Below are 144,179 nucleotides of genomic sequence, written 5' to 3'. Positions count from 1 at the left end.
TTTTTTTGAGACAGAATCTTGCATACAGCCCAGGCTAGCCCAAAAGTCATGATACACCTGCTTCAACTTCCCAGGGACTGAAGAGTACAAGCAAGTGCCACATCTGGCGGAGGAGAAATCATTCCATCCTTGGCTCTATGCATTCTTTTTCTTTTGTCCTGGGGACCTTTTGGCCATTGCAAGGTGACTTTTCCCTGTCTGGCCTTCAGGTTCTGCTCACACTTCCAAGTACTTGCCTCCTTCTGTGTACCTCTTGTATTTAAACATCCTAAAAAGCTCATCTGATAGTGTCCCCTAGACTTCAGGTATCTTTTCTAAGGCAAGTTTTTCAAATCAGATGGTGTTGCCCACCACTAGCCAGTCTGTAAACAGTGGTTACTCTTGAGACATTTGTCCCTCCTTTCCCCAAACCAATTAGTCGTGGCCTTTAATGTTGGCAACTGTATGTGAGGGTATGTGGTGGGTGTGCTTTCAACAGGGAGAGGACACCAAGCACAGCTGTTGGAGGCAAGCCAAGTATGACTGTTCCCTTTCCTTAGAGAAGGTCCCTGGTCAGGGATGAGGACTTGTCATCAGCTGTCTTAGTTTGCCATGGGAAAAAAACATATAAGGCATTTATTGAAGACTTGAGGTTGTATTTGTTTTAAGAATGTGTCGGTTGTGTCCCCATGTACCCGTTCACAGATCTGGGGAGGATGTGGGGAGGAGGGGGTGCTCAGGGCTTCTCTTGTTGTTTAAAACAAGTCAGGGAAGCTTTGCTCATCATAGGCTTCATGTTACTTTTGCTCTTGTGTACCCCCAAACTTTGGGGAAAATGCACTTGCAGAATGTTTGTCATCCAGCATCGTAATGAGGTCGGATGAAGTGTGCCTAAATTTGCCTATTCCCTACATTGATCATGATTTCTTTCCCTGTTTTGAATGGATTTTATCTAACCAGATCTCTTTCCTTCATGCTTGTTCGTTCGTTCGTTCGTTCGTTCGTTTGTTTGTTTTGATCTCTCATCCCATGTGGTTTTTTAAACCTCAAGTCTTAATTTCAGAAGCAATCAGACACTAAAAAATGACTAAAGCTAAAATTCTTTACCAACACAATTATCCATATATTCTAAGCTACATTTCCATGAGGACCAGTCATATCATATACTGGCCAAGTCCTAGTCTACAAAAGCACTTCCAAAACTTTTGATGAATAGATAAATTATTCAATGTGATTGCCAAAATATCAGAAGAAGTCAAATTGTGCCCAGCAAATACCAAGCAAAATATGCATTTGAAAACAAGATCATTTTAGAGGACACTATTTATAATATAATATTGGTAAAAATGTTGTCAGATCTCAAATTGGGATTCCTGGTAGCCACACTATCTCTGTTCTTTCCACCCCGCCACAGTTATGAATAGCATGAAAGTGGGACTAAGTTCATAAAGCTTATGAGAAAAACAAAAACCACATGAATTACATTTTATAACCACTGAAAGGAAGGCAAAGCCAGTACTTTGAAAGCAAATTGGGCATTCTTTCTGTACTCATTGCAGCCTTGCTATTCATCATTGTAACCTGACATTGAATGAAGTTGTATTTTCATGTTAGTGTCTTTTGAAACATGCAATTCCATAAGCATTCCATTGTGATAATAAAAAAAAAGCCCTTGTGTCCATCCAAACAGAGAAAACACTGTATCACAGCTACTGGTGGCTGTTTATCACAGTTCTGGCAACTATTTAAAGGAGACAAAGAGGGAGAGAGACAGAGAGAGAGAGAGAGAGAGAGAGAGAGAGAGAGAGAGAGAGAGAGAGAGAGAAGAATTCAATATAATTCAATCAAAGACTGAGGAATACACATGAGAGAAAACAAGGCAGGATAGAAAATTGGTAAAGTCAGCATTATTACTGAATGTAATGCTTTATAGTAGTTGAGAAAGGGCTAGAAAGAGTGTGTTGTGCTGCCATGATACAACAGCTAATTCATATGTATAAACCACTGAAGTTCACATGAAGACTTAGCAGTGCTTAACACTACCAGACTCTGATGTGAGGAAGTCACCTCATGTTTCTGGAAGGAGAGCTAGGCAGCCAGGAATTCTTTTCATCGGTCAAGGAAGGCAAGGAATGGAATGCCACCAGTGTCCGCTGTGTCCTCTGACCTGCTCTTGTCTGTGTCCTGTACCGTTTCAACAGTCATCAGGGACAATAGTGTTCAAAGGATGCATGTGAGAGAGAGTGCAGCCGTTCCCACTGTGGTTTCTCCTAGTCGACCAGCTTTAAAAGCCTTCTTGTACTAAAAGATAAAAGCCCTTGACCTTTTAACTCAAAACTGAAATGTCTGATGCTGAGAACCGATAGTCTAGTGTATCCCCTGGATAGACTCCATTGCAGGTCCCAATGGGAGCAGTGATTTGAAGCATCCTCTTGGTTTCAGGTTCTTATTCACCACCTTTTAAAGGGGAAGCATCGTTGAGGGTGAAATTTGGACTCATAAAACTCTGCATTAATTACATACCGACTCTGCACTGTAAAGACAAAGTCCTTTGAGGCCTGGCCATCAGATATCTTTCAGAGGAGAGGGTCTGGGCTGTTATTCTTACTAGCCCCTGAAAGAGCCCCATCCTCTCTCCTGCAGCCCCTTTTGTCCCCAGCCCTTCTTTTTGTCAATGGTTGCCATGGAATCAACCATTAACATATGAAAAGCCATACAGAACAGTTTTCCCTTTACCCCTTCATCCCCCACAACCAAATGCCTGTTGATAAAGCCTCAGTCCTTAATATTCATGTAAAGGAGGGTGGGGTGTGAGAACAGAAATAAAATTCTGAGTGAAAACACAAAGACCTGTTCGACTTGCATCCTCTGGGGGCAAAATGGTCCATTCTTTTTTAAAGAGATAGAAGTTTCTTAATTTCTGTCTTCTTACTGAGGCGTCGCCAGAGTGTGATAGCCATAGTCCCCCACTATAACTGAACTTGTTCACCAGAACATATTGAATTCCTTCATGAGTCAGAGGACAGACATGCGCACTTCTTAACATGCTATGGCAATAGCGTTTGCTTCATTGGGGAGCTAATATCAATAATCAATTCTCACCTTTAAAAATAATTTTCCAATTTATTTGAAAATTTGTCTTTGGTCTTGTCAACTCATAAAACAATCTTCCATCGTAAAAAGAATAAAAGCTAGTTCCTTCTGGATCCATTTTTAGTGACGAGGGCCCAGAAACACAGCCTAAGATACCCCAAATTTCATGTTCTAATATGGAAGCCATTATATGAAGTTTTCTAGTTTTTCAGAACAATGAAAGTCATAAATCAGGGAAAGTTTAAAATACATTGGTGGGTATATCTGAGATGTGGTTACACCAAGATTGAGGAAGCTTATTTTATAGGCCAAAGATGTTATCTCCTAATGCTCTTATCTTTGGGTTTGGTAGAAGGTAGTGGATCTGCTAAATTAATAATTTCCAAAGGCTTTTATCTGGTAGTCACAGAATGTTGGTTCTGACACAGTGGCAGGCAAGGACAGCTGTTGAGGGGTGGGGATGAAGTTAACTGAAGATGACGTAATTAGCCTCTGGACCTGTAACATTCAAATCTCTCCATAGTACTGATGTTCTAATCAGTTGATTGGTCTCTGCAGACACAACTTTCTAGGAGTTCTCCTTTGAAATCCAGAAGAGACTCAGAATTCTACATTGCAGAAAATTATTTCATTTATTATTCAGACTACAGTCCCTAAAACTGTATAGGCTAAAGTTATGTCTTGGTGTCAGGTAGGCTATTTTGATAAGATACACATTTCTGTCCTTGTATATGTTGTCAAATTAATACTATATTGTTTTCCAGCCTCCACACTGTACATCTTTGTAACTGACTCTACAAGGATGAACTCACTAAAAAGTTGAGGGCATGAGTGCTGGGAAGAGGGAGTTGTGCTTAAAGTTCTTGCCTGTAAGCGTGAAGACCTGAGTTTGACCCCAAGTGTCCATGTAGGAGTTTGTTTGGAAATTTGCTCTTTGTGGTGGTTTGTATATGCTTGGCCGATGGAGTTACTTTATTAGGAGGTATGGCAATGTTGGAGTAGATTTGGCTTTGTTTGGAAGATGGGTGTCACTGTGGGGGGATGGGGAGGTTTGAGGTCTTATGCTCGAGCTCTGACCAGTATGGAAAAGAGAGCCTGGTCCTGGTTACCTTCAAAACACAGTCTCCACATGGTTGCCTATGGACAAAGATGTAGAACTTTAAGCTCCTACAGCAACATGTCTGATGGCAGTCTACCATACTTCCTGCCAGGATGATAATGGACTGAGCCTCTGAAACCGTAAGCCAACCCCAACTAAATGTTTTGTGTTTTTTGGGGTTTTTTTGTTTTTGTTTTTTCTTTTCTTTTAATAAGACTTGCCTTGGTCATGGTGTCTCTTCACAGCAATGGAAACTCTAAGACACCCGTATTATATTGCAGAGAATTGAGGTGGGACAGAATGATCCCTGGGAGTGGCCTAGCCCCAAGCTCAGTGAGGGATCCTGTGTAAAAAGATAAATGTGAACAGAGGACAAGGAAGATGACTAATGACACTGACATCTGCTCTCTGAATCAATACACATGTATACCACAGACAGACAGACAGACAGACACATACACACAGAAAAAAAGGTGATATTTATTAAAGTAACAAATATCTCATAAAGCAACATTATACTTCATATAGTACAGTCATATAGAATAGTCTGAAATTACCACCTACATAATATTCTGACCCAGAATATAGACAGGATTTTCTGACTTCTGAAAGTTTTATTTTCAACCTTGTCCATAGCTGCTCATGATTATGCTTCTTTAATCTAGCAAGTGGGGCCTTATGGGAAGAGATTTATTAATAGTGGAAGCAAGCAAAGCTCTTAAGGTAGAAGATTTCCCATGTGGGGCCTACAGTAGTTATCTGTGTAAGTTCTTCCAAGGAGAGAAATTCTAGTGAACATCCTTCTGTCCAAGATTGACCACATTGATTTGGAAATACACAAGTATTCTACAGATGGAGTTCATCAGAACTCATCTAGTTGTTAATAGAAGCAACCAATTTAAACAAATGAGCAAGGAAACAAAGGGAGAGGAGAATTATTAACTCTTGGAATTGAGAGACATTGGAGACAATGGATTTAGGCTTTACTGAATTAGTAGGTCAATGGATACCCAGGACATACCATCTGTCTTCTTCCTCCTTTCTACTTCCCTGCCTGCCTTCATTGTCTATCCTGTTTCTCAGGATAGGGCCACCTTCTCCTCTAACAATGAAGACTCTCTTTGAGTATCTCAGGAAAGTACCTAAAGAAATTCCAGATGCACATGTACTCTGTTTAGTCACCCTCTGAAAGAAGTCACCATCTTCTTTTGGTTCCCCTGTACTACCATCAAGAAAGGATAGTCACCAGCCTGGCTTGGCCAAATGCCCATTTTTAAGTTTATCTCTTCAGTCAGGGGTAGCTACTCAGGTTTTATTTTTATTCCCCACCTTCTTCTATGTCTCAAGGTTCAATGGTTATTACACAATGAGACAAGAAAACTTCCAAAGGTGTCTACAAAGAAGAGTTACCCATAGTGCATAGAGGCTTCTATTCTTCCATGCCTGAAGTTAAGCAAAGTTCATGTTAAACTAGCATTTCTAATAACCAACTTCCTTAATTATCTATACTAGTCAAGGTAATAGTGTTTATCAATTATCAGGAAAGAGTGTAATATTTAAATGTGCCTCATATGAAATTATATCTTGTTCTTATGCAACTTGTATCCTGGAGAAATTGGAACATGAAATGATGCTCAGACAGAGAAGAGGCCACTTGTATGGAAACCCAGAGTTTTAAAAATAAGCATCAATCAGTCAAGATATATTTATTTATTTCCCATGTGATCCAATTGTGCCTTTAGGTCCTGGGAGGAGAGAGAGACACACAGAGAAACTAGATGACAGAGGCAACAGCCAATGATTACATAGCAGAGTCTGGGAATAGATGAGACATAGAATTGATTCTTGTCCACCCATACAGTCAGTAAGACATTGATAAAGCCATGCACCCCCGCCTCCCAAATAATGGAAGCCCTGAGCCTCAGGGATACCTTTCCCTTCCTACCCACTAACATCCCTAGATCCTGTGATAACCAGCACACCCCGTGGTATTATATGTAAGATGTTGGGTTCAGGCTTCAAAGGGATTGGCATAAGGCACCTTGAAATCCAAGGCTTGCTTTTGCTGTCATGTTAGCATTCAAGTTGAAACAGCTCAAGTGTTGCTGTGATTTTTTTAGACCATCAGGAATTCCCTGAAGCCTCTAGTTCTCATGCCTATGAGTTTCATCGGGGCATCAAGCATCTGGGCAGATTGAAGGGAGCTTATCTCCAGTTTGTGACACTCTGGAAACCCCCCAGTCACCACTCAAAGGGAACGGAAAACACGAACATGAAAAAAATCTAAAACCTCCCCAGGATGAATCCATAAGCAATTTAATTTACACAAAAGGTCTGTGCAGCCGCCGAGAGTTGTTGCAACTAGAACCATCATTGTGCCCTAAAGCACGTCTGTAGTCTTCTCAGCAATCACTTTCCTTTCAGGGTGTTTTGGCTAAGTAAACAAAACATAAGGAAGAGTGACCCACTGACAATCGAACACTGCTTCATTTACTTTTAAAGCACAGTGCTGGCTTCGAAACTCTGGCCTAAGGCCACTCAACGAGCCTCAAGACATCGCTGTTCTTTCCAGATTAAATTTCACTAATGCTGGTTATCATAAACTCATCCTTCTCTTGATAAATTAAAAGCATCGCTGCACAATGCTCTGTAATGTGTTAAGGAAAGTCTCCTTTATAACCAGATACCCTTCTATTTTTCTTCTTCAAACACCATTCTAGAGCCAAGGAGATGGCTCAGCAGGAAAGGTACCTGCCTCCAAGTCAGATGAGGTGAATTCAATCCCTGAGCCTTATATAGTGGAAGGAGAGAACTGACTCCCACCAGTTGTCCTTTGACCACCATATTTGTACTATAACATGCAAGCCCACACTCAAATACATTCTTGAAAATGTAACTTAAACTCTTTCATTGACTTTTAGTGCATTTCTACCAGAAGCTATCTCTTTTTAAGACTATCCTACCTTGATCTAGCTGTAACTTTAAACTTTATCAATATTTGGGTGAAATCAGTAGATAATCCACAATCAATTGAGCATCTATTACTTGCTTAGCTACAATGAAAATATTGAAAATATTGAGGAAAAAGAAATGAAAAGTGGAAGAGAGATAATTTGTCTCTTGAAATATAGTCTTTCCAAAGGCACAATACTTCTATAGGTAAAATAGTTTTCAATCAGAGAAAGGACTGGAAGAGCTTGAAGGGGCTCGAGACCCCATATGAACAACAATGCCAAGCAACCAGAGCTTCCAGGGACTAAGCCACTACCCAAAGACTATACATGGACTGACCCTGGGCTCCAACATCATAGGTAGCAATGAATAGCCTAGTAAGAGCACCAGTGGAAGGGGAAGCCCTTGGTCCTGCCAAGACTGAACCCCCAGTGAACGTGATTGTTGGGGGGAGGGCAGTAATGGGGGGAGGATGGGGAGGGGAACACCAATATAGAGGGGGAAGGGGAGGGATTGGGGGTTGTTGGCCCGGAAACCAGGAAAGGGAATAACAATCGAAATGTAAATAAGAAATACTCAAGTTAATAAAGATAATAAAAAAATAAAACCATGATATTTGCAGGAAAAAATATTTTTCAAAAGCATACTAAAAGGTAGACTTGCTAACATGTGGCTCAGATAAAAGTTGAGCCTTCACTTTGAGTTATCATTATAGAAAATTCAGTGTGTATGATATAGTTAGGTTCTGGAGACACTAGAGAGATTAAAATCTCCTTACGTGGTTCAATATGCCACAGTCAATGAATAAAGCAGGCCCAGTAAGTCACAAGCGTAGATACTGAGGATGTGGCTCCAGGAGCACAGAACCAAGTTGCTACATCACATAAGAGTAAGGCTTCTCAGCCTCAGCACCACTTACAATTTAGATGGTGTGACTTATTTGATGCTGTGACTACCCTGTGCACTGAGGGGTATTTTTCTCTGCCTACCACATTCAGGTTAGCACCACCACCACCACCACACACACAAACTATGCAAATCCACAATTTCAACAGGTGTTACCCAACATTCCTGGGGACTCAACTGTGTCCCAGTGGAGAAACATTGCTTCAAAAGGTGCCAGAACAGTGTTAAAGGACAAACAGAGATGGTCACACTGCAGGTGTGGTTAGGGTTAAGGACTGAGGAGCAGGCGGGGTCGAATGGATGAGAATTAAAGGATGTGAGAGATGCACCAATCAAATCAGTTCCTTCTATGTTGCAGAAATGCAGAGGGCGATAGATAATAACCATTTATATTTCTGAGGAATGGGAGCATAGGGGAAAGACTCTAAGCATGTTGCAATCCACTGGGCTTGGTATAGTTTCCTAGGTAAGATGGGATGCCAGCCTGTAACCACTAGTATATCTGGAAACTATCCTCATGAGATCTTAGCAAAGAAGATCTGAAATCTCTAAGACCCCAACCACTATTATGATTTATTTCCTCATTCTAAATACACATTCCATTTGAAACTACATTTGTAGTCTTCATCACAAAGAGAATCTTCTATTTGTTCAACTCTACTTCCCAGAACCTAAGCCTTTTCTGCTGGGAAAAGATCCTCAATAAATCACTTTGCTATGTCAAGGTCACCCTTAACCTAGGCTTTGAATAGAAGCCTCTTCTGCTGAGAGAAGAAATTGTGTTCTAAGTGTGGGAGTTTTGTCTCTCAAACAACTCACTTGTAGATGTACCCAGAAACAGGCTTTGAAAAAATGGGTATGCCTTGGGATTGTCTGATTTCACATCGTTGAACTCCTAGAGGACACAGTCCACACATGAGATTTTAAGTTTCCCCTGTATTTACCAGGCCTGGAGTAAGTGCAATGAGTCAGTGATTTGAGTCTTAGATTTACACTCTTTCATGCAAGTCAACTGATAGGGTCTAACACAATGTTAGACTTAAGGGGTTTCTGGAAGTTATGCCGAGGTCAGTGGGTAGGTAGAGTAGATAAGCATCCAGGGGCTAGTGTTTGTTTGCATGGCATTTGTAAGGGGTTCTAAAAGCTAACCACTTTGACTTTCATCCTACATAGAGCCTAAAGGAGAAGCCAGTCAAGAGTCCTATCTCCCACTGTCACCATCTTACTGACTGCTCCAACCAACCACAGATGCTTTTGTTAGCTATAGTCCACTAGCACAGCCGCTCTCCGCCTATAAGACTTTCCTGGGTTACCTCAGCTTTGAATTCTACACACACACACACACATACACACACACACACACACACACACACACACCCCACTGGAAGAAGCCATTGTTCTCTGTTGTCCTGACTGAGACAGCATCATTGGTAGACTATCATGAGAGGATATATGTCTGGTTCCCAGGCTGTGTGTATATGTGCAGAGTTGGGAAGTGGTTGCCCAAGGGAAGGCACAAAGATTCCAAGTGGCTGTTCCTATTGTGCCTTCATCTGCAGGCACTGTGGCAAGTGTCCACGCTTTGTGTTCCTTACAAAGGATCCATATCCATTCAGAAATCCAGGCCAGGGAACCTTGTGGCCTTTCTCTGACAAGCCTCCATGGGCATTCTTGCATGATGCCATCTCTTTCTTACTGGGGGTCAAAAGGGATGAATTAGTCTCTGTCTCACTCCTAGATGGATTCTGGGTAATAAGGATTCTGTTTTTCATTTCTCAACCATTTGGGCACATCTTCCAAGACCTTACGAGACCCTTTTTCCTAGGTCAGTCCACCTATGATAGTACAAAGTGGACATATTTTCCCACCTCTAGTCATATGAGACCTAGGGATAGTGGTTACAGGAGCTGGGAGTGTGTTGTATAACAAAATGTCCCATGTGCATGTGTAGTCCCAAATATGGCAGGAGGGAGACAGGCTGTTAGAAGAGGCCACACCTAGAACCAAAGGCCAAGAAAGGAGAGGCCAGATCTCCCTAGACAACTCCCAGAATGGAACTCCAAAGCATCAGGAAATAATATATGACCCAGTCTGTAGACTACTGATAAAAATACATTTGTTGTGAAGGAAGGGCATTTCTCTTCATCTAAGGATTTTCAATGTTGCATCACAGCTCTTCGGTGTTCAAGCTTACAGCGTGTGGCCCCCCCATTTCACACCCTGCCTTGGGCCCCCATATGCATTCAGTGAGGGCCTCGAGCACATGCTTTTGCCTCATGTTCCTCTGGGATATTTTCTTACTTGAAATCAACAGCCATGGATGGTTTCCAAGACTTTTTGAATGCCCCGAGAATGTGCTCCAGTCAAAAATACTGTCTGCTTTTATTTTACAGGAAGGGTTGTTAACTCTGGCACCCCAGCCAGATTCCTCTAGGCTTCCATTGTGCCCTTGTCTTTCCCAGCCAGCTTCTAATGGGGTAATGAGTCTGTGCCCATGCAATAAGAGGGAGGGGCTGAGGGAAGTGTAATCAACCAAATCAGGAAGGGCAGAGCCTCAGGACAGAGGTTTCTGCTCCTTGTATTCATTTTTGCCGTGCTTGATTTCAGAGGGCATTTTTGGGTTTTTTTGCAACAAGAAATAAGAGGAATGGTCTCTGTTTTAATCTCGTGAACCATGGATTATGATAACGACCCTGGTCTCATGGGAACACTGTAAGCAGTATATCGGAGACCAGGGTCTGTTTTTAGCACACATATGAATGTGCATAAGAAATTGTGACTTCTCTCTGACTCATTAATCTTACAAGATTTATTGGGATTTTAGACAGGACACATGAGTGTGTTTTAGAAGATAAAGAGAAAAGTGGTGAGTGCTGGACAGTGAAAGCCCATGAAAGGACTGAATTCATACTTTATAAGTGTGGCAGCAGTGACAGAGTTACTTCATGATCCAGCCAGAATCAGACAATAAGAAACTTAAAGCCAAACAAGAGTTATTTCCAAGCAGTGAATTTCCCAGCAAATTAAACAGACACATTCACAAGAATGCTCTGGAATCTGGGCAAAAACCATGAGGACCACCAAAAAGGTCTCCAGAGTCACCAATGGCAGCTATTGTCCCAAGAATGCCAATGGAACTTACTTTCCCATAAGAGGAGACAAGCGACCCTAAGACCAGCTTACTATGGAATATCCTGAAGGTCCCTGCCCAATCAGGGGCCTCATCCAGAGCAGAGACAGCTGATGCAATCTCTGTCACATCACCGAGAGCAGGCAGGCAACATAGAAGGCCGGCTTGCATTATGAAATGGAAGGTTTGGGTTTCCTCAGCATAGAGAAGAAGGGTCATCCTTTCACTCTTGCAGCCTTTGCTGTGGGTTCACAGTACGTACTATGCTAATCACCTTCCCAGGTGTCCCTTTCAGAATGGGGAATTATAGACTCAGATTGGGCCAAAACCCCAGTGAGTGGGGCTTAGGAGTCTTTCTGTCCATCATTGTGTGGTGAGTAATGGACCAGGTGCCAAATGGGTCATCCCACACACAGACTCTCCTCAAGGCAATGCATTTCCTACAGATGCACCCCTACTTAACAGTTACTGATAAGAGAACAATGACAAATGTAGCATGGACCAGCTTACAGTGCCCTGGGATTGGGAAAGGGATTAAATAGCATACATTCTCTACCACATAGGCCTATCCAGAGTATCCTAATGGGGTACGCAAAGATGATGCTGTATTTACATCCAAATTTGGAATTACTAACCTACTGAATGGTTCTGCCATTTCCCCACCACCCAAAGAGTCCTGATCCAAGAGATACTTTACACACTGCAAAGAACAAGACAGAAAAGACTTTCCCTTTGCAGACCGGTTCTTCCACTTGCTAGCCATGTGGTCATGGCTAAGATATTTAATCACTATGCATCTCGGTTTCCTCATATATAGAATAGAGCTAATAATAGCCACACCACAGAACCACTATGCAGATGAAATTAAATAACTCCTGAGAGTTGTCCAGTATGAGAAAGCTTCCATGGATGGACAGAGAATGTACTGTTTGGAGGAGCCCACCCTTCCTTGCCCCATGCTAAGTCCCTGGCTCGGCAGGAATGCCTGTGATGGATTCTGCTTCTGAGCCCTGTTACTGCTTCCTCCCCTCCCAGTGAAGTAGCCTAGTCGTTCCCATAGCAAATACTAATGTCAGGAGATAAGTTTAGAGAAAGTGACTTCAAAGAGCAGTCTGAGAAGCTCCTCCCCTCCCCCTTCCCACCGTCTCTCATGCCTGCCATACATGGTAAGAAACAGACTCAGGAAATACTGTTTGGGAAAAGAAGAGTACAGTTTATATGGGTAGTGACTGGCAATGAAAATGAAATATTTCAAAGGACATCAGAGGACATTTAATGACTCCTCCCCCCATTATCTCCTCTGAAGCTGAATGGCTGGATGTGGCCAAGGTTCTTCTCAGACCAGGGCCCTAGCTGACTGCAAGGCTACTCTGAACTCAGGACCTCTACTTTTAAATGCCACGCACTCTTCTCTGTTGAGTGTGTGGAGAACAGGAGCTGTACTCCAATCCTTTTCCATCTATGCTCATACCTCACCTAGAGTGTAGCCTAGATCTGTGATGCCACCTAATGCTTGTTATTATCACAGGGCCCAATTATCACTGTCATTATGCAATGGTGTTTTTAAATTTCTTGATGCTCTAATGACTGATAGCATACCTTGGCACACTGTTCAGCCTGACCTCATCCAGAACTTCTCAGACCCCACAAATGAAGTCTGTGAATAATGTGAATGGCATTTGGTGTGGCATGCACACCTCTTGCATAATGGAGGTAAGTGGACAGGGAGGGAGAGTGAAGGAAAGACCTTTGACAGAGAGTCAGGAGCATTGCAATGAGATATGGGTGGCACAGAATTGTGCCATCAGCCCCATTTCCTCACAGGAACATGAAAGTCTCCACTATTCTTTCTTTGATCTAGCTTGTGGATCTTCCAAAATGACTGGAGAGTGACTGAAGACAAACCTCATCCTTCTTTGCTGGTGTTGAGTATCATTTTGCAAGGAACAAAGGTTTGTTGCTGACAGGAAGATTGGTCAATGGATGCAACCTCCACAGGTGTCACTGAACAAAGCAAGACATCAGAGGAGTTGGAACAGAGTAGAGGGTAGACCAGAAGGCTCCTGTGCTTTTGCCCCAGGAAGAGGTTGCCATTATGCAGATGAAAGACCTGCTTTGTTATAGCTTTGTCTGGCATGCACAGACACCATCTAAATCCTTAATCCAGTTTCTGAGAGCAACTAGAGCATTCACCATCACTATTTAAAACAAACAGAAACTAAAACCAGCAAATGACTATTAATCCCTTCTGTCTTTGTGCATTATACTTGCCTAGGGAATAAAATAAGCATCCCAAGCAATGATTCACAGAAAACTACAGCAGCATTAGTCAAATATAAGACCAGAGGGAGAACTGGAGTCTAATACCACAATGTTCAGGCTTCTTCAAGACACCCCAACCACCCTGTCCTATACCTGTGATGACTCTAGCATAGCACTTGAACAAGTCTAATTATTTACAATATGGCCATATGGCCCACAAAGCCATACTAATCAAGGAGCTCACAATTTGGCATATGTCACTCTTCTATAAAGTCCACTCAAATGTCATGGGAATCAAGGTACTTCAAACCCAGTGCCCCTTTTGAGAGAGATGACTTCTTACTAGGACCAAACCAGTACAGCTGAATTCCACTGGAAATAGCAGTGGCCATCAACAGAAGATCACAATCCCAGACAATGAAAAGTGTTCCACACAGTACTCCTTTTAGTAGTACTTTCTGCAATTATCTACCATTTGCCAATTACAGAACCTATAACAAATGAAGGCTTTGGAATCTTGCAGAAGAAAGTAGCCAAGAAGAACAGGAAGGCATTTTTGTCAACAGAACATACTTAATGGGTACTGAAAGTGAATAGTTAGAAACTGGTTTATATGTAAAGTTTTATGGAGATGAATGTTGGATTAATGATTTTTTTTTAAACTGCCTGTTTGGAGGTTTATCAAATAATCTTTGTACCACCACCCCTTCCCTTTATATCTTAGCCATTGCTGGAGGAATTTATCTTAGAAAAAAATACATTTCTCTTCTAGGATAAATAACAAGGTCTACAAAACTTGTTCATGGGCCTAATGTAGTAGACTTACTGCCCTAGAGACAGCGAAACACATTTCCTTCAGAGATGTCTAGTTTAAAACAGCAAATAGAAGACCTGAACAGAGGCCAGTTTCCCCCAAAGTCTTAATTACTGAATCAGTATAATTATATGATCAATTAAATTGACTGTGGATCAGCTTAAGTGGTTCAAAAAATAACCTCATTGATTCTTTATTCTAAGTAGGATTACATATGAAGCAATATGGCCTTTTCTGAGTATTTAACACTTTTTAACACTCTTAACTTTTTCCACAATTGAACATCTTTAACACAAATACTATTTTGTACCTAAATATTAAGTTTTTAGTGACCCTCAAGCTTACTTTAAAATTTGTCCAAAGTCATTTCCATATTTGATACTTGGTATCCCCCTTAAAACTTCATTTTCTACTCCACATCCATTACCGCAATCACAGATCTTCTAACTGACCCCCTCTTCACCTCTTTGAACCCATCTCATGGTACTTTTGAGCCTGAGAACACACTAGCTCCTATTGCCAAAATACTAGACACATAGCTGCCTGGGGGTCTTTGTACTTGCCTTTCATGCCTAGAGAGATCTCATCCTGAGATTTGGTCTATCACATACCATCACATCATTCTGATTTCTGCTATTAAATGGCCTGAGACCACAAAGGTGTTTCTCTATTAAAAAAAACAAAACATACTCTTTTACACCTCTAACTCTTCCCTATTTCCTTGCTTGCTTTCCTTCACGTAGCCATTGATCCATTGTATGTGTCCCATTCTGGATGACACACATTGGGCAACTATCTCTTGCTTTATGGGAATATTATGGGAAAATAGAGGAAAAGAAAAAGAAAAATGCCTTTTCCCCCAATGTATTTAAATCTTGCCAAAGAGAAAATATTTACATGTGTGGATTATTTCAAAGCAAGATGATATTTGATGTACTACAGTTCAGATGAGAGTAGAAGGTTCTAAACTTACAATGCACACTAAAAATGTCACCTACTAAGGGATGAACTGAGTTACAGTCTGAAGATGCTACTATGTCAAGTCTTTGTTCTCTATGTTGCCATATTCCCTACACTAGCAACAGGTAAACATTTATTCAGAGAATCATCATTAGTCAGTGTTTCCATGTGACAGATGAATTTTCTCCCCCCAAATGCTGATTGGTTTCCAGGATTCTTGTGAATGAATTGGTTTTGATGCCAGGTGACACACTGACTTCATGGCGTTCAGCAAGATTAATCTACAACAGATTCTCGCCCAGTCCAGATAGAGATTCTTCACTGTCTAGCCTCAGCATTCCCAGGCAGAGTTTCTGACCATAACACAGCCTTTGCCATTTTCCTCTGATTTAGTAATAGATTTTTTTTTACTATAATATCTCTAAAAAGATCTTTTCCCAGGCTGGGTATGATGCCACATTCCAGCAGCCTCAGTACAGCATGTAAAAGGTAGGAAAGGAGGATCTGGAGCTCCAGGTATCTTCAGCTAGTTAGCAACATTAAAGCTTTCTTAGGCAAAATGGGAACATGGGACTCCAGCTCAGAAAACACAAGTGTTATCTGTCTCGGCATAAGTTGAAGTATTTCCAAGTCTTTCCAAGCAGTGATTTTCCCGGGAGTGTCTTGCATCGCAGTGTTCCCATGTGTCTTCAGGACAAAGTATGTACCCCAAGCAAGCTCGGAAACTCACATGAAGCTAACTCATTTTGTATATGAACAAAAACAGTGTGGGCTTTGTACAGGACGCCTGGTCAAGATGTAGGACAGTTCCTATGCTGTCAAACATGATTAGCCATCCCAAAGGGGAGGTTCATTGCACAACTCTCCATAAAGTGAGGAGAGGAAAGCAGTAGCTAGTTATGGGAAATGGGAGAAAGGCTGTTCTCTTGGCTCTGGGGAGTGTCAGTGTTTGATACGGAAGATTACACTGGAACAAAGATTGCATTGCAGGCTTAGGCCATTTGTGCTCCACTTGTAGAACATTATTATAGACCAGTGCTATTGTCTTGGTGGACAATGGAAGGTTTTATTTCAGCATTGTGTATAACAGAATGCCTGTATGGTCTCTTTCTTCTCTCTTCCAGATGCGGGGAGATATTCCGTATCAAGTTTCTAAAAGAAGAGGTGTGAGCGCAACCCTCCCCCCGCCTCTCAGGAACTCTCAAGGCCAGTAATTCCTGTTGTTTGCAATGCAAGAGACCACATTAAAGTACAGCGATCATGGACAACTCTACACAAACAAGAATGAATACTAGCATAGCTCTCAAAGACATGACTTCGGGGTCAGATGCATGACGAGCAAGCCTGATCCAGGTAATTTAAGACGGTAGACCATATTAAATCTAAATTCACCAAATATTCTGCTTTTAGATAAAATCCTTTACTTTTCTGTCCTTCTCCATGTTCTGATTCCACACCTACACATGAATACTAAGAAGTTCTATCCACACAGAGAGACACAAATATACAAGGCATGGCCGGTGCATTCACAATAATTGTTTTAATATAAGAACCAATTACCACATCATCCACTGTGACCTTTGTTTTGCAGCATTGCCACAATTCATAGTCACCTGAACTCTTGTGTTCTAGCCAGCATCTTGTCCTCTTCCGAGCATTGAATCAGGGATTATCCTTATCAAATAGAAAGTCCCTTACAATTAGAGTCAGAATTCACTCAACACAAAGTTAAGAATAAAGAAGACTTTTCTTAATTTGAAAAAAAAAAGACAAAAATATTCCAGGTAATCCATGACCACAATTTAATGTCACTGTCCTAAACATCCTAAACTATCTGTACCAGCTTTAGCAATTAAGGGCCATGCTAATCTTCCTTCCATGATAGCTTAGCCTTAATTATTTCCAATTAGCCTGTTTGTCACATTTTTGCCCTGATTAAACCACTTCACTGAGACAATGCTTGTGTGTGTGTGTGTGTGTGTGTGTGTGTGTGTGTGTGTGTGTGTGTGTGTTGGGGGAGGAGGTAGTATTGATTCGGCTACATGAGACTCTGCCTGAAGAACAATATATATTTTTTAAAAATCACATAAGATGTATTTTAAGAAGAAAACATATCTGAGAAAAGTAATATTTTTAAGAGCAAAGTAAAATGAATGTTATCTATTGTGGTAGTTATTTTTCTACTGCTATGGCAAAACTTCATAACCAAGGTGACTTACAAAAGAGTTTATTGGGGCTCACAATTTCAAAGGGTAAGTTCACAGCCATCATGGCACAGAGCACGGCAGCAGGCAGGTAGGCAAGCATGGCGCTGGAGATAGGAGCTCACATCTTGGTTCACAAACACAAGGCAGAGAGTGCTCTCTGGGAATAGCATGGGCCCTTGAAACCCTCAAAGCACACCTCCAATGACACACCTATTCCAACATCCTGTAACCCTTCCCTTTCACACTGGGAATGAAGCACTCAAATATCTGGACCTGTGGGGACATCCTCATTCACTTCACGACATCCATCAGTAAGATAACAATCTAGCATATGAGTAATACATGAAACAAGCCAACAAAGACAACTTTTATAATTAGGTTTTCGTAAACTTGACACTAGCCTGGATCATCTAGGAAGAGGACACACCAAATGAGAAAATGTTTCCACCAGACTGGCCTATAGGCAAGACTGAGGGGTCATTTTCTTGCTTGATTTTTGATGTACAAAGTCCTGGCCCAATGAGGAAAGTGTCAGTACTAGAGTGGTTTTGTGTCACACAAGAAAGCACTCTGAGCAACTCGCAAGCAGCATCCTTCCATGGCCTCTCCTTCAGTTCTTGTTTCTAGGCTCCTGCCCTGGGTTTCTGCTGTGGCTTCCCTTCATGATAGACATGATCAGGACAAGTACACTGCATAAACTCTTTCCTCGCCAGGCTGCTGTTGGCCATGATGTTTTACACAGCAATAGAAACTGTATGGCAACTTTTTGACGGGAAGGGGAGACACAAACATACTCACATGAATCCTGTCTGCACAAATACTAAATATTCTTACCTGGGCCTCATGACGCAGGTCTGTCATCTCAACTATTTGGAGCCTGAGATTGAAATATCACAAGTTCAAGGCCTTTCTAGGCTACAAAGTGACTTCAAGACCACCCCAAGCAACTCTGTGAGACCCTGTCTCAAAAGGCTAAAGAGTAAAAAGATACCTAGGAATATAGCTCGGTGATAAAGAGCTCAAGGCCCTAGGGTTAATTTCTAACAGCAAGAAAAATGTAAAATTTCTCAGGCTACCTCAACACTTTTGCAGGTCAAGACGTGTGATTCTTTCCCGTCAGAGGATGTGTTGGTATTTCTGAAACCAGCTGGTCATTTGCATCACGAACTGCCTTGTAGTTCTAAGCCTCGGCACAATTATGATCAAATCACAAAGATGATTCAATCCACAAGACAGTGCATGTCTAGGTAATGAACTCCATTAAAGCTGTGCAGAAGTTCAGATCCGGAACTATGAAACCCTTCCCAGAGAGTATGTGTACACTAGTCACCGAGCATCTTGGCAGAGCAAACCACAAAAGTCAGTAAGTAAATGGTGATTTAAAAGTGGGAAGGAGACACTATCCCATTTATCAGAAGGGTCTTGGATAATCTGATAAAACAACATGGTCTCTATTTTTGAAATGAAGAGATATTTAGTTCTATTTTATAAATTTATTTTTATTTTATGAATTTAGTATTAGGGGATAATAAATTCTTTGGTTTTTTAATATCATGATCCATTCATTTTTCATCACACAATAAAAATTAATTATCATACAACTAGATTGCCATTGAACAACTCAATTAAGGAAGTGGCCTAACTGTGGCCTAAATGCATTGCCTTGTCTATCAAAAGGCCTAGCATTGAAAAGACTGACCGTGTTTCTTGTCTTCAAAATAAGGAACGGTAGAATGTGGGTTTTCTTCCTTTTCTATTGATTTACATTTGTTCATTGACAAGTTCATACATGTCTACCATGCATTCTGGCACCTTTCACTACCACTTTTGCATCCCCCCTTTTCCTCTCAGGCAGGGTATTTTGTTTTTTTATGGTGATCTACTTTGACTAGGGCCATTGGTATGACCACCATTAGGAACCCTGTGTGATTTTTTAAGGGTGTGTCCCAGAAATTCAACCAAAAGTTCTTAACTTTATCATGCAATTCCTCTTATCTTTTAAAAAATTTAAAGAACTATTTAAAAAAAACAAAGGAAAGAAAAATAGAGAGACCAAAACCCTGAACTTTAAAGCTCCTGTTGATCATTTGTATGCTGGAGCCTGTATAGGATTGGAGAGCGTGATTGTGTTTCCTTGGGAAAGTAAACAGTAGAGCACGACCAACCTATTGATGTAGAGACAGAGGAAGACGAGGCTAGAGGGGAGCAGGGAACTGTGGAGAGCAGAGTACAGAAAATTACTCCGGAGAGAACAAGACAGCAATCTGAGCCTTTCTTCTTTCCCACTTTGGGTGGTGATATCCTCAAGTCACTCCTACAATCGATCAAATCTACCTTGATCATCCTTATGAATGCCATAGAGTTTCTGCCAGGAGGTGGTAGCTGCTGCTTCCAAAGCAGAGCCAACTCTCTGAGAAAACTGCACCACACACAGGAAACTGAACTGCAGATACCAAGGGAGACGGCTCATGATAAGGAAGTCGTGTGATTTATCACTGAAACGAAGACGCAAGAGGAACACTATGGATAACTCATCCAGGAAGACAGGAGACAAGGTGAGAGTGTATAGTTCTCCAGATGATGGTTTCATTTTTTGGTCATGAAAAACTTGATCTATTGTTTTGTTACATTTTCACACTCAACCGTTTTTGAGAAGGATGTCATCTTTATTTCATGTTCGATACATCTCAATGTTCATTGTTTTTTAAATACTGATGGATTGACCGCAAGATAGTACACATTTAGATAACCTAATAGACCATTCACTGACAGTGGGCCCTGGGATGAAAAATAGCAGGCACACGGCTGAAAAGAGAGCTAGAAGCTTCTCCAAAAGGAAGGCAGTCTTTTGACACAAGCTAGAGATTGGTTCTAGGTGACCGGGAGACACGGACACTGGGCTTAAGGCAGCAGTAGGAAGAAGAAAATCGTTTCAGTAGCTGGATTTAAGGAGGGGAGCATTGCTGCTGTGCTATTGTTTTCCTTGTACACCTCCCTAAATTGCCTTGTGCTGCTTTTCCTAGACTGTTGCTGATTTTCCCATTCCCCTCCTTCAGAGTAGATGTACCTGGCCTATGTGGCATGCTCAAGGCTTACCTGGTACCCTGGCTGCTTTCAGTTGCTGTAATAAAACACCAAGACCAAAAGCAACTCAGGGATGAAAGGGTTTGTTTAGCTCACATGTACTTGATCATATTGATCATAGTCTGTCGCTGAGGGAACTTGGGGTGGGAACGGAAACAGGCTAAGGAGGAACATTGCTTGCTGCCTTACTCTTGATGGCTTGCCCAGCTCCTTACTCTTGTGCCTTACTCTTGTGGCACTGCCCACAGTGGGTAAGGTCCTCTCACAAATCAAGAAAATGTCCCTACAGAGTCCTGTAGACCAGTCTGACGAATGCATTTTCCTAAATGAGGCTTCTTCTTCCCAAGTAACCCTACCTTATCCGAGTTGACAAAAAAAAAAAAAGGAAAAAAAAAAACCCACCCTACCTAGCACACCTAAGTTACAAAGTGAACCCTGTTCCTAAGGTAAACAAACAAAACTCACATGTTAATCTATTACACCTGAGTAAATATTCTCTGGCCCAGGCCTAAGCTACAGTCTTGTTAATAAGCCCTGAGCCATTCTTTAGCCTGATGGGACTCCCTTTCCTGTGCACAAAACAGAAAAAGTGCAGGAGGTTCTAAGATTTACCTTCCTGAACTAACTCAACAAAAAAGGGATGCCAAGCTCTGTATACGGCGTTCAGTAGAAAGGCCTGCAAATGCCATCACTTCTGGGCTGTGTTTTTCATCAGACAAGCAGAGGTTACATTTTAATGTGATCACATGCACATACCAGGGCCTGATTTCCCTAAATTGCTCTCCCTAAATGGAATTCCTTTACCAAAGCACAGACCCACCCACCCCCCAAGAGGCACACTATCGTAGTACTCCAATGAAACTCAGTTCTACACACATTAACTCCAAGCCAAGGCTGTAATAAATCCACTTTAAACCCTTCCATTTACTTATTGTGAAATTATTGGATTCTCTATTTTCTGTTTTAAAAGATCAGAATACGTGTAGCCGTGGGAGATATCCCCTTATCTGTTCAACCTGTACATTCTCTTTTAGAGAATGACTACTTCATTTTGGTTGCATGTGTCTTTATCATGATGCCACTGGAGGAGGAAAACAAAACGGGCCTCATTTTGCTGATAGTGTAGAACTCGGAAAACGCTAACATTCGCTTGTTCTCATCTGTCTTCCCCAGCTCTTCCAACGCTGTCAAAGGGTGTCTGTTTTAGTTGGATTTTCAAGATGTGTGTTTTAAAAACTCCGAGTAAACTTCATTGGGGGAATCTTGAAAATGCTGACGGTGAGCATTTCCCTGCACACAGCCTTTAGTGGAGCAGCACAGATTGTCATGGTGAAATGGGTCAGCCCCGTTTGCCAGGCAATCCATGGAACTGCAAGCAGGCTGTTGGTACAGAGCTAGCCACACCAGGCAGCAGTCTGTAATCTATAACTGAATCTAGGCCATTGGGATTCGTTGATGCTGCAGCCATCCCTGTGGTACTCCCATCCCCACCGGTGTCCACAAATGGCCCATGCACACTGGGGATCCCTTGTAGCTGCAAACAATGCCATTTTAGATCCTCTCCTTCTGCGTGATACGCGCTACTCTTTGCATTCAATTAAGGACTCTCAAGCATTTAAGCTGGAAAACATTACATGTGTTTGCTGGCCTCCCATGTGTCATTCATGTGCATTTATGTACACAAAACTTGACATAGAAATATCATACTGGAGCCTGCATTTCTCTCATGTAAATGCATATTTCAGCAAAGTGAGCTGAATATAAAGTCACATTGCTCTGTTCATGTAAACATTAGCCAGCAGCAAAGCTTGGCAGCTCATAAAAATGAAGAGTGCTCAGGCTTTTTCCGTCTAGAGCATGTGCAGTTTTCTCCCTACGTACATAGCTTCACTGTGTCTGTGGTGGATCTCAAAGGGTAGGAGTGCCGTGGTGCAGGCACTTTGTGAAAGACCAGAGCAGAGAGAGCTCAGTAGTTTTCCCCACTCAGCTGCTGCTGACTGGACTCTGTTGCAGGGCTGTAAATGACTTGTCTATCTGTGCCCATGTATGTGCTGTGGCCTTATTTATTGATTTGGGCTTTCTGAGACAGGGCCTCTCTGCATAGTCCTGATAGTCCTGTTATGTAGACCAGGCTGGCCTCAAACTCACAGAAATCTTCTGGTCTATGACTGTCAAGAACTGGGATTAAAGGCATGAACTACCATGCTTTGCCACCATAGACTCTCAAAGAAAGCAATGGAAGTGACCGTTATTTTTTTCTGTTCTGTTTTAAAGCAATGTCAGGTGTGGTGGTATATACCTGTAATCCCAGCACTCTAGAAGCTAAGGTGGGAGGATTGTATGTTCAAGGTTAGCCTATGCTATGTAGTAAGACCCTATGGTGGTTTGAATGAGAATGTCCCCATAGGCTTGTATGTTTGAATGTTTGATTCCTGGTTGGTAGACTGTTTGGGAAGGATTAGGAGGTGTGGCCTTGGAAGAAATGATGTGTCACTGGAGGTAGGCTTTGATGTGTCAAAAGCCCACTTCAGATTCATTCTCATTCTCTCTCTCTCTCTCTCTCTCTCTCTCTCTCTCTCTCTCTCTGTGTGTGTCTCTCTCTCTGTCTCTCTCTGTCTCTCTGTCTCTCTCTGTCTCTCTCTCTGTCTCTCTCTCTCTGTCTCTCTGTCTCTGTCTCTCTCTCTCTCTCTCTCTCTCTCTCTCTCTCTCTCTCTCTTGGATTAGGTATAAGCACTCTCCTACTGTTCCAGTGCCTGCCTGCCGTCTCCCTACTGTGACCGTAAGCAAACTCCCAATTAAATACTTTTTTTTGATAAGTTGCCTTAGCCATGTTGTCTCTTCGCAGCAATTGTAACCTGAAGACAGATTATATCAATGAATCAATCAATCAATAAACAAATAAATCAATTGATAAGGACATGAACCGTATTTTGAAATAATAGCATTGTCATATTCATGATCCTTTTGTTCCCATTTGGGTTGGCTTTCCCATTTGGAGTATATTACTTAATAGTGAGGAGCAATCTATTTTTACTTAATATTTTATTATTTAGTATTTATTATTTAGTATTTTACTTAATATTGAAGAGCAATCTATTCTTTAATAGATTGCACCACTTGAGTTAACATTTGCAGCTTCTCAGGCTACAGACTATGTATACGCACATCCTAGCAAGTCCCTGGCTCCTACCAGCCTAGCACTGTGAGTCTTTTCTTAATTTTAAGTACACTGGGAAAAGCAAAGCCTTTCATCTCTACAGTATTAAGACTCCGGCATAGGAAGATTTATTTCATAGGAAAGGTGGAAGGAATGGGAGCCAAAGGAAGGACTAACCTTGCTATGAAGACATAAGAGAAAGCAAGGACGATTACAGACAAAAACAGTTTTTGAGGCCAATAAGAAGCAGCGTGAATTGCCTTCTCCAGACATGTACCCCATTACTGATGACTGCAATGAGGATGATACATTAGCACTTCCTGCTGTTGCTAAGTCTTCCCTGCAGGCCTGGGTGATCAACAGCTCCGTTGCATCCATTTCAGACATCGCAATGGGTATTGTGCACATGTGTGTATAAGAGTCTGTAATGTGTATGTGTGTGTGTGTGTGTGTGTGTGTGTGTGTGTATGTGTGTGTGTCTGTGATTACTTCAACAGCCAGTATCTCAAAGATGGTCATTGATGTTTGGGTGTTCAATTGTGCATTAGGCACGCTATCTCCAGACCACAGGTTCAGCTAAACAGATCGGACAACTCTCCAGCCATATGCCTTCCATGGCTCCTTCCAGAAATGAATATAAAGTTTTACCCCATCACATCTTTCCTGTCAGGAAATATACCCTCTTCCTGACTTGAATTCTTCCATTCAATTAAAGTGCAAGTACCCACTCACACTTTCAGTGCCCTGTGAATCCTGTTGCATGAATTTCTGTGCATTCATATGGCGCTACCTGTGTGCTGTCAGCAATTATCTTGAATGCTCTATCTGAGCATACATCCTGTCCCATATCTAAAGACAATGCTTCCTGAGGGCAGGATTTACATATGTCTTCCTCTTCAACATCTACCATGGGTCTAGCACAGCCAAGCACTTTAGAACCAAGATTTGACTTCAGTGTAGTCACTAAAAGTAAATATGAAATCTATGCAAATGCCACAGCCATAAACTGGGAGGATGTTTTCATCTGTGATCTGTCTTGTCCCTTGAAGGCGAGGAGGGAATGGTGGTGCTCAAGGGTGATTATACAAAGAAAACTCAAGCAAGTGAAGAAGCCCAAGAGTCCTGAATGTGTCATAGTCCTTCTTCACATTCTGTGTCAGCATTCACCAGTTCCTCATCTAGACAGTTCGCTCTACAGAAAACGAAGAGATTAAGAGCTAGACACTTAGAAACTAAAGAACCTTTAGCATATTATATAATCTCTTTGAAGTGAAGTTTTACTTGCTAAGGGAAGATAATATTTCTTATCTCAGAATTCCTCCTGTACTCTCATGGGGATATAGCAGAGATGAAATGAAATCGTGTATGCAAGTTCCTGGCAGGCACACAGGGGATACCGTTTTTTTTTAATTTTTATAAGATACAGTTTATTACATGTATTTATTTGTTCACTGGGATAGAGCGCATGCTAAATTGCATGTGTGGAGGTCAGAGGATTAAGGTCAAGAGTTGAATCTCTTTTTCTACCACCTATGTCCTGGAGATTGAACTCAGGTTGACAATTTTGACAACAGAAATCCTTATGAGCCATCTTAACAGCCCTAGTTTACCTATTTTATGTCAATGTACTACTTTCCCATATTCTTCTGAGCCAAATTAAAAATTAAAAAACTTTATTTGCATAACTATTAAAAATGTTTCAGGGGGTTGGGGATTTGGCTCAGTGGTAGAGCGCTTGCCTAGGAAGCACAAGGTCCTGGGTTCAATCCCCAGCCCCGGAAAAAAAAAAAAACGTTTCAGGGACTATAGATGTGGAATATATCTGCAAGTGGGTGCCAGTGAAGGATGAGGACCTGGGTTTAGATCCACAACATACTGACATACACAGCACACGCAAAAGCCACATATGATGGAACATGCTTGTAATCCTAGCTCCCGACAGGCAGAAACAAGATCTTAGTGGTCTTCTATCCAACTAGTCTTGCCCAATAAGCAAGTTTCAAGTTTCCTGAGAAACTGTCTCAAAAATTAAGGTGGAGGGTGGCAGAGAAAGACATCCAATATCAAGTCCTGACCTCTTCATGCACACATACATACAGTGTCACACACACACACACACACACACACACACACACATACACACAAACACACACACATATCACACACACAAAACTACGTACAAACACACACATACACACAAACACACACATAAACACACACACATCACACACACACAACTACACACACATACGTACACACATACGCACACACACATATATACGCAAACACACATACTCACACACACATACACACAAACACACACACATATCACACACACAAAACTACGTACAAACACACACATACACACAAACACACACATAAACACACACACATCACACACACACAACTACACACACATACGTACACACATACGCACACACACATATATACGCAAACACACATACACACACACACACACACACACACACACACACACACACACACACCAGACTTCAGCCTTATCCACATTTAACATTTGGCTAAAAGTTTGCTATTTCCAAGCAGCATTTAATCATCCGAAAAGTTCCATAAAGCAATCAAAGAAGGAATTGATAATATACCAGTTTTAGAAGAGGAAAAACTTTCTTTAGGTGCCCTATCAGACAACTTAGACAACCAAACTTACTCAACTACTTGACTGAGCACAGAACTGATACTAAAATCCAGAGAACCAAGATCTACCTACTTGTGTGACTATGGTAAAAAATCGCACATTCAATTGCGTGGTCCAGACCACATCTCCAGGGCATCTGCCTCTTTCTCTTCTATCATCCAGACTCTGTATCCTTCCAGGACTATTTTCTTTCCACTTGTGAACAGTATGGGACTACAGAATCCCTTGCAGTTCCAGGAGGTCAGGCATAGTCAGAGAGGAGGAAGCATTGTGCACAAGGCACAGCTTAATTCAAAAGATTTCAGATCTGGATGCCTTGTTTTTGTCAGAGACTCAATTTTGCTGGGGGTGGAGGTAAGTGATAATTCACGAAGATGGTAGTAAGACAATGTTCTGTGTTTGTGAGCATATTCTATAATCTCAATATAATAATCATAATTTATCTTCTGAAGACAAGCTTGAAAGTTGGTTTGTAGCCTTGAACTCTCAGAATTTTCCCTGTCTCTCTCTTTTGAATTACAGATCTGCCTTTATGTCTGGAAACATAAAATGTCAAAAGAATACTTGTACAATGTTCTCAAAAGACCTAAAACCCTAGGTATAAATTTAATAAAAGTCATCCAAAGCCTTCATACATAAAACTATGGCATTGCTAGGACATTTTTTGAGAAATGAGGTATAAATCACACACCTGGCAGGCCATTTTTTAAAAGAAAGCAACAAGCAGATTCTAAAAAGCATACAGGAACATGGGGACTCCTATTTATAAAGACAATTTCCAGGACTTGACTGAAAACCTTCTATGCCATTAAAGCCATCAGAATGGTGGGACAGAAAGTTCAGAAATATTCTGTATCATGTGGTAGGCAAGTGTTTATTAAATGAAGGCAGAAAAAAGAATTAAAGATAGCATTTAAAAATTAAATCTTTTTACTAGCTTAAAGCATGATGAAGAAGTATATCTAGAATGCATAAAGTACTTTTCAAATCCATACAATGGCCACTATAACGTATCAAAGGGGGAAAGACTTTTATAGACTTCTGTTTTGTTTTTAGCTTGTCTCTCTTTGGAGACTAGGTCTAGTCTTATAGCTCAGGATGGTCTTGAACTTGCTATCTCCCTGTGCTGGCACATAACCTGCAGGGACTTCAATAAACATTTCAGAATATATAGTCTCGTGATGTTTGTTGTTTGGAAAATGTAAATTAAAATTATGCTGCAATCTTCTTTTGTACCCAGTACAGTGGCTGAAGTTTAGAAGCTGGCTAAATTAAATATACCATGCCTAATTTATTAATCTGTATCTTCTTGCACTGTACGACATGGTACAAATAGCTAGTTTTCCCCTCTGGTAATCTAGACCCAGTCTTTCACATCCTTTCCCATAATTTGTAATTAATGATCTCTTATTTCTGTCTGTTTTTTTCCAACTGCATTCTAAATGCTACTTGTCACAGTACTAGTCCACACCAATGCAGGGATTAATAAAGAATAAGTACTTAGGGGGTTGGGGATTTAGCTCAGTGGTAGAGCGCTTGCCAAGCAAGCACAAGGCCCTGGGTTCAGTCCCCAGCTCCGAAAAAAAGAACCAAAAAAAAAAAAAAGAATAAGTACTTAGTTCTATGAATTATCTAAACAGATCATTGGCTACAACTCCAGGAATTAACATTTATCTACACTTGGTGATGCTCTGTGTAATTACTGAGAATGACTTGATACCATTCATTCTGAATGTTCTAAAGTTGTCCTCATAGAAGCCATCCAGTAGATGTGCTTTTGTTAGAGCCATAGAAGAAGCATAAGAAAAACTATATTCTCAGGTCTGTAGCTTTTAGACCAAAAGGCTCTTCAGCTAACATTTTTGTCAAACAGATAACAGATCGGAAAACGTCTAATGTTACAGATTTATGAAATACAAACGGTCATATCCTATGATCTTTGTCTAGAAAAATAGTCAAGTAACTTGAGTCAGAATTTAATCTCCTATTTTATCAGACAGAACAAGTCTCTTTTACACTGTGCAAGTGTATGGCGTTCTGTAAACTATTTATTCAACAGATATTTATTTCACATCTGTGATATACCCTGACCCCTTCTAGATAGTTGCAGATATAAGGAGAACATAGCAACAAAGCTCACACTCTTACCAAGTGTCAGCTTGCAGTAGTGTATCCTCCTGACTTAATTATGAGATCATGGCGACACAGAAAGGAAATTTTTTTAACAATTTTCAATAAAAGCAGGATATGCATTTCTTTGTTTAATATGTAATATGAAAGCTACAACAGGGTCAGTTCACCATCTTCTAAACACGCAAAAGTTAGCCCTCTCAGAACACCAAGTTGCTATCTGCCAGATTGTCAGAACAGTTGACCCTAGGAATTTCCCTTCTATTGACTCATCAATGTGGAACGTGGCTGCAAAATCCCAGGCCTTTATCACAACCCTGGAATGACAGTAGAGTTAGAGCAAGAAACTCAGTGGAATCCAGAGCATTCTGCATGCCCAGTACCCCTTTGAGTTTCATATGATTCAGAGACACAAAGATTCAACCAAGTCATATTTTGAAAGAAAGAAAGAAAGAAAGGAAGGAAGGAAGGAAGGAAGGACAAAAGAAAGAAAGAAAGAAAGAAAGAAAGAAAGAAGGAAAGAAAGAAAGAGAAAAAAGAAAAAGCACCCCCACCCCACTTTCTTCAAGGAGCTATACAAATATTTCCATTTTCCTGTCTCTTGTCAGTGTCCTAAGGTACTTTTGGGTCAGTATGTATGGCATATTGACACATTCTCAGATGCTGTGTACAAAGTCAGGGACAAGTTCAAAGGAACAAAGTGAAGAGAAAAGAAGTAGGCCTGGAGAGGAAAGTTCAAGAAACGGGGCAGATGCAACAGTTTCTCCGTCTCCTCACCATGATGTCACTGAGTACCACATTCAAGAGAGCATTCCTCACTTCCTGATAACATTCTTTCCAGTCTGAATACTCGTTTGGCTTTCTCCTGGCATCTCTGGGCCTCTGACAAGACTCGCTGCATCACTTGGAGACTGTGACTGCACAAATACCCACTTCAGAGGACAACATAGAGTGTAACACCGGCCCAAAGAGGCTGGGATATCTTCAACAGTCAGAAATGGAAACTGTAGTAATCTTATTTTCTCCCTCCTCGAAGAGAAAGCAGCATGCTCTGCATTTAAAAAAAAAAATTGTAAAATAATGCAAATTTCTTATTTTAACAGCTCAGATCTCAGTTGCCAAGTAACAAACCCCACAAGTTCTCTGTGCTTTCGGTGAGCTTTCAACATTATTCTCTGGCTTACTTCAGGGCAAGTTACTAAATATAATGCATGCTCTTCCTGCAAGAAGTTAGAGGCTTTCTCAGGAGAAGCCAGTGAGTTAAACCGTGATTGAAAACTCTCTCTAGCCTTCCCTCTGAGCTGTTGAATCTGTTGCTAATTCAGGACAAATACTCATTGTTCCTGCTCAGAATGAGACTGATTTGAAGAGCCAGGAGCAGTTTTGAAAAGACAGGATTATCCTGCTGAATTCAGAAAAGCATGTGGTAGAGAGTGAGACCAAGAGTCTATCTTAAGAGTAGCTTTCTAACACTCCTGATCCTGAAAAATTCTAGCACAAGGGACTCGATCCCAGGTAGTTTCCTAAGCTTTCTGTTGCACAGTGTCAATGAAAATCTGCCTCCGGCTCCCCTAACCTCTTGTAGACCTGACTTTCTGTGTCAGCTTTTGGCCCTTTTCAATGTGTTTTGTCAGTTCCTGAACTGGATTACTAAGGTCCAGAATTACTAGGGTCGGTTTCTAAACTGGATTACCAGGGTCCAGATAGGCAGAATCCACTTCTTATATACCCTCCATGGACCGTATTCAATTCATAGATTACAAATGAAGTAGGTAGTCCATGTATGTCTACGACAGAAGACAAAGAATAATGTCTACCTCAATTTTCTCTTTTCTTTGCTAAATCCCAAACAAAACACACACACACACACACACACACACACACACACACACACACACACACACACATCCTATAATGGACATTACAAGGAAAGCCTGTATAACTCCATTAATTGCTAATTTTCCTCGACTCATCCTGACTACTCACAGTAGATATATTTTAAAAAATGGGTCCATGCTTAATTTCACGGTGGTTTTTTTGGATTTTACCATTCCGTAGAGTCATTACTATCTGGTGTTTTCTCCATATCTCTTTTCCTACAGTCTCCACAAGTTCTAGCCTGTGGTCTACGTGATGGTAGTTGGCACTCTTCTGCCTGTACCCAGGTATTTCTCTTACCTGAGGCAAGATTTCTCATTACCATCAGTACCCTGGTAACTACCAACTTTCAGTATTCATATTTAATACCTGTGGTATTTGAATGAGAAGGTCTCCCATGTATTCATCTTTTTGATGCTTAGTCACCACAGGGTAGAACTGTTTGGGAAGCATTAGGAAGTATGGTCTTCTTGAAATAGGTCTATCACTGGGAGTGGACTTTGAGGCTTCAAAAAATCCATGCCAGTCTCTCTTTGTCTCTCTCTCTGTCTCTGTCTCTCTCTGCCTCTCTCTGTCTCTCTCTCTGTCACTCTCTCTGTCTCTCTTTGTCTCTCTCTGTCTCTCTCTGTCTCTCTCTCTGTCTCTCTCTCTGTCTCTCTCTGTCTCTCTCTCTCTCCCCCCACCCCCTCTGCCTGCTGCCCGAAGATCAGGATGGAAAGCTCCTAACTACTGCTATAGCACCATGCCTGCTTCTGTCCATAACGACAATGGACTAACCCTCTAAAACTGTAAACAAGCCCCCTCATTAAATGCTTTATGAATTGGTTTGACCCAAGTGCTCACAGAAATTGAACAGTAACTTAGCTACCTTCTCTTCTCAGTGTTAAACTCCATATTGTCTACTGAGCATTTGCATGTGATATCTCGGAACCATCTCGAACCCTATGTGACTCAAGCCAGAATCATCATTTTCTCTCTTCCTCCTATTTCTGGTTTCTAAAGCTAGTCTCCACATCTTACCCTTGACCTTGCTACTCACCAACTAACGAGTGCTACCTTCATCGCTTCCATATCTCTTGTCTCTATGTTTACAAGACTAATTCAGACACCAGCACCTCAGCACATCACTGACATCTACAGATACCTGATTTCTACACCTCCAGCCAAACCCTGAAACATGCGCTGTTAACTCATATTCAATCTATTCAAGTTTACCCAGAGCTTAAAGGTTCTGATTCCAGCAATGTGCTATCATCAAACATGTATAAAATTCAAATCAGAAGAACAAAATCCAAGCTTATTATCAACTTAGACATATGAACTTGAACATGTGGTTGATTATGGTGAAGGTATGAAGCATGCCGTCTAAGAGGTTTCTCCGACAGTTGATGGGTTTATGAGTTGAATTATGAGACTTCTAACTCATCAATGGACTTATCTATTGATGGAGTTACATTTCAATGGCATTATTGAGAGATGGTGAAAACTAGGTATGTGGTCTACTTGGAGAATGTTTATCGCTGGATGGTTGAAGAATCTATCTCATCTCTGGCTCCTTCTGCTGTATGATACTGTTACTTGGAGACGTGAACAAGTGTCTATTCACTCCACATAGGGAAACAATGACAGATCAAAGTAAGGATATCATCAGAGTACCGATAAGTTTATTGAAGTACTGACAGGATTACGGGCTGAGGGGTTACTTACAGGAACAGAGCTGACTCAATGACAGCTCCATCACCAAATGCCTACTCCCAACATGAGTAACAGCTACTCCTTGCAGATAGCTCAACACGTTGGATAGTTTTTCTTCTAGGATCAAATAGTCTAAGCCTCTTCTAAGCAGCATAGCTGTTCTGAGAATGTCTCTCAATAGTCCTTAGTGCTTATATAAGTTTGGGGAGGGACAAATCTAGAGAATTTTGTCTGTTTCAAGGACTTCCTAAAGCTTTTCAGCCACTTATTCCCTGAGTTTTTCCTTTAGAGGATGGGTCTTAACAAACTTCCCTTCAAAATGGGAGGAAACGGCACATAATATTTTCTCTGTCAGGCTCTCTCTGCTCTCTGACCATGAAATGAGTAACTTTTGCTGTCGTGCCCTTTTATTGTGTGTGCTGGCTACCTTTATGTCAGCTTGACCCAGGCTAGAGTCACCTGAGAGGAGGGAACCCCAATTCAGAAAATATCTCCACAAGATCTGACTCTAGGCAAGCTTGTAGAACATTTTCTTAATTAGTAATTGATATGCAGGGGTCTAACTCATTGTGAGTAGGGCTATCCCTGGACAGGAAGTCCTGGATTCTTTTAAATAGCAGGCTGAGAAAACCATGACAGGCAAGCCATTAAGCAGAACCCTTCCATAGCCTTTACATCAGCTCCTGCCTACTGATTCTTACCCTGTTTGACTTCCTGTCCTAACTTCCTTAATTGGTGATCAGTGATACAGAAGGATAAGCCAAATAAACCTTTTTCTCTCCAAGTTTCCTTTAGTCATGGTTGTTTCATTGAAGCAATAGAAACCCTGACTAAGACACTGCAATGAACCATAGATATTTAAGACATGAGTCCTGGTCTAGAGACTGTGTTCTGGGGAATAGAATACACTGTTCAAGAAACCTTCATCAGTGGAGGCAAGCCTCACTGAACTTTAAAGGACCTCACTTGCAGCCATGCCAAACATCTGGCTTCTTGATGAGACATCTTCAATCTGATCCAAATAAAAATAGAACGCTTTCTTAGTGCTCAGCAAAACACTTGCGGTCGACAGGTATGGCCATACACCTATGATTATACTTCCCCCAAACTGAAAGTTGTGCTGTTATTGGTGTTAATTACAAGCACCATGTTTGTGTGGTACACACAAGCAAACACTCCCTTCCGATTAGTGTTCTCAGTTTCTGAGTCAGCCAGAAGACACTCTCCAACAAGGACAACATGTTGCACTATCAGGCCAAAAAACTAGGTCTTCCCTGAATGGATGGCCTGTTCTGATCTACTTGTGATCTCTGTCACGGATGTAGAAGGTTAGCAGTAGCATGGCAAGGAGGCAGTGCTGATGGCTACCAACGTAAGCAGAGACTGCTGCCTGATGAATGTGGGTGAAGATTTCAGAGTGGCCTGGAGCAGAAACTGAGTAGAGCTGGGACAGACAGGGGCAGGAGTAGGAAAGGGAGAGAAGTTAAGAGGAAGTGGAGCCCCATGACTGTGGAAGGTCACAATCTTGTTAACTAAAGTATGAGAAACTTTGGGCCCTGGAAGATGAAGGATTCTAGGGAGCCAATTCCCTAAGGATTAGAATACTGGTAGTCAAGGGCCGAGGTCTATAATGTTAGCTGCTAGTAGGAGCTCAAAGTCCGCACACTCAGACTTGAGAGCTTTATCACTAGTCACCACGAGTACAGACCAATGTTAGCTATAGTTATAGATGAGCAGTAGAGGCATGAACCAGGGACAGCTGTGTGTGCAACCACTGATAGTTAAGGACCAAAGCAACAAGCCTCTGACCTAAGTTTTACAACTTTAAGTTCTGGATTGGACTTAGAGCCATAAGCCTTTGGTTCTCAGGCCTCAGATTCTAGAAAGGCTTGAAACTGAAGTGCCAACATGGAGGAAGCCACCCTTTGCCTACTCAGGGTTTCCATTCTGAATTATGGACATACAAACAAGAACATTGGACAGTTCATTGGCAACAGAAGCAGTGGTAAAGGAGGCACAAGCTGTATTCATGGCCAGAAATTCAACCTCACTGTGCACCAGGAACACATGCCCAGACCCTCAGCCTCAGTCCATACCAGAAACATACACACCTGAACCCTCAACCTCACCTCACAGAAGGAGCACACACACCCAAACCCTTAGCCTCACTCCACACCAGAAACACACACCTAAGCCCTACTCTAGGCGCGCGCGCGCACACACACACACACACACACACACACACACACACACACACACCCCGAGACCCTCAGTCATTTCACTTCACACCAGGACCACCACATCCATACCCCAAGCTTCACTCCACATGAAGAACACATATAGCCAGATCATCTACCTTCTTTCCACACCAGGAATAAACATGACCAGACCCTAGGTCTTCTGGATGTACTCATATGAACCTCAAGACAGTTGGGATGGGTCCTTCTTACCCATTAATGTGATTTGAATAAAATAATGTGTGAGATAAACTTATATTCTCCCTAACATATTAGCATCATTTTATAAAACACAGTTCAGAGCACACATAGAGATCCACACCTGCAACTGAAGCACTCAGGGGCCAGTAGCAGAAGAATCCTGAATTGAAGGCCAGTATGGGCAATACAGTGAAACTTTGCTTAAATTAAAAACAAACAAACAAACAAACAAACAAACCAAAACCCTCAAGTGTCCATTGCTGCCACCCTGAGTTCAGGTAACTGTTGGAATCAGGGTTTGTGGTGGTTTGAATAGGTATGGCCCCCATAGATCCAGGCTTCTAAATGTTTGACCATAGGGAGTGGCACTTTAAGAGGTATAGCCTAGTTGGAGTGGGTGTGGCCTTGCTGAAGGAAATGTGTCACATTGGGGGTGGGCTTTGAGGTCTCCTACTGCTTAAGCTCTGCCCAGTGTGGAGTCAGAGTCTGCTACTGGCTGCTTGTGGATCAAGATGTAGAACCCTTGGCTTCTCTAACACCATGTTTGCCGGCAGGCTGCTATGCTTCCTGCTGTGATAATAATGGACTTAATCTCTGAAACTGTAAACTAGCCCTGGATAAATGTTTTCCTTTATAAGAGTTACCTTGGGGATGGAGAGATGGCTCAGTGGTTAAGAGCACTGTCTACTCTTCCAGAGGTCCTGAATTCAATTCCCAGCAACCACATGGTGGCTCACAACCATCTGTAATGGAGTTTGATGCCCTCTTCTGGTGTCTCTGAAGATAGCTACAGTGCACTCACATACATAAAATAAATAAATCTTAAAGAAGAGTTACTTTGATCATGGTGTCTCTTCACTGCAATGAAACCCTAAAACAAGGGGCATCTGGATTCTAAGCCTGGAGCTTACTTACCAGGAGGATGACACATTCTCATGAAAACTGACAGCTGGCTGACTTCCCGAGTAGGGCCATAAGGGATTCAGATCTCAGCATCCAACCCCGCCGCCACCCCACACCTGCCCCCAGAGTCGTGTGTTATCTCCAGACTTAGATAAACTACCTTCTCAAAACATTCACCACACTGTCCTCAATTCTCTGGAAGATCAGCTGCTGTCCAGAAGATGTTGCAAGATAGTGAGGTGCTCAGATAAAACGTCAAAGTATCAGCATCTCCTATAACAAAGAACTCTGTAACAAAGGTTCCTGTGCTAGTGGACCCTGTACCAGCTACCCCTTGGGCCTTCTCATCTCCTGTCCTAAAAGCCTACCAGGATAGTTATGGCCCCTCTTGTACTCAGGGTCACACAGAGTGGTAATATATTGCCCCATGGTCTCTCACTGACCCGTTGCTTGCTGATTAAGTTACAGTGACTATAGAGCGAGCAATTCCCAGGAATCTGCCTGTCTCTGCCTTCCAGTGCAAAAATTACACATGGGGGCCACCACACCTGACTTTCTCACAGAAGTGTTGGGGATTGAAATCAAGTTCACACTAACACAGCCTGCACTCATGCTGTTTCCTCATCCACAAGACTAAATAATTTTCAGCCAGCTCCCTCTGAGATATGTGTATTAATATTTTTTAAGCTGAGACAGCAGCCACCATCAGATAAAATTCTCCATTAGACTCTCTTGGACTCTCTTCCAAGCCCTCCCTTCATCTAGTGGGCTGAAAAAAATTCCTTCCAGACTTTTCAGGGACCTCTGGACACAGCTCATGGATTAGAGATCCCACATAGTCTGTGTCTAACTTCTCTCCAAGAAAAGGTCATCAAGGGCAGCATTCCAGATCAGGTAGCCTCCTTGCAAAGGGTTAACACCCACTTCACATTTTTTTCTGAGTTGCTTTTGGTAGCAAGCTGAAAAAATTCTTTCATGTATGCCCAATTACACTGGAAAGTGTCGAGCCTGTGAATTTAGAAATTTGCTGTCAACACTTTGCTACAAGTAGATATTAATTGATTTAACTCACCATGGAACGCCGACAGAAATGCAGTAGACGCCAAAGGCTTTCTGACTGAGAAAGGTAAGTACAATGGAATAAATGGGTAGCATTTTCCATTTCGTTACTAATGTTGTTACATGCACGCTTAACTCAGGAGTACTTGGACTCTCACTTTCTTTAATTAGCCAGCTCGGATCCATTTGCCTAGCCCACCATGAGTGGTTTTTAAGCTGTTTCAAATCAAAAAAAATTCAGTATTCAAAATGAACTCATAGGCTAATGATGTTTTCCTCAACTTCACCTATTTGATCAAAACACGGAGAGAATGTAGTATTCATAAGCATTGTTAGGGAGGAGGGGGCTCGTGAGTGTCAAAACGTACTACATATTTCAAGGACATATATTAATTCTGAAGTTATTTATTTCTCTACCTTATCAGTTTGGGGTCATAGACAAGATAGTTGTGGTGTTTACCAGTGTCCTTCCTAGCTTTCCTTTGAGATGAGATGTATTCCTGTGTCATCATCTTGCAATTGGGTTTATGGTGGGTGTAACTACCTTTAGTCAGTGATGTATGAGTATCATTCTGGACATACATACTCAATTGCTGATGTGATACTCTCTCAGCATCCTTCTCACCTGTCTTGGCTGCCATGGAAACACATGTTAATGTGGAGATACAACGTGGAGTCATCCCAAATTCTGCTATCTTTCAGAATTACAGTTACTCACCAGACTGCAGATGTCCAAGAAAAGAACAGGGCTTGCCATGTAAGGATAAGGAAGCAAGACTGGATCCCTGGCATTCACATAAAAATCAGGTCTAGTTAAGTGTACTTGTACCCCCCAGCAATGGGAGTAACCCTGAGATTTCTGGGAAAGTCAGACTCTAGTTACCGTGCTTGTCAATATTCGGTGTTGAGCTCATTTTGTTCCTACTGAAGGTTCAGCTACCTTATCTAGGAAAAAAGCATTGAGAGGAAGAGAGGCAAGGACAGATATAAACCCCTTGTGCAGTACCAGCATAGCATCACCAGAACAATGCTGTTTGTTTCTTTCATGGAATGCACCAAAGCTTTGCTCCACTTAGGTTCTCTCCTTGAAGTAGATGATACAAGGCCCCAAAGTTCCCATCCCCACCATCAATTAGTTCACACTAGAGAGCTCTCTTTGAGCTGGGGATCCCTCAAATGTTACGCTATGGGAGAGTAACTCTGAAGTTCTGTAAACTCCTGAAGTTGTGAGCAGACCTGGGCCGTGTTCTGTAGTCCTCAGAGCAGTCCTCTACACGCATAAGGTCAACCCGCTCAACAGACCAATAGGGGGTCTGTGTAGTGGTCATCCTTGGGATTTTCAGACTCACATTCCTCTTCTGGTAGAACACATTCTTTCTCTTGGAAAGGTCCCATTTGCTCCTCTCATTTGGACGCAGGGTTGTCTCACCAGCTGGCTCCAAGGGGAAGCCCTTGACTCAAGCTGGGCCAATTGGGTTTTTTTTTTTTTTAAAGCATATGCTTTCCATCTGGTCCTTCGCAAGTTAACAGAATTGAAGCCACCAGCTGCAGATGGTCATCTTTACCACTATGTGAGCAAGTCTGTCTAAAAATAGAAGCCAGGGGGAAATGCTAAAATAGAAACATGGAGGGCAAAATCGTAAGAAACATTATTAGACATCTTCATTTCAGCCAAAATCAGCCTGGCATTTTCAGTTGCATGAACAATAAATTTCAGGGGTTTTTTTTTGGGGGGGGATCATTAGAATTGTGTTTCTCAACAAACAATAAATGCTGGCCAGGATGTGGCAAAAGCGGAACCATATGTCCTGCTGGGGGAAGGAGATGGTATGCAACTGCTATGGAACTCAGTAATGGAGGAGGTTCCTCAAACAAAAGTAAAAATAGAGGTTCTGAATGACCCAGATGAACACCCAGATGACCCTAACTCAGCACACCACGAACATCCTTACACATGCATGCTTATTGCTACGCCATTCACTGCGGTCAAAATACAAAGCCAAATTTGATGTCCATCAACCCATGAACGTACAAAGAAATGTCACGTATGTGAACAATGAGATCTTATTCAGTTGGGCAGAAAAGTAAAATGATGACATTTACAAAACTTGAGTAGACCCTGGGAACGTTGTATTAAATACAATAAATCAGACTAGGAAAACCACTGCTGAATGCTCTCTCCCATGTGAAAGAGTTAGATTTAAATGTACATATATGTACAAATATGTGATGTATTATATTATATATATGCAAGAGTATGTGTGTCCAGTGTGAAGGTAGAAAGGGACTATGAGAAGACAAGAAGAGGTCTAAAGGGAGGGAGAACAGGATAGGCTAATGAAATCTATGTGTCAATAAAAGAGGAGTGAACTGTTTAGGGAAGAAAGAAAAGCAGGAATGTTCAGATAGGAATAAAATTTGATACACACACACACTCACACACACACACGCATGAAATTTTACAATGAACTGATTTCTTTATGCACTAAGCCAAAAAACAAAACTAAATAAATAAATCAATTTTCCTTTTCAGAGAATAATGCATATAATTCACTATAAAACACACACACACACACACACACACACACACACACACACTAAATGAACTAAAATTAGGGATGGGATAAGCTTGGTGGTGGATTTGGATTGGGTTAGGGGATAGGTAAAGTAACAGGCACCAAGAATGATAGAGATTTGTTGAATCAATGGGCAGGGAGAATGTTACATAACATCTAGAGGCATCAAACAAGTGATTATGTAGGGTAGGGTAAGTGTGTGTGTGTGTGTGTGTGTGTGTGTGTGTGTGTGTGTGTGTGTACATGCATGCAAGCCCATGAGTTTAATTACAGTTTTCACATGGATAAATGGAAAGTATCTCTCACCCCCAACCATTAACCTTGGTCCTCAGGGGGAAGTGGAGCTATCTGAGTCCCTCAATCTTTCTCCTTTGTCCCCTACCCAATAATGCAGACAATTGGCTCTGCTCTTGCTTGCCCATGAGAACGATAGAGAAGACCTTGTTGATGAAGATACCATAAGCTTGGTCAAAAGACAGAGCGATGAAGCTGTAATTTAGCTGGAAGCTCCCTACTGCTGGCTAGCTTGTGCTGTCCAAGCCAATGAGGGAGAACTGCTTTTAAGTCTTTCTTACTTTGAACCTTGTGGTAGTACCTCTGACCAGGTAAGATGTCCTCTTGGTTCAATAATGGAAAGTCTGTGATGGCTATAACAAACCACATTCTGACTGGACGTGAGACCTACTCAACAAAAGGAAATTGACATCTGGTACTATAAACCCAGTAAAAGCCCATGACTTGGGGAAGGGCTATTGATGCTGGGAGAGAAATTACTGTTATTATTTTGCTAAATACGGTATGCCTGTTAAATTGCTTTCTAATGAATTGTGTTTATGCCCATAAAATAGTGCTACTATTAATTCTGGCCAGAGAAGCTTTTTCTTGTAGTGGTCAGAAGTGACTACAAAGACTCCTAATTGGTCAAAGCGCTGAGCATAAGATGAATATTGAATGTTCATCAAGAAATGAAGCATTTACAATATTCCCTTCTAGTTTCAGTGAACATGGTGGAAGATGAGACAGAGGAAACCCAAGACCAAGAGGAAGGGGGATAGGGACTATGAAGGACTATAATACTCCTGAAGTCACCACAGCTTGATAACTCAGACATGATTTCCACAAGAAGGGGCCAGTTAACATGCAGGGTGGGGAATCATGGGATTCTACTCCTCCCTCAGGATTTATACAAAAATATTAGTTAACATGAGAAAGGAAAGACATTTTCTTCAGTAGCCACTTGCGAGGTGCACAGAGTCCTGGAAACAGCCCCTCCTGTAAATAGCCCTAATGAAACTTATTGGGCCACACACAAATACACACACACACACACACACACACACACACACAGAAGCACATACATATATGTACACATATATCCAAATACATGTATGCACACACATACACCTGCACACATACATATATACACATGCATACACACACATACATACACACATATACATACCACTGTGCAAGCATTCAGCAGCTGAGCTGCAGCTCAGGTCCTGTTTCCTCCTTTTCACCTTTGCAATATTTAATGTTACTCAATGTCCTTCCAAAGCACTTAACACAAAGTTGTATTTTTTAATGTGCTACAGATGGGTCAATTGTACTATGACAGACCCTCAGGATGGAAATCCCCTGCTGACAAAATATGAAAAAAAGAGAGAGACAAACACATACAAATGTACACACACACACACAGAGCCACACAAATATACAAACACACACATACACACAAACACACACACAGACATGACTTATAAATACCACACACATAAGTACACACATACACACATATACATCCATATATACTCGATACAGGCATGCAGATACAAAACTATGAACATACATCTAAGTATACACATAAGTACACCCATACACACCCATGTATACATGCCACACACACCTACATACTACATACACATAAAGGTACAGGCATGCACAAACATACATATATATGCATATATGTGTGTATACTACACATATACACCACACATGCATAAATATATGCACACTTCCATATACACACTATACAAACACACAGGGATATACATACACAAACATAAACATACCACACACTCATACACACACATAAATACATACTGCATACATATAAACCTGTGCACATACAGCACATAAACACATATAACATTTATACATACATGTGTACCACATACATATTTACATATATATACCACAAATCCACAAATATAGACACATGTCACATATATACACAGATATACCCATACATATATGTATATTACGTAAACCCATATACACATCTATATATGCACACACACAGACATACACCTACCACATATGTGCAAACACACGAACAATATACTCAGAGACACATCCACACAAGCACTTATATAAGCACAGAAATGCAGACATACATACTATAATTAAATAAATAAACACTTAATTAAATTGACTATTTTATTGTGATAGACACATGGCATTTAAATTATAGAAAATGTAAATTTAAATTACAAAAAAATGCTGCAAAAATGAATGGATGTACACACACACACACACACACACACACATACACACACACAGACACACACACATATTTTTGTAGCTGAGACTTTGAAGAGTCCGCCTATGTGGCAACTCCATCCTGGGTGAGGGAGCGTGCTGGGGTGCTGGGCAAGCAATCTGCTTTAGGAATCCCCTGGGATCTATAGAGGAAGTGAGCACATTAAATGTACAGCCCCAGAGTCCTGTAAGAACCACAGAACCCTCTAAATTTCCACTGGTGGGGGAGGAGGGTGAAAAGCAAAGCACAAAATCGGGGAAAGTCAGACAAAGTCATCTGAAGGGGATGCTGGAAGGAGCCAGGGCCAGAAGCAGACCTGGGGGACAGTCCCTGGCCACCACCACCCTTTGCCCTATCAGTGGCCTGGGAGCCACAGCTGAGAGGGTCAGCTATCTGGAAGAGAGCTGTAAACTCCAGAAAGGAAGGCAATACTTCTCCATGGGACTTCCCTGGCGGGGGTTTCAGATCTTTCTCTGTAGCAACCTCAGGGCTTGTGACAGGGCTTCAGGGAAATGAGACAACTCAGATGCAAATGTCACAGGAAATTCAGCGCTGAGCCTTGCAGAGCAGGAGAAAGCACTCTGGCCTAAAGAACAGAAATGGGTGAAAGGAAGCCTCAGAGAACCAGGGAGCACTTTACCAGGTCATCTGTAATGATTAAAGTTATTACTGACCACCTACTGTGTGCTTAAACTATGAGCACCTTCCCACCCATTCTTACAACACATATTAGGAAACAGACATGATTTCCCCCATTCTCCTCTGTCCAAACAAAGAAATGCTCTCACCAGAAAGTTTTATGGTTATGTGTTTCCTTGTGACATAGCACAGATAAGCTTCGATCTATTTATCATCCACAAAGTTACAGAAAATCACAGCCTAAAACTAGCAGATCCCTGCCCAAATCTGTATGCTACTGAGCGGTTGTGTAGAAACAGGAAATCTTGTAGGCTCTTGGGGTCTCGGATCTCTCAGTCATAGAATGGGCTACAGTGGGGTCTCTCCAGCCTTTGGCCTCTCCAGCTCACAGGAAGTCACTTCGCACCAAACTAAGAAAGAAAATTACAAAATCGCCATCAAATATTTTTAAAGGCAAACGACACATTGGGCTTATCATGTTCTTGTTCCCCACGGATAACACACTTCAGGGGGTTTACCGTAGCAAATTAAAATTTTTTAAAGTTGTTTTGTTTTTGCTCTTTTGGGACGACCATGGAAATGGAGACAAAGTTAGCTCTCTGTCAGCAGAAATGCTGCACAGAAAAAAAAAAGAGAGAGAGAGAAAAAATCAAGTCAACATTCTTCCTCTCCCCCAACCCCCACCGCACCCCTCCTCCCAGGAGTAACCCATCACTCACTGTGGGAAAATGATTACTTACAGGAAGTAGGGCTGATGAATCATCACACCGTTCTTCTGGGACTCTCTCAAGTGAAGTAGTAAGAAATTAGCGAAAAGATTGAAAAGTGGGGGTGTGGACTGCGATTTGCCAACAGCTCCATTCTGGGCACTGCAGGCTGAGGAAAAGTAAGCAAGCTTTGGGGATTTTGAGTCACGAGGCACTAAATCACCGTCCTGTGCTAGACTGTGGAATCCAGGGCAGAGCCACACAACTCATCTTCCCAGAGTCACTCCTTGAGCCTGAGTTCTTAGAGCTCCAAAGACTCATTGATCAGCAAACAGCAAGTAATGCCACCTCTGGGCTTGTCCTGACAGGCGACCTGCTAAGCCCTGCCTGTGTAAGAGGCATCCCTCCTTATAGAAAGGATCAACAAGTATCAAAGGAAGGCTTCAGTCACTTAACACTGCCCTCTCCTTCTACAATACAAGGACGCATGGACACCACAATCACACTTCCTATTGTGGTCTTAGCAAATAGTACTGTACTTACACTTTCTCCTCTATGACTAACCTGCTCCAAATGCTTTTTCCACCGTCGTTTTCTACTTGCCCTTTTTTGCCCTTAGAAAGTGTCTGAACAAGAAGCTGTTCTGTAATCAGAGACATAGAAATGCACAAGAAATTTTAGGACAAATTACCTACTGCATTTGCAAACTCTCGGGAGCCTATATCATGAGATCAGAACACTGATGTTTTAATGACTTGGTATTCTCTATTTCTTTTGTGTCTTGAAGGCAGTGAAAGGAAAAGTTCAGTCAGATGTTTCAAATTCTCACAGGCCAGGACCCGCTACAGGAACAGGTTTTGTTATAGCACCTGGACTGAACAGGACTCAATGGCTGAGGTCACCAGTTCCAGGGTCATTTGCCTTATTTAAGTCTACCTCCTTACCAAGTTAAAATAAAAAATAATCACAGACTCTAATGTGTCCATTTTTTACTGGTGAACTATGTAATTGTGCTACAAATAAATTATAGGCAATACAAAGCATTCAGAGAATTATTTTTTAAAAGATGGCATTTAAGATATATTTGCGTCTATTAATTTTTCCTCTCCTGTATCTCACTGAGCCCTGGGGCTCGTGTACCTCCCCCTGGGCACTAAGGTTCTCATGTCATGATAGGATTCATGTGTTAAATGAGCTCAAAGGATGTCCCATGTCCAATGAAATCTTGCTAAAACCCTAAACAGTCAAGGTTGATCTTAAGGCAGCATGAAAACCACAGGTGGGTGAGCTCGGACCATCCTCTGGCTGCTCAGAAAGGTATTTCCTCTGATGCCCTGGGCTCTTTGCTCCTTAGATTAATTCTTTGAAATATGATACATGTATACATCTTTTAATCACATCCACCTCCATTTTGCTCTCCCAACACCCCCCAGACCCGATTCCAACCCATTCTCCTCTGCAATAGGTCCCCCTCTCAACGTCATGTCCTTTCTCTGTCTGTCTATCTATCTATCTATCTATCTATCTATCTATCTATCTATCTATCTATCTATCTATTTATCTACTATCTATCATCTATCTATTCATGTCCTTTCTCTATTTATCTATCTATCTATCTATCTATCTACCATCTATCCATCTATCTATCTACCATCTATCTACCTATCTACCATCTATCCATCTACCATCTATCTACCTACCTATCTTTCTTTCTTTCTATCTATCTACCTATCTATCTACCTACCAGAATGTCCTTTATCTATCTATCATCTATCTATCTATCTATCTATCTATCTATCTATCTATCTATCTCAAATGGGCCTAATTAGTGCTGCTCATATATGCAGGAATATGGAATTATTTATCAGGGCATGGGTCTATGCCCTCAAACGCCCCCCCAATTCTTAGCCCCACTCTCATCCTCATATACATCATTAACTACTATAAAATTTTCATTTAGGGGTGGTGTGTCATGAGCCCCTCCCACATCATGTTGTAATGTGTTAACTGGCTTAATCTTGCACAGATCTGCAGGTATCCATGGTTATTCTGAATTCATGGGTGCATGGTCATGTCTTGGGCAAAAGACAGCATTTCACAGCGCTCTGCTCCACCATTAGGCGTTATACTCTCGGGACACGTCCTGAGTGCAGGGATGAAGTGTTGACATAGATGTCTCATTTAGGGCTGGGCATTCAGTCACTTACCCACGGCACATAGCCCAGTTATGAGCCTCTGTGTTGACTGCTTCTCTAGCCAAGACTGAGATAACCGAGATCTATGGGTTCAAACACAAATATTCAGGAGTTTGACAGCATGACCACTCAGCAAAATAATGAGAGTAGATTCCCCACCCTCCTAGGACCTATAACCTCTCCAGCTGTGGTTTTGTGGGAACAGCTGAAGACACCTCTTGGTGATGTCATCCTCCTTCCAGTAAAACTAATCTTTCGAGACCCATTTCTACAGAACACCAACGTCATGTGAAAGGTAGAGGATGTGTTTCACTCTGGTGGCCACACCCTGGGTGATGACTGTGCAGGGTTGTCTACAGTGACAGGGCTGATGGCAGGTGATCTCTCTCTTGCCATGGAGAGAACGATGAAGTGTTTCTCGTGCCCAGTAAAGGAAATATAGGTCCGTGTTCAGGATGCTGAGAGAAACTAGAAAATCTCAGCTCCACACTTACTCTTTACTAAGCTGTGCCTAAAATCCCCATGCTCTCTACTCATTTTCCACTTAAAAGGTGTGTGTTTATTTTATAAAGACATCTCAGCAGGGAAACCTACTAAACCACCACTCACATTGTGGCGTGACTTTTGGAAAGGAGTTTCCTGGGCTCATAAAAGTGCAAGGCCTATCAAATGTTGAGGGGCTGAGGCACAGAGGTGGAGAAGGAAAGATGAAAGGTTAAAACCCATTTGGAAGACCCACTAATTTGAATGGGGGAACTTCAGGTGGAAACAGTAAAAGAAACCTGCCGAAGACAGGACACTTTGCTCAGAGGCCGTTCCGGCCAGTCACAGAACTAAAATAGCTTACCTCAAGATTAATACATGAAACACACCGGCTTGCAGAGGAAGACAAGAAGTCCTTCCTTACCTCAGATCAGAGCATGTGGGAAACAAAGCTCGGGAAATGTGAAGGGTGTTGAGGAGGGTGACTCTAAGGATAATACACCCAGGGCGTGGGGGCTTCGGGTGCTCTTTCCCCAGCTCAGCAGCCCCCTTCCACCCTTTAGCAAGCTCTTCCCCTGCTTCTACCCATGACACTCCTCCTGGTGGCTGCCAGGAATTTCTTGTAATCGTTGCTGTCTTCTATCTTTCACTCTAGTAAATCATCCTTGAGCTTCCTTTTGAGTCCATTTCTGAGTTTCCGTATAAATGAGAGTAAGACACCCCCCCCGCCCCCCGCAAATCTCTACTCGAACCATTGGGGAGATGGAGAGAAGGAAGAAGGATTTAAGGCAACACAGCGAGTTCTAGGTCAGCCTGAGCTACATGAAACCAAGTCTCCAAAGCAAAAAACAAAAAAGAAAGCGAAGCAAAGAAAATGAAATCATTCTACTGGAATCCACTCTAAATCTTGGTTTTGTGGGGCATCCGTTCTAAGATCACTTAAACAAGGAAATAAACCTAGCACTTTTATGGCCTCAGAGTTGACAAGAAGTTACCAAAATTCCCAGTGGGCATATACTAGACTTTCACACTCCAGCAAGGGAAACCAGGGACATTCCATTGATGAATCACATCTAGAAGACAAGGGACACTATACAACGCTTTCCCAGACAAAATGAATCTTAACAAAGTTGGGGAGAATGAAATCAACTTAAGAGATTTGGAAGCCATGGGCATATTTCCCAGAAAACATGACAAAGCATGAAGTAAGAAATGCTTGAAAACAAACACTGGGCCAGGAATTAAGCTTGATAAGAGAGAACTCAGTGGGAACATAGAACTGATGCTCAGGCAGATAACATTGGGGAGGACCTTGGGACAGAGTGAGCCAGGTGCAAGGATATGCTACCATTTCCTGGAAGTGTTAGAGGCAAGTTCAAGGGCTTTGTTCATTTTTCTGTTGTAACTGATTATCTGAGGCCAGATCATTTACAATGAACAGAGGATTGGTGGGCCAGTTCCCTTTCTATGGTTCTGATGAAGAGTAACTTAGGGGAGGAAAAGAGTTTTTTTTTTTAGCTTACAATTCCAGATCACATCCCATCACTGAAGGAAGTCATGACCAGAACTAGAGGCAGGCCTGTTTACTATACCAGACAGAACTTGGTCTACACCCATGAAGTAGAGCAGGACACAATGGATGATGCTTACTACCTAGCTTGCAGGTAAGTTTATACTCTGCTAACTTTCTTACAGTTCAGAACCACCTGCCAATGGATGATAGCCCTCACACAGTGGCTTGGGGGAGATGACTAAAATATGGATGAGAATCCCTCAGAAAGGTTTTTCTTTTGAACAAAAAAAAAAAAAAACTTTTGTAAAGGCTCTGGCATCAAATCTGGCATGACACATACAAACTCAAAGTGACAAATATGTGATGCTATCTATCTTAAGTGTATATAAGTAGCTTGGAACACATAGACTGCCAGTGGGAAGGTTCTAATCATATCTTGACACTCGAATATTCGACTATATATGATGTCAAAAGTTTCTGAATGAAAAGAGACCAAAAGAGTCAACATTTTTCCCTGGAAAGACCAAACATCTGGTTATTTTGAATTACTAAACACGTATTTCATTAAAAAACACAGAATAAAATCTTATATATCACTTCCTATGACCTTGGGTGTAGATGTAATTATTTTCCATGGTTTTATGTAAACATAGCAAAAATAGTATGGGTTCCAAAACCAATAGCTGAGCCCAATGATACTAATCCACTTGTAGCCCTTGTTTGGCTTCCAAATCACTGAATGTGCATGCAAGCTCGATGCCCATTGTATCGTCAGGGTTCTCAACCTGTGGTTTGCAACCCCTTTGGGTTGCATATTACATACTTACATTATGGTTCATAACATAGCAAAGTTAGATTTATGAAGTAGCAATGAAATAATTTTATAGCTGGGGTCATCGCAACATGAGGAACTATACAAAGGTTGTAGCATTTGGAAGGTTGAGAACCACTACTCTAGTGAAACAGAGTAGACAAAATGAATATATATATATATTCATTTATAAATAATTTGCCAGAGTGGCTTACAGGCTATAGTCCAACAATGGTCATCTATGAATGGAAAGCCTAGAAATCCAGTAGTTGTTCCACCATGAGACCGGATATCTCAGCTGGTCTTCAGTGTATGTTGGAATCCCAAAGAAGTAGACTCCAATGCCAGTGAAGGAGAGAATTTGCCAGCGAAAGCTGGAGCAAACAGGAAAAGAGAAAGAGTTTCCTTCTTCCATCTGTCCTTTACACAGGCTAACAGAAGAAGATGTGGCCCAGATTAAAGGTAGATCTTCCCATCTCCAAAGATCTGAATTAGGAGTGGGTCTTCCCACTTCAGATGATTTAAACAAGAAAACGTCTCTCACTGGTGTACCCAGCCACTTGGGTTTTAGTTAATTTCATATGTAATCAAGTTAACAACCAAGAATAGCCTCACAACCATACTTTTATGTGCCCACACTAGCTCATCCTGTCACTAAAAACAAGATTTAGAATTGCATTCATCTTCTTGTAGAACCCTTGTTCTCCTATATCTGGTAAAAACACCATTTACCTTGGATTTGAATGAGAATATTTCATTAATCAAGAAGCATTTCTGTTGTGATTTTTCATCTCAAGGTATCCCACTAAGTCAATAGCGTCCAGTCACGTGGTATGCAGCAAATGCTCACCCAGAGCTCTTCAAAGGAAACTAGATCTAACTCGCCAAAATAGAGCTGTGTTGTCCTTTTGGAGCACAGAGAACAGGTTAGCTCATTTGCTTCTTCTTTTTTTCTTTTTTTCTTTTTTTTTTCTTTTTTTCGGAGCTGGGGACCAAACCCAGGGCCTTGAGCTTGCTAGGCAAGTGCTCTACCACTGAGCTAAATCCCCAACCCCTGCTCGTTTGCTTCTTAACGAACACCAAATCTTCTTCACCTCTTCACAAAGAAGCTTTGTCCACAGTTTTGATGTCGTTGGTTACTTCAGTTTGAAAAACCTGGCACTCATGGATATGGCTTTAGACTGTGTTTGTCATCAAGCTTAATGGGACTTTCTCTTTTGGGTCTTCTTTTGGTGATTCCTTGTCAACTTTCCACACTTCCTTCTTACCTCTAACCCTTTGATGGCCTCTGGACAAACCTAGTCAGTCGTATTTGGTTAGAGACAAACATTCCGGGACATAGGAAGAAAAACAAGCATGATCATAAGGATGGGGCTTCTCCTTTTAGTTCACAAATAAGTTGAAGACAGCTTAAAACTATTTTGTTTCTTCTCTGACCCGGCACATTGCATACCCCAGACAAGTAGGTACTCGTTTTTAATGTGCTGATTCTGGAATTTTCAAATATTCAAAACAAGTTTCTGGGGATATTGTTAGATATTTATTTGTTATTCAAAGTCATAATGTAGTTAAAATCTATCACACGTACCAGGAAGAGAGAAGTGATCTTCTTGGCTCCCTCGTTGCAGGACCAGACTGGAACAGGCTGTGGACTTGTACTTCAACCTAAATAGCACCCACTTTCTTTAAATTCCTTGGTTCTCTTATAGAGAATGGTCTCCATCTACCCATGGCAACCATTGGTGTGAATGGCTAATTCTGCCCCGTCTACAGGGAATGAAAGTAAAGCTTTTTCTTTTCTAATTTTGTATAGTTTCAGTTTCAGTCATGCAAGCTTGTAGATTAGAGTCAAACGAGACCAGACTCTGTACTCCCAAACCATTACCTCGATGTCAATTCTGACGTGTTCCTCCCTAATGGGTATGTTTCAGTCTCATGTCTACATGCTAAGGCAAAATGCTCTATGTCATTTCCAACTTCTTTCCACCATCCTGCTCCCCACCAATCAAAATTAATTCTTACAGAAGAAAACTCCATCCTGAAATATGAGTCTTTCAAAATTGAGTTGACTCTGATTCAGGTCCTACATCAGAAGCACTGTCTGAGCTACCTCCTAGCTGGAAGTTCAGCACCTCTGGTCTATATAACCAGCATGGACTACGGTGTGGTGGCGTTCACCCATAATCTGAGCACTCAGTAGGCTAAAGCAGGAGGCCTGGGTGTTCAAAGCTACCCTAGCAGAAATTCTGTTCCCAAAAGGCAAGGAAAAAAAAGCTAGAATTTACTGCCTCATTACAAGAACTAAATGAGATTTATATACACATATATACATGTATATGTGTATATATGTATATATATGCATGTGTGTTACATATATAAACATATACATAACATAGTCATATATGTAAAATACATGCACACATGGTGATATAGTATGTCATTATGCAATACATATTATCATCCATATGACATTCTTGAATGCACGTGCATACCCACAAAGTCACACATACTCATAATCTGTCTAGTGTTGAACTTAACAGAAGCCATTGCTTCAGCATGTATTAAGCCTTAGGCAAAGAACAATATTCAAGAGTGGTACAATATTACTCACTCCTTGCAAAGCTTAAGATGTGGTTTAAAACTAGAATAAGATTCCTGAACTATAGCACATAATTAGAAACTATATTGCATAAACTTACTATGTACTTTATAGCCATTATTAAAACTATCCATAAAGCTGGGTTACCTTTTTTAAATGTCACAAACACACAAACCTAATTTGGATGTAAATGTGGAGTTATCTAATGGAACTGTATCTAAATAGTGCGAATGGGATAGCCATGTGGTATACAATTAGGCCCTGGGGACAATGTATCCCCAACAGTGAGAGCTCCTATCATTTCCTTTCCTTGACATTCAATGGCATCTAACTAGCCTCAAAGGCTCATCAGACAAGAGCTGTGAGTCTTAAAGCCTTATCCTAGTAGGAAGCTACTGAACAGATGTCAATGTTATATCTTTATCCTAGAATTTAGGACTTTGTACACGATAATCTATGTGTTTCTTTACATATGTATTTTATCTTGGAGATATTAAATGTTTATGAGGGTCATTAAAAAAAAGACAATTCATAGCCTGGGTGGGGTGGTTTACACCTTTAATCCCAGCCCTTTGGATGCAGAGGCAGGTGGCTGGATCTCTGTGAGTTCCAGGCCAGCCTGGTCTACATAGTGAGTTCTAGGGAAACCAGAGCTACATAATAGAAACCCTGAGTCACACACACACACACACACACACACACACACACACACAGACACAAACACACACACACACCACACAGAAACACACAGACACAAACACACAGACACACACACACACACACTCAGCCACAGTCACACACACACACAGAGTCACACACACACACCACACACACACACTCAGTCACAGTCACACATACACACAGTCACACACACACACACACACACAATACACACATACACACACACACACAATTTATGAACCTAGTATGATATCACATGCCTGTATTCCCAGCCTTCAAGGGATGGAGATAGGGGGATCAGGAGTTAAAGATCAACCTCAGCTACATAGCAAGTTATAAGCTATCCTGGCTTACAGGGGATCATGCCTTAAATTGAAAAACAAAAAACATACAATAATCAAGTAATGAAAACAGGAGCAAATACCACTGGGAGAACACGTGCATTTGTTCTATTTGGTAAGCAGGAAGTATCCGGTTATCATTCATGAATTAGACTAGAAAATGACGCAACACTAAGTAAGTAATCAAGTAGGAAAAGCAAAAAGAACAAAAAGAGAAAGAAAGAAAGAGAGTAGGATGCCCGGGAATCTCCTAAACCCTGGGGCAGTGAGAGATGGCTATTCAACATGATGTTTTCTTTGGATTATTCATCTATCCACCATGCTATAGAGACTATCTTTATGCAGGTAATTATCACAATGTTATAAGTACTACAAATGGCTCTTTGGGAGGCACATGATTTTAGAAGACATGTTAAACTTGGTAAATGGCAGAAAGGACCATGGCAAGGGCTGTGACTGCACTGTTTGACAACCAAATCCTAGTAGAGGCCCTAAAGCTATCTGCCTGGGTTCTTCCCTTGGCAACCAGCACTTGTATTTTGGGTAGTAAGCCCAACACCCGTGTCCTTCTGGAAAATGGAGCTTGGGAACCATTTCTGAGGGCAATGAAGCCATAGAAATGAGTTCCTGGTTGTTGTGGATGCCAGATTTCTATACAGATCTATATACACATGACCTCAAAACTGCTTCCTTGCATATTGGACTCTTCTACTAACGCTTACAATTAACTGGCTGAGGAAGAACTAGATGCCAATGGAGAGAAGAAACAAAGAAAAGATTTACGCATCCCATTTTCATTCTGCTCTCAGGAGTTGTTCTGAAATTTTGAAAAAAAAGAAAAGAAATATTGAAGCCTGTTATGATTTATTTTTGTTATTTTTTACTCTTTAATTAGGAGGGAGAAGGTACATATAATGTTCTTGAAGCTAGAGCTGAAGCTCCCACAACCCAGAAATGGCAGTTTCTGATATGTGAGCTGACTGATATGTGATCTAGGACCCAACCTGGGTCCTCTGAAAAACACTGCCCAGTCTTAACAGCTGCAATGCTTAAACATAAACACTTCATGCAAAGATGCCCTTAAATCTCTCTAGGCCTATTGAAGGTTTAAAAAAAATGTTCATGGTGTTTTAATAGGTAGAAAACGTCTTTCGAATAAAAGAACATAGGGTCACATAAGAACCGAGAAAATATTATTATAGAGCTTATGTCCTCAGCAATAATAAACGAGGACATAGGATATGTGCCCACCCATGTCACTAACGTGTCAAGACTGGGTCATCCATTCAAATGCCCCATTTCTCCAGGCTTCCGGCCAGCCTTTGTCTTCCAGCAAATCCTTTGTGCTTATGACTCAGTCCTGTGCATTCATACTCTGAATCTCGGGGTTTGTTTGTTCAACGTTCTGTTCTCTCTTGGCTTTCTACTCACTGTGCATCTGCCTCTGCAGATGTCCCTGAAAATCCAAGTACAGAAGAGCCTTGGTCACATCTTCTGGTGTCTTTGCGATCACTGTTTTTGATACTAGAAGAACTTCTTTTCTTCTTGCGTGTTCCAAGAAGGTGTTTTTCACTGTGTTAAACAAAACAAGCTGTGCACAGAAAGGTAGTGCTTGATCTCTCTCCTACAGGAAACCTAAGAGCTGATCTCATTCAAGTTGAGAGTCTAGGTTACTAGAGGTTAGGTAGACTACGAGGAAGAAAGATGGCAGGAGGCATTGATTAATTTGTTCAAAACCACAAGCAGACGAGAGAAACCATGTAGTCACTAGAGATAATAATGGATGTCTATTTTTAAAGTGGAAGAAAGCGTTTTTAAAAATTGGCAAAGAGATTATAAGCATTTGAGAATCTGTGTATGTTGTGATTTAAGCATTAGATAGTGTGTTCCTGTATAGACTACCTCATGATGCCCCCTTTAATGTGCATATTCACATGTACCAGGGAAAATTAATTATAAAAACTCAGAGAGAACTGGGTGTGTTGGCACAGCCTGTAGTCCTAACACTTTGGACACTGAGGCAGGAGGAAGCTGAGAGATATGAGGTGAGGAAAGAGAGACAGAAAGATTACTTAAAACTTAAAAGCGTTTGTCACGGGGCTAAGAACACCTCAAATGCAGCAAAAGAGAACGTAAAAGTACGGAGGCTGGGCAGGATGATTATCAGTCTGAGACTGGAAAAATCCTGTCTCAAAAGACAAACAATGAAACAAAAGCCAACATCCCACAATAGAACTAAATAACAAACAAGCAGGGAAGAAAGAGCCTCTCCAGAGGACAGAGGGCAGCTCTCAGCTGCCTGTCCAGCTGGGATTCCCCAGAGTTTGCTAGGCTCTCTCACTGGCCTCTGAGCAGAGACCTGGGACCCATGCATTTCTAGTGGTCTTTTCCATTTCCTAACCCCTGTAGTCACAGGACTTTGCTAAAGCCATTGCCCTAGTGCCAGTCAAACTTGTCATCCTTACAAAATAACAAATAAAATCCACAAATATTTTGATAAGGTCTATTTAAATAAATGAAACCCGCTATCATTTTGACAGAGCACTTTCTACCAAGGGTGACGGTGTTTACAGGAGTTTAAGCAAATATTTGCATGAGGGGCCCTCGCCTGTTACAACAGTAGGATGGAGTCCAAAGTGCAGCACCTATCCGGGCTTTCCAAGGGCTTCCACGAAGTCTCTGGGAGTGGCTTTCCTGGCCTAGTGCCCATGTCTTTGAAATGGGCATATCAGCTTTAGCCCAGCACCTTATCAAAAACTGTGTCCATTACTGGGCCAAATAAATTAAGGGCTCATTTGAAATCCCTAGCAGTCCTTCCTGGTTCAGACCCAGAAAACAGTCATTTTATATGACAACCTGAATCTCCTCATGGGAGGAGATGGGGCGAGGGGGGCGGGGAGAAAGAGAGAAGGAAAGAGGAAACTGGTGGACCTTATCCTGACCCTAAGCACCACTCTCCTTCCCAGAATATGACCTGAAGGTGAGGGTGGTGTGGTACTGACTTTTCACCAGGAACGAACATCAATACAGCTGTCTCTTTTCCCTCCGATCATTAGAAAGCAGAGCGCAACAGGAAGTCAAAGGTTTCAGCAGAATGAAATCAGTTCAGGACATTGAAGAAAGAGAATGGACAGAAATGTCCTCTGTTCCATCACACTTCCATATACCTACAATCACCAATGGAATCCCCTTTTTATAATATGATGAATATATTGTATGTCATTCCTGGGGAAGGCAACTCAAACAGAAATGAGCAGTAGGTGCCCAACTTCTATGGGAGCATTGGAAAACAAGACACAAGGACACAGACAGACAGACAGCAATCGCAACTCCAGAGTACACAGACTTTTCTGATCTCTCACTTCCGTGCTTGAGTAGAAAACAGTAAGTGTTGTATGTCCAGACATCCCGTCTTTTATTTCTGTTTAAAATAGCCATGACTTTTCTCCACTTCCCGCTCCCACAGCACTGGCTCTGTTAATTGCCCTTTTTTGTCTCTTACACGAGATGGGCTTCATTTTGTCTCCTAGGCTGGCCTGGAATACTTGGAGTAAGAAATCCCATTGTCTCCGGCTCCTGGAGAGCCGGAAGAAATGGAATGCACTTCCCTCTAGAATGAAAGCTCTGAGCTCACTTCCGGGTTGGTTTAAAAATCCAACAAACCTCACTAATCTCTGGGCACTCCCCAAGCTCAGGACTTGACATCCTACAAATCCCCACCCCGGAAAACTCCGCCTCCAAAAAGTTCCACTATAATATATAAGCCTGTCTTTTGCTCAGTTCCCTGCCGCTTCTAACGCAGGCAGAGGCAGCCACCTCTTGTGTCTTTCCCAATAAATCTGTTGTGTGAGGTTGGTGTGCTCTATGACTTTGTGGTATTACTTGGCTCCCGATTTCCAGGATACCTTCTCCCTCAGAGCTATCACACTTCCACTGGGGAAATGGAAGGGTCAAAGTTAACCCACAAGCCCCAAGGACAGATAACCTCCTGAAATGCTGGGCTATGGTTCTTCGGAAGTAGCAAGCCACACATCTTTGCTCCCCTAAAAAAAATTATTTGCACCAGATGTGCATGATTGGATGTGGGCAGGAAGTACAAAGGGAGGAAATATGTATGCTTGCTCCTGATTGGAGCGGATGGGAAATCAGGATATATGCTTGCCCCTGATTGGAGCTGATGGGAAATACGGTATCCCTACAGTTTTGCTCTTTTAAGCCTCTGTAAAATGTGACTCTTTGCCATTTCCTGGAAATCCAGGAATGGACCTGGCCTGAGTCCATCATCCTGGCAGATATTTAATAAAAGCTTGCTTCAGATTTGGCTCAAAATTGTGGAACTGGCTTTTCTCTCATGAATCTTGAATTTAGTAGAAGCCTTCCTGCTCAGAGCTGTAACACTTATAGCCACCAGTGCACTCAACTTAGTGTTTTGTCTTTCTGCCAATTAACATTTATTGCTTTTATTATCTTTTTCGGTACTAGGAGGCAACCCCGGGCTTCAAGCGCGTCAAGCATGCGCTGTACTGTAAAACTATAACCCAGCCCACAACCCACTTCAATTGGCCTAGTGGTTTCAGCTGGACCGTCTTTGGGTGGAGCTCAGCTAGTGAAAGGCCAGAGGGTGTCTATTCATGAGCCAGAAGCAGGTAAAAATCTTTGTGAAGCTGCTATGCTATAGCTTGTGGCACCTGCCTATAATCCCAGCGTTGGGCTGATGGGGAAGTCTTGGTTATAGAGCAAGACCTGGGCGAGAGAGAGAGAGAGAGAGAGAGAGAGAGAGAGAGAGAGAGAGAGAGAGGGAGGGAGGGAGGGAGGGAGGGAGGGAGGGAGGGAGGGAGGAGGAGGAGGAGGAGGAGGAGGGGGGGGGGGAGGGAGGGAGGGAGGGAGGGAGAGAGAGAGAGAGAACGAGCAACCTTGAGCAACCTTCTTCTCACCAATCCCCACCCCCCAACCCCCCAACCCCCACCCCCGTTTCCTGCCTCCAATTCTCAAGCAAAAGAAATGCAGACGCTCAGAGGAACACAAGCATAGAGTTTACACCCTACAGGGAAACTTCTCTCACAGAATTGCTGTGAATGGCTGTGGGTTTAGTTCCTTTATGACTAAAGGTAATGGTTACTCTGTTTACTATTTCACTTCTTTTTAAGGCCCAAGTGGCCATATGATAGTGTCGTAAGGTTTCCTTGTTTGGGTTTTGGTTTTAACCAATGCTCTGGTTCTTTTAGAGACATTGGCCAGGATCTGGGTGTGGTTGTTCACGCTTCAATCTCAGCGCATCGAAAGCTGAAGCCAAGGCAGGAAAACTACTTCACCTATCTGTCTGGCCCACAGACTGGGAAGAAAGCTGAGGGAAGAGGAGAGAAAGCAGGGGAAAGGGAAAGACAAAAGTAGGCAAGGAAAAGAAGGAGGAAACTGGAGGCAGACAGGCTACCTGGGAGAACACAGGAAGTCTAACTTGTTCATCCACCTCCTCCCTCAAGGGGAGCTAATTTCTCAGCAATAAAAGGTCAGTGGTGCTTAGGTTCTTATCTACCTGGACTTCTTCCCATGAGCAGTGAAGAGGAGCAGGAAGCCCAAAACTGTTTTGCATACCCACAGGCCTATGGTAACCTTGTAGCCTTGGGGAACAACAACGAGGCACATCCGGCTGACCAGCTGGCTTAGTAACACTAGTGACTCTGTTTCCTTGCTAAAAATATGCACCTCCTGGACTTGCATTTCCTGAGTCAGGTAGGTAGGTAGGGGTGTGTGTGTGTGTGTGTGTGTGTGTGTGTGTGTGTGTGTGTGCGAGCGCGCGCGCGTGCTCGCTCGCTCGAGTGTGGATGTCTGTGTGTCCGTGTGTGCGTGTGTGTGCAATTTACATTACAGAATTTGAATTACAGAATGCACTGGACATGTGTGGGCACAGTGGTCTAGTCTAGGAACCAAGTTTCTGTTTCACAAGAAATATCCTGACTCTGTGGTGACCTTAATACTCTTTTCTTTTATTTAATTTTGGGCTGATGTTAGAGCAATTCATTTTCTGTCATGCCCTAAGCCCAGAATATCTGCATAGAAGCTTATCATGCTACATTGGTCTACATGGTCGGTCCTGCTTTCAAGAGCTCTTTTGGTCTAGAAGCTCGTGATCTTCATTTCCGGAAAGTAGTATTTGTGAATATCAGTGAAGCAGAGAACTATTCACCTTGATGTCTACTCTCAGGGCCTTCTGTCCAGCCTCAGTGGTGTTTGAAGATCTGTACCCTCAGTGATCCCAGTTTCTTAAAGAGACACAACGTACAGACCTCATGACTATAGCATTAATATACACACACCAGTTTATACAAAGGTCCTCTGCTTCCTCCCAGAACTGTGTCTGAATCTGCTGAAATTCTCGTTGCAGGTGGATATGTGGAGTCAAGTAGCTTAATCTGCTAAAAGCCAAGCTTTCTCAAGCCTTCTCCCTGCCAGCTGCCCCATGGTTGGTTTTGAGAAACGACCTGATATCCTAGGAATTGCTTTGGCAAACCTTGGTTGAAGTATGGAGATTCTAACAGTTTGGTTATGGGTCTTTGCTTCAGGATCTTTCAATCACTACCTCGCTAAAGACCATTTCTTATAAGTGAGTGTCATATACCCCATACTGGCACGTCTGTGGAGCAGTATCTCCCAAACCCTCTAGTAGGACATTTTGGATTCTATTACGTGCAGAATTAAAATTGGGAAAGATCCTTCTAGAAACACATTTCTGACCTACTTTAAAATTATATGACTTTATAAAAAGTCACAGGACCAATGAGAACTTGCCACATAAGTCTGCTGACCCAAACACAATCCATAAAACTCATGACAGAAGGAAAGAACAATCTTCCAAAAACTGTCCTTTGAGCTCCATACACAGGTACCATGGTACTCCCTTGGACACACACACACACACACACACACACACACACACACACACACTTAATAAACAAATTTTTAAAACAAAATTTAAAAAGTGGTGCAGAACCAAGTGTGAGTGGTGCAAAATTGTAAAACCACCCCCAGCCACAGGAAATGGATGCTTGAGACAGGAGGATCACTACAAGTTCAAAGCCAGTTCTATGAATTATAGGCCAGCCTAGACCGTATACTGAGATGCTGTCTCAAAAGAATGCAATGCAGAGTTTCACACATTTAATGGAGATAAAAGTTTTCACCGATGATCCCTTTGCATCAATAAAGGCTTTATGTCACCAGACTAAGCAGAAAGGCATTTATTATCTTGGTACTTTTTGGAAAGCAAAGAACTCATCTTAAATCTCGGCAAGGAGAAGCAAGCAGAAAGGCTCAGGCCAGGAGCTGTTGTGCAAAACAGAACCTTCACTCCACTTCAATGCTTACTGCTTAGTTCCCACAGGCCTAGGAGAGAGAAGTGAAACTCCATGTATTTCACCCAGAGACAGTGCATGGTGACAGGTGGTTTCCCTGTGTATAGGCAATACCCCACTTCAATTCACTTCTGCCTCTGAGCAGTCTGCTGTGGGAGGCCACATTTGTGCCCCACGTACTACCTCGTCTTGAGTATGAGCCGAACATGTGATTTTGATGGAATGACGTCTCGTGAGCACATCCTATTAAGCCTTTAAAAAGGATTGTATCAATGTAAATAAGGTCTCTAGTCAGATGAGTGTAAGAGAAATAAGAATGAAGTTATCTTGGATGAGCCTGGCCTAATCAGATGAGGGGTGTGTGTGTGTGTGTGTGTGTGTGTGTGTGTGTGTGTGTGTGTTTTGAAACAGGGTTTCATGGTTGCTCAGACTGTGAATCCCTATGTAGTCAATGCTACCTCTGAATTGATCTTTCAGTGCCTAACTCACCATGCTTGCTTCAAACCCTGATGGCCCAAAATCACCAAACCTGTGACACAGAATGATCCTTATCTCTTTATGAGTCATTCACCTCCCGTGTTTGTCATAGTAACGTAAAACAACACAAGCAACCACAAGAATGTCATGTGCAGAAAGCACGGGGTTCTCCCAGAACTCAAGCTGCAAGGCTTTGAGAGAATCTCATCTCTTAAATCCAGTCTGGGGGCTGGGGCCTGGGGTGCACACCTTTAATCCTAGTACTGGGGAAGCAGGAGCAGGAGATTTCTGGGAGTTCAAGATCAGCCTGGTCTACAGAATGAGTTCCATAGAGACCCTGTCTCATCCCATTCTGCCCCCTCTGCCCCCCAATAAACTCCATCCAACTACTTAAATGTTAGCTAGCATCCAGCCAAACTTTAGTATTGGTTATCCCTTCCTTAGAAGATTTCTTCCCAAGACATATTTGGGCAAGTTAGGAAAGTCTCTGATTGGTTTTATTTGTTTCAGAGTTGGTAGTTTCGACATGGCCAAGGTCAGCCAGTCTGTTTGAGAACTCATGAAAAGGAATCAGTGTTTCTGAAGGGAATCCCCAAGATGAATCAAGGGTTTCAACTCATGCAGCAATGCTTCCTTCTAAAAAGGGCTTTCTCCCTAAGGCTCTGCAGGGAGATGACTGCTACTCCAGGAACGGTCTCTACCAGTACAACGTTCGCATGGAGATTTAAGGACCTTCCTTTGGTTTTGTTTGCTTGCTTGCCTTTGAGCTGTCATCTCGCCCTTTAGAATTCACCGTGCAGCACAGGGCAGCCTCACTCTCAGGACAAGCCTCCTGCCTCAGCCCGCTGAGTACTGGAATGACAGGTGGGCCGCACAACACCAGCTCAGCTTCTCCGACCTCCTGCGCATGCTGCGTTGTGTTCCCATGTTCCAGTCAATAGTGATATATGCCCATAGTGATGATATTCCCAGCTGCTTTCTTACCGAAAATCAAACAACCCATTCACAAACCAGTGACACAAAGATGTCATTATTTTAGAAAAGATTCTTCCTGAAGAAAAGCACTAAAATGATTGGTTTTGAGTTTATCTTACCACATACTGGTCCTTCTCCAGGCAGTGGAAGAGTATGGGGATGCACAGGATCCCAGGAAAATAGTTTTGTGAATACATTTGTTCATCAATGCGTAATCCCCATAGCCAAATTCCCAGGATGCTCTACTTGCCACTCTGATATGCTTCTGTTCTCACCTCAAGTGTGCTTTAATAAAGCCTGACTAATACCTCCAGACCCAACTTCCTCTCGCTGCAGAACAGCACTGCTGAGGAGTGGTAAACGTTGAGAATGAAATTTAAGCAACTGTGGTCTCCAGGAGCAAAACAGAAAACATTACTTGCTAGACCTTGTGTTGTAATTTCCCACATCGCTACCTCAAGGACTGGCAAGAAGTCAGGCACTGTCTCCTCGGGACGCTTAGCAACTTCTTACAAAACTATACTTTGTGGGTTTCCCAGGTGCCTGTCACTTCCTGAGCAGCACACAGGAATGAAACAGTTCCTTAACTTTTACAGTGGTAAGCGACTGGGCCACACTCTCTGAAGCTAAGTGTTTACTGCTTATAAATAAGGAACTTACCTCTAGACTCATGCAACTAGCTCACGCTCTAACTTGGAGCTGAGATTAAAACCCAAGTTTGGGGTTGGGCTGCTGGTTTTGTTATTTATGTCATTTTGAAGCCAGGGCCTGGTACGTGCTGCCCCTGTACTCCATCCCTGAGTGACATTCCCTCCTCTGCTACCTCTGACTCCTGTCCCTGTAGCAAAGCCATCAGTGGATATGCATAAAGAAATATTCACCAGGCAATATTCCACGAGTAAGACCCACTAAACTATTATCCCACATTCATGACATGAGCACATTGGTGTAGTGGCTTGAATATGGTTGGCTCAGAGAGTGGCACTACTTGGAGGTGGAAGCCTTGCGGTAGGTGTGTCACTATGGGCGTGGGCTTTAAGACCCTCTCCCTAGCTGCCTGAAAGCCAGTCTTTTCCTGTGTGCCTTTGGATGAAGATGTAGAACTCTCAGCTCCTCCTGCACCATGCCTGCCTAGATGCTGCCATGCTCCTGCGTGGACTGAACCTCTGAACCTGTAAGCCAGGCCCCCAATTAAATGTTTTTTATAAGAGTCGCCTTGGTATCTGTTCATAAAAGTAAAATCCAAATTAAGACAATTGGGGTGAGCCAGTGCCTTGAGTATCAGTCTAGATCCTGCCTACCTTGGAGGTCTTAGCCTTTATCCCCTGTAACAGGCACATGCATACGTCCATACAGAGGGCAGAGAACAACTTGGTGTATTGATTCTCAGGCCTTGTCATGGGTATATTTTTTGTTGTTTTGATTTTTTTTTTTGAGATAGGGTCTCTGACACAGCTAAAACTTGCCAAGTAGGCTGGGCTTGCGTACCAGGGAAGCCCAGCTATGCCAGCTTCCTGAGAACTGTGATAAAAAGCATGCCACCATGCCCAACGTTTTATTCTATTGTGGATACTGGTGATTCAACTCAGGCCCTGGAGATGCAGGACAAGAACTTTACTGGCTGAGCCATCTTTCTGGCCCCAGAAACATTGGTCTCTTAAGTCTGTTACTGATCCTTCCCTGTCAGTCTGAACTTGGTGCGGCTCCCTTTTTTGTCTAAGTTGGCGTTGTCCCCTGGAGACTCTGTTAGTCTTTACCTAGGCTTTCTGTAACAAATCTGTCTCGTAGGCCATTGTTAAGGCTCTGACTAATATGTGCAGGGTCTCTTTAATGTCCTGCTCTCTTGCGTTCACTGTATTTAATACACAGCTATGAGCACTAGCACTGAAATGTTTGTAGAATTGGGATTTCCAAAAGATACATTTCTATTGGCTAGTCAGCTTTAGGAGTGTGGCTTCCTAGCCCAACTTGCTCAGTAGAGACAGGGTACAGGGATCAATCAAAAGAATTCTTCCTGACAAATTTTGGCTGAGCTAGACTGGATTTAAGAGTGGAGAGTCAGGGGATCACGTCAATGATCTTAGGAAAAATCCTTGGAAAGGCCCTAGATTTCAAGGTCTCCTTACCCCATGCAATTCTCCCTTTCAAAGGATCTGCCACAGGGAGGAGAGACATACATTTTAATCCACTGAGGCCTTCAGAGTAGGTCCTCCTTCCTCTGGGTTACACCTAGACAGACAATCACAGTGTACTTACTGTGAGCGACAGGACTGGGCTGCTCCTGCTGCCTGATGCTCTGTCCTCTAGCGACAGATCACTATGTCAGACTCAAGGACACCAGAGTCCTGATAAACACGTTCTCAGAACTGCAGTGTGACTCCTGCAGCCACATCCAACATAGTCTTCCATCTGCTCAGACCAAAGGCAGCAGGCTGCACTTCCTGTGCCTGCAGTGTTCTTTCTACTTTCTTCTCCACATGTGTCCTCCTGCACACCAAACCCCCAAGTATAAGTCAACTAGCAGAATGCTGACATGATTGCCATTCAGGAGACCCAGAACCCCACAAACCTAACACGGGGGTACACACCTGCAACATCAACACCCAGGAGGTAAAAGCAGAAGAAGATGACGTCCAAGATTATCCTTAGATGACGTCTAAGATTATATCTTTAGATATAAAGAGTTTGAGACCAGTCTAGGATATAAGGCCCTGTCTCTAAACAAGCAAGCAAACAGTCAAAGGACCTAAACTGATAAAAACAGATGGAGGTAGGTTTTAAGATTGTCATGTAAAGACATGCACCGTGTCAAGTTCCTGACATTTCCTACCTCAAGAGCGTGAAGGAGGACCACCACATGTTATGGGGCCTGGCTACCTAAGACAAACAGGCCATTGCAATGAACCACTTCAGCCATGGCTTCATTCTGCTTTTAGGATCACGCACTGCTCCCCAGTCAGTCTCCACAGTGTCACTAACTTCTTCCTTCCTTCTCCTGCCAACATGAGGCACTTCGGCACCCATACCAAGTGTGACAGATAGAAATCCCTTGAAACCATAAGCTATTCCTCCCTTAACTTGCTTTTGTCAAGTGTTTTGTCTCAGGCACGAGAAAAGTAACTGGTATACATGCATCTCACTCTGCTTCCCAACCTCAAGACCATTTAGTTTCAGTTTGTTTTTTTTTTTTTCCCTTCGGAGCTGGGGACCAAACCCAGGGCCTTGCTCTTGCTAGGCAAGCGCTCTACCACTGAGCTAAATCCCCAACCCTCAAGACCATTTAGTAAGGCCGAGTAAACTTTCAAAGCTTCAGTCGTCAAAAGAAGATTCTAGTGTATTGTGGTGCTCCGTCCTGAATATTGAAACTTGCTGGTCTGGGTCTAGCATTCTTATTTTATAGATTAAAAAATATTGAGGTCATAAATTATATGATCTGCCTAAAACTATAAATTGTTTTTTTTAAAACTTCTGAAATTTGTACATCAGATATTATATGGATTTACCTTGACCAATTTGAAAAGATATCCCAAAGGTTTTAAGAAACAAGGAATATAATAATCAAAATACAATTTCTCTCCACAAATGGGAAAAGTGATGTTACCTTTGCTATGGGATCATTTCCTTCTCTCTGTGGCAAAGGATGGGGCATAGTTTCTCTCTCTAAAAGGCCTAACAGACCAGTAAAGTGACATCACCTGATGAAGTTTGCTTTTTTTTTTAATTATTTTATTGACTTACACTGCAAGTCTTGTCCCTTTTCCCAGTGTCCCTCCATGGGTTTAACGATGGGGAAAGCAGAGTGATCCTTTAGGGCAGAGGAACCAAAGCCACTGCTGAGGAGAACTCCCCAGAACTGTGCACACTGAGGCAAGATGCTGGCTGTAACTACTTCATCTGCGTAAGCCAGTGCCCCACACTAGCATGCACTTCCTGTTCACTGTTACCCATCCTCGCACTTTTGTGTAACAGTTTCCTTATACAACATCACAACCAAACAGTTCTTAGAACCTTGAGGATAACCTTCAGGATTATCCTCGAGACTTTCATTTGCTCAAAGGTCTTCCTCCTCCGTTCAATGTATTAAACTGCATGATACAAGAGAGAACACGCTCATTTCTCTTATCTTGAAGATTTCTCTTATCTTCCTTCACCACCTCTTCTATCTTATTTATGAAAGTTTAACTCCTTTTGTGTGCTGTGTAAATAAAATTACATCGATGGAGGCATGTCTTGGTGGTCAAGCCTCTTACCGAGCATGTAAGAGGCCCTGGGTCTCCCCAGAACCTGAAACCAATTAAACTTTAGAGCCAGGCATGGTAATACTCACTGGTAGTCTGAGAATTTGGGATGGGGAAGGTGGAGGATCAATTCAAGGTCACCCTTAGATACATAGCCAGTTTGAGACCAGCCTGAGTCATAGTAGACCCTGTTTCCAAAAACAAAACAAAAATAATAAAATATAAAAAATATTCTATGCATAGAAATCTTATCATTGAAAAACAAGCTCATTAACTAAAATTTCACACCAGATGGGAGACTGGGCTGTTTTGCTCACAGTGTGGAGTAAGAGTTGAAGGATTTTTGGGCTAGGCTCTCATGTTTGCAGTTTGGTCACCCTCTACTTCCTTCCCACCTCCTTCCGCTGGCTTAAGCATTGGCTTGGGTGAGCAATGTGCCAACACAACCCTTTGCTCAGAATACAAGAATCATGCCACCCACAGACTGGTGGCTGGAGGCCAGAACCCTGGCAGCAGTGCAGGCGGGAGCCAGGCCATGGCTAGAGCAGGAATTTCTAGTCATGGTTTCTTCCCGGGAGTCATTTGCTGTCACCACCACCAGCCGAAGGAAGGCAAGAATGAGAAAGGAGTCAGGGAGCTGCCTCCCACCTGCGCATGCTCTACATGAGAGACCGCTCACATCCCTCTCCATTGGTTCTGTCTACTTGAAAGAGCTACTATGGCAAGAATGTAAACCAAACCAGAAAGGTTTAGGCTGCAGGTCTGTTGGTGAAAGAAGGCAGGCAGTCTCATATGTCCTTAGTCAGAGAACAGATAACAAGGCTCCCTGGAGAACAATTTGACAGCAATTATCAGGCTTCCAAATGCCCAGACCTGTGGCCTAGTGGCCCATCTTCTGGAAACTTAGCCTCGGGGTATAATTAAGAAAGCGCAGAAAGACTGTGTAAAAGGGTGTTTATCAAGGAGCTGTTTGCAACAGAAAAATATCAGAAACAACTACATGTCCAGTAAGAGACTTAAACAGTGGTTATTTTAAAATGTGAACATCTTGAAAGGCTACTGATATGGGAAGATGTATAAAATGTAATTATCAAGCATAAAGCAATTCATAAATTTGTTGATAAGGGTAGCACATACATGTGCACAGAAAGGGGTGTAGGAAAATGCGCTCCCAACCTATCCAATGTGATAGTTTTGTTTTACTTTTTAATCAACTTATATTTCCTTAATTTTAAATTTCACCATATTGTGTGTGTGTGTGTGTGTGTGTGTGTGTGTGTGTGTGTATGTTGTAATGAGAAAAAATAACTTTGCACTTAAGTTAGATAAAAGGAGCTGAAGTGTGTAGGTCAACGATAGAGTACATGTGTAGCATTCATAATTCTGGTACTCTATGCCTAGTACCTCTTCCCAACCCCCCCCCCCACACACATACATATACACACACAAATATACAAAAACATGCAAAAGTGGTTTTATAAGCATGGCTATCTCATGGCTGCTATCAAATGTTACTCTTACAGCAGATACAGAAGAATGTCAAGATGGCCTATATCCAACATTGCTCAATACTTAAAACTCTGACTTCTATTGTTGTTTCCTTAGGGTGAGCATTTGTACTACATTTCAGCACGGTGTCCCCGAAGGAAATGGTGGCACCCCTGCATACATCACTGCAAACAGGGAAAGTCTACCCATTTGGTTTTGTATAAAAGTCTGTCAGTTTTGATCCATGAGATATGTCACGCTGTGATCTACTGCAATGACTTCATTTGCAAATGGGAACCTCCAGTTCTGAGGCCAGCTCCTTCAAAAGGTTCCTGCGGAACCCCAGGCCTGCACAGCCTGCCCGTGCTCGATTCAGCACCACTACGGAATGAAGGTCATGTTGTCAGAGCCTTTGAGTGAAATCCAGCTTATGAACATAAAACTCTTACGAGCCTCCTAAGAATGAAGGAGGAGCCTTTGGAAACAGAAGAAACGGAAGTAGGATGACTCACAGGAGAACCCAGGGCTGTTTCTCGATGAGATGCTACAAAATTCCTTTAATGGGCCAATTCCAGAGCTCTTACGACAACCAAGTCTTCAGCCCCTGGTTGAATCTGTACTGTCAACATTCACGCCCAACTCATAAACACAATTATTTTTATTTGGTTCAAAGTTTTAAGGGAAGTTCTTAGCCAACATTAATTGAGAAGCTGTTTTTTTAAAGCAGTATATATACGTTTAAAGTAAAACTATTTAAAGTACATAGCAGTCACTTTCTAAAATGAAGCCAAATACTGAATCAGATTCTATTGAATTATCAATACACATAAATACATGGAAATACGGATGATAAAAAGAAATCAACATCTGGGACCACTGTGTCATATTTGTCTCTTTCATATAAAAACAACAATAGCAACAACAAGTCATCCTATCCATTCGGCAGCATGAAAGTTCATCGTTAATGTTGAAACAACTGAGTCTACTTGAAAAATAGTTCACTATTCACTGTGTTAAGGCTTATTAGTTATTTCGGAAATCAAGGTCAATATTTCTCAGGTTTTATTCCCTTAATCATGTACCATAAGTTTATGTAAGATAATAGTTAGTGCTGTGGTTTCACAATGTCCTAGTGTAAATCCAAGCCAGATGTGTTGCACACTTTAATCCCAGTACTCGGGCAGTCCGAGGCAGGTAGATCTGTATGAGCCTTGTCTTCATAGCATCATAGCAAGTTCGAGGTCAGTCACAGTTACACAGAAAGATCCGGTCTACAAACAAACAAACAAACAAACAAACAAACAAAACTAAGTAATGAAATTTCAGTGGAATAGTGTTGAAAAGTAGAAGTTTTCAGAAGTGGTTAGCATATTAGCTTTTTGGGGGGGGTCAGTGTCCATAGTTTTCAGAAGACCTTCCCTGTTCAATTCTGAGCTTTATTAGTTTTAATGATATCCACGTCTTTTTGTTTCCTGTAGAAATAAAAACAAATCCATCCCAAACACAACATATTCACTGACTTCCATTCTGATGTTAACACACCCTCATAGTATACAGGCTGATTTAATTCCTTGAGTTTTTCGTCTATAATCTAGTCTCTTAGTCACTCTGATCCCTTTTTGTTAATGTTCAGAAAATTTAAATTTAACAGAGCACTAGTCTATCCCTGGGGGTCCTTAGTCTTCCTTTTTTGTTCTATAAGTATTTCTTTTATGATACCTATAGCTCTTTTTACAACTGTTTTGTCCTGTAGACTTGTGTGTTATACCTACAATATGCCTTATATTATAATTTGCAAAGAATTGCTTTGCCTTACTGGAGGTCTGCAAGGGCATTGTCAATCTCAATTTGTACATGTATCCCCATAATAGCATTAATACCAGCAAATGTGTATTTAAAGAATCAGCCTTTTCAGAACTAAAAGCAGTTGCCCATTAAGGCCCTGATTATGTATCAGTGGTATGGTACAAAAGGAAACACATCCATCTGCTAGAATTCATTTCTTTGGTACATGTAGAGTCACTTCCAGTGGGTCACAGAGTTTAGTTATACAAAGAACAAGTAGACTCCACTCAAGCTTTGAGTATCATATAATAGCAGGACAAATGGTCCAAGGCAGATGGAAGTCACAGTTATTTTCCTGGGTTGCCTAACTCAGTCTATTATCTATCTATATTTTCAGATCCACAGTCAACCAAGACTTTATGCTTACCATGCCCAGCCCGCTCTGAGAGTGCTAAGAAAACTATAAAATTGAGCCATTAAAAACTGAACATGGAGCAAGCCATCTGCACACCCATAGCTAGCGTGAGTGTCCGGGTCCTATCACTAGCTCCAGTCTTCTGCTCGTTCTGTCACCAACAGCTCCTTCCTGTCCTTTCTACTGAATCATCTCACTTGACTTCGTCTCTGCACATTCTGACTCTTCTCACCAAACTGTATCCAGATTTCCCTGCCATAGAATTCCCCCATAGCATCTACCTGGCAGAACTCGGTGTCAACCCAGTGCTGACCTTTTGCATATAGCAGATTTGGTTTTCCTTCACATGGTTGAGTACAGAAGAAATAACTGGGCATTTTGGTGGCCCAAATCGGTGAGTACCAATCTTAGATATGTTCTTCAGGCTGACTGTACCTTTCCTATAATCCCCTAGCTTGTTCCCACTTCCAAAGCTCTCTCCCATCAAGTCTGCCAGCTACCCTTTGCCTCACTCCTCACCACATAACCTTCCATCCCATTCTACTGAGCTCATGAAAGCCACCCCAGGGCAATTTCTCTACTCCAACTACCTAGTCATCATATCTGATTATATTGACAACACTACTTCTCTTCATATACTGAAAGGTCTTTATCATTGATTTGGAGCCTGTCCTTCAGGGTGTACTATGAATCTTCCCCAAATTTTCAAGTGCTAATGTGAAATTAACCCCACTTACATATATGTGTATACAAGTTCAACTTTTTAAAAAAGTTCCTCATCAGCATTTGAACAAGCTTGGCTCTCATAGCAGAGAAAGAGGCACCCACCTCCTTCAAAATCTCTTCTCTCTGGCAGCCTGTATCACTTCTATTCTTCATTGTCAAGGTTTTTTGGGAAGCTTTATCATACTCAGAGTGCTCTCATTCACCAAGTCTATTTCTCAGTTCCTGCCATCTAATTTGCCTTAACCTTATTCTACCATAAGTGCTCTTGAAAAATTATTAAAGTGCTGTGCATGTGACCAAATGCAGTAAATAACTAGCTATCTCTCTATGTCTCTGTGTGTCTTTCTGCCTCTCTGTCTCCCTGTCTCTCTGCCTCCCTCTCCCTCTCCCCCCACCCCCCAGTGGCCTGCTATGAAACCCAGTCAGGTTGACCTGTAACTTGCAGCAAATCTTTTGCCTTGGCCTCCCCACTTCTGGCCATGGGAGGTTGGGTAAATAATTTTCTAATTGTTATTTCTTTAGCATTTGATAGTATCTCACTGTCATGAGAACACCATCTGAGGGAATCAGAACTGGGTTTCCAGTTGAGGCCCTTACATGTTCTAGGGATGAATTTCCCCACGGAGCTCACGCTCTTCAAATGCTCTTCTCTTCATAGTTCCCAGGGCTCCTCACTCTGCTATTTAAAATCCCTGTGCCCTGTTCCGACTCCTCTTTACATGGCTCCTGCTCACTAGTCCTGAGACAGTATTTCCCTTTCATGAGTTGTCTACTTACTCTGGGCTATCATTCTTGGGAGTCTAAAATCCCCAAATGACCACATACTTGAGTGAATTCCAAGCTATAGAAGCAAGATATGTTTTTTCAAATGCCCTACATCTTTAATCTCAGTCTTTTCTACCAACTTCAGATTACATGCTAGCCTATTTGCTGAATATCCTCAAATGCTTATACACAGGCTTGCTGAGCTCAACACAGAGCCCCAAATGGAAACTCCTACCTTCAAGTCACTTTGCACTGTTTCACACATCAGCAAAAAGTGTCACTGCTCACCTAGCTACCCACCCATTTCACTTTCAAACACACATACCCAATACATACCAGAGTCCTATTAATCTGCTCCTGGTTCCTGCAAGCCTTTTATCACTCAGCTCAATTTATGATTCTCATACAGCTGTCTTTGTGAGTCACGCATATATCTACAATGTCTGTAAGGAGGGATATGGTGCTGGCTTTCTCTTCCAAAAGCTTTCCTTTTTTTCTCCTTATCACCTTAAAAGGCAGTGTCAGTAAGAAGATGTCCCAGGTCTTGTCAGAAAAATCTTCTATTTATACACATTGCCAGTGCTTGATCATGCTGACAGAACAACAAGGAAGGAGTTTCTTTCTACAAAGAGACTTAGAAAGCTCTGGTTATCATGGTGTAGATGTGTGTATCATCTGTGTGTCAGCGACAGGCCCAGCTAAAACAATCCAACTAAAACAAGCAACTCACATAGGAACAAAGTACTAACCCAAATGTCACACAGAATCTAATGCCATTCCTCTACTATTTACAAATTCAACAACAGTCTTCCTCAGCCTGTGTCAATAGTCCTACCATGAATTTCCAATTTGAAACCTGCTACCTTTACCTATGAAAACTTCCAGAGGCTGATCTCAATTATTTTCTAAATTCATCAGAAACTGTGAAGAAAAAAATATAGTAGAAAGTTATTGGTAGTTTGAGTGTGCAGGGAATTATCTATAACCTTAACCTTACTACTCAGGAGATAAAGAATAATCAGGAGTCAAAGGCTTTCACTGCTCCAAAGTGAATTTGAAGACAGCCTGGACTATGTCAGACCCTTCTCACAAAATCAAACCAAACCAAAGCCCCTCAGGTCACACCTGCTCTAGTAGTAGAGAACAAGAAAGTGGCATCCATTAGTTCTAAGTCCTGCTTGAGATACAGAACTAAATCAGTTCTTATGTTTTAGTATAACTGTGGTTGTTTGTTAAGATGGGGTCTTGTCAGTAACCTCCACTGACCTGAAATTCTCAATCCCCATACCTCAGACACCCAACTGTTGAGATTCAGACATGTGCAACCAATGTCTGACTCATTATTTAGTTTTCAGTCCAATTTACTCGAGGAAATAGTGTTAACTGCAAAAAGCTCCCAAGTGGGAGCTACAATGTGCCGCTTTCTTCCATCATCAGTAGGTACTCTCCTGCAGTGAGCCCTTCCTATCGCCCTTGTCCTCCCAGCCACTTGAGCAGCTTTTGATTGCTAAACTGCAATGTCCTCTAACTTTTAGCTTCCATTTCTCTACATGCTCTCTTCCCAAAACTAGCTGAACTGATCCTTTCAAAATGTGATCCAGATTATGTCAACTCCCCTGATTAAATCCTCCAGGAAATTTTGCCTATAGAGAAAGCGTAAACTTGCCGTCACATGATTCGCATTCTGTGACCTGGATCCTGGTTTCCCGTAGTTACCTTGCTGTCCTTTGCATCCATGGCCCCACTTGTCCCTCTGAGATCTCACCATGATCTCTTGTTCAGTAGTGCCATCTGTAGCTGCACTCTCTGATTAGAACCTTGTTTCTACATGCTGCGTGTCTGACACCTTGTCATTTAATGTTCAAGAGCTATAGAGGCCAGTCCCACTTCTATAGCTCTTACCCATTTAGTCACATTACCCATTTCATTTTCAAAGGTTTGAAATTATCTTGTTCACTTACACTCTCTCCCTCCCCCCCCCCTCTCTCTCTCTCTCTCTGTGTGTGTGTGTGTGTGTGTGTGTGTGTGTGTGTGTGTGTGTGTTTCCCCATTAGATTATGTCTTAGGGTTTCTATTGCTGTCAAGAAACCACAGTAATTCTTATAAAGGAAATCATTTAATTGGGAAAGGTTTATAGTTCAAAGGTTTACTCCATTATCATCATGACAACATGCAGGCAGACATGGTATTAAAGAAAAGCTGAAAGTTCTACATCCAGATCTGCAAGCAGCAGGAAGAGAGAGTGACACTGGGCCTGGCTTGGGCTTCTGAAACCCAAAGCCCACCCCCAGTGACACACTTCCTCCAACAAGGTCACACTTCCTAATCTCTCTCAAGTATCACCCCTAATGGTCATACATTCAGATATATGAGTCTATGGGGCCATTCATATTCAAACCACCACAGACTGCAATTCTGTGTGATTCTTTCTCTGTATTTGGCTCATTTCTAAATTCCCAGTGTTTATAGCTAGGGATAATCAAACTGAATAAAAGTAAATCTTTTTTTTTTTCTGGAGCTGGAGACTGAACCCAGGGCCTTGCGCTTGCTAGGCAAGAGTTCTACCACTGAGCTAAATACTCAACCCCTTTAAAAATTTATTTATTTATTATATATAAGTACACTATAGCTGTCTTCAGACACACCAGAAGAGGGCATCAGATCTCTTTACAGATGGTTGTGAGCCACCATGTGGTTGCTGGGAATTGAACTCAGGACCTCTGGAAGAGCAGTTGGGGCTCTTAACCACTGAGCCATCTCTCCAGCCCAAAGTAAATCTCATTAATTTAGAAGTCACTCAATATTATACTGAATAATTTTTTTAGCAAGAAATCAGCAAGTGTAAGTACACAGAATGAGTATATCTTGGGCCATTAAATCTTTACTTACAGCTGTGTGTAGTGGCTCAGGCCTGTCTTTCTAGTACATGGAAGTCAGACATGGTAGCACACACCTTTAAACCCAGTACATGGAAAGAATATACAGGATAATCAGGAGTTCAAGGCCAACCTCGACTACATATCAAGAGATCTTAGCCCCCACAAATAAGTATTTAATCAAAAACACTGAAATTTGAGTTTTATTTTTAACTATTGCCTTGTTTTGTCATTTGGGAGTGTGTGTGTGTGTGTGTGTGTGTGTGTGTGTACACATGTACATGTGACAGTATGGTGTGATTATCTGTGTGGATACGTGTGAAGGCCAGAAGTTGAACCTAGGATGTTACTGAATCTGAAACTCATTATTTCGGCTAGACTGGCTGGCCAATGAATCCCCAGGATCCATCCGTCTCCACCACTAAAGGGCTGGGACTACAGGTAGTCATATCTGGTCCTTTTGTGGGCACTGCGGTACTGAGGATCCAACCTCAGGTCCTCATTCTCGTACAGCAAGCACTTGACCCACAGAATCATCTTTTTTACCCTATTTTGTTGGTGGTGGTGGTAGTGGCTTTGTTTTTAAAATGTGGTCTCATCTTGTAGCCTAGGCTAGCATATAACTTATTACATAGCTAGAGTGACTTCCTCTCCTGCCTTACCCTCCTTATACTAGGATTACAGTATAAAGCTCCATGTCTTATTTGTTTCTGAGACAAAGCTCTCATTGCATGGTCCATTACCCTGAAAAAAAATTTACAATCTTCCTGCTTTAGTCATCCAGCACCTGAATTTAAAGGCCTAGGCCACTGTGCCTCAGTATTTGTTTTTGGTGTTCTTGAGACAAGTTTAGCCCCAGCTGGCCTCAACCTCATTATATGATGGAGAATGGCCTTGAACTCCTGATCCTCATATGCTTACCTCTCAAATGTGAGGACTGCAGGCATGAGGCACCATGCCCAATCTAAAATTGTAACTTTCACAAAAACAACCTTTCTTTCTTCTTTCTTTCTTTCTTTCTCTCTTCCTTCCTTCCTTCCTTCCTTTCCTTTCCTTCCTTCCTTGCTTCCTCCTCCTTTTTCTTCTACATATGAAAGTGTACAAAGTCGGCAACTAGCTAGAGATGGGCTCTGCAGCCATCGTTTGTCCGTCTGTGGCCTGGGATGTTTAGGAGGACTTCAGTGATGATTCTTTAACTGTAGGAAGAAAAGGAAACAGAAAAGAAGGGAGGAGGGAAGGGAATGAAGGGGCAGAAGAAAATGGATTTCACTTGTGCATAACAAATCTGCCTGCTTGTGCCAAGAGTTGACATGATTATGTGTCTTACAGCTTTAGTCTTCAAAGTGGGTTATGTGTTTGGCTGTTCATGGTGATCTAAATTGATACCCTCAGTAACCCCAATCTGTAGAATAAGAATAGAGGCAATCTTTCATTTACCTTGGCTGTAAAAGGCAAGTAACTGGATTAGGCTCTGTATTCATGAACAGACCATATATTTGAATTCTACAATGTTATTATAATGAAAATACTTAAGAATATATTGCTCTTAAAATATATATCCTGGGTTTAGGAGATGGCTCAGAGGATAAAACACTTGCCACAAAAGCATAAGGACCAAAGCTTGGATCACATACTAAAAGGCAGGCAGGCATGGTAGCCTCCTTTATGCCAAGTACTGGGGCTACAGAGGAAGAGGATCCTGGAGCACAGTAACTAGCTAAACTAGCCAGATCCAGCCAGCCCAAGGTTCAGTGTGAGTTCATGCCTCAATAAACAATGTGGGGATCGTTTATTCACCCTCAAGCTAACATACTTACACATACACACACAGATATACGTAATGTGTGCCAACCCCTAACACATATACACACAGATGTGCTATATATCTTCCCTTTAATATTCATATGTGAGTAAAATCTTCATAATTGTTATAGATAAAATATTTTCATCTTTTCTCTGAGTTCCCACTTTGAATGATTGGGGGACATATGCTTTTCCCTAAGATAATTTGCTAAGGAAAGCAAAATTTTAGGAGTGTCAGATTAGAAGTTTGAAATGTGTCCTTTACTCTTAGGTATGTTTCTCTGTGGACAGCCATTGTTTATATGTGAAATCCAGCTCTCCCCCATTTAACTACATCTATTCCTCAAAATATTTGAATCAGTGGAAGCCTTTCATCTCTAAATTAAAACAAGAAGAAATGTTAATCTAAGTAAAGAGACAGGACAATAAGCTCAAAACTTGTCTTTTGTTTGTGCGTTTGTTTGTTGTTTTTTAGACACGGTTTCTCAGTGTAGCCCTGGCTGTCCTAGAACTCACTCTGTAGACCAGGCTGGTCTCTAACTCACAGAGATCCCTCTACTTGCCTCTGCTTCTGGAGTACGGGGATTAAAGGTGTATACAACCCCGCCCAGGTCAAAACCCAGTTTCAATGAAAGAGAAACTAAGAAATCTTTCTAATAAATCAGATTAAATCTCTTATCAGAGGTGAATTTTAGCTCAAAGCTTTGAAAAGCAGAGCCAGCATCCATTTTCCAGATGCCCAATGGATGTGTTTGCAGAGAACAAGGGGCTTTGCTGGAAATAAGTACCAGAGACTGTGGCTGACCTGGAGACAGTCAGACTCCTCTGCTTCTTAACTGCCACTTCCAAATGTGAGTCAGAGAGCAGACACCTTTTCAGTGATTCCTTAGGCTCACCCTAAGATGCATTTCGTATTTACAGTTTACAGACTTATTCTGATTAATAAAATACATAAAGAAGTGAGGAAGGCCAGAAGATTGTATTCATTTTTGTAGGCCTTTCTAGGAAAGCTAGGAGAGAAGAAGAAAGGAAGAGAGGAAAGGAAGGGTCTTTTGTGGCAAGTGCTTTATACTCTGAGCCATCTCCCAAGCCCAGGATACATATTTTAAGAGTAATATATTCTTAAACACTTTTATTATAGCAACCACATTTCGGAATTCTAATATATGTTTTGATCTTGAATTCAGAATTTACTCCAGCCGCAATAAACAAAAACCTCTTTGCCATCCTTTTTTTGACGTGTGAGATGGGACTGTCAATAGTCTTGTTGTTTGAGTGCACCTCAACTTCCCAAGCTTGAGTTTCTCAGAACTTCTTTAAGGCTTGCTTAGCTTTTGTTTGTTTGGGCTTGGTTGGGTCAGTTTAGACAGTGCCTCATGTAGCCCAGGCTAGCTTTGAACTTGCTATGTTGTTGTGTCTATCCTTGATCTCTTGATACTCCTGCCTATCTGGGATTAGAACCATCAGCTGCCACACACATCATAAGGCTTGCTTGGCTTTTGTTGAACCCAGCACTTGAGGATCTGTCTGAAAGCCAAGCACTAAAAAATCCTGAGGCAATATTGATGGTTCTGGATGAGAACTGCATGGTCTTCAGAACCAAACCTGGCATATTTGCCTGGATTATGTATTCAATGGCACATTCAGGGTGGAAGGACGAAGGCAGTTTCACAATTCATGGTACAGCTCGAAACTGGATCCAACAAACACCTGGTTTTATCTATCCACCTGCAAGCCAGAGACTTTTCTCACACACACTAGAGAGTCAGAAACCACCCTCTGCCAGAGCACCACCACATCACCTCAGTGTGTTCACCATCCTGTACTCATGTGTCCATCATGCTTTGCTTTCACTAGGAGACACTGCATGAACTCTGCACACATATACCCTCTCATGTGTGGGCATTTCCTGCACAAAACAACTATTGTCATGTGAACTACGAGATGGGTGATCATGACCTCCTGGGATAAAAGCCAATGGCGGCCTCTGAAATCAAAGTGGACAGTGCCTCCTCTGAAAGGAAGCGTATCTCTCCTTCAAACCAACATGTCCATGTGCTGCCCAGTTCATGATGAAAGATAGGGAAAGCGGCCCTATTTGTAATGTGTGGTCTTACAAGAAAATAAGACAAAGCTGAGACTCTGACCCATCAACTTTCCTAGCTCTTAGTCAGCCTAATACAAATACAGATGGTAACGAAGGTGGAAGGGTCGAATAGTAGGAAGGACTCCAAGTGGGGAATAAGAACTTCTCTGAGTAAGCTAAGACAGGTTATCAAAGATTTGGATCAAGAGCAACACCTTGATAAGAACAGGCTCAACGAAATTCTGGTCAATTTGAGTCAGTGTTCCTAAGATCAGAAACTGACATTTTAATAGCAGCATAATTAGAATTCTCTCTAACATTTTTTGAGAAGATTCTAGAAGACACTGATGAGAAACCCTAGTTGTTGGGGAAGGAGGGATCATGGAATATCAAAGAAAGTAGAATTTATCCAAACCCTTAGTTTACAAATGGGAAAATTGAAATTAAGAGAACTTAAATGGCACCAAAGTTCACTTAGAAAATTAATGTCTATAGTACTACCTGAGGACTCAGCTATACCACTTCTGAGCATACACCCAAAAGATGCCCCAACATATAGCAAGGACACATGTCCCACTATGTTCATAGCAGCCTTATTTATAATAGCCAGAAGCTGGAAAGAACCCAGGTGTCCTTCCACAGAGGAATGGATACAGAAAATGTGGTACATCTACACAGTGGAGTACTACTCAGCTATTAAAAACAATGACTTCATGAAATTCTTATGCAAAATTAATGGACCTAGAAAATATCATGCTGAGTGAGCTAATCCAATCACAAAAACAAAACAAAACAAAAACACACCTGGTATGCACTCAGTGATAAGTGGATATTAGCCCAAAAGTTTGAATTACCACATGAAGTTCAAGAAGAAGGAAGACCAAAATGTGGATGCTTCAGTCCTTCTTAGAAGGGGTAACAAAAATATTCATAGGAGGAAATATGGAGACAAAGTTTGGAGCAGCCCAAACTTTCAACGGGAGGAAAAGCTGTTGGTCCTGCCAAGGTTCGATGCCCTAGTGTAGGGGAATGTCAGGGCGGGGAGGTGGGAATGGGTGGTTTTGGTAGGGAGACACCCTCATAGAAGCAGGGTAAGGGAGAATGGGATAGGGGTTTATGGACAGGATACCAGGAAAGGGGATAACATTTGAAATGTAAATAAAAAATATCTAATAAAAGAAAAGGAAAAAAAAGAAAATTAGTGTTTGCAGGTCCGACTAAAGGATAACAAGATTTTCTGCTCATAATAAGGACAGTTTAGGTGTTCGAGGCAAGCAGAAAATGCACAAACACTATTTGTATAATAGTCAGGTTAGACATTGGGTATACACATTATGTAAATGTTTCTGAAAATTCAAATTCCATAAATCCAATCCTCAGTGTTATTATAAGCGAAACACAAGGAAGGATAAAAATAGCAGCTCAAGAACTCTGAATAACTCGTTGTGAAGAGTACCTAAGATCTACTTACTAAGGCTGTGGGGTATAGTGGTGTGACTCTATTAGCCCCCACCTTTTGAGGAAATGGACCATATCTATGCATCTATGCATGTTTCCAATAAAAAATAATAATGTGGCATTTACCTTCCTGTTTTATGTTTGCTAGAATTGTCTGTTTAACGTGGACAGAGTGCATCGGCAAAATATGATCACTGCAATCATCGTCATCAATAACAAACACTTTGCAATATCTATATGCAAAAGCAGGTGAGGTCAGACTATCCAAATACAGCCATTGCCTCCATGACGCTCTATACCACTACCATATATAATTTTCAAATTCCTAGAATAATCTGTATTGCTTTTTTAAAAATCTCACACACATACACACAAACAAAAAAGAAATTTAAGCACATGCTAAAGCCAATTTTCACAACTTCCCTAAGCAAAGAAAAATAAACGACTCATAGGAGATGGCTCAGTCTGTAAAATATGCCTGTCAGGCAAGCAGAAGTACCTGAGTTCAAATCACACAGAAAAGCCCAATGTGGTCGTGCATAGTCATATTCTAATGCTATGAAGAAGATGAGTAAAACAGGTGTGTCTCTGGGGCTAACAGGCCAGCCCACCTAGCCAATCAAAGAGCTCAAACCTTAATGTGGTGATAGATCAGGTAAATGAGGAGGAGGAGGAGCAGGAGCAGGAGCAGGAGCAGGAGCAGGAGCAGGAGCAGGAGCAGGAGCAGGAGCAGGAGCAGGAGCAGGAGCAGGAGCAGGAGCAGGAGCAGGAGCAGGAGCAGGAGGGGAAATGGTGGCTCAGGTCCTTTAACATATTAACCAGAGTAGGGAGAATCTCAATTTCCATTGATTCTCACTTTTGCTTCCCAGACTCACTAGTTCCAAGGCTGCTGTGCCAAGAGTCAAGGAACCCCGCCTGATGAGATGTATTTTAGGACAGTCTGGGCTACATAATGAGCTCAAGTCTGTAGTAAGCTATATAGGGAGATGTTGTCTCAATTTAAGAAGACAGATGTAGATACAGAGTTTGGAATAGGATTGAACAGGATGAAGAGGCCTGGAGAAGAAGAGGTTCTGAAAGGTTCTGAGATGAAGCAGCTTCCTGTGTGGGATTAGCTGCTCAAGAACAACTCAATGACTCGCTCCAAGAAGTACTTAAGATACTACTTACTAAAGTTACTGAGTAAAGTGGTGTGACTCTCTTAGGCCCCACCTTTCGAGGGAATGGATCATATCTCTGTGTCTTCCCAATGAAAATAATATGGCGTCATTTATCTTGACTTCCATCGAAGTTTCTTATTCTCATTTCTTTGCTGAAACATGTCAAACTGATGAAGAGGAAAGAGGTGTGTCTCTTATGAGTAAACTTAGACTTTCCCCAGACTATCTCCTAACTCACGACAATCCCTCTGCCTCAGTCACAGGATGGTTGGAATTTTAATAGTGAGCCATCCCGCTTGAGCCTCCCTTCTGTCTTGATTATGTTGATTTATTCAAATAATTCTTAACCCATTTTTCTCAACAAAGCTTATATGCACTTAGCTCTTTAACTTATAAAGCTTTCCACAGGAAGGATTAACACCTCCGATGCCAACCATGGGAAATGCTAGGGAGCAAAGACAATGAGAGAAAGTGTCCGCTCCTCACAGCTGTAACCACAGGCCTTTTCTCAGTTGATCTGCAATCTCTGTAGGGTAAACATCTGAGAATACAAAGAGAAAGACATCTGAGAAATGTGCAGGTTGACTAGTGCAAAGTAACCAACCTCAAAATAAACACGAAGGCTACAGAAATGTAGTTGTTTCCAAAACCAAGAACCAACCGGGAGTTGTCTGAAGAGCTATGCTCCTACTGACTACAAACTGGGAAACCCTAGCAAAAATCCCCTAACACATTTTTTCCCAGCCCCTGCAATACCTGGTGTCTTAGTCACTGTTCTACTTCTGTAAATAATCACAGTGACAAAGAAGACAACGTGTGTGTGTGTGTGTGTGTGTGTGTGTGTGTGTGTGTGTGTGTGTGTATGCATTTAATTGGGAACTTAAAGTTTGAGAGGATTAGTCCAGAACCAGCATGATGGTAAGGATGGCTGGCAGGCAAGCATATCTCAGGTTCAAAAGCTGAAAGCTTTATATCTTACTCCACAGATACAAAGCAGATATATAGAGAGTGACTAGATCTACCTTGGCCTTTCAAAACCTCAGTCTTATCTTCAGTGACACACCTCCTTCAACAAGGCCACACCTCCTAAGCCTTCCTAAACAGATCCACTAACTGGGAACCAGACAGTCAAATCTAAGAGGCTACGGGGGCTCTTCTCATTCAAACAACCATACCTGGTTTCCTTCACTTGTGTGTCTCCAGCAGTCTTTGTCTCACCAGGGACAACTGGGAGGGAGCGGGGCCTTTTCAAGTAACATGTCAACAAGAAATGATGTTTTGGCCCTTCATCTCTGAAATATACTTCAAATGTGTAGGGTTGGGTTTTCTGGCTTTTGTTTATCACCACCTTCCCTCTTGTTGTTTTTGTTTGTTTGTTTGTTTGTTTAGGCAGCTTCTGGCTTTTTAACACCAACTGATTCTGCTCCTTCAGTCTCCTAGTGCTAGGGTGGAGTCGTGTGCTCCCATGTCTCGCTCTGGCACTTCGTTTTGGAATTCTCCACATCCTCTGGAGATGGGCCCTCATTAGGACTATGTGAGAGGGTAAGAAGCTAGCAGATAGGCATTTGCTCTTCAGCCTGGCAGGGAGCATGAGCAGACCCTGAAGACGAAACAAATTGTCCTTCAAAATAACTTAAGCATATCAGAATAGTAAGTAATAATTTAGTAAGTAGTAATTTAGTAATAACTTAAGCATAGCATAAAACCAACAGCAGACATCAGATGAGGAACTCAGAAGTTAAAACTTCTACTATCTGGGTCGTATCTTCATTAAACTCTATGTCTATCTGAAATAATTAAAATAAATGTATGTCAGTTATCTACCGTTCACATACAGCTGGATAGTTTCGTTTCTTTCAAATTTTGGTTTCAAATCAATAGTATCTACCCAAATCATTTATGAATTTCAAATTTGGGAACTATTATTCACTGAAGATGGGAACACTTTGTTTTCTTTACTATCAATTATATCTAGTCTGAAAGTGAGAAAGTGTGATTTACTAGCAAGAGCCACTGTTGAGATTAAAGACAATTTTTAAGAACATCTGACTCCTATCAAGGGTTGCTGAGGGACAGCAAGTATCCAAATAAATTTACCTTGTAAACATAAGGCTTATGGAGCATGGATCCACCCTAGCCAGCCATGCCCTTCCGTCTCCTGTACTGGTTTCTGGTTTCTTCCTTTCATGTACTATAATATATGAATGACGCTGTACCTGGTATGACTCTTTACAATATTCTGGGGATGCATTATGAAAATAAAATGTAGTTCCAAAAAGCTATAAAAATCAAATAACATGGCATAGTTAGCCATCCAGCTCTATGGAAAAACATAGTTCTGCGGTTTGCAAAGGAAAACCCTAGTGTCAGGTGTGGGATACCACCCCTCCATTTGCTGGTGAGAGGTGTTCTAGAACCTCCTGAACAATACAGGCCGGCTCCATGAACTGAATGCTAAGACCCTACTTATTGTTAAAGACACCAAATACACCCATCACAGAAAATGGAGAACTGAAGTGTACTGAGAAAGCTTCCTCCCTCACTGATAATACATTTTGTAGGTGTTATTAACTCAGGCTCCTGGGAGAAAAAAAATTATCACCCAGCTGTGAACCCTGAGAGCCACACTAATGACAAGGTATGTCCATGGGTAAAATAGTAGCAGGAATGTTATAAAGACAGCCAGTTGCTTTCTGATTGGATTTAAGCCTTAGTCTACTGAAGGCAACTCGTGATACAGAAACTCTGGACCAGAATGCATGGTTGGGTAGCCCAAAGGCTCCAGTTGGTAAAGCTCCTACTACTGTTATTCTGCTAAATAGATATAGTATCAAGCTGCCCTCTCAATGTCTACCTCTCTTCTCTTGGGGTCTTAGAACTTATCATAGAAATTTCTTTGTAAGGTAGGCAGTGGTTAACACAGAAACTCACAACAGATCATGGAGGATGGGTGGAAGGGGTGGTGGTCAGGTTTCATTTACACTTACATTCTTACCGTTCTGTTCACCCGATATTCCAGCCCTAACTAAAGAGCTCCAGCTCAAAGATGGGGACATTAAGAAACCTTAGTAGGACAGACAGGACTTTGGTGGTGAGGTGTTCTGTTTCCCAACATTGTTTGACTTTCTCTATAAGGAAGCATGTCTACATCATATTACTGTAAATAAAGAATACCTTGAGACCCAGAGAGATAGCCCATCTGGTAAGGTGTTTGCCACCAACCTTGACATCTTACCTGCCCCTCCCCCCATACACAGAAAGAGAGAAAGAGGGGGGGAGGGAGGGAGAGAAAGAGAGAGAGAGAGAGAGAGAGAGAGAGAGATGGCTTGATAATATTTACTTATCAGTTTATAATTCCAAACTCATAAAAATGGGTTATATATTGTAATTTGCTTAACCACTATTCCAATCTTAGTGGTCTAATAACAGTATTTTATCCACTTTTAAGGAAAGAAAAAAATTATATCCAGTGTCAAGAAAATGCTCAAAACATGAAAATACCAGTTCAATTCACCAAAGTAAATTCCTGATTAAATTATAATAATTACAGTAAGGGGTAGAAAGTCCAGGGTTTGTCCTCAAGCCCTAGTTGACACACTTGTATCTTGTTTTTGTTATTCTATCATGATTTCCCTTAAGCATAATCATTACAACGGCATTCTTTTTCAAGAAGAGCTTCAGCAGCTGATTCTGGGCACCCACTGTCTTCAAGAGCTGGTCACTGGGTACCCACTGCATTCAGCGATATTAGCACCAAGATAGAGTCCAAGGCTAAAGAGTCACCTTTGTCCCTGTTCCCTTTCTACCACTAGGGAAAAAGGGGGTCTCTTCTGGATGGGGCTAGAACAAACTTAATCCTCTGACATTGGTCCTCAAACTTCTTTACCACACAAGCTCCCACACCTGTTCTGCTAGCAGGGCCACAAAGTTCTCTGAATATAAACAACAGTGGGAGGGTTATCTTTTCCCACATCCCATTTTTTAAATTAAGTTAATGGATAGAATTTTCTCCAGTCTCCCTTTTCCTTCAAAGTTTGGCACCTGTTTCTACATGTCTGGTGACAAGCGCTAGCAGATGACAGCATGAATTAACACGTCGCATATTAACATTAACAGAGAAGTAAAGACAGAGCCGATCCCGTGAGCTTGGTAGCTTGGAGTTATTTTTGTGCTGCTGGTGTTCACAGTTGGGATTTCACAGTATGGGTATATATAATTTAAGTAGGCATGCTTTCGGTTTGTAAGAGCCAGCCTAGCCCTTGTGGCGAAATATAATCTATCGGCATTCCATGGTGTTCAATGACATCAACAGCCTCCACTCTCCGCACATTTAGGGATTCCTGGACTGCATCTCCCTTACTTGGGCCCCACACGTTCCCACCCTCCCAAGAGCACCAGAGGAATTTCTCTTTAGCAGACTGAGTTCTCAGAAGGCTGGAATTGCTTTGTGTCTATGTCTCTCCTGTGGCACCAATGGTCGTATTAGGTGTCCTGTAAGCTTCTTTGAATTTATGTTGATCCCAGAGTTTGTCAGTGACCTAGGTTTTAACTTGTCTCCTCTCCTGTCAAAAGCATCCATCCACAGATGGTGACTCTTGGCCAAGTTAGAACGCAGTCAATTTTCAAGCTGCTACTTTAAATCTTAAAACCAGCAACAAAATGCTAAGACAAAGACCACCCCCTTTAAAAACTTAATTTTTTAACCCAGTGAGAATATAATTTCACACTAATGATGAAATCCAGTGATCTTCTAACATTTAGCATTTCTAAATATAGACGTAATCTCTTGAAGTAAACCCATTAGAATTAAAATTCTACCAGGACTCAAAAATAAGAATTTCTTACCTGCTGAGCCTTTCAGTAGAACACTCACTAAAGTGAAGACAAACTACAAGTGGATTTTCAATATCCCAAATGATAATTTCCAGAAGTATTCTCTTAGCTCAGCCATCTGTAACACAGTTCTTTATGTCTGATTCTAGGTGATAGAAGCTGTGGTATCTTTACTGTCAGAGCAAAATGCAGTAAACTCCCCACCAAAACATAGCTTCAGTCAACATATATAGGAGTTAGATGACAAAGGTTCTCTGCCCCCTCATATATTCTGTTTAACTGGGATTGTATTGCTAATAGAAACTTAAGGGGCAAACAACAAAACAGTTCAATTTCTAACAAAAGATCTAGAGGGAAAGTCCCTTCAAACAGCAATTTCCCTGCTGAATTCCAAATATAATTTATCTTACAGGAGAATGATATTCAAACTGAGTAGAAATCTATTCGAAGAGACACACCCAGCTGGGTTGTTTCTTGTGCCTAGGGATCCTGTTAACTTCTCCAATGGTACACTTGCCACTAAGGAGCAGAACATATTTTGAAATATTCTACCCCAGTAATTTTTTTTGTGGAGCTGAGATATTTTGCTTTTTCTTTGCATTTAGTTTGGACCGTACCTCAGTTCAAACAACTGCCCATAGAACAGTAGGCACAGGAAGAGGAATGGAGTTGGAGTAACTGAGTCTCTTGCCATGACTCCTCAGCCTGGTATAGCCACACAGCTTCTGGCTTCAGTCCACAGTCAAGAATGACCCTCAGAGTCTGAGCACTGCCAGCTTTGGGAATCACAGATTGTGTTTGTTGGTAAGTAGAGACACTGTTGCTTATCAACTAAGCAATCTTTTTTCAAGTGCTGAAAATTCCCGTATGGTGTGCAAAATTCTGCATTGGAAATATCCCCAAAGACTTTTAAGCGGGATTTCCCATAGAGCTCAGCTATCATCTGTTTAACTGTCCATTGACACTGGCAAGAAATGACTCCTTGTTACTGTTCTCCACATACACAACAAATCTGGCAGTCTGGTTGAAGATAGAAGATCCAAGTTCTGAAGCAATCCCACTAAAATCAGGGACTAGACAAGGCTGCCCACTCTCTCCCTACTTATTCAATATAGTTCTTGAAGTTCTAGCCAGAGCAATCAGACAACAAAAGGAGATCAAGGGGATACAGATCGGAAAAGAAGAGGTCAAAATATCACTATTTGCAGACGACATGATAGTATATTTAAGTGATCCCAAAAGTTCCACCAGAGAACTACTAAAGCTGATAAACAACTTCAGCAAAGTGGCTGGGTATAAAATTAACTCAAATAAATCAGTTGCCTTCCTCTATACAAAAGAGAAACAAGCCGAGAAAGAAATTAGGGAAACGACACCCTTCATAATAGACCCAAATAATATAAAGTACCTCGGTGTGACTTTAACCAAGCAAGTAAAAGATCTGTACAATAAGAACTTCAAGACACTGAGGAAAGAAATTGAAGAAGACCTCAGAAGATGGAAAGATCTCCCATGCTCATGGATTGGCAGGATTAATATAGTAAAAATGGCCATTTTACCAAAAGCAATCTACAGATTCAATGCAATCCCCATCAAAATACCAATCCAATTCTTCAAAGAGTTAGACAGAACAATTTGCAAATTCATCTGGAATAACAAAAAACCCAGGATAGCTAAAGCTATCCTCAACAATAAAAGGACTTCAGGGGGAATCACTATCCCTGAACTCAAGCAGTATTACAGAGCAATAGTGATAAAAACTGCATGGTATTGGTACAGAGACAGACAGATAGACCAATGGAATAGAATTGAAGACCCAGAAATGAACCCACACACCTATGGTCACTTGATTTTTGACAAAGGAGCCAAAACCATCCAATGGAAAAAAGATAGCATTTTCAGCAAATGGTGCTGGTTCAACTGGAGGGCAACATGTAGAAGAATGCAGATCGATCCATGCTTATCACCCTGTACAAAGCTTAAGTCCAAGTGGATCAAGGACCTCCACATCAAACCAGACACACTCAAACTAATAGAAGAAAAACTAGGGAAGCATCTGGAACACATGGGCACTGGAAAAAATTTCCTGAACAAAACACCAATGGCTTATGCTCTAAGATCAAGAATCGACAAATGGGATCTCATAAAACTGCAAAGCTTCTGTAAGGCAAAGGACACTGTGGTTAGGACAAAACGGCAACCAACAGATTGGGAAAAGATCTTTACCAATCCTACAACAGATAGAGGCCTTATATCCAAAATATACAAAGAACTCAAGAAGTTAGACCGCAGGGAAACAAATAACCCTATTAAAAAATGGGGTTCAGAGCTGAACAAAGAATTCACAGCTGAGGAATGCCGAATGGCTGAGAAACACCTAAAGAAATGTTCAACATCTTTAGTCATAAGGGAAATGCAAATCAAAACAACCCTGAGATTTCACCTCACACCAGTGAGAATGGCTAAGATCAAAAACTCAGGTGACAGCAGATGCTGGCGAGGATGTGGAGAAAGAGGAACACTCCTCCATTGTTGGTGGGATTGCAGACTGGTAAAACCATTCTGGAAATCAGTCTGGAGGTTCCTCAGAAAATTGGACATTGAACTGCCTGAGGATCCAGCCATACCTCTCTTGGGCATATACCCAAAAGATGCCTCAACATATAAAAGAGACACGTGCTCCACTATGTTCATCGCAGCCTTATTTATAATAGCCAGAAACTGGAAAGAACCCAGATGCCCTTCAACAGAGGAATGGATACAGAAAATGTGGTACATCTACACAATGGAATATTACTCAGCTATCAAAAACAACGAGTTTATGAAATTCGTAGGCAAATGGTTGGAACTGGAAAATATCATCCTGAGTGAGCTAACCCACTCACAGAAAGACATACATGGTATGCACTCATTGATAAGTGGCTGTTAGCCCAAATGCTTGAATTACCCTAGATCCCTAGAACAAACGAAACTCAAGACGGATGATCAAAATGTGAATGCTTCACTCCTTCTTTAAATGAGGAAAAAGAATACCCTTGGCAGGGAAGGGAGAGGCAAAGATTAAAACAGAGACTGAAGGAACACCCATTCAGAGCCTGCCCCACAGGTGGCCCATACATATACAGCCACCCAATTAGACAAGATGGATGAAGCAAAGAAGTGCAGACCGACAGGAGCCGGATGTAGATCGCTCCTGAGAGACACAGCCAGAATACAGCAAATACAGAGGCGAATGCCAGCAGCAAACCACTGAACTGAGAATAGGTCCCCCGTTGAAGGAATCAGAGAAAGAACTGGAAGAGCTTGAAGGTGCTCGAGACCCCAAAAGTACAACAATGTCAAGCAACCAGAGCTTCCAGGGACTAAGCCACTACCTAAAGACTATACATGGACTGACCCTGGACTCTGTCCCCATAGGTAGCAATGAATATCCTAGTAAGAGCACCAGTGGATGGGGAAGCCCTGGGTCCTGCTAAGACTGAACCCCCAGTGAACTAGACTATGCGGGGAGGGTGGCAATGGGGGGAGGTTTGGGAGGGGAACACCCACAAGGAAGGGGAGGGGGGAGGGTGATGTCTGTCTGGAAACCGGGAAAGGGAATAACAATTGAAATGTATATAAGAAATACTCAAGATAATAAAAAAAAAAAAAAAAAAAAAAAAAAGAAGATCCAAGTTCAAACACGGAAGTAAGAATGAGAATGTCCCTCTCAGGGATGTCTAAACTAGCTGAAATTAAAACCATAGCTTCTTAAAACTCCTCTGGAGTTTCTGCTTCAGTAAATATACTCTGGAAATTGGCATTTTAAGTGTGTGTCTGTGTGTGTATGTGTCTTAGTCACTATTCCATTGCTGTGATACCAAGACCGAAGCAACTATTATAAAAGAAAGCATTTCTTTTCTAACGGGGCTTTCTAACAGTTTTAGAGATTTAATACATTATTATCATGGCATACAATATGGCAGTATGCGGGCAGAAATTGGTACTGGAAAAGTAGTTGAGGGCTACATTTTAATCCACAGGCCACAAGGAAGACAAAGAGATTGGGCTTCTGTGAAACTTCCAGTGTCACACTTTCTCCAACAAGGCCACACCTCCTAATCCTTTTAATCTTTTCAAATAGTGCCACTTCATGGTGACTAAGCATTCAAGCATATGAGACTATAGGGGCCATTCTTACTCAAACCATTATTCTCTATGTGTGTGTGTGTGTGTGTGTGTGAGAGAGAGAGAGAGAGAGAGAGAGAGAGAGAGAGAGACAGAGAGACAGAGAGAGACAGAGAGAGACAGAGACAGAGACAGAGACAGAGACAGAGAGAGAGAGACTCATTATTGAATGTATGGCTCTTAAATAAGCTAGAGGAGTACACTATCTCTTAGTTACATCCCCAGCTGTATTAGTTTCTTTTCTATCTCTATGATGAAGCACTATGACCAAGGCCAATGAACTTTAACTGAGCTTACGATTTCAAAGAGTTAGAGTCTATGATGGCAGAGAAAAGGTATGGAGACAGTCGCTGACACAGAAACTGAGAGCTCACATCTTGACCTTCAAGCAGGAGGCAGAGAACACACTGGGAATATCGTATGCATCTTTTGAGACACTTCCTAATCTTTCCTAAACCATTCGGCCAAGTGAGGATCAAACAATCAAACATTTAGACCTATGGGGGCCACTCTCATTCTAACCACTGCATCAGCACTAGAAACGTAAAAGCCTTTGAGAGTCACTGTTCTAAAAAAAAAAAAATCAGCTGACATGATGTGTAAGGAAGTTGACTTCAATATATCATGCTATATACTCCTAAACTCTGACACCATAATAAAGGGTGGGTGGTTCTCAGTCCAGGAAAGGGGAGAGAATAACAGTTCCCACTTTGCCTGTAAGATGGCTTTGGAGGTGCCAAGTTAAGCTATTCTTCCTTGTAGGAACAGTTCTGCCTTGGGGCTCTGAAGTAATGGAAACAATCAGGCTGGAAAATGGAGTGCTGGGAAGTTTTCATGGTTCCCATGGAAAATGAGGTGCTGATTTCTTAACCACATGCAATGAAGCATTCCCCCCAAACTCTATCATTGCAAATCCATTGTAATCTTACATCTCTGACATTTGTACATTAGTTCTAACTCCTGGAACAAAGCTGCACTTTAACATTTGGTGGTTTGTATAAGAATGCCCCCCACCCCCAGGCTCATACACTTGGAGGCTTAGCACCAGGGAACTGTTTGAAAGGAATAGAAGGATTAGGAGGTGCGTCCTTGTTGGAGTAGGTGTGGTTGGGAGAAGAGTGACGCTGGAGATGGGATTTGAGGTTTCAAAAGCCCCTGTCAAGCCCAGTCTCCCTCCTCTCTCTTCCTCTTGGCCTCTAGCTTAGGATGTTGCTCTCAGCTATTTCTCCAGCACCATATCTGCCTGTGTGCTGTTGTGCTCCCTGCCATAGTCGAGTAGATTAGAGCTCTGAAACTCTAAGCAAACCCCAACTAAATGCTACGAGTTGCTTTGGTCATGCTATGTCTTCACAGCACTAAGACAGTGACTAAGTCAGTGGTTTTGTTTATATCTTAAGGCAGGCTCTTGGGTTGTAAATAATTTAGGAGACAATACGTTGATGGAAGGGAAAACATCTAGTTGCAAAATGAAATTTGTTTAGTAGCTCTATGCTTCAAAACAATATTTTCCACAGTGTCCTTTTGAATAGTGGAAGAAGAGATTGTCAACTCCAAAACTGTTATGTAGGTAGTATATGATCTACAGATCTATAAATGTGCACTATTGCACCTATAAGCCTGTGTGACATTAAATACTCATTCAATATTCCCCAGGTCAAAGTCCTTTGTCACCATCCATCATTCACAAAGCCAATACTACACACATGAATTCTTCCACACTTCAATATTCCTGGGTTAATACAAAGTTCTCCCTATTGATTTTCTTTCAGGGGGCAGTGGTTGAGTGAGACAGGATCTCATTAACTCATGATCCTCCTGCCAAAGAATCCAAAATGCTGGGATTATAGGCATGTTCCACCCACCAAACCAAGTAGGGGTATCCTTTTATTATCTGTGTACCTGTGTGTGTATAGATTTAGATATATATGTGTGTATACAGAGATAGAAATATGTGTGTGTGTATATTTTATGTGTGTGGAGAGAGAGATACAGATATGTGTGTATAGATATGTGTGTCTATATATACATGTATGTATGTATATGTCTGTGTGTTTATACATACATATGTGTGTGTGTATATCGATAAATAGATGTGTGTCAGTGTGATATATTTTCATGTGAGGGCATATGTAGATATATGTGCACATGTGTATATATATGCCTGTGTGTGTGTATATATGTGTGTGTGTGTGTGTGTGTATATGTGTGTGTGTATACATGTATGTGTGAGTATGTATAGACATATATATGTAACATAAACATATCATTTTAACCATCAAGTATAGAAACTGGCCTTTCGAGTTCCCATTCTTCTGATACTGCCTCCTAAGTCCTGGTACTACCGGCAAGCACAGCCATGCCCAGACTTAAGGCAAGACTTTTCTATCATGTCAATAACTATCTTGCTCAAAAGCCTAGTGATCACTCACTGCCCACAGGGCTCAGGCCAAAGAAGGCTTATTCTTCTGCCTGACTCAGTCACATACTCAATTACTCCCTCAACTAACATGTAACCACAGCACAGTAGCCACACCTAAGTCACTTATTAGACAATTCTCTTCTTGTGTGTGGAGGAGTAAGAGACTCTAGTTAGGGGAGGGTGGGAGGGGAACACCCATAAGGAAGGGGAGGGGGGAGGGGGATGTTTGCCCGGAAACCGGAAAAGGGAATAACACTTGAAATGTATATAAGAAATACTCAAGTTAATAAAAAAAAAGAAATGTAAATAAATAAAATATCCAATAAAAAAGAAAAATAAATAAATAAATAATATATATATAAAAAAAAGAGACTCTAGTTAGAGCAGCACCTATTGTTTACCTAGTGAGTCTTAGCAAATGCTCTAATCAAAATGTTTGAAGGAAGATTATTCATTTATCCACCTAGAGAAAGAGAGGACAAGGTGCCTGGCTCTTCATTCTACCATGGACAACAGTGCTTCAGCTTGACAAAAATACTTCTCAACCCCAAAGAGAACTAAGTTCCCCCATGGAAAGATTTCTCTGGAAATTGTGCACACACACACACACACACACACACACACACACACACACACACCCCAAGCACTTTTTCTTTTTCACACACATTCATATCTACACGCACACAGTCACATTTAACATCAAACAAAACTCAGACAAATATATGCACCCCTTCGGTTGACTTCTAGGAATTTAGGAATTAAGCATCCATGCTTGGCTTCCTCTGTCTTCCACTTGCTTTTTAATCAAGAGGCCGCTAGCTCATGCCTAATTCCTAGCAATAATGGAAAAATCAGAACCCAGCCTTGAGTCTCATCACAAACTCATCTCATCTTATACCCAGAATCATCACCACCAAATAAAGCTCGAGTTCTCACAGCAAAAGCGCCTCTCATGTGGTACAGTCCATTCAGAGAGAAGACGCTGCAAACTCCGCCCTGTTTTCATCTGGGACCTCTTAAAGGTTCACCCTAGGCCTGGAGGCCACAGAATTAACAGAGCTCAAGTGACTTGCATGATCAGGGACTTAGGAGCCAGACAGCACTTTGGCGAGGATTAAATAATATAATGTGTTAAGTGTCAAGGGCTAAGGGACCAGACAGTGAAACTGTGCTAAGCCAGTATTGGTTACTCTGCACCTCCTCCACCTAGAGACAGCTTCTCCACCCCTCCTCCTCTTCCTGCATTTCCTCCTCCACTTTCGTTTCTTTATTCAGCCTTCTTTTGCTTTATACTCTGTGATCTTGAAAAATCTGCTCTTACATCCCTTGACCAAAGTCAAATGACTGATTGATGACTTAAGATATACTTCCCTTCAAGACGTTAATACATTCCCTGGCGTTAATCAGACTTCTGGCAGTGACACTGACAGCTGTTTATCTGTGATGCTCTGGTTTGTGGGCCCCAGAATCAGGCCACTTCTACCCAGATTTTCCATTGTCCATTCAACTGCTGTGTGTCAGGGGCAAAGGACTTAGAACTTCTGCATTTACAATTCATCTACAGAAATAAAAGCCCTCTCCTGGGGCTGAGTATTTGCATAAGTAAGTCCTTAGGTTAAACGCCCAAACCCCAAAACCAAATCAAATGGAAAAAAGAAAAAGAATCATCCTAGCATTGTGGTAAACACTAAAAACACAAATAAAACAAACAAACAAACAATCCAAGAGGGTGCTCCCAGAAGGCTCTACATACTGGAATTCAAGATTGATGCAGCTATAGGCTGTTTGCCAGGTTCGTGGCTGTTCTTTGCAACTTTGATCAGAGCCCAGTACAAAGTGGGACCTCTAATGCTTGTTGCATGAGTAAGCACATAAAGTATGTGTAGATATTAAGGAGCTTATTAATCTTTCATATAAACACATACAAATGAAGAAAATGTTCTCCAAACACTATTCCAAACCAAAGAGAATGCTACAATATAAATATTATACACAGCAGTGAGGGAGATTTACCCCTAGAGTGAGAAGATGGTTCGACACACACAAAGTAATAAATGTGGTACATCACATTTATAGAACAAAGGACAAAAACATGATCACCTCTACAGACCTTAAAACATAAGGCTGTCCTCTTACTTATCACAATATATACAAACCTAGAAGACATTTTGCTTAGTCTGTATCCTCATTAATTTATTGCCAACTTGATACAAGCTAAAATCATCTGGGAAGAGGGAAGAATCATCAATGGTGAAAATGTCTCAAACAAATTCCTATCGCCAAGTCTGTGGTCTGTAAGACATTCTCTTGATTAATGATCTCTATGTCCACCCCACTGCAGGCCGTTCCACCCATGGTCAGGCGCCACTGGGTAATATAAGAATACACGCTGAGCAAAACATGGGAAGCAAGCCAGCAAGCAGCACTCCAATGCAGTCTCTGCGTCAGTTCCTGCCTTGAGGTTCCTGCCTTGAGTTCCTGTACTGTCTTCTTTAATGAAGGATTTTGACCTTTGGATTGACAAAAACAAGAGGTAAATTTTTTTTCTACAAAGGAAAAATACTATATTTCTTGCCAGAGAAATGAAAATATATTGCTCATATACCATAGTCAGAGACCACCTTAGTTGAGGACAAGGAGACCACAGAGCAAGAGCCAGTCTCAAAAGCAAAGTAGAGGAGGAAGCAGAGAAGGCAAATACCAAGATATTACCATTTTAAAAGTTGCTTCAGCTTCTTCAAGCACAATAATAAAGCTCTACATAAGGCCCAGAACACAAGGTGGTAATGTATTAGTAATGTCTTTTATGGATACAATCACATGCCATTGCTAGTACTAGACCAGAGTCTGCTTTGTTAAATAAATGATGAAATCGTTCTGACTCCTGATTCATTTTGTGATATATCTAGACTGTCTTTATGATCATGGCGTGGCATTAGGCAAGGTTCATGAGAGGAACAGGAGCAGAATTGATAAGATACAAATGTATATTATAAAAAGGAATTTCCTGAAGTAACTTAGACCCTAAAGGAGGAGTCCCACAACTTCCATTTGCTTACTGGAGAAGCTGAGAATCTCATAGATACCTCAGTCCATGAAGTTGAGAACCTAGAAGATTCCTGGAGAGTTGCTGCTGATCTTCAATAAACATTGGAAGGCTGAAGAAGCTGGAGTCTGATGTCAGTGAAGGGTGCCCGCTACAAGAACTCCAAACAACAGCAGCAGAGACAGATACACACATCGGCAAGAAGCAGAGGCAGAGAGGTAAGCACCACTGCCTATTTTTTTTGGATCTCTTTATATCCTGGCCAGCCCCTGGTAGGTGTGGCTCACTTGGGAGTGTGCCCCTTCAGTTAACCCTCTCCAGAAATTTCAGACTGTATCAAGTTCACAATCAAGATTAACCACCACTATCACCAAACAGGACTTGATTCCCCATCAGTTGAGGGAAATGCAGCTCAGAGAGCCAAGGAAATAGAGACTGGCTTTAGAGATGTAACTGAGAACCCCAGGAAAAGTCATGACTGTTTTCTGTCCTTTAGTCAGGAAAGAGTGTCTGTTCTCAGCATGATAAACCAACAACTTTATCAACAGTTTTAAGCTTCGTTAGACTGTCTTGGTGTCTTTCCCAATTGTGCCAACTAATATGGTGGATACCTGGGAACACATGACCATTCACACGAGTCATTCCTGACCAGAGTAGTCTCTGTAGGCTACACAGGCCACCATAGACAGAGAACTCTGTCTGAGCAACTGAGCCAGAGTGAGGAAGATTCTCCCAAGAGCAATGAGCATTTGACATACAGAAGAAAGGAGAATGTATAGGCCACACAAACAAGAGGCCACACAAACAAGAGCCTTGCAGCCCAGGGTCCGTTTGACTTAGAAAGGGAAGGAAGCAGTGTAGGGAATACATTGGTCTGACCTAGGCTTGATTGTCTCACCCAATTTAGAGCAAAGAGCCAAAACAATGGGAGATCAGAAGCACTGCACCATGAAGTGTTTTGGAAAAATTAAAGCCAACTCTCCTTTGTTTGAAAAGAGGAAGTTGCTGTCATTCAAGTGCCCAGAAATAGAGTATATTTATCTCTGAGTATCCACTGCTCTGTATATACTAAAGATTAGTATAGATTGAAAGACAGTAAAGACAAAGACACATCAATCTTGTGTTGAAAGAAAGATATGAAATTTGATTTAAAATTATGTAGTAAATTTAAACTTTCAAGTTCACATGTATACTGGCAGTAGTGATTTGGCCAAGGTAAGTAAATGCATTCATGTTATCTGGGAGTAAGGAACAGGGTAGACAAGATACTAATTTTATTGCTATGTTGTCTTATTGTCTTAGCACATGCTATGAAAATGTTTAATTCCAAATGACACAAGCCCAACAAGATGTATATATGGTGCTTGTCTGTAGTCTTAGACCTTAGGAGGTCAAAGCAAAAGGATTAGGAGTTAAAAACCCAACCTCTGCTGTACAGTAAGTTTGAAGTCCACCAGAGGTCTGTTGTGAGACAGTCTCAAACAATAACAAAAGACTCCCTTTCTTATTTTACCCTCATGTCTATATGTCTGCAGAGTTTTCAGAGGATGGTAAAACCAGGACATGTTAATCTATCTGTTCTCACAGCTCTTTGGCCTCATGATTCATATGTCTGAACTATAAATTGGAAATGTGAGCAGAAGTCTATATGGTAGGCTTTTATGACTAATCATTGCCAGAGAAATAATCTGTGGATACTGTTTTGAGTCCTGACACTGAAGTCCAAGCTGCCCTTAAGTTTATAGTCATCCTCCTGCCTTAGCTTCTCAAGAGTTAGTATTAGAATAAAGAGACTTGGTGAGAAATAATTTCTTAAATAATATCGTGGACTTCTAAAACAGGTTTAACTGGTTGGGGAGGTTGTACATGCAGGCAATGCTGGACTCTTGAGGCTAAGAGAGGCTGATCATGTATTTAAGACCAGCTACATAGTGAGTTTCAGGCAAGCCTGGCTATATAAGACCCTGTGTTTACAGCTTTGTACTGATGGAGGGATATTTGCAGTGAAAGACACTGATTTCTCAGATCTCCCCATGAGAAATCAGGAAACTGGTACCACTACACATAGTCATGGGACACTACACAAACCCTTGAACATTCAACTGGGCCATTCTCTCAATTCAAAATGGTTTTTAATGATCACTGATGGGTAAAGAACAGGTTCTGTCTTCATACTCGAGAAGTTCAAGGCCTGCCTGAGCTGCAGGATGAATTCAAGGCTACCCTGGGAAATTTAGTGAGTTACCCTCACAATAAAATGGCTAAAGAGTACCCAGATCATAGCTCCAGGGTAGAGTGTTTGCCTAGCATGTACAAAATGGCCCTATGTTCAATCCTTAGGACACTCTATGCATACAAAGTAAGAATAAGGCTTCTGAAGGCTGGTGGCTCAGGAGTGGAGTTTTTCCTTACCATATGCAAGGACCTGGGTTAATACCCAATACTACAAAGAATAAGAGAAACAGTATGTTAGATCATGTGTGGCATTTCATTCCAGTCTTTAACAAACTTTTCCCTTAGACATGAAAAGCTGATTTCAGTTGCAGGCCTGTAATCCCAACTACTCAGGACACTGAAGCAAGAGGATTAAAACTTCAAAGGCAGCCTTGGCTACAGACTCAGTGCAAGATGAGTTGGACAGCTTAGTGGGACCCTGTCTGAAAATAGAGAGGGGTACCTGGCTAACATCTATGAAGCCTTGGATCAGTGCCTGATGGCCTAGTAAAGGAAAAGAAGGAAAGTGGATGACAGAGAGACTGGGGGTGGGGTAAGGAGGATAGAGGAGTACAGGGGAGGGAAGGGATGAAAGGGAGGGAACAAAGAGATCTTCTTCTTATATACACATCAGTCTTTTACCAAAAAGTTTCTCTTTCAACCTTCATAAAAAAATTTCAGGAATTTTTTTCCTAATGGGAACAAAGCGACTTAATTCTATAAGCATATATACAGATCAAGATGTATAGTGCTATAATAACAATAATTTCAACCAATAATTCATTTCATCCAATAATTCTCTTTAAAGCTTGTTTTAATAGAGGGACGTTTTGTGCCAGGATCAGAGGAAGACTTTGGGAGAGTTAGTTCCTTCCATTCCCCATGTTGTGAAGCTCAGGTTATCTTTTATCTTGTGGATGACCTGTGTCCTTTAGGGTAGCTGACTCTTGGCCGAGCCTGGGCCATAGGAGTTTTTGCCATAAGAGTTCTTAGATTGCAGTTGTGTAGCCCATGTTCAGCATTTTACTTGGGTCCAGGGACCAGAGCAGAAGGCCCTGTACTCATTGAGCCATTACTCCAGGTGCTTCATAAACCTCTTTACCCACTACTTTGCTGCTGTTTTCTGGATTAGATTTTAACTATACCTATCCAGGTTCTCAAGACGACCCCACTACAGAAAAGTTCCCAGCTATGACCTCCCACTTCTAGAAGGCTGCTTTGGTGGCCATGGGAGTAACTTCCTGGTAGGCTTTGCCAAGGGCCCTGTGTTCAGTCATTATTTACAAATCACCTCCTTTGTTTTTCCTCTGCAAATAAAACAATGAAGAGACAGTGTCATAGTGAGGGTGCTGAGATAGTGTGCCAGTATGACACAGCGCCCTGAGATGAACCGGATACCGTAAACTTAGTTTTAACTAAGTATGATGGAATGTCCCTTCTTGTAACTGTGGAAGCAAAGGCCTTTCTTTGGATTGTCATCAATTACCACATGGGTGACACAGCTTTGATTACATTTTTCTATTGTCATCTTTGCCTTCTCAGTCGCTGTTACTGGAGCATAACAGGCATTCACACAGATAATGGAAATTTTTCCTGCTATCATTCATACCTTGCCTTCTATTGAGTCTATACACTGTGCTATTATACCATGCTATTAGCAAAGATAAGAGTCTACAAAGAGGAGTCAAGGAAGTAAATTTGGTTCAATTCAAGTTGGTTCAATCCATTGGCATGTTGAAAGAAATTTTAATTCTTTCATTCTCTGCTCGATTCTGTGTGTGTGTGTGTGTGTGTGTGTGTGTGTGTGTGTGTGTGTGAGAGAGAGAGAGAGAGAGAGAGAGAGAGAGAGAGAGAGAGAGAGAGAGAGGCATCTGTGGACGACACATGGTTGTTTTCATCTATTGCCTTATCCTTTTGAGACGGAGTTCCTCGCTGAATTTGAAACTTAACAGCTGGCTTGGGTGGCTGATTCTTAAGCCCCAGAAACCCTCCAGTTCCCATCTCTCAGGGCTGGCATTGTGCTCCATTCACCCCACACAGCAGAGCTCCATCTTGCTTTTTCTGCTCTCTTCCTCTTAAAGTTAACTCTGGTGTATGCTGGGTTTCTTTTGGTTTTAATATTTATTTGTTTTTACTTCTCGGTAGAAGTGACTTTGTCTGTGTGTATGCATATGCACCTCATGTATAACTAGTACCTTCAGAAGCTAGAAAGGGTTGTTGGATGCCTTGGAACTAGAGCCATCATCTGAGAACTGGGAATCAAACCTGGGGCTTCTGAAAGTATTCATAACCACAGAGCCATCTTTCCAGCCCTACATACAAGATTTAAGGACTACACATGTCCCTCAACCTACCTGTATTAGTTTTATGTTGCTGCCATGACAACCAATCGCAAACCGAAACAACACAAATACATGTGTCCATTGAGAGAGATCAAAAGTCTGACAAGCCTTTTGTTCCTCCTGGAGTTTCAAAGTACAGTTTTGTGCCTTTTCTAGAGTTTCCCACAGTTTTGTTCATGCTCTCTTCCTGTACATTTGAAGCCAATCTCTTCCTCACTGTCACACTTTTCTCTCAACTGACCAGAAAAGTGTATCTAGGGTTCAAAGATAGCATGATTACTCTGTTTCCACTTACATAATCTGGAGGGATCACCCCACCTCAATGTCTGACTTGTGATCACATTTTTAAAACACATATAAGGTAACAAACTCACGCAAGGTACTGGAAATTAGGGTATGAATACTAGGATGGGGTCATTGCTGTACCCGCCATGCTGACTGCCTTTCGCTTTCCTCACCTGAGAGGACTTTCAGGGTACTGTCAGAAGAGCAGTTGACACATAGAAAGGGTCTAAAACCACACGTAGCACACATCCTTGTAAGCAGCAGGCACCACAGTGCAGAGAATGATACAACTGATACAGGTAGATGATTGTCAAATGGGGTGTGGCTCTGAGGGAAGAAATCACATCCAAGGATCAGCAGCCTGCAAGCCACTTGGAAATATTCAGTAAATTCTGAAGTCCAAAGGTGAGTGTGGGATATTTCTATTTGACGAGAGATGATGGGTGATCTTACCTTAATTTTCTTTCTGCAATTATAGTAAAATTGATTATATTATATGATATATGATATAATATTATATATGATATATTATATATGATTAATGTATGATATGTTTCTTATATGATACATGATATATGATATATGATATATGGTATGTGATATATTGTGTATCATGTATTACATATTATATTACATTAATTATATATTATTAAACATATAAATATGAATAAACATGGTACCGAAATGTAAAGGATGCTTTTTGTAAATTCAGGCTCTAGTTTAAGAAAGGCTCTGTCTTAGAAGGCAGCTGAGCCGGGTACAAGAGAGAAAGAAAACAAGAAGAATGCTGGAACAGTTAACAGGGCCCGTGTACATCAGGTCTGATGGCTTGAGTCTGTTATTACGGGGCTCAGTTCAGAGCCCAACCTGGAGAAAATAGCAAGATATTGCTTCAAAAAGAAAATAACATCTGTCCTCACCTCTCATCCTACAGAGAATACAGTTCCAAGAACTCAATGGCTTTTCCAACTGACAGTGACCTGGATGTAGCCACACAACCTAAAGGGGGACAAAACAAAGAAATGGGTTATTTTCCAATAAGTTTTATTTAAATATTTTAATGATCTATTCACTTTATTTTATGCACATTGGTATTTTGTCTGCATGTATGTCTAGGTGAGGGTTTCAGGACCCCTGGAGTTACAGAAACCTGTGAGCTGCTTTCAAGGTACTGGGACTTGAACCCAGGTTCTCTGCGAAGGCAGCGAATGCTCTCAACCCCTGAGCCATGTCTCCAGCCCCAACTTTCTAAGAACATAGTGTATGACTTCTCTTCTGTTATTTTACTTTGTGCTAAAGTATATTTGTTCAGTACATTTGAAGTCTAATCAATTTCTGTCTGCCCAGCATGTCTTATTTGAATCTCAGTTCAATACCAAAACATTTCAAGGAATTTTCTGTCGTTAATCTGTTCTTAATTTAAACCACAATTTGAGTACCTAACTGTTAGAAGAGTTTTCACAGTGAAAGTTAAAGGCCCCAAAGACGTATGTAAAGGAATCCATGTACTCCCTGACATGAACCTTGCAGTACAAGTGAAGTCTCTCTGGATGAAGATTCATGGAGAAACCAGCTTACCCTTAATCTGGCTAACCATTGTGTCAACTCCAGAACTTAGTTCTACATCAAATATTAAGCAAACTGTGGAGAGAGAATCATTTTCTAATATATTGATCCTCTACAATTTACCTATCTGGGTTCATATATGGAAGTTCTACAGAAATTTGTCCTCAAAACTGTTGGATAGCTATGGTCACATCAGTCAAACTGTTACAGTGAATAGCACTCAGGTAAAACTGACCTGAGTGGCTCCAAACCAGAGTACTTGTTTGGCTTTGTTTTTATTCACTGCTGAAGAGTATGAACGTAGGTGGGCATATGCAAAAAGCCCACATGCCATTTGTGTCTTTCAACACTGGGTTTGTGTGTGCTGTTTCACAGATTTCTTTGATACAGAGAGCAGGAAAGCAATCATGCCTTAGCTAGAAGGTGCTGGCTCCTTATTACCAAATGACTGATATCCAACTGCCACAGCTATGACAAGTGGGCACCCAGACACACATTCCACAGACCCTGCTGAAGGTAGCATATAGAACCCTTGTAAACATGGCATGAAGTGACACATCTATAACCTCAGTTCTTCGGAGTTGGATGTAAGAGGATTGAGATATCAGGGTCCTATTAACGACACAGCAAGTTGAGGCCAGCATAGGGATGCTTTAGACACTATGAGAGAGATGGGATAGGGTGATAACTCCTGAACAGGCTGGTTAAAGGGAAACTTATACTGTTGATTAACCAAAATCATAGAGGCTGAAATGAATCGTTTTCTGACTTAAGAAACTGATAAACTGTTCCCCAAGGAGACTGGAAGTTTTCTTGACTAAAAAACTCAGTCTAAACTGAGCAGCTTCTATAAAAACAACTTTATTAAACATATTAAAATTTTTAAGAAATATAAGTGTTGACGTAAAAAAAAAACAAAAAACAATATAATGTTGGAAAATCAACAGTGCAAGGAAACTTGTGTCTGTGAGAAGACCCAGCAGAAAGAGTCCAATGGAGTCATTTAAAACATCACTTGGTGATTCAAACGAGATCAGTTCCAGAGGGAAAGCAGGTGGGAAAGTATGCTGTCCCTACATGCCAAACAATGATAGCCGAATAACAAAGCAAACCATGGAACAATCTAGCTATTTCAATGACTGAAACATCTAGATCATTCCATCCACAGAGCTGTCCAAATGATGTCATAGTGCCTGCTTCCAGCTGGCTTCAAAACCTCTGTCTAAACAAAAGAGCTTCAACTAACATTGACTCAGATAGTGGATTTGTAGCTTTTGATAAGGACAAACCAACTATGAATGTCATTGATGGGGTGTTAGTTACAGACTTTCATGTTTGAACTGACAAAGACTGGATTTATAAAAGTCACATTCAGCATAGTATCACTAGATAGCTAGAAAATCATTAATGTATTAATAATTTTATACCAATTATATATTTTAATTTGCCAAATTAATAAATATCAAGCACCTATTATGTTCTCACAGTGCTTGCTCAAACAATCAATCTCACTTTTCTATTGCTGTGATAAGACACCATGATCAAGACAACTTATAAAAAAAAGTATTTATTTGGGGCTTAAATTTTCAGAGAGTTATAGTCCATGTTTGACATGGTGAGAAGCATGAAGCATGATAGTAGTTAGGAAAACATGGCACTGTAGCTGAAACACTAGCTGAGAGCTTACAATTGATTCACAGACAAAAAGGAGAGATATCTAACTGGAAATAGAAACCTCAAAGCCCACTCCAGAGAAATACCTCCTCCAATGAGGCCATACCTCCTAATCCTTCCCAAACAGTTCTACTAATTGATGACCACGTATTTAAATATAGGAGTCTACAGGTTATATTTTCATTCAAAAACAACACATGATCCTTGCTTAGAGAGAACCTACATCATTTCTAAAAATCATAGAAAATAATCTGAGACCATTATAAGATAATATTACACAGATAAAGCACACAGAAAACAGAGCAATAATTCAGAGAAGGTTGACACGGTGTGACCAGATGATATTTAGGGAATCACACAGAGGGGTGAAATCTGGGAGTGAATTAAATAGGAAATTTTTTGAGATTCATGAACAGGGTAGAAGGTGGAGTTTAAAGAGATATTCAGGAAGAAAGAAAATTGGTCCGGCCAAAATATCCCAGTCTTTAGTTAGAGCCAGGTGAAGACCCGGCTCTCTCTTCCTCAGCATCATCTTATCACAAAATGCTGTAATATCAGATTCTCAGGACCAACCCATCCTCTGAAAAGCCTCTGAGAACTAGCATGCAGGCAGCAGGGATTCGGAATGACTTGTTTCACTGAAAGAATGAAAGTGAACAAAAGCAATGGAAGACTTTCCCCTAACGGAAAGACTTTTATCAAATTTCATAGTTGTCATATGGGATGATTATATGTGAAAATGCTCTTTTGATTAAGAAACACAAGCCAAGATGGACAAAGATGAAAGGTTCCAGATACTTCAATAAAACCATGTGTAAATAATATGCCATTAGTAATGATTGACAACTAACTAATATCAATTCATGTCTACAAAAACCTATCAGTAACAAGCTCACTGAGAGGAAAATTATCCAATCACAATAGTTCAAAAGCAATCTACGAGTAACATTAAAAGACTTCAACCATAAAAATACTGAAACAATGAAGAAAGCAATTGAAGAAGACAGCAGAGAGCAGAATGACCTCCCATGCTCATGGAGAAGATGAATTAACATTGTAAAAATGACTATCATATAGAAAGTGATCTACAAATTCAATGCACTCCTCTGAAAGTCTCAATAACACTCGTCGCAGAACATGAAAATCCTAAATATGTAAATGGAATCCAAAAGGTAATCAAACAACTGAAACAATCTTTAGCCAAAATAAATCAATGCTGTAGCTATTACAATATCCAGTCTAAAATTATGTCACAGTGCAATAGTAACAAAAAGCACAAGACACCAGCATAAAAACAGGCATGTAGGAAGTAAAATAGAATAAATAATTCTACAGTTATAGCCACCTAAATTTTTCAAACATGACAAAAACATAAATTGGATTAAAATGAAATAAAGAAGCACTGTCTAACAAAGAGTGCTAGGGAATCTGACTTCCACATGTGAAAGAACCAAATGAGAACTATGCCTCTCATCTTGCACAAAAATTAATTTGAAACAAGTCAAAGATACCTCATGATACCTCATGCCTTTAATCCCAGCACTCAAGGAGGCTAAGGCATGGAGATCTATGTGAGTTTGAGGCTAGCCTGGTTTACACAGTGAATTCCAGGACAACCAAGGATATATTATGTCCTAGATAAATAGGTAGGTAGGTAGGTAGGTAGGTAGATAGAGAGATAGATAGATGGATGGATGGATAGATAGATAGATAGATAGATAGATAGATAGATAGATAGATAGATAGATAGATAGATGAACATACAAACAAAATGGACAAAAGACCTTAATACAGATCTATACCCTAATTTTTAAGATGGGATTAGAGAGATGGTTCAGTGGTTACTATCGCTTGCTGTTCTTGCAGAGGACCTGGATTTAATTCCCAACATGCCTGGTCTACCTAGTGAGTTCCAAGATAGCCAGACCCATGTAATAGACTTTGTCTTAAACAAAACAGCAGGAGAACCTTAAAGGGAAGACGTCCTGCTTGAAGGAAGAGGTCACACAACAGATATGCATATGGAATTGGTTTATATATGTCACATTTGTACCACCATAAAGACAACATAAGAACTCAATGTTTCTGGGTCTTGGTAGTGTACACTTTTAATCCCAGCAATCAGGAGGCAGAGGGAAGTGTATCTCTGAGTCCAAGGCCAGCCTGGTCTACAAAGTGAGTTCCAGGACAGCCAGGGCTACGAAGAGAAACCCTGTCTCAAACAAACATACAAACAAACAAAGAACTCAATGTCTACCAGGCACAAAGAGGACTAGCATGGACCTGATGTAAACATAGGTAGAAATAAGCAAATGTACTTCTTTACATTTTATGCAATGAGAAGTATTTCATGTCTTCATTGAATTCTGGAAGCTGTAATTTTAGAAGTTATAAGAAGAAAATACAGAATACAGTCTGTGTCGTAGCTGCTACTGAGTTCAAGGGTTATGCTGGAGGTTTCTGATCATTAACTTTATTGTCAATTTCCCTAAAAGCTAGCCCTTCATGCCCTTCTCTGTAGGTAAGAAAAAATGAAAAATCAAAGGTTTGAAAAAAGTTGCAAAAATCTATAAAGGAAAACCTGAGTTCAAACCAAGGTTTCATTGGCTTTCATGTGCATGCTCTTCCTCTCCGTGTATCTGCCTCTCAAACTCTAAATGGCTGATAGACAAGATGAATTCTTTTTTTTTTTTTTTGTTTCTTTTTTTTTTTTTTTTCGGAGCTGGGGACCGAACCCAGGGCCTTGCGCTTCCTAGGCAAGCGCTCTACCACTGAGCTAAATCCCCAGCCCAAAATGTTAAGTAGAGCATCTTACTCTTTTTTTTTTTTTTTTGGTTCTGTTTTTCGGAGCTGGGGACCGAACCCAGGGCCTTGCGCTTCCTAGGTAAGTGCTCTACCACTGAGCTAAATCCCCAATCCCAAGATGAATTCTTATGTTTGTGGCTTTCTACAGAGTTTGAAGCAGAAAGGGCCTAGAAGGATTCACTTCTTCTGAAGACCATATGTCAAGAGAAACTGCCACTAAGACCATAGAAGGCATATAGAAAATAAAGTTTAAGAATTATGCTGAAGAAAGTCATTATGTAATTACTACATAATAATATCTAACATTAGACTTGAGTAGTACATAACACAGAGTTTCCTCTTTGCATCCAAAAGTATGTTCAGTCTAATCTTAGTTACAAAGCCTGACAATTGAGCTCAAATAGTACTGTTCAGAATGGAGAAAGAATGCAAAAGCAATTCAGGTATTCCAAGCACTGAGTAATCTGTAAACAAAATCAGAAGTCAGTCCATTAGGGAAATTTGTACCATGTAAATTAGTATCATGTGCTAGAGTCAGTGAAAAGGTGACCTAAGAAATCAAGGCTACATATCAAACTGGGCCTGCAAATGCCTTTATTTCTAGGCTCAGTTCCTACCAGCAGTATATCCCTGCTAGGCCTTCAGGCTATCTGCTATCCCCACTCTGGAGCACAAGGGACCTTGTGTGAGGCAAAAACAGTTTATCTACAGAGCCTGCCTACCTCAGGACTTCTGGTGTTTGTAACAATGAAACTGGCTTTTTTAATATTTATTTTTACTCTTTTCAGTGTCTATATCTGCATGGTGTGTGTGTGTGTGTGTGTGTGTGTGTGTGTCTGTCTGTCTGTCTGTCTGTCTGTCTGCGTATACATGTGCTAATGCTCATAGAACATGAATGGAACAGAAATAGCTGTTGGTGTTGGAGTCCCTGGAACTAAAGTTATAAGGAGTTGTGAGCTGCCATGGTCTGTGGTTCCTGAACACATGTGCTATATATACATACACACAGGTACATACACATACACATAAAGCTAAGTATCTTTTTCTTTTATGATAATATGGAGTTCTTTCATTCCGTCAATAAATATTGAGCAGATGGCCATTCGAAGTCTATTCTTATGCGAAACATATAAATAAATATTATTGACATGACTTTCAAAGCCAAAGTCCCTTCATAATGAGCGAAGGGAAAAGGTGATTTTTCATCACAATCTGAAGAGGAAAAAGCCCAAAAACCAAAAGTGAGCCATGTCAGCTGCTAGAGTGTTGTTGTTGCTGCTGTTGTTGTCGTCATTGTAAGTGTAACCATATTGCACTAGTTGACCTGGAACTCACTATGTAAACCAGGCTGGACTTGAACTCACAAAGATCCTTCTGCCTCTGTCTCTGTAGTGTTAGGATTAAAAGAGTGTACCCCCACACATCGCTTCTCATTGCATCTTAACCGCAGATTATGAAAGAAAATATATAGGGTTAAATGTGCAATCGTTGTAGGCATTCAGTACAGAGGATTGCATGGTCCTTTTCTGAAAACTTTCATTCAGCTCCCTTCTCCCACATCCCTAATGCCATCCTCAAATGGAACTGGGCAAACACATTTTAATAACCACTTTAGAATTTAGGAAGGTAAGGCACAGGAGGGTTAGCAGTTAGTGTGTTTTCTTTCCTTTATGTCCCATACTAGTGATGGGGAAAATAGCAAGACTCCATATCCCCGGGCCCTAGGAACTCCTGCATTGACTGTGAGCCCTTGGAGGCTTATTTAAGAAGTCAGCACAGAGGTACACAAGTAGTTGAATTTATTTCTATATGCCTTTGACGGTGGGTATGATGTCACCAGATATCTCAAGCTTCTGCCATTTGTCATTTCCCTGCAATGGTTGACTGTAGCCTACAGTTGTAAGCCATAGGAACCTCTCTCCTATAAGCTGCTTTTCGTCAGGATGTTTCTATCAAGTAATGGTAATAATGTTGACACTGAAAATGGTACCAAGAAAACAAGTCAGCACAGGTTCCATACCGGCCATGACTCACGAGTCTTTTCCAAGGAAAACGCAGCTGTGCAAATCCAACCAGTGGTTTATTCACAATAAGTGGGTTTTTTTTTTCCCCTCTGATTCTTTGTTCAGTCTTTAGTAGGTTCTAATTCCTGTTGTTGGCGGATATGTTTTATCCTGGAGCAGTTTTATGGAGTTCATTGAACTTACAGGCAAACATCTGTGTTCTCCTTGGGATTCTTTGTTATTCCCAGTGTCATGCATTGCTCTTTCTTTATGAATGTTTGTCTAGGTTCCCAGGTCATTAAAGACCTCTCCATCCACTAATATAGAAAGTAAAGCCAAATCTACATGGGATACAGTAGACTTATTTCCTCCAGAGTGGGCTGCCAACCTGGTCTGCATCCATCCAGTTTGGCATCTTTATGAGGCGGTTGCTGCATGCCTGACACAGAATTAGTAAAAGAGACCTAAGTTTAACCTTGGTCCCTAACAAGTTCACTGAGGAGCAAAGAAGCCTTTACATGAACACAATCACCTTGGGGGGCACAAAACCAATCAAACAAACAAAAGCCTTCTTCAACACTCTTGGCTGTGGACCTGCTACATACTTGCTGAATTATATTCCCAGCACTCAGCAGCTGAAGGCCACCATGGGCTACCTTGTGAGACCTAGTCAGAGAGAGAGAGAGACAGTCAGAGACAGAGACAGAGAGAGTGCATAGAAACCATCTCTGTACTCAAGAAGGACAAAGGAGACCTTAGCTCTTTGTGAGTTGAACTTGAAGCAATTCAGATTAGTCAAGGCATCTCACGCAGTCCTTTAATCGTTGTGAATCTCAACATTCCATTTCTCAGATATGAAAGCTGAGTCCATTTCTCAATACTACAGGCTGAACAGGCAAGTCTCAGACACAAATCTTCACACCCTAAGACTCAGGACTCTCCATGATAGGGTTAAAGAGGATTCCAAGAATGATTGGGGACTAGTAGTATTTTCTATTTGTAAGTAGAAAAGCAATATTGTTGACTTAGATGGCATTTCATGCCGGGAAGACAAAAATGCCTGACTTCTATTGTATGTTCAGGCACATGAAGGTAGAGGAGAATGGAATGGGGGTCGGGCTCAGAGCATTCAAAACTGCGTGCCTAAGGAAAGGGGAGTGAGTTGTTTGTCCTGCCTCCTGTAGTTTTCTTGAGAAAAGCATAAACCAAGAGAACCTGGCTGAGTTTTGGTCATTAACCATTCTCATCTCGTTGTGTCTCTCACTTGAAACCATAGTTCCCCAAAACCATAGTCCCCCAGCTTGTGTTCTGGTGGGTACCCCTAGAAATATAAAAAGAAGCAATTTTGGTACCTTAAGAATCAGATAGTTGACTTATTAATATCTATTTCTTCAAGGCAGTAAGTCATTTGTCTTGTACGCAAAACCTACACATATGCAGTAGGGTTTCCTCTTGGTCACCAATTTTCTTTTGATCCTTTCCAGTATGTACTTAGATGAGCAGTATAGTAGTAATTCAGGCATCAAGGCCCTGAAAAGTCCACAATTAAACTAAAGCAAACTGGAATCATTCCCAAATCAATGACAACTGAACCTCACAGCACCATGCTACCTTAGATGAGTATTGTCTTTTGCCCAAAGTACTGAGATGTTCAAGCTTTGAGAATGCTTTGATTAAAGACTCAGCAGACAGCACAGTTGTTTCTCTGCACAAAATGAATCAGAGCAAAGCAAACTGCACGGTTTCTTTAAAATATCTTAGGCCAGCTTGGGGTTCTCCATCAGGAAGTAGACACCAGTATTCTGAAAGCAGAGGTATGTATTAGGGCAATATATGCCCCAGTATCCCACCTTTATCATTCTTCAGACTCAGATTAGAGACAAAGAGCCTATCAGAGACTAAAGCCAGCCAGCTCCAGTCAGGATGAGTCTTCCCTTGGAGAAAAGGAACAAGAAGATACTCTAAATGTCTGAACTCTTTTCATCTTAAACATCAATGCAATTTTCCTCTCTGTCTCCTTCATCCAAACCTGGAACAAATGGCTTGCCTGGAGACCTTGAAGTGAAAACCCTGCTCTCAGCTAAGATCACTTTAGGGCTTAAGAATTTCAACTGTCTTTCTTTTCCACAAGCCCAGGTATGAGGGAGTAGCTACTCCCTCCTTCCTCAGTCTCCCCTAGAAAGCTATCATGAAGTCTAAAGCCTTTGAGTTGATATCTCAGCTCAACTATTCACTTCAATTTCTGCATTTAGCTCTCTTCTGAATATTACACCTTCTTTCCACTTAAGCTTCAGTCCTGGACCCAATTCACTCTCCTGGGATCCCAAGCTACTGAGGCATCTATGAAAAAGTTTAGACGTAACTATGCTGGCATCTTCTTCCTTCCCAGCCTCTGCTTCAAACATTACAATCAAAGACTTGCATCAGCAAAGAGGCAGAGAGAGAAGTCGGGGAAAGAAGAAATCAAAAAAGCATGAAATCTGAAATGTCAACCGTAGTCTCACTGTAAGTAGATCCTGGGAGACTCGCCATCAGTGGCGCTGGGTCAGATCTGAACACCTGCCCACACAATATACACTAGGGAAACTAGAAAACAAACAAAATGTTCAGAGCTGATTACATAGTTGAGCTTCAGAAACATTTGGCCTACAAATAATGGGAGCCATTTATTTATTGCTTAATACATACAGAGTTTGGGTGTGGCATATCCTATGTTTTTTTTTTTATTCACTGAAAAGGGAGGGGTTGGAGTGTTGTTTCATTTTACAGATGGTAAAATACAGTGAGAGGAATTCCATGTTAACAGAGCAAGCACCTAAACTAGGAGTAAAACCTGGAAGTCCTAACTTGAAAGGTCACATTCTTAACTACGGTGACACTCCCCGCCAACCTGTTCTACAAAGTTAAAACATTTCAACCAAAATGCTTGTCTGGGTTTTAAAATAATTATCTTCAATGCACTTGATACGGACACAAAGCGTTGTAGTCTCTTTTCAAATGTTACCTAATTGATCTGCTCAGGGTATTATCATTCCAAGTCAATGATTACAAGAATTACATCATTTGTGATTAAGGCAGCTCACTCACAACCGCTCAATATTTATCCAACAAACATTTGAGTAACAGGCCTCACTTATGCTTGGCTCCGAGAATCTGCTTGTTCCCAGGAAGCACTAGAGCTAGTAAAGAAGGAAGATTTGCAAAAGACATCTATGTGAGCTGTCTAAAGTACAAAACTGTGCAAAAACCAGAATTGCTCCCTGGGGGAAAGGGTGGTGGGGCAAAGAGAAAAAATTTCCCTAGGGGAAGCTAAGGTTTATAATTTATTTCTTTTTTTGTATACATTGGTGTTTTGCTTGCATGTGACTGTGTGAGGGTGTTAGATCTCCTGGAACTGACTGGAGTTAGACAATTTTGAGCTCTCATGGGGGTACTGAGAATTGAACTCAGAACCTCTGTAAGAGCAGCCATGTGCTTATCTGCTGAGCTATCTCTCCAGACCCAGAGTGGAGGGAGGGCTCAGGGAGCAGGGAGAGAGAGGAGTGGTCCACTCTAGGCTTTCAGGAGGACCAAGGCTGTAGATGGGAGAAAGCTGCAGGGTTTTTGTGACCCTTGTCTCAGGCTCTGTAGCATTTTAGCATCTGCTGTCTAGCACCACAGCAAGCATGGCTGCAGCTACATAAGGCAAAGATTTCCAACGGCACTGTGTTCCTTGGCTCAGAGTATTGTTCCCATCTGTTTTATTTGTCTAGAGTACACAAAGGATGTGAAAGATATGGTGGGAACTTGTCCAGGTGAGGCCATTAACTACCCAAAGACAGCCTAGAAGACAGTCTAGAATTCTCCTTTAAATAAAATAATAGAAAAGGAAATTTGAAGTGAATATTAAATGAAAGAAAACAGAAAGAAAAAGTTATTTCTCCACTAAGAAATAATATCAATGAAAATACAATAGTCATTTATCTTAATACATTTGGATTTTTATCCTGTTGTCAATTTTGGCTCTTTTGTCTCCCTTTTCCTCCTCCTTACTTTTTCCAGATAAGTTCTTGTTCTATAATCCTAGTTAGCCTGGAACTCACTATGTAGATCACGCTGACCTCGAACTTGCAACTATCCTCGTACTTCTGACTCCCAAGGACTGGGAAAAGAGGCATGTACCACAGCTGGATAACCATAGTCTTTGGAAACCACTGTCTGAGAAATAGTAACATATGCCTCATTTACATTGTGTCTAACCAAAGTCTATAAACCAACAAAGCTTTTAATGTGTATAGGTATGTTGCCTATGTATGTCTGGATACTACATGTATGCAATGCCCAAGCAGGACAGAAGAAGGTGTTGGATACCCTGGATCTGAAGTCATATACAGTGACTGTGATCCACCATGTGATGCTGGGAGTTAAACCTGAGTCTTCTGGAAGCATCAAGTGTTCTTTAACTGCTAAGCTTTCTCTCCAACCCCTTTTTCTCTTCTTTTCTTTTCTTTTCTTTTCTTTTCTTCTCTGTTTAGATAATTCACACACACACACACACACACATACACACACACACACACACACACACACACACACAAAAGGCAATGGGGTTGGGGAGAGAGTCATATTGGCTAGCTATGCTAAAGTATAACAGTATCCAAATGTCTATTGAAAATTGCATATGTCAGTTAACAGATTACAAAAAATAGAGAAATATGGTTTAATTATACTTTTTTCCCACAAAGGGTCATATCCTAGAAGGTTGAATCCCCAAAATAAAGCGTTGAGATGTGGTGGATGAAGAGAGGCTTAGCAGGAGGTAATTGTGTAATAAAGACGCCATTTCAAGAAGAATTGATTCTCATCTAATGAAAGTGGGTTAGGCCTCTCAGACTGGGAAGCTGAGATCAGTCCATAGTTGATGTTTTTCCTCCACACAATGCTTGGCACTCCTGCACACATTCCTACCAGGTACCTTCTGCTGCCATAGAGAAGATGTCTCTCACCAGAGGCTGAATGCATAGTCCTGCCTGGTCCTTACCCTTTGACCCTCCCAAACTGTGAGCTACATGAAAAAGCTGCCTTAGGGACTAATTGCTGTGATGAGACACCATGACCAAAAGTGTCTTAGGGAAGAAAAAGGTTTATTTTGCTTACACTTCCGTAGCACAAGTCTGTCGTGAAGGAAGTCAGGGTAGGAACCCAACGACAGGACCTGATGCAGAGATCACTGAGCAATCTATAAAAATGTTTTAAAACTATCGCTGGAGTGTTCCCCATGGTTTACTCGGTCTACTTTCTTTTGAAACCCAGGACTACCATCCCAGAGATGTCCTCATGCACATTGTTTAGGCCCATCCATCAGTCACTAATTAAGGAAGTGCCCTGAGGCTTGCCTACAACCTGACCTGACTGAGGCATTTTCTCAATAGAGCTTACCTTCTCTCATGTGATTCTAGCTTGTGTCAAGTTGACATCAAAACTAGCCATCACATGTTTCTTCCTTTCTTTCCTTTTAGAAGCGTGAGAGAAAAGCCACTTACATGTGACCAGATATGACAATGACTCTTCTTTATATGAAAGAAAAAGTTAACAAATCTGAAAATTACATCCGATCTGTTTTTACCACAGGAGATTTGCAAATACCTTCTGAAAAAAGATAAATTTTGACATTCACTGGCTTCCAGGTTTGAAGACATTTTGGGAGCCTACAAAATATTTACAGGAATACTCTTTAAACAAAGCATACATCTGGCAAGATGGCTTAGCAGAGCTAAATCTGAGGTCAATCTCCGAAACCCACAGAGTGGGAACAGAGAAGTCACTTCTGAAAGCTGGTCTCATACCGGAGCTGTGGCACGCATATGCACACACGTGCATGCATGCACATAGTGTGTACGCAAGCACCCCAAATAAATAAATGGTTTTAAACTTTTTAAAAAGAAAACATATATCTAGAAGCAAAAAAATAAAATTGTTAAATGCTCATGGCAAATATTATATGCTGTTAGAAGTGCAATACCAACCGTAATTAAAAAGATTCGTTTGCAATGGCAATTCACAGTAACTAAAAGTCTACCTGAAACAGATCCTACCGGAATATCAGAAATACATTGCATTCTTTCAAGAACACAAGTCCATGTAAATCAAAGGAGAAACACCTGGTGCTTGATTTAATTTGAAAACATACTAATCATTAAGTTCCAAATGATTCCTTTCCCCCAAACTTCCAGTTATGTTATCTTCAGTTACGTTTTCTCCTCTGGTGTGATTGTCCCTGAGACAGGGTCTCACCAGGAACCAACATCCAGCTGGTCGTCCTGTGTCAGCATCCCATGAAGCAGGCTCTCCAAAGCAGCCAATTCCATCCCAAACTTAAAGGTTATTTCGTAAGATAAAATTATAAAATATTAGTTAATAATTATTCTTTAAGGTTGGGTTACTGATTAAATCAATGTCTTTTTAGTATATCTCCTTAAATGTTAGTATATTACTAATGTATATTAATGGTTAATTCTCTAGATAGAATTTCAACCAAGTTCTGATTTTTTTTTATTCCATTCAAGTACATAAGACATTTTTACTGTTCTCTGACATTTTTTTTACAAGGGTCAGTTTTCTAAATGGCAGATGCTTTTGTTTCTAGGATACAAAAACTTGCTATGTAGCCCAGGCTAGCTTAAATGGTTTAATCCTTCTGTCTCTGCTTCAAAATTGCTAGAATTGCCTATTACATTTATTTACCTTAACCTTTCCCAGACTGCCAGCTTCAGGATGGCGGGGAAGGGGGTAGGGGGGATTCTTAACCTGGACACTTAGAGTCAGTCCCTCACAGCAAGACCACACTGTAGAACTTCTCAATCCAACAATGGCCATGATGCCACACTTACAGGAAGAGTCCAGCTCTAGACTCTAGAGAGAAGTGACACCCTAACCCTAACCCTAACCCTAACCCTCCCGGACCTCACTGTGTACTCTGTGGGAGCCACTGGTGGACTTAAACCAGGCTTAGTTAATACCAGATTTGCATCTTCAAAACTGTGTTGATGCTGGACTTGGGGAGCTGGTTTCCCTAGATCAGAAAAACTAGTAACAGCCCATTCAATACGTGATAAGGTCGGGACCGTGGGTCAGACATAATACATTTTTAAAACTCTGAACAATTGACCCAAAGGTTTTATTAATCAGAGTTTTTTTGAGTCACAAAACTTATAGATGAATATGTATGTATGTATGTATGTATGTATGTATATATGCGTGTGTGTGTATGTGTATGTGTGTATGTATGTATGTGTATGTGTGTGTAGGTATATGTGTATGTATATATATGGATGGATATGTAATTTATTGGAATAACTTACAGGTTGTAGTCCAACTAACCCAACAATGGCCAGTGATGAATGGGAAGTACAAGAATCTAGTATTTGCTCAGTCCCATGATGTTGTGTGTTTCAGCTGGTCTTATGTATAAGCTGGAACCCTGAAGAAGCAGGATCCAGCAGATGTGGTCGTAAGCAAGTACAAGCAAGTGAAGAAAAACCAACCCTTCCATTTCCCACTGTCCTTCTGTAGGCTTCTAGCAGAAGGTATGACCCAGATTAAAGGTGTGTACCACTGTGCTTAGACCTAGGCTCCTCTTTACTTGGAACTTGCTCTGTCCGAGGCTGGCCTTGAACTCAGAGATCTGCTTGCCTCTGTCTCCTGGGATTACAGGCATGTATCTCTTGGCATAATCCTAAGCTTTTCATGAACACTCTACCTCAAGATCAGGAGCAAAATCTTGTGTCGTCTCACTTCAAGATCCAGATCAAAAACCTGTGTCTTCCAGCTTCAAGATCTAGATCACAAGTGTGTCCTCCATTTCTGGATTGTAGTTCATTACAGATAGAGTCCAGTTGACAACTGGGAATAACCATCACAAAGGCATTCTGTGAAATTCAGTGAGTTTTGTCATAAAGGGGAGAAAAAGCCTAGGATGATTGCAAGCTCAAGCTGAAGAAATTAGGGGGAAAAATAAGACTACAAAACTCAGAATATTTTCCAACTACCATGCAATGTAGTCAATTCATATGCCCATAAACTAATTTAATCTTCATAACGATGTCATGACATAGTTAGGCAGAGTTTTAGTTTGTTTACTTATTACATTTATTTACCTATTTATGTAAATTTACGTAGGTGTGCTATGACATGTATACAGAGGTCAGAATATAGCTAACAGAAGTCAGTTCTCTTACTCTTCTACAATGTAGGTCCCAGGGACCCAACTCAACTTGTCAGATTCAGCACTAAGCACCCCTATCCACTGTGCCATCTCGCTGGCCCTAAGGCAGCAAATCAGAATAAAAAGTAGATTTTGGCACAGGCATATAATCACAGCACTGGGGAGCGGGTTGAGAGGGGCTAAGTTTCTGGCTACACGATGAGACTTTGTCTTGAAAAATGTGCAAACAAACAATAGCAATGACCAAATTAGACAAGCTTTGAGAAAGGTTAAAAAGACAGTGGAACACACAGAGGGTAAGAGGTTAGCAAACTCTGAATTCAAACACAGAAGCCAAGGGCAGAGTGATCAATAGTACTATTGACAGCTGAACAGACAAGATACTAGCAAATGTTGGTTTTGTTTGGTAACGGGAATATTGATGGTATGCAATGGCTAAAAGAGTAACTACTGGAACCAACGTTGTACTATAAAAAAAGCAACTTGATGTTCACCACTGTGCCTGTGTGCACTCTTACACAAAAAATAGAATGTAAATTTAAAAACTATTCTTCGTGACGCATCTTTAAAATCCAGTGTATTGGAGGTTTTGTTCTCTCTGTCTCTCTGTCTCTGTCTCTGTCTCTGTCTCTCTCTCTCTCTCTCTCTCTCTCTCTCTCTCTCTCTCTCTCTCTCTCTGTGTGTGTGTGTATGTGTGTTACTACTCTATGTGGAGATCAGAGGACAACATTTGGTAGTCAGTTCTCTCTTTCTATCATGGTTTCCAGGCATGGGACTCAGACTGTCAGGCTTATGTGACAAGCGCTGTACCCACTAAGCAATCTTATCAACCCTTATTTGCTCTTTGTTTGAGATAGTCTCACTATGTGGTCCAGGCTAGCTTGAAACCCCAGTCCTTATAGCTCAGCCTCCCAAGTGTTTGAATTACAGGTATGCACTACTAAACACGTCTAAAGAGTTCCCAATTTTGATCACGTTGATTAGATAACTTGAGGTAAGTGGCTTTTCTCTTAACCCAAATGGTCAAACTTGAGAATTTTAGATGACAATTGCTCCACTTCAAGGACACAATGTAAAACTAATGCCTTGGTCGTCCACTCTGTAGAAAATAACTTCTAGGCAACCCATGAAGCCCAGCTGTTTGGGAGCTGAGGGTGACAGCTGAGGAAGCAGGAGAACCGGGCACTGGCCTTAAAGTTCAGATCCAGCTTTTTTAATCAGCTTCTGATTATTAGAGCTGGGGCTCTATAGTGATGCCTGTCACAACAAATAACTAAAACCAACAGGAAATGGAAAGCTCAAAACAGTTGACATGACAAAAGTAACCCTAATTACAAGGAAAACTGTCCTACTTTGTGACAAATTTGATGTTCCTCCAATTACCTATGTCACCGAGTCCAAAGCATTGAGAAATGCTAATCCTACGTAACATTTCAAAGTCTCAAGGACTTGCTTTTGCCCTGTTGGGGACCAAACCTGGGGCTCTACATGTGCTAGTCAAGCACTAAGCTCTGTGCCCAACTCATCAAGATTTTCAAAGGAATGATAATATATATTCTTCCCAAAGGACCCTCAGCCTTTTTCAAAGTGACAAAAAATAAACAAATAAAAACAAACCCAGTAGGATTCATATGAAGCCAACCAACAGGCAAGAGACTAAATCTAGGTTTCTGTTATCTTTAATCCCTACTTAACTTTAGCACTAAAATATACTCATCCTGTTGTTCAAGATACGCAAGCTCACTTCTCACCCTTTACAGGACAATCCAAAACTTTGTTTTCCCATGGCACTCTGGGCATGCTGGGTTTTAAGTTCTCTTATTACACTTCACTTGAAATGTGTCCTAAAGCCCCCATGCGGTGGCATCCTGGAGATTTGCCAAACTCTCTTGAATCTCATCTCACCCTATCACTTCGGAATGCTTGTAGGATGGCAGAACAACACTGTCACTCCTGGTTTTGCATCTTTATGACCTCTTGTACCCTGTGTTCCTCAGGAGACAGACCTCTGCAGAAGCTATGAATACCCTCCCATCAAGGTCACTAACTTGTCTACTGCCTGAGCAGCCCAGGTGACACCCCTCACACACACACACACATATGCATACAGCCTACCGCTCCATTCCTTTAGCGTGACCCCTCCAGGGGAGACTGTCGCTCAGGCAAACATACCACTCAGCTCTGCCTTGGCACCAGAGCTTGGATCTGGCTGCTCTTTTATCCCAGGCTCCTTTGGGTGATGGGGATTTCACAGGGAGCCACATTTCACCCAGCAGCTCCCAAGGGTGGCCCAGCCACAGCCTAAAGGCAGTAATCACAAAGTGGGTTCCCAGAAGCCACTGATCCCATGAGCAACACTATTGACAGGACTTACATCTTCTCATAAACAGTATTGTGTTTAAATTTTCTTGACTCTTTAGTCTTCTAAATTTTTCTCCTCAATTGTGTTATTTTTTGTGACATGGTGTAGGGGGATGTATTGAGACAGGGATTCTCTATATATCCCTGACTGCCTTAGAACTCATCAATAGACCAGGCTGGCCCCGAACTCACAGAGACCTACCTGCTTCTGCCTCCAGAGTGTTAGGCTTAAAGATTTTTGTCACCATAGTCCAAACCTCTGTAACTTTTTTGTTTATTTATCTAGAGATAGGGTTTTGCTACATAGCTTAGCCTGGCCTTAAACTCATTCTGCCTTAGCTAGCCAAGTGCTGGGGTTACAGGTGTGTACACTCTACTTGATTTATTTGCTTATTTATTTATTTACTTCTTTATTGAGGAGGAATATAGTGATCTTCTTTGGATATTTATAAATATCAGACCCCAGATACGTTCTAAGGCTTTTGGCAGATCTGCAGATAACATAATAGAGCCTGTGAGAAAGTACCCAGAAGAACCCTCTCCATTCTTGCTTCTAATTTGTCACTCCCACTCTCAAACAAGACATGGCAAGGACCTCTGAAACAGTAGAGAGCCACAAAATAGTTCATTCAAAGCCAAGAGCAATGCAAGCAGCTTCCATGCAGGGCCATGTATCAGTCTCTCTCTCTCTCTCTCTCTCTCTCTCTCTCTCTCTCTCTCTCTCTCTCTCTCTCTCCTCTCTTCTCTCTTCTCTCTTCTCTCTTCCTCCCTCTCTTTTCCCTCCCTCCCTTCTTTTTTCCTTTGGGACAGGGTCTCTCTATATATCCCTAGCTGTCCTGGAACTCACCATGTAGACCAGGCTGGCCTCAAACTCACAGAGATCCAACTGCCTCTACCTCCCCAGTGCTTGGATTAAAGGTGTGACCCATCACTCCCACCATGCCTCATGTTTTTCAAACCTCTGTTGACACTCCCAAACCAAGGAAGAGATTATCTTGTGCAGGCTTCAGCAAATCTGAGATTAGCTCCAAATGACTGGCTGCTTTTCTAGTTCATGTGTGTGGTACATCTCTGATAATACAGCTCTTTCCCAGGGCTGGAGTTGGCCTGGGACTCATCATTGGCCTTCATTGGTAGTCCCATGTAGGAGGCTTGGGGTTGTTTGATTCTCCTTTAAACTGACTTCCACATTCCCTCAGTTTATATATGATGCTTCCTTAACTCCCTCTATGTGAAATGTGTACACCCTGCCCTTCCTAGAGAGTCAAGGGTGTATACCCTCCCTAAAGAATGTGACCTACAATGCACCATGGCTGACTTCAGACTCAGAACCAGATCTCACCAGTTTGTATACTCCCTGGAACCTCTCAGTCTGGTCAGGAATACATGACAAATGTAAATCATTGTCCCAAGGAGCTTAGAATATGTATCAGATGAAGGCCAGGGAGGCCACGAAGCCACACAGCTCTACAGGCCCCAGGTGGAGTAACTCACATGGGAAAGCTGCTGGATGCGTGACTGTCAAGCTATCTTCTCTATGAAACATAATAAAGTAAAACAAGAAAATTGTCGTTGAATATAACAACGACACGTGCCCCACCATGTTCATCGCAGCCTTATTTATAATAGCCAGAAGCTGGAAAGAACCTAGATGCCCTTCAACAGAGGAATGGATACAGAAAATGTGGTACATCTACACAATGGAATATTACTCAGCATCAAAAAAAAATGACTTTATGAAATTCATAGGCAAATGGTTGGAACTGGAAAATATCATCCTGAGTGAGCTAACCCAATCACAGAAAAACACACATGGTATGCACTCATTGATAAGTGGCTATTAGCCCAAATGCTTGAATTACCCTAGATGCCTAGAACAAATGAAACTCAAGACGGATGATCAAAATGTGAATGCTTCACTCCTTCTTTAAAAGGGGAACAAGAATATCCTTGGAAGGGAATAGGGAAGCAAAGTTTAGAACACAGGCAGAAGGAACACCCATTCAGAGCCTGCCCCACATGTGGCCCATACATATACAGTCACCCAATTAGATAAGATGGATGAAGCAAAGAAGAGCAGGCAGACAGGAACCGGCCTGAATACAGCAAATACATAGATGAATACCAGCAGCAAACCACTGAACTGAGAACGGAACCCCCGTTAAAGGATCAGAGAAAGAACTGGAAGAGCTTGAAGGGGCTCGAGACCCCATATGAACAACAATGCCAACCAACCAGAGCTTCCAGGGATAGAGCAACTACCTACAGACTATACATGGACTGACCCTGGGCTCCAACCTCATAGGTAGCAGTGAATATCCTAGTAAGAGCACCGGTGGAAAAGGAAGCCCTTGGTCCTGCCAAGACTGAACCCCCAGTGAACGTGATTGTTGGGGGAAGGGAGGTAATGGGGGGAGGATGGGGAGGGGAACACCCATATAGAAGGAGAGGGGAAAGGGAATAACAATCGAAATGTAAATAAGAAATACTCAAGTTAATAAAGATAAAAAAATGAAAAAAAATGTCGTTGAAAAAAGAGAAAACGTTTCCTAAGCCAACAGCAGTATAAAAACAAGCTAATAAAAGGTAGATCAACCTGCGGATCCCGGCCCGCAGCAGCTCTCTGCTCCCAAACCCCGTGGGAGAGAGACCTCACCGCCTGGTCAGGTGGGCACTCCTGAGGCTGCAGAGCGGAGGAGACCACCAACACTGCCCACCCCTGCCCACATCCCTGGACCAAGAGGAAACTGTATAAGGCCTATGGGTCCCCGTAGGGGAGGGCCCAGGAGCGGCAGGACCCCTGCGCCTGAGACACCGCCGGAACCTGAAGGAAACAGACCGGATAAACAGTTCTCTGCACCCAAATCCCGTGGGAGGGAGAGCTAAACCTACAGAGAGGCAGACACGCCTGGGAAACCAGAAGAGACTGCACTCTGCGCACATCCAGACGCCAGAGGAAAACACCAAACGCCATCTGGAACCCTGGAGCACGGAGACTCCCGGAAAGAGCAGCGCAGATCTCCTCGGTTGCTGCCGCCGCAGAGAGGACTTAGGCAGTACCCCACGAGCACACTTGATCCTTGGAACCTCAGGTAGGACCAACTTTTCCCCTGCAAGTGACCTGCCTGGTGAACTCAAGACACAGGCCCACAGGAACAGCTAAAGACCTGTAGAGAGGAAAAACTACAAGCCCGAAAGCAGAACACTCTGTCCCCATAACTGGATGAAAGAAAACAGGAAAACAGGTCTACAGCACTCCTGACACACAGGCTTATAGGACAGTCTAGCTACTGTCAAAAATAGCAGAACAAAGTAACACTAGAGATAATCTGATGGCAGGAGGCAAGCGCAGGAACCCAAGCAACAGAAACCAAGACTACATGGCATCATCGGAGCCCAATTCTCCCACCAAAATAAACATGGAATATCCAAACACACCAGAAAAGCAAGATCTAGTTTCAAAATCATATTTGATCATGATGCTGGAGGACTTCAAGAAAGACGTGAAGAACTCCTTTAGAGAACAAGTAGAAGCCTACAGAGAAGAATCGCAAAAATGCCTGAAAGAATTCCAGGAAAACACAATCAAACAGTTGAAGGAATTAAAAATGGAAATAGAAGCAATCAAGAAAGAACACATGGAAACAACCCTGGATATAGAAAATCAAAAGAAGAGACAAGGAGCTGTAGATAGAAGCCTCACCAACAGAATACAAGGGATGGAAGAGAGAATCTCAGGAGCAGAAGATTCCCTAGAAATCATTGACTCAACTGTCAAAGATAATGTAAAGCAGAAAAAGCTACTGGTCCAAAACATACAGGAAATCCAGGACTCAATGAGAAGATCAAACCTAAGGATAATAGGTATAGAAGAGAGTGAAGACTCCCAGCTCAAAGGACCAGTAAATATCTTCAACAAAATCATAGAAGAAAACTTCCCTAACCTAAAAAAAGAGATACCCATAGGCATACAAAAAGCCTACAGAACTCCAAATAGATTGGACCAGAAAAGAAACACCTCCCGTCACATAATTGTCAAAACACCAAACGCACAAAATAAAGAAAGAATATTAAAAGCAGTAAGGGAAAAAGGTCAAGTAACATATAAAGGCAGACCTATCAGAATCACACCAGACTTTTCGCCAGAAACTATGAAGGCCAGAAGATCCTGGACAGATGTCATACAGACCCTAAGAGAACACAAATGCCAGCCCAGGTTACTGTATCCTGCAAAACTCTCAATTAACATAGAAGGAGAAACCAAGATATTCCATGACAAAACCAAATTTACACAATATCTTTCTACAAATCCAGCACTACAAAGGATAATAAAGGGTAAAGCCCAACATAAGGAGGCAAGCTATACCCTAGAAGAAGCAAGAAACTAATCGTCTTGGCAACAAAACAAAGAGAATGAAAGCACACAAACATAACCTCACATCCAAATATAAATATAACAGGAAGCAATAATCACTATTCCTTAATATCTCTCAACATCAATGGCCTCAACTCCCCAATAAAAAGACATAGATTAACAAACTGGATACGCAACGAGGACCCTGCATTCTGCTGCCTACAGGAAACACACCTCAGAGACAAAGACAGACACTACCTCAGGGTGAAAGGCTGGAAAACAACTTTCCAAGCAAATGGTCAGAAGAAGCAAGCTGGAGTAGCCATTCTAATATCAAATAAAATCAATTTCCAACTAAAAGTCATCAAAAAAGATAAGGAAGGACACTTCATATTCATCAAAGGAAAAACCGACCAAGATGAACTCTCAATACTAAATATCTATGCCCCAAATACAAGGGCACCTACATACGTAAAAGAAACCTTACTAAAGCTCAAAACACACATTGCACCTCACAAAAGAACAGTGGGAGATTTCAACACCCCACTCTCATCAATGGACAGATCATGGAAACAGAAATTACACAGAGACGTAGACAGACTAAGAGAAGTCATGAGCCAAATGGACTTAACGGATATTTATAGAACATTTTATCCTAAAGCAAAAGGATATACCTTCTTCTCAGCTCCTCATGGTACTTTCTCCAAAATTGACCATATAGTTGGTCAAAAAACGGGCCTCAACAGGTACAGAAAGATAGAAATAATCCCATGTGTGCTATCAGACCACCACGGCCTAAAACTGGTCTTCAATAACAATAAGGGTAGAATGCCCACATATACGTGGAAATTGAACAATGCTCTACTCAATGATAACCTGGTCAAGGAAGAAATAAAGAAAGAAATTAAAAACTTTTTAGAATTTAATGAAAATGAAGGTACAACATACCCAAACTTATGGGACACAATGAAAGCTGTGCTAAGAGGAAAACTCATAGCGCTGAGTGCCTGCAGAAAAAAACAGGAAAGAGCATATGTCAGCAGCTTGACAGCACACCTAAAAGCTCTAGAGCAAAAAGAAGCAAATACACCCAGGAGGAGTAGAAGGCAGGAAATAATCAAACTCAGAGCTGAAATCAACCAAGTAGAAACAAAAAGGACCATAGAAAGAATCAACAGAACCAAAAGTTGGTTCTTTGAGAAAATCAACAAGATAGATAAACCCTTAGCCAGACTAACGAGAGGACCCAGAGAGTGTGTCCAAATTAACAAAATCAGAAATGAAAAGGGAGACATAACTACAGATTCAGAGGAAATTCAAAAAATCATCAGATCTTACTATGAAAGCCTATATTCAACAAAACTTGAAAATCTTCAGGAAATGGACAATTTCCTAGACAAATATCAGGTACCGAAGTTAAATCAGGAACAGATAAACCAGTTAAACAACCCCATAACTCCTAAGGAAATAGAAGCAGTCATTAAAGGTCTCCCAACCAAAAAGAGCCCAGGTCCAGACGGGTTTAGTGCAGAATTCCATCAAACCTTCATAGAAGACCTCATACCAATATTATCCAAACTATTCCACAAAATTGAAACAGATGGATCACTCCCGAATTCCTTCTATGAAGCCACAATTACTCTTATACCTAAACCACACAAAGACACAACAAAGAAAGAGAACTTCAGACCAATTTCCCTTATGAATATCGACGCAAAAATACTCAATAAAATTCTGGCAAACCGAATCCAAGAGCACATCAAAACAATCATCCACCATGATCAAGTAGGCTTCATCCCAGGCATGCAGGGATGGTTTAATATACGGAAAACCATCAACGTGATCCATCATATAAACAAACTGAAAGAACAAAACCACATGATCATTTCATTAGATGCTGAGAAAGCATTTGACAAAATTCAACACCCCTTCATGATAAAAGTCCTGGAAAGAATAGGAATTCAAGGCCCATACCTAAACATAGTAAAAGCCATATACAGCAAACCAGTTGCTAACATTAAACTAAATGGAGAGAAACTTGAAGCAATCCCACTAAAATCAGGGACTAGACAAGGCTGCCCACTCTCTCCCTACTTATTCAATATAGTTCTTGAATTTCTAGCCAGAGCAATCAGACAACAAAAGGAGGTCAAGGGGATACAGATCGGAAAAGAAGAAGTCAAAATCTCACTATTTGCAGATGATATGATAGTTTATTTAAGTGATCCCAAAAGTTCCACCAGAGAACTACTAAAGCTGATAAACAACTTCAGCAAAGTGGCTGGGTATAAAATTAACTCAAATACATCAGTAGCCTTCCTCTACACAAAAGAGAAACAAGCCGATAAAGAAATTAGGGAAACGACACCCTTCATAATAGACCCAAATAATATAAAGTACCTCGGTGTGACTTTAACCAAGCAAGTAAAAGATCTGTACAATAAGAACTTCAAGACACTGAAGAAAGAAACTGAAGAAGACCTCAGAAGATGGAAAGATCTCCCATGCTCATGGATTGGCAGGATTAATATAGTAAAAATGGCCATTTTACCAAAAGCGATCTACAGATTCAATGCAATCCCCATCAAAATACCAATCCAATTCTTCAAAGAGTTAGACAGAACAATTTGCAAATTCATCTGGAATAACAAAAAACCCAGGATAGCTAAAGCTATCCTCAACAATGAAAGGACTTCAGGGGGAATCACTATCCCTTAACTCAAGCAGTATTACAGAGCAATAGTGATAAAAACTGCATGGTATTGGTACAGAGACAGACAGATAGACCAATGGAATAGAATTGAAGACCCAGAAATGAACCCAGACACCTATGGTCACTTGATTTTTGACAAAGGAGCCAAAACCATCCAATGGAAAAAAGATAGCATTTTCAGCAAATGGTGCTGGTTCAACTGGAGGTCAACATGTAGAAGAATGCAGATTGATCCATGCTTATCACCCTGTACAAAGCTTAAGTCCAAGTGGATCAAGGACCTCCACATCAAACCTGATACACTCAAACTAATAGAAGAAAAACTAGGGAAGCATCTGGAACACATGGGCACTGGAAAAAATTTCCTGAACAAAACACCAATGGCTTACGCTCTAAGATCAAGAATCGACAAATGGGATCTCATAAAACTGCAAAGCTTCTGTAAGGCAAAGGACACTGTGGTTAGGACAAATCGGCAACCAACAGGTTGGGAAAAGATCTTTACCAATCCTACAACAGATAGAGGCCTTATATCCAAAATATACAAAGAACTCAAGAAGTTAGACCGCAGGGAGACAAATAACCCTATTAAAATATGGGGTTCAGAGCTGAACAAAGAATTCACAGCTGAGGAATGCCGAATGGCTGAGAAACACCTAAAGAAATGTTCAACATCTTTAGTCATAAGGGAAATGCAAATCAAAAGAACCCTGAGATTTCACCTCACACCAGTGAGAATGGCTAAGATCAAAAACTCAGGGGACAACAGATGCTGGCAAGGATGCGGAGAAAGAGGAACACTCCTCCATTGTTGGTGGGATTGCAAACTGGTACAACCATTCTGGAAATCAGTCTGGAGGATCCTCAGAAAATTGGACATTGAACTGCCTGAGGATCCAGCTATACCTCTCTTGGGCATATACCCAAAAGATGCCCCAACATATAAAAAAGACACGTGCTCCACTATGTTCATTGCAGCCTTATTTATAATAGCCAGAAGCTGGAAAGAACCCAGATGCCCTTCAACAGAGGAATGGATACAGAAAATGTGGTACATCTACACAATGGAATATTACTCAGCTATCAAAAACAACGGCTTTATGAAATTCGTAGGCAAATGGCTGGAACTGGAAAATATCCTGAGTGAGCTAACCCAAACACAGAAAGACATACATGGTATGCACTCACTGATAAGTGGCTATTAGCCCAAATGCTTGAATTACCCTAGATGCCTAGAACAAATGAAACTCAAGATGGATGATCAAAATGTGAATGCTTCACTCCTTCTCTAAAAGGGGAACAAGAATACCCTTGGCAGGGAAGAGAGAGGCAAAGATTAAAACAGAGACTGAAGGAACACCCATTCAGAGCCTGCCCCACATGTGGCCCATACATATACAGCCACCCAATTAGACAAGATGGATGAAGCAAAGAAGTGCAGACCGACAGGAGCCGGATGTAGATCGCTCCTGAGAGACACAGCCAGAATACAGCAAATACAGAGGCGAATGCCAGCAGCAAACCACTAAACTGAGAATAGGATCCCCGTTGAAGGAATCAGAGAAAGAACTGGAAGAGCTTGAAGGGGCTCGAGACCCCATATGTACAACAATGCCAAGCAACCAGAGCTTCCAGGGACTAAGCCACTACCTAAAGACTATGCATGGACTGACCCTGGACTCTGACCTCATAGGTAGCAATGAATATCCTAGTAAGAGCACCAGTGGAAGGGGAAGCCCTGGGTCCTGCTAAGACTGAACCCCCAGTGAACTAGACTGTTGGGGGGAGGGCGGCAATGGGGGGATGGTTGGGAGGGGAACACCCATAAGGAAGGGGAAGGGGGAGGAAGATGTTTGCCTGGAAACCAAAGAATCATTATTACGTATTAAATAAATTAAAAAAAAAAAGAAAAGAAAAGCAAAAAAAAAAAAAAAAAAAAAGGTAGATCAAGCCAAATCAGAATCTAATGACTAAATTTAAGTCAGAGGTTGAAGTAAGTTGGGAGAGGGTAGGAGATGAGCTCAGTTTAGGGTAGAGATGAGCTCCTTTTGTACAGTGCTTACCTGTCACTCACAAACACGGTCCCACCCTCACTTCACCTTGACCCCAACCAAGGCATGGCGGCTCACCTATAAACTCAGCATAAGGGATGGAAGCAAGAGAATCAGAACTTCAAGACCAGCTTTGGCTACATTAGTAAGTTCAAGGCTAACCTAGGATATAGGAGACTCTGTCTTTAAAAGGGGAGTTGGGGGGAGGAGTGCTAAATAAGAATAACATGATCTTGTGGAGGGAAAGTAGGGTGTTATGTTAGGCCCTAATTTTTAAGCAGATTTTTATATGACCTCTTAAAAATTGAAAGTGTACAAGCCAAACAGCTTTACATTTTCTGCTTCCCTTTTTAATTATAATTGCATGTTTAACTGTTTTCATTCATTGATGATGGTGCAGATACAAGATGCAGCGATGAACAGGGAAATAATGATAATAAAGCCATCAAACTGGTTTTCGTGGCACACTCCTACAATCCAAGCACTTGTGAAGGCTAAAGAGAAAAGGTCAGGAGTTCCCTGTCATCAGCTAGGAAGCAAGCTGAAGGCCAGTCTGGGCTGCCTAAGACCCTGTTTCTAAGAAGAAGAACAAAAAGAGCCATCAAATTTTAGAGTTGACTGTGGACAACTCCTTGGTAATTAAAAGGCATTCCCTGATTGATTGATTGATTGATTGATTGATTGATTGTTCGTTCGTTCTTTGTTTGAAGAAGCACTAGAGAATTCATTCACCAACACCAGAGAGAGCATGTTTTAGATGGGATGAGAATTTCAGACTTTAACTTGGCTCCTTTTGTCTTGATCCTTTTTTTTTCTAATTTCAATTATCCCCACTGAAGCTGGAAGGAAAAGCCAGCAGATCCTTTATAAACACAAATAACGTGCCAGTGCCGTAGAGTAAATAACACCCTGTGAGCACCCGGCAATTGAACTGCTGAGATGCAGCGTGGGCATGTCAGGGAGCAGTGGACTCCACAGCTAGCAGTTGCTTGGCTCTGTGTGTTGAAGGTGGGGTAGAAAGGGCAAGTGTCTGTTGAGACAGGCCTGTCCCCTGCCCAGAATAAGAAACTGCACCTAGCCTTCAGCCCCTCCCTTCCTCCTGCAGTCTCCACCAACCCTGATGGATTTGTCACAATGAAGATTGCTCGACTTGAGTCCTGGCAACTGCTCGTTCCTGCTCTCCGTGATTTCTCCCAGGAGGAAGGCCATGACCACCCTCTAGCCTTTTCTAAGAAGAAAAGTGTGTTTCAGATAAGATTTCTGTGGCCCTTCTAACAAACTGCCTTGAGGACTGCCCTTTCAGTGTCTTGGAAGTAATAAATAGCTAGACTATTCTCTTTTGGGAAAATCTAGAATTTACGATGATACCTCAGACAATTTGAATGTTTGCCTAAGCAGATCTAATACAAAGAAATGCCTGAAGATCCCTGTTCAGAACTGAATCATATTCCCTCCCCCAAAGCCAACCCAACGTCATCCACTCCCTTCGGAATGTTTGAAGATAGTTTTTATATCGATTATCAGATTAAAGTAAGGTTATTTATGTAAGCTTTACCCCACTGTGACTGGTATCCTTGCAATAAGGACATTTTGAGCCCAGATATGAATAGAGAATGAAGAGAAGATGGTCAACTATAAGCCAGGACAGAAGCCTAGAACAAATCTTGCCCTGGAGGCAAAGGAAAGAACCAAACCTGTTGAACAACACCTTCACTGGGACTTCAGCTCCCAGAACTTTAAAGCTATTGACTAAGCTGCCCACACTCTGGCACTTAATTATGGCAGACCTAGGAGATAAACACAACAACTGAGTGTAAGAATCAGAGCTGGCCATGACAGCACATGCCTGTGATCCCAGCACTCAGAAGGTAGAAGTAGGAGGAGTCATGGGATCAGGTCGCCCAGCTACATAGGGGATTCAAGGCCAACCTTGATGCAGAAAAGGACATCAACTCAAAAACAATCACCTGCTCTAACTCTCTTGATCTTAGTGAAAGGTCCAGGGCTGAGAGACAACAAGGAGCTCATCTCATCATGGTCCCTGTAGGTGTTCAAACTGGGCCATTTCCTGATAGAGCCTGCATCACCCTTAGTGTACATTGACCCTGCTCCCATCAGGAAGTCATGGAGAATGGCAACATGAGGGGTCACTAAGCTTTCTTTTATTGTAGGTGCCAAGGGCACTTTGAAGACTTTGAAGACCCAAGGCTCCACCAGCAGGACTGTGGTAGTTTGACCAGGGATGGCCCCCATAGGTTCATGGATTTGAATGCTTGGTCACCAGCATTAGGATATGGGGCCTTGTTGGTGTGGGTGTAGACTCATTAGAGAAAGTATGTCACTTTGAGGTTTCAAATGCTTAAGCCAGGCCCAATATTTCACTCTCTCTTCCTGCTGCCTGTGGATTCAGATGAAGAACTCTCAGCTACCCTCCAGTACCTTGTCTGCCTGCATGACGCCATACTTACAACCATGACGACACTAGACTAAACCTCTGAGCTATAAGCCAGCCTCAATTAAATGTTTTCTTTTGTAAGAGTTCCTGTGGTCATGGCGTTTCTTCACACCAATAGAACTTTGACTAAGAAAGTGACCCATCCTAGGGCCTCTCAGTACCTCGTTTACCTTTTCTAGTTGATACAACCACTTCCGGGAGCCCTCAGGGGAAGGGTTTAAAGAGAAAGACAGCCAAGTTTCATTTTCATGCAACTAGCTTTGGGGGTTTTCTATTCATAGGGCTAAGAAATAAGTTTTTACCAACTTAACGTAAACAACCTTCTCTCTTTCTTCCACTCAGCGTGAGAAGGCAGGCGCTAACTGGTGTCATGACCTGGAATCATGACAAATTGTCCAAGAACAGCTGTCTGGGAGTTCTCCCTATCTCCCTTCCACCACCTGTCTTTAACATTTCTAAGACTAGAGGGCAAAGGTCTCAAGAAGTCAGGCACCCAATGTAATTGCAGAGCAAATACACGGAGCATTTCCATGGCTCTGATGCCATGCGGTGAATTATGGTTACTACATTATTTTTCTCTGGCACTGTGAGAAATGTCTTAGGAGGGGCCTATCAGAACCGAGAAATAACAAATGTTTCTGTGTGACTACTCCATCTACCTCCTTCTTAACTGAAATCAGTGGGTGTGTTTGACGCATGCCTGTGATCTCAGTTCATACTGAGGGAAGAGGAGGCTTAAGGCAGAAAGATCGAGAGTTCAAAGACAGCCTCGTCCACACTGTGACACTTGGTCTTAGAAATAACCACAGTGATGCCAATGACAGCAGAGGTAGTAGCAGTGGATGGCAATTTTAAAATGGCAACATTAAACTGGGATTTGAACTCCAGTGGGGAGTCAATTCAAGATGAGAATCCAGGGAACTGAAGTGAGGGCCAGGCACTGCGGAGCACACCTGTATTCTCAGTACTTTGGGGGCTAGGGAGAGGGGGTGGGCGTAGAGGGAATCTTTTGGGCAATGTTTGGAAGGTTCATAAACTGAGGTAGGATTAGAAAGTGGGACATCTGGCAGAGAAAGAGAGAAGTTTTGCCCAGAGAGAGGAAGGCGGTCACATGAGACTGAGGACCTGGTGACCAGTCACATGGTTACCTTAGAATAGGGTAGGCTAACCTAGAAAAGAAGAGAAGGGAAGGGAAGGGAAGGGAAGGGAAGGGAAGGGAAGGGAAGGGAAGGGAAGGGAAGGGAAGGGAAGGGAAGGGAAGGGAAGGGAAGGGAAGGGAAGGGAAGGGAAGGGAAGAGAACAGAAGAAAACAGAAGAGAACAGAAGAGAACAGAAGAATGGGATGATTGAGTTATAACCTTTGGCCTAGCATTTATTTATATATAAGAAGTCTCAGAGTCACTATTTCAGGAAAAAAGAGGACGGGTGGAAAACCACAAGGTTACGGATGCCACCAAACTGCAGTTCAGGACTACAAGTTTATCCTCAGCTACATATCAAATTCAAAGCCAGCCTGGGCTACATGAGACCCTGCCTCAGAAAAGGAAAAGGAAAGGAAGACAGTGAAGGACATGTGAAAGAGGAAGAGAGTAAACAAAACACACACTGGTGGAGGAAGCAGAGTTTTCAGTCTCTAACAATGAGCAGTTCCTTCCGTGTAGGCGACAGAGTGGCATTAGCAACACCAATAATCATAACAGACACCATAACCAAAACTTAACCACATTCATCGTATAAGTCAATGGCCTATCTTGTATGCCATTGGACTTACTCATAATTACTATTTAATGCGTTAATTAAACAGTAGCTAGAATGTGGCACTCTTTGACGATCACATTTCAAATGGTTCAGTTCTTTCTTAATCTTTTATGGGTTTCTGTGCTTACATTTTTATATTTTGAGGGGTAAGCTCACCGTCTTGCTCAAGCTATTTCAAGTGGCCCGCCTGTCTCAGTGTCCTGAGTAACTAGGACATACGCTTCCAAGCCTGGTTTATTCTGCACTTATGAACATTATGTGGTCAACAACCCACGAAATCATCATATCCCTGTGGTGTGTGTCTATGTAGCCTGATAGTCTTTGAACTTACAACATAGACCAGGTCTGCTGCCGTGAGCGTGAGATCTTCCTGCCTCAGTTTCCTGAGTGCTGGAATGATTTTGTTGTTGATGTTGCTGCTGCTGCTGCTGCTGCTGCTGCTGCTGCTGCTGCTGCTGCTGCTGCTGCTGCTGCTGCTGTTTTGTTTTGAGACAGAGTTTCTTAGTAGCCATGGCTGTCCTTATTCTTATTCTTATTATTCTTGCAGACCAGGCTGGCCTAAAAGTCAGAGATCTGCCTACTTCGCCCTCCTAAGTATTTGCCTCAAAGGTGTGTGCTGCCACCCAGCTGGAATGATTATTTATTTGTTTAAGAGATTTTGAAGCCAGGGACTTTGAGACACACTGATGTGCTTTTCCGCCTTAACTATTGCAGGTTAATCAAATAAATCAGTTGCCTTCCTCTATACAAAAGAGAAACAAGCCGAGAAAGAAATTAGGGAAACGACACCCTTCATAATAGACCCAAATAATATAAAGTACCTCGGAGTGACTTTAACAAAGCAAGTAAAAGATCTGTACAATAAGAACTTCAAGACACTGAAGAAGGAAATTGAAGAATACCTCAGAAGATGGAAAGATCTCCCATGCTCATGGATTGGCAGGATTAATATAGTAAAAATGGCCATTTTACCAAAAGCAATCTACAGATTCAATGCAATCCCCATCAAAATACCAATCCAATTCTTCAAAGAGTTAGACAGAACAATTTGCAAATTCATCTGGAATAACAAAAAACCCAGGATAGCTAAAGCTATCCTCAACAATGAAAGGACTTCAGGGGGAATCACTATCCCTGAACTCAAGCAGTATTACAGAGCAATAGTGATAAAAACTGCATGGTATTGGTACAGAGACAGACAGATAGACCAATGGAATAGAATTGAAGACCCAGAAATGAACCCACACACATATGGTCACTTGATTTTTGACAAAGGAGCCAAAACCATCCAATGGAAAAAAGATAGCATTTTCAGCAAATGGTGCTGGTTCAACTGGAGGTCAACATGTAGAAGAATGCAGATCGATCCATGCTTATCACCCTGTACAAAGCTTAAGTCCAAGTGGATCAAGGACCTCCACATCAAAGCAGACACACTCAAACTAATAGAAGAAAAACTAGGGAAGCATCTGGAACACATGGGCACTGGAAAAAATTTCCTGAACAAAACACCAATGGCTTACGCTCTAAGATCAAGAATTGACAAATGGGATCTCATAAAACTGCAAAGCTTCTGTAAGGCAAAGGACACTGTGGTTAGGACAAAACGGCAACCAACAGATTGGGAAAAGATCTTTACCAATCCTACAACAGATAGAGGCCTTATATCCAAAATATACAAAGAACTCAAGAAGTTAGACCACAGGGAAACAAATAACCCTATTAAAAAATGGGGCTCAGAGCTAAACAAAGAATTCACAGCTGAGGAATGCCGAATGGCTGAGAAACACCTAAAGAAATGTTCAACATCTTTAGTCATAAGGGAAATGCAAATCAAAACAACCCTGAGATTTCACCTCACACCAGTGCGATTGGCTAAGATCAAAAACTCAGGTGACAGCAGATGCTGGCGAGGATGTGGAGAAAGAGGAACACTCCTCCATTGTTGGTGGGATTGCAAACTGGTACAACCATTCTGGAAATCAGTCTGGAGGATCCTCAGAAAATTGGACATTGAACTGCCTGAGGATCCAGCTATACCTCTCTTGGGCATATACCCAAAAGATGCCCCAACATATAAAAAAGACACGTGCTCCACTATGTTCATTGCAGCCTTATTTATAATAGCCAGAAGCTGGAAAGAACCCAGATGCCCTTCAACAGAGGAATGGATACAGAAAATGTGGTACATCTACACAATGGAATATTACTCAGCTATCAAAAACAACGACTTTATGAAATTCGTAGGCAAATGGCTGGAACTGGAAAATATCATCCTGAGTGAGCTAACCCAAACACAGAAAGACATACATGGTATGCACTCACTGATAAGTGGCTATTAGCCCAAATGCTTGAATTACCCTAAATGCCTAGAACAAATGAAACTCAAGACAGATGATCAAAATGTGAATGCTTCACTCCTTCTTTAAAAGGGGAACAAGAATACCCTTGGCAGGGAAGAGAGAGGCAAAGATTAAAACAGAGACGGAAGGAACACCCATTCAGAGTCTGCCCCACATGTGGCCCATGCATATACAGCCATCCAATTAGACAAGATGGATGAAGCAAAGAAGTGGAGGCCGACAGGAGCGGGATGTAGATCGCTCCCGAGAGACACAGCCAGAATACAGCAAACACAGAGGCGAATACCAGCAGCAAACCACTGAACTGAGAATAGGACCCCCGTTGAAGGAATCAGAGAAAGAACTGGAAGAGCTTGAAGGGGCTCAAGACCCCATATGAACAACAATGCCAAGCAACCAGAGCTTCCAGGGACTAAGCCCCTACCCAAAGACTAAACATGGACTGACCCTGGACTCTGACCTCATAGGTAGCAATGAATATCCTAGTAAGAGCACCAGTGGAAGGGGAAGCCCTTGGTCCTGCTAAGACTGAACCCCCAGTGAACGTGATTGCTGGGGGGAGGGCGGCAATGGGGGGAGGGCTGGGAGGGGAACACCCATAAGGAAGGGGAGGGGGGAGGGGGATGTTTGCCCGGAAACTGGGAAAGGGAATAACACTCGAAATGTATATAAGAAATACTCAAGTTAATAATAAAAAAAAAAATAAAAATAAAAATAAAAATAAAAAACTATTGCAGGTTAATACTTCCTGAAGGGCTTCCGAGCTGCACAGCAAGCTTGGCTCTGACGGGCCTTGCCTTCGCCAGAATTCTCTCTGCACTGCTTAAAACAAAAAAACAAAAACAAAATAAAAAGCCACCACCACCACCAACAACAACAACAAAAGACATTAGGTTACATGCCTAAAGCTAGGTCTATTCCCTTATTTGGTCCCTTCCTCCTCCTGAGGCAGACTACCAAGGTCCAGCTATCAAAGTATTGGAATCCAGCAATCAAAGCCCTCTTCGGTTCACTTAATTAACATATCCAATCAAAATATACCACCACATCCTAGCCCTTTCAAACACAGCCGTTGCCTTATTCTTAATACTTCTATCTACAAGGTCATTTCGAAGGCAGCTACTTGAACTTTTCACCACTGCCCCTTAATACAGGATCTCTCTGTGTTTAGATGTGGTCTGTGCCTAATCCTAGGTCCAAGAGAGAACTCCCAATGTGCAGAGTCTCCTAACATTTCCTATCCTAAATTAATTATTTTCCCATTTCTGGCTGAATAATTCAACATTAAATACCACTTAAAATTTTATTTAACTTTTATTAGCAAAAAGAAAAAGGAAGTTTTTAATTTCTTTCATTTATTGCAACAGGACTTCACTGTGTATTCCAGGGTCTCTCTTTCCTCAATAGCATTCATTGCTCTAGCTCTCTCTACTCCCTGACCACCATGAACTGAGCAGTTTCTTCAGGCAAATTCTCCACCATGGACCCATCTGACTCACTCTACAGCCAAAGCAATGGAGCCAACAGATCATGGACTGATACCTCAGAGACTGTGGGCTCAAACAAACCTTTCTGCTTTTTAAGCTTATTCTGCTTCCAGTACTTTGTCATAGTAACAGTAAAAGAAAAAAACAAACACAATGACCTTAAGCATTTCTATCTGCTTGTGCTGAGAATCCTCAGTTTTTTCTTCTTTTGGGTATTTATGAAAAATATAACAAACCGTAAACTATCTGTGCACTGCTGTCCTTAGGACTTGAGCACTTACTCTTTCCATCCAGATGTGTCCACGCGGACTGAAAGACACAGGAACAGAGGCTGTAATGGCGGACACAGTACAAACTCACAGGGCTGAAGCTCATAGGGGGTTCACTTGCTTTTGAAGTTTTCCTTTGCAAATACCTAGCCTTGAGGCAGGTGATTCTTGTTGCATTCACACGGGATTGCTGCTTGCTGTTTTGCCAAGAAATTGATACAATTTACAAAGCTGTAATTGACCTTTTTCCTAGAGAGCTACATAGGCTTAGGTGTAACAGGTTTTCCTTAGCAGTCCTGTAAACTTCAGCTTCAAGTGTTCGGAGTAAACAGAGTAATTACAGACTTGCGGAGGACTCTGGTGTTTGTTCTAGAGTTGGGGTGGGTGCTGGGCAGGCTCTGCTTTTCCAAGCCACAACAGACTCCTCCTGGAGGGCCTGCTGGCTCTGCTCACCTAGGCTGAGGTACTAGAAATTCTACAACAGTTCCTTAGAATGGCTATGTTTTGCTTATGTGAATGGATAGATGATAGATAGGAGATAGATAAAAATATAAGTATATATGTATATATAATGTATATGTATATATTATCTATATCCATTTGCAGTTTTTCTCTGTGTATTGTGTACATGCATATGTGTTTGGCAGTACATTTGCATGTTAATGGACATATAGGGCCAAAAATCAATGTCCAGTGCCTTCCCTCGTCACTCCCTAGATATTTATCCATGAGTACACATGTGCTGTGCTGTGCAGGTGAAGGTCAGAGGACAATCGGCAGGAGTCAGTTCTCTTTCCACCAAGTGGGTCCAGGTTGCTTTTGTTGTCTAAAGTCAGCAAGGTCGTACTAAGGGTGCCAGGGAGTTAACGCTCCCAAGACACAGCTCTATTTAAAAAGATTAGTTCATTAGCTCAAAGGAATGAATGTCTTGGAGAGCAGATCTACTCAAGGCAACTCTGGTTAGAGGGGCCTTTCCGTTGCAGGTGTAGGACAGTGAACTATGTCTGTACCTAAGGCATCGCGTCTCCCGTCCTCGGTGTACAGTCCTTCTGTGAGCCACTAAGACGGATGTGACATCAGCTTCCTCTTCAAACTCGGCTGTTACCTTCCTATCTTCTCGTCTTTGACGTGAAGACAGGAATTATGCAGCTCCCCAAATCCCTCTCAGACCTGTGACTTTCGGGATTTTATTGCAGGCAGACTTTCACCAGGATAGGGACAAATTACTCAACAACAGTCACAAAAAGGACTAAAAAGGACTCAGGGTCATTCTGATATTTTGTTTGTTGGTTTGTTTTCCCCCTTCGACCTGTAGTTTCACGGTCAACTATATTCTGCTAATATTTATCATGTAAGAGCACATCTTAGGCTCTCTCCTCCAGCCGAGCAAGATGCCCAAAGGAAAGAAGGCCAAGGGGAAGAAGGTGGCCCCGGCCCCCGCCGTGGTCAAGAAACAAGAGGCCAAAAAGGTGGTCAATCCTTTGTTTGAGAAAAGGCCTAAGAACTTCGGCATTGGGCAGGACATTCAGCCCAAAAGAGATCTCACGTGCTTCGTCAAATGGCCCCGCTACATCAGGCTGCAGCAGCAAAGAGCCATCCTCTATAAGCGGCTCAAAGTACCTCCTGCCATCAACCAGTTCACCCAGGCCCTGGACAGGCAAACAGCGACTCAGCTGCTTAAGCTCGCCCACAAGTACAGACCAGAGACAAAGCAGGAGAAGAAGCAGGGGCTGCTGGCCCTCGCTGAGAAGAAAGCTGCTGGCAAAGGGGACGTCCCAACTAAGAGACCGCCTGTCCTCCTAGCAGGGGTCAATACAGTCACCACTTTGGTGGAGAACAAGAGGGCTCAGCTGGTGGTGACTGCCCATGATGTAGACCCCATTGAGCTGGTGGTTTTCCTGCCTGCCCTGTGTCGAAAGATGGGGGTGCCCTACTGCATCATCAAGGGAAAGGCCAGGCTGGGGCGCCTGGTGCACAGGAAGCTATGCACCACTGTTGCCTTCACACAGGTGAACTCGGAAGACAAGGGTGCTCTGGCTAAGCTGGTGGAAGCTATTAGGACCAATTATAATGACAGATATGATGAGATCCGCCGCCACTGGGGAGGCAACATCCTGGGTCCTAAGTCTGTGGCTCCCATTGCCAAGCTGGAAAAGGCAAAGGCTAAAGAACTCGCCACTAAGCTGGGTTAAATGTACACTTAAGTTTTCTGTACATATATATAATTACAAAGTTACAAAAAAAAAGAGCACATCTTAGGTTCTATGATCATGGTAGGAAAATAGCCACTAAATGATCCTAGCTTGATGTAAAATGATGATGTCGTGATACCAGTGGCCTATTTGGAATGCTTCTGCAGTAGGAATCACCCTCTGGCTTGGCTGGAAGTGGGGATTATGGACAGCTTCCTTCTCATCTAGGACACAGCCAGTAGCCTCTTCGAAGGCGCCAGTGGCGTGAAGAACTTAAAACTGCGATCTTCACTCGCTGCTTCTTTTTTTTTTTTTTTTTTTTTTTGGTTCTTTTTTTCGGAGCTGGGGACCGAACCCAGGGCCTTGCGCTTCCTAGGTAAGCGCTCTACCACTGAGCTAAATCCCCAGCCCCTCGCTGCTTCTTGTGTTGCTGTTAGAGCAGTTCTGGGTCTACACCCAGTGCTTGGCACATGGGAAGAAACCTGGCTCCCACTGGGCCGTACCCTCTGGTCTGGTTCTTTCTGCTTAAAGAAGTACATGCACTGTTAATTCAGCCTGCTCTAGCTCTATTTCAAGCTAGGATCCTTACTTGAAACAGTCCTGTTCACTGGATCCCCACCTGCCCATCCCCACTCATCTGCATCTGCTGACCGGCATCTCATCCGTCATGTGTCCTTCGGGGGCTTCCATAACCTGTGCAGATCACGCAGCGCACTGCCTCTGTGCTTTTCCATGTAAGGTAGTTTCTAGGCTTACCCCCGTTTTACAAAGAGGAAGCAGAGTCACAGGGAAACTGGCATAGACAGGAGTCAAGATTTAGAGAGAGGAAGAGGATGCAACTGTGACGAGCAAACTAAGAACTACAGAAGGAAACCAATCCAGAAGGCAAAGGCAGGTGCAGAAACTTCTCTCTTGCTTCTGCACAAGGCGTATTTTGCTCCGAGACTAGAAACTTCGAATCTTAAGATGATTAGTTAGTTAGTTGTTCTTGCTATAAACTGCTGACTGTTATTCTGATATGAGTAAACATCTCCTGTGTTGATTAGTTCTGTTTAGGCTTTCCATGATATATATATACAGATGTGTGTGTGTGTGTGTGTGTGTGTGTGTGTGTGTGTGCATTCTAGAATATATATATGATAAACATACAATTTTGTTAATTTTTAAATTTTACCTAATTTTTGAAAATAAGAAGACATTATCAGAAGTCAGCCATGAAGCCACACACCTATTATCACTCAAGAGGCAAAGACAGGAAGATCACAGCAACTCACCAGCCTGGTATATAAAGTGAGTTCCAGGCCAATAAGACCATATCTCAAGGACAAAGAAGCAAACAAGAAATCATAGGAGGAAAGTTCCCTATGTTGCACAGCCCATCTTGAAATGAGCCTCCCCCAGCAAGTTGCTGCTGAGTCTGAACTGTTTTTCACTATCACAGAGTTTAAGATGTTGCCCTTGGCACATTTGTCACAACAGACAGAGCCGTGTGCTGCTCTGTTTACTGGCTTCTGCTGTAGGTATTTCCTGCAGATAGGAGGATATAATGTCACAACATAGAGATATGCAATACCATAAAGAGAAAAAGGACCTTGTATATAAAATTAATGACATACCAAGTCCATAATCTTTAATAAATAACAAATATAGTGCCCTTCTTTGAAAACCTGGGATGAAAGAATTGAAAAAACAATTAGATTTTCCTTCATTTTTACACTTTGGTTGAGAACTGATTCTGCCATGTTTAACATGGTAGCCAGGTGTTCTGGACCTCAGCTTTTATACACATATGTATATGTACATTCAAATACACACACATGCACATACATATACATGCACATACATATACATGCACATTCACACATATAATGGTAATAATAATATAGTTTCTGATAAATTACACTAAATTCTTTCTAAGTATTTACATTGGTATTATGTCATTTATAAAGATTCATCATTTATTATCTTCCCAGTCCTGGAAATTTGTTAAGCCTACACAGAGAAAACTATTTTCCTTTTAAATCCTCCAAGTCACTTGAACATTTTTCTCACATGACATAGATACAGAACAACACTATTCATAACAGGAATTAGAAGTTGATAAGACAGATAAGACTAAGAAGGTCCAAATGTGGAGGTAGCTTGGCCACATGCTTGCAATGGGTGGGCCACCTTTCTGCTCTGGAGAACTGAAGCCAACAGGAAACTGCAAAGTGGAACAAGACAAAATTTCCGACCTCAGAGAGCCCAGAGTCTCCTTGAGGAAACAGATGTGTAAACAAACAATTACAGGGTAAAGTGACAAATGCAAAAGTTCTCCAGCTCGGAGGAAGTGCTGTCTTCCAATCTCTTACATGATGGAGAGAGCTGTGAGGAACAGAGACAGAGCAGCCGTGCAAAGATCTGGCACCTCGGAAGGTATCATCAGTTTAGAAAATGAAATGAAGTGCTGTGGGGATTTCATGGAGGGGATGAGCAGGATGAGTGGATGCTCTATGATTATTTTAAAATGAAATTATGAAGACATGCATGTTTAGTGCTGTAAGACAGTAAGAATGATACCGTGGCATCATTAGAATAAAATCTATATTACCAAAGAACAGGGGGCACACAAAGTACCTCTGTTTGCTTGGCCCTTCTTAGAAACATGGTTGGAAGAAGGTTCTGTACTTTAAGTACAAATGCTAAGCAAGTCACTACTGTCTTAATACAGCATCTGCAAAAGTTATTAAGTGAACTTTAGGAGCCATGGTCGTGTTCCTGTAATTCCAGCCCTTGGGGGGCAAGAGCTCAGTTCCGGGATTCAAAACCATCTTCTGAGTCAAGATTTGAGATTGTCTCAAAAAAAAAACTACAAGTAATTAGGTAAACAATCCAGATGATACCCAACAAGCTACATATTTTATACATGCACAATTATTCAGTGGTTGTGTACTTGACAAAAAAGTAGGCTAGGCATGGTGGCCGAGGAGGATAGAAGTTCAGGGTGATCCTCGGATACTGAACAAGTCTGAGGCTATCTTGTGCTAACTGAGGCACTGTATCAAAAAAAGTCAATCAAAAACAGTGAGAAAGAAAAGAAATGGGGGCTGAAGAGATGGCTCAGTGGTTAAGAGAACTGACTGCTCTTCCAGAGGTCCTGAGTTCAAATCACAGCAACCACATAGTGGCTCACAACCATCTGTAATGGGATCTGATGCTCTCTTCTGGTGTGTCTGAGGACAGCTACAGTGTACTCATATATATATAATGAATAAATAGAACTTCCTTTAAAAAAAAAAAAGAAAGGGGTTGGGGATTTGGCTCAGTGGTAGAGTACTTGTCTAGCAAGCGCAAGGCCCTGGGTTCGGTCCCCAGCTCCAGAAAAAAAAAGAAAGAAAGAAAGAAAGAAAGAAAGAAAGAAAGAAAGAAAGAAAGAAAGAAAGAAAGAAAAGAGAAGAAATGGGGGAGGGAGGACAGGAGGGATTTATAGCTACATTTACTAACATTTCAGCTTGTGTAAAGTTGTCCTCACATTGCAAGGTGTTCTGTACAAGAAAAACTCATTGTAACAGTGAATTACTATTTCTCAGCAGAACCTTTTTGACCTTATTCTTTAGTTTCTGTTCATTTAAGCTGTTCTCCTAGTAAACTTACATCGTTGAGCCTGATGGCATCTTCTTTCCATGGTAAATCCTAGGACATCATTGTGGGCCGTGACCCCCTTGGCCTTCAATTAAGTGGCTTCTGATCTCTGCACATCTGATGCATTTAGGAAGATGAAGACAATAGCTCTATGAGTCTGTTCAAGTCAAGCAGAGGCAAAGAATTGTTCTCTTAGCACTCTCTTTTGGAAGTCCTATTTCCACTCTGTGTTTGTATTGATTGTGGTGTGTCTTTCCCTCTGCTGTCTTCACTATAAATGGGGCATGCATGTAGTCTCAGCACAGGAGTCAGAGGTGAAGGAGTCTACAGTTGCGGGGCTAGGCTGGGTTACAAAGAAAGTAAGGCCAATGTGAGCTAGACAGACCCTGTCTCAAAATAAACCAAATGTCAAGAGCTAGGAATGTACTCAGTGGTAGAGGACTTGCTTAGCATGTGCAAGGCCCTAGTTTGACCCTTATCACCAAGAAGAACAAGAGGAGGAAGAGAAGGAGAAGGTACTTTTCAAAGCTCACAGGATTTTCTGGATGCGAATGACTTTTACACACCACCTTCTGTAACCCAGCCTGCGATTTGGACCTTAATGCGTTCTCCGCTAGTCTCAGAGCTTGCTTCTCACCCGGGATACAGGTCACACAGAAAGCCTCGATGGCCACAGACTCGTTCATCCTCATAATGCCATCGTGATCACCATATCTGGAGAAGCTAATCAAGAACAACCTGATTGTTCAGTGATAAAGATTGGGGCAGCACAGCATGTATGGACTCCGGAGCTAAACAACTGCTGGTTTCCTTCACTGTGCTGATCAGACCTTTTAAATATAATTTTCTCTCCCCCCAGAACAGCGACCCACTGCCTGGTCACTGCCTCAAGTGTGTCAGGATATGATGGGCATGCTGGATGTAACCAAGGTTAGGCTTGAACTGTAGATCTTCCAGCTTATATCTCTGGATTGCTGCTGGCATCACAGGTGTGCCATCACAATCAGCTTTATGTCATACATGACATAGGGGTGGTATTCAAAACTCGAGCACTAGTAAGCAAATAAACAAATATTTAATTTATTTGCTGTTATCATTGTTATCTTCGTAGCTCTAAAACACAAGGAGCTGGGGGTAGTGGTTTGATCCCAGTGGTTGGCAGGCTGAAACAAGAAGATTGTCTGGGCTCCACAGTAAGATCAAATAACTAAGTAAATAAATAAATAATAGTAAATAATAGTTTAAAAGCATATAAAGGTTATTGCCAGTATAAAGTTACGCACACACACACACAAAGTCAAGAAGCAGACTTAAGGTTCTGACAATTAGCATAGTACCCTAAGTGGTAGGGTGCCCCCATTTCTCTACTAGCTTTTGTCATGCATACTGTCCCCATTGCACAAAGAGTACAGTCACTCTGCACACTTCTCCCTTATTCCACTAGAATATCAATGGCCTATTATGAAAAGTAGAAAGCTGAATTACTCTGGTAATTCAGCTCTATTCTACCACAAGCCAAATAGCTTGCCTCCCAGATCTCAGTAATCTCATCTATAAATTGGAATCAGATATAATTGCTTTATTATCTGGATGATTACAAGCATTTGGCACAACTATAAATGAGAGAGTCCACTGAGATGTCCTTTGCAAAGTGTCTGGAGTAAAGGGGTACCAGAGTGTTTGCTCCCCTACTCTGCATCCCAACAGTGTAATTACTTAACTAGATTCACTATAATAATAAAATATATGTATTTGTTGTACTTTTAGGTTTTTATTTTAATTTTATTTTTTAATTAATATGAGTATATGACATGTGCATATGATAGCAGGTGCTGGAAGCCAGAGGACAATTTCAGAAATTTCCTTCCACAATATGTTCCAGGGGTTGGAGGCCAAGCATGTTTACTTACAAAGCCATCTCTTCAACTGTGTTTTTAGTTTTTGTCTTGAATGAATCTAAGATGCAACTGTCTTCTCTTGTCCTACAGAGAGGTCTCCGATAACCGGTACTTCTCCACAGGGACCAAGTTCAACTTCAAAGAGATTTACCTGAGATAAGTGAGGTAGGCTGATGGGAAAGTCATTGTTGCATTTTCTCCAGTCTTCAGGATTGGTCCTGCTTGTCCTATCTCCAAAAACATTTGGCGCTAAAATCATTATGGCAACTGAAGGCTAAAAGGGTCTGAGAACTATTTGGAAACTGGCCATTGGAGAGGACAAGCATGGGTTGACCTAGCATGCTCTGCCCAGGTCATCAAAGCCCTGAAGGAACCTCCAAAACACAGAAACAGGAAAGCATTAAGACACAGATACATACTTGCTAAGAATTCCTCCATGGCTGATGAGACTGTGGCCTCTAGAAGCCTTAGTGGGCCAGGTAAGCTCTGGTCTATGACCTGCAACGTGGGCAGCCTCCACCACCCTGACAATGAAGACTATCATAGAGTGAGGTATCCAGCTAAGAGTATTTACAAATGATTATCACATAACAGAAACCCAACACAGCCAGAACTTACACAATTCAAGGAGCCGAACTATGTGAGAGACACTCTCCTTTGACCATTCTTAGCCCTCCATTTATTGCTAGGAGTGGAAGAGGGTACTGCCTTTGGGAAGGCTTAAGGGTCAGGGTCTATCTCATACCAAACATTCTCCTCACTTTCCTATAGCCTACATTTTCTCATTTCCGCCTGAAACCAATCCAAATTCATTCGATTTTTAAGACTTACAATTCCAATATGTTATTTCTTGTGTCAGAAACAATTTATTCTTGCCTGAAAATAATTTTTATAGCTACAATTATAGTTATAAAAATTGAAGACTCAGCCTCTACCCCTATATAATTCAGGAGTACACTATAGCCATTATTTAACATAGGTAATTATACTGATTTCTCTCCTCTGAAATGATAGTCAGGAACTTACATACTACTGTGTCCCTGGGCTAGGGACTCTGATACTTATCTTTCATCACAACCTCCACTAGACAACAGGACACTCACACACCACACACACAAACGCAAATGTCTATTGGACTATACTAGTCTAGTTGTTAATTCTGTCATCTAAATGGGATGTTTTCTTATTCTGCCATACCAGGTCTAAGCAAAGATCTTCAGTGCCCGTGTTATATCTAATATGTCATATACTTGCTGATTTATTAGTTAGATCTCTTCCTTTCTAGGAAATAAAATGATCTGCGTACAATGCCAGAGACTGTTAACTCATAAAGTATAAAATAACTGAAAATCATTGTAGTACAAATGAAGTTACACCTATTATGAAAAATTCCTAGTGGGAAGGCCACTCTAGCCCTTCCTTTTGAGAAATTATGTCTGGCATGTGAATGAAAGACATGATACTAAATGAAATGTGTCAAGAGGTTGATCACTGTTAGTCTTTGGGAAAACTGCCACTACCACACGTATGTAAGAAAGCTTTGAACAACTTCATAGATATGTTCAGATTGGGTTTATGGCTTTTTCCGTTGTTCTCTTCCTTTTTTCTGCTTCTTACTTTTTGAAACAGGGCGTCACTCTTTAGACCAGACTGTAGTCAAACTAGCAGCAGTCTTCCTGCCTCAGTCACCTGAACATGACTTACAGACACAGGCATACTTCAACTGATGCTGATCTTCTGTTTAGGGTCATTCAGTGTCTCCACTGCACATGCTCAGTGCCAAAGCTTTAATGGCTTATTTCCCCGTGCCCCAAGTAATTGGACCTCAATTCCTCCTAATGCTTGGCCCTTGCCCCATGATGTTTTTAAGGCAATGGTTCTCAACCTGTGGGATGCAACTCCTTTGGGAGTGGAACAACGCTTTCATGGTGGTCATGTGTCAGAGAGCTTGCATATCAGGTATTTACATTAGGATTCATAACAGTAACA

The 144,179-nt window shown here is 41.7% G+C and overlaps 2 long non-coding RNA genes and 1 pseudogene across 11 annotated transcripts; 1 reads left to right on the top strand and 2 right to left on the bottom strand.

Annotated features, from left to right (window-relative positions):
- Nucleotides 1-41,403: 41,403 nt before the first annotated feature.
- On the bottom strand, nucleotides 41,404-60,690 carry LOC102555751 (uncharacterized). 10 transcript variants are annotated; one of them, XR_015645880.1, is made up of 9 exons: nucleotides 49,475-49,684; nucleotides 48,619-49,184; nucleotides 45,092-45,162; nucleotides 43,449-43,527; nucleotides 42,918-43,053; nucleotides 42,696-42,791; nucleotides 42,327-42,587; nucleotides 41,984-42,124; nucleotides 41,404-41,680 (listed from the first exon to the last, which is right to left on the bottom strand). It is a non-coding gene; the product is annotated as an uncharacterized LOC102555751 (long non-coding RNA). The 10 variants fall into 10 exon arrangements; XR_015645878.1 differs by lacking the exons at nucleotides 48,619-49,184; nucleotides 49,475-49,684 and adding an exon at nucleotides 60,428-60,690; XR_015645876.1 differs by lacking the exon at nucleotides 48,619-49,184 and having other exon boundaries at nucleotides 49,475-49,827.
- Nucleotides 60,691-66,675: 5,985 nt separating this feature from the next.
- LOC134483819 (GATOR2 complex protein MIOS-like) lies at nucleotides 66,676-137,435 on the bottom strand. The gene is made up of 3 exons (XR_015645885.1): nucleotides 137,320-137,435; nucleotides 99,335-99,413; nucleotides 66,676-67,305 (listed from the first exon to the last, which is right to left on the bottom strand). It is a non-coding gene; the product is annotated as a GATOR2 complex protein MIOS-like (long non-coding RNA).
- Nucleotides 135,845-136,688, top strand: LOC134483817 (large ribosomal subunit protein eL8-like; annotated as a pseudogene).
- Nucleotides 137,436-144,179: the final 6,744 nt, after the last annotated feature.

The sequence above is a fragment of the Rattus norvegicus genome, chromosome 20 (genome assembly GCF_021556685.1).
Source record: "Rattus norvegicus strain SHRSP/BbbUtx chromosome 20, alternate assembly SHRSP_T2T, whole genome shotgun sequence".
Taxonomy (NCBI): Eukaryota; Metazoa; Chordata; class Mammalia; order Rodentia; family Muridae; genus Rattus; species Rattus norvegicus.
This window is presented reverse-complemented; position numbering and strand designations above follow the sequence as displayed.